The sequence below is a fragment of the Somniosus microcephalus genome, chromosome 20, assembly GCF_052327205.1.
Source record: "Somniosus microcephalus isolate GS21.2 chromosome 20, FLI_Smic_1.0, whole genome shotgun sequence".
NCBI lineage: Eukaryota > Metazoa > Chordata > Chondrichthyes > Squaliformes > Somniosidae > Somniosus > Somniosus microcephalus.
In genome coordinates, this window is record NC_141006.1 from 8,215,552 (window position 1) to 8,359,730 (window position 144,179).

The following is a 144,179-nucleotide window of genomic DNA, read 5'->3' on the forward strand; positions in this document are numbered from 1 at the left end:
TCGATCGGGCGAGGGGTGTTGATCGGGCGAGGGGTGTCGATCGGGCGAGGGGTGTCAATCGGGCGAGGGTGTCGATCGGGCGAGGGGTGTTGATCGGGCGAGGGGTGTTGATCGGGCAAGGGGTGTCGAATGGGCGAGGGTGTCGATCAGGTGAGAGGTGTCGATCAGGCGAGGGTGTCGATCAGGTGAGGGGTGTCGATCGGGCAAGGGGTGTCGATCGGGCGAGGGGTGTCGATCGGGCAAGGGGTGTCGATCGGGCGAGGGTGTCGATCGGGCAAGGGGTGTCGAACGGGCGAGGGGTGTCGATCGGGCGAGGGGTGTCGATCGGGTGAGGGGTGTCGATCAGGTGAGAGGTGTCGATCGGGCGAGGGGTGTCAATCGGGTGAGGGGTGTCGATGGGGCGTCGATGGGGCGAGGGTGTCGATCGGGCGAGGGTGTCGATCGGGCGAGGGGTGTCAATCGGGTGAGGGGTGTCGATGGGGCGAGGGTGTCGATCGGGCGAGGGTGTCGATCGGGCGAGGGTGTCGATCGGGCGAGGGGTGTCAATCGGGTGAGGGGTGTCGATGGGGCGAGGGGTGTCGATCGGGCGAGGGGTGTCGATCAGGCGAGGGTGTCGATCGGGCGAGGGGTGTCGATCGGGCGAGGGTGTCGATCAGGCAAGGGTGTCGATCGGGCAAGGGGTGTCGAACGGGCAAGGGGTGTCGATGGGGCGAGGGGTGTCGATGGGGCGAGGGTGTCGATCGGGCGAGGGTGTCGATCGGGCGAGGGGTGTCGATCGGGCGAGGGGTGTCGATCGGGTGAGGGGTGTCGATCGGGCGAGGGGTGTCGATCGGGCGAGGGGTGTCAATCGGGCGAGGGTGTCGATCGGGCGAGGGTGTCGATCGGGCGAGGGGTGTCGATCGGGCGATGGGTGTCGATCGGGCGAGGGTGTCGATCGGGAGAGGGGTGTCGATCGGGCGAGGGTGTCGATCGGGCGAGGGGTGTCGATCGGGCGAGGGGTGTCGATCGGGCGAGGGGTGTCGATCGGGCGAGGGGTGTCGATCGGGCGATGAGTGTCGATTGGGCGAGGGGTGTCGATCGGGCGAGGGTGTCGATCAGGCGAGGGTGTCGATCGGGCAAGGGGTGTCGAACGGGCAAGGGGTGTCGATGGGGCGAGGGGTGTCGATGGGGCGAGGGTGTCGATCGGGCGAGGGTGTCGATCGGGCGAGGGGTGTCGATCGGGCGAGGGGTGTCGATCGGGCGATGGGTGTCGATCGGGCGAGGGTGTTGATCGGGCGAGGGTGTCGATCGGGCGAGGAGTGTCGATCGGGCGAGGGTGTCGATCAGGTGAGGGGTGTCGATCGGGCGAGGGGTGTCGATCGGGCGAGGGTGTCGATCGGGCGATGGGTGTCGATTGGGCGAGGGTGTCGATCGGGCGAGGGTGTCGATCGGGCGATGGGTGTCGATTGGGTGAGGGTGTCGATCGGGCGATGGGTGTCGATCGGGCGAGGGGTATCGATCGGGCGATGGGTGTCGATCGGGCGAGGGTGTCGATCAGGTGAGGGGTGTCGATCGGGCGAGGGTGTCGATCAGGCGAGGGTGTCGATCGGGCGAGGGGTGTCGATCGGGCGAGGGTGTCGATCAGGCAAGGGTGTCGATCGGGCAAGGGGTGTCGAACGGGCAAGGGGTGTCGATGGGGCGAGGGGTGTCGATGGGGCGAGGGTGTCGATCGGGCGAGGGTGTCGATCGGGCGAGGGGTGTCGATCGGGCGAGGGGTGTCGATCGGGCGAGGGTGTCGATCGGGCGAGGGTGTCGATCGGGCGAGGGGTGTCGATCAGGTGAGGGGTGTCGATCGGGCGAGGGGTGTCGATCAGGTGAGGGGTGTCGATCGGGCGAGGGGTGTCGATCAGGTGAGAGGTGTCGATCGGGCGAGGGGTGTCGATCGGGCGAGGTGTGTCGATCGGGCGAGGGGTGTCGATCAGGTGAGAGGTGTCGATCGGGCGAGGGGTGTCGAACGGGCAAGGGGTGTCGATCGGGCGAGGGCTGTCGATCGGGCGAGGGGTGTCGATCGGGCAAGGGGTGTCGATCGGGCGATGGGTGTCGATCGGGCGAGGGTGTCGATCAGGTGAGAGGTGTCGATCGGGCGAGGGGTGTCGATCGGGCAAGGGGTGTCGATCGGGCGAGGGGTGTCGATCGGGCGAGGGGTGTCGATCGGGCGAGGGGTGTCGATCGGGCGAGGGGTGTCAATCGGGCAAGGGGTGTCGATCGGGCAAGGGGTGTCGATCAGGTGAGAGGTGTCGATCGGGCGAGGGGTGTCGAACGGGCAAGGGGTGTCGATCGGGCGAGGGGTGTCGATCGGGCAAGGGGTGTCGAACGGGCAAGGGGTGTCGATCGGGCGAGGGTGTCGATCTGGTGAGAGGTGTCGATCGGGCGAGGGGTGTCGATCGGGCAAGGGGTGTCGATCGGGCAAGGGGTGTCGATCGGGCGAGGGGTGTCGATGGGGCGAGGGTGTCGATCGGGCGAGGGTGTCGATCGGGCGAGGGGTGTCGATCGGGCGAGGGGTGTCGATCGGGTGAGGGGTGTCGAACGGGCAAGGGGTGTCGATGGGGCGAGGGGTGTCGATGGGGCAAGGGTGTCGATCGGGCAAGGGGTGTCGAACGGGCAAGGGGTGTCGATGGGGCGAGGGGTGTCGATGGGGCGAGGGTGTCGATCGGGCGAGGGTGTCGATCGGGCGAGGGGTGTCGATCGGGCGAGGGGTGTCGATCGGGTGAGGGGTGTCGATCGGGCGAGGGGTGTCGATCGGGCGAGGGGTGTCAATCGGGCGAGGGTGTCGATCGGGCGAGGGTGTCGATCGGGCGAGGGGTGTCGATCGGGCGATGGGTGTCGATCGGGCGAGGGTGTCGATCAGGTGAGGGGTGTCGATCGGGCGAGGGTGTCGATCGGGCGAGGGGTGTCGATCGGGCGAGGGGTGTCGATCGGGCGAGGGGTGTCGATCGGGCGAGGGGTGTCGATCGGGCGATGAGTGTCGATTGGGCGAGGGGTGTCGATCGGGCGAGGGTGTCGATCAGGCGAGGGTGTCGATCGGGCAAGGGGTGTCGAACGGGCAAGGGGTGTCGATGGGGCGAGGGGTGTCGATGGGGCGAGGGTGTCGATCGGGCGAGGGTGTCGATCGGGCGAGGGGTGTCGATCGGGCGAGGGGTGTCGATCGGGCGATGGGTGTCGATCGGGCGAGGGTGTTGATCGGGCGAGGGTGTCGATCGGGCGAGGAGTGTCGATCGGGCGAGGGTGTCGATCAGGTGAGGGGTGTCGATCGGGCGAGGGGTGTCGATCGGGCGAGGGTGTCGATCGGGCGATGGGTGTCGATTGGGCGAGGGTGTCGATCGGGCGATGGGTGTCGATCGGGCGAGGGTGTCGATCGGGCGAGGGTGTCGATCGGGCGAGGGGTGTCGATCAGGTGAGGGGTGTCGATCGGGCGAGGGGTGTCGATCAGGTGAGGGGTGTCGATCGGGCGAGGGGTGTCGATCGGGCGAGGGGTGTCAATCGGGTGAGGGGTGTCGATGGGGCGAGGGTGTCGATCGGGCGAGGGTGTCGATCGGGCGAGGGTGTCGATCGTGCGAGGGGTGTCAATCGGGTGAGGGGTGTCGATGGGGCGAGGGGTGTCGATCGGGCGAGGGGTGTCGATCAGGCGAGGGTGTCGATCGGGCGAGCGGTGTCGATCGGGCGAGGGTGTCGATGAGGCAAGGGTGTCGATCGGGCAAGGGGTGTCGAACGGGCAAGGGGTGTCGATGGGGCGAGGGGTGTCGATGGGGCGAGGGTGTCGATCGGGCAAGGGGTGTCGAACGGGCAAGGGGTGTCGATGGGGCGAGGGGTGTCGATGGGGCGAGGGTGTCGATCGGGCGAGGGTGTCGATCGGGCGAGGGTGTCGATCGGGCGAGGGTGTCGATCGGGCGATGGGTGTCGATTGGGTGAGGGTGTCGATCGGGCGATGGGTGTCGATCGGGCGAGGGGTGTCGATCGGGCGATGGGTGTCGATCGGGCGAGGGTGTCGATCAGGTGAGGGGTGTCGATCGGGCGAGGGTGTCGATCAGGCGAGGGTGTCGATCGGGCGAGGGGTGTCGATCGGGCGAGGGTGTCGATCAGGCAAGGGTGTCGATCGGGCAAGGGGTGTCGAACGGGCAAGGGGTGTCGATGGGGTGAGGGGTGTCGATGGGGCGAGGGTGTCGATCGGGCGAGGGTGTCGATCGGGCGAGGGGTGTCGATCGGGCGAGGGGTGTCGATCGGGTGAGGGGTGTCGATCGGGCGAGGGGTGTCGATCGGGCAAGGGGTGTCGAACGGGCAAGGGGTGTCGATCGGGCGAGGGTGTCGATCTGGTGAGAGGTGTCGATCGGGCGAGGGGTGTCGATCGGGCAAGGGGTGTCGATCGGGCAAGGGGTGTCGATCGGGCGAGGGGTGTCGATCGGGCAAGGGGTGTCGAACGGGCAAGGGGTGTCGATCGGGCGAGGGGTGTCGATCGGGCGAGGGGTGTCGATCGGGCGAGGGGTGTCAATCGGGCGAGGGTGTCGATCGGGCGAGGGGTGTTGATCGGGCGAGGGGTGTTGATCGGGCAAGGGGTGTCGAATGGGCGAGGGTGTCGATCAGGTGAGAGGTGTCGATCAGGCGAGGGTGTCGATCAGGTGAGGGGTGTCGATCGGGCAAGGGGTGTCGATCGGGCGAGGGGTGTCGATCGGGCAAGGGGTGTCGATCGGGCGAGGGTGTCGATCGGGCAAGGGGTGTCGAACGGGCGAGGGGTGTCGATCGGGCGAGGGGTGTCGATCGGGTGAGGGGTGTCGATCAGGTGAGAGGTGTCGATCGGGCGAGGGGTGTCAATTGGGTGAGGGGTGTCGATGGGGCGAGGGTGTCGATCGGGCGAGGGTGTCGATCGGGCGAGGGGTGTCAATCGGGTGAGGGGTGTCGATGGGGCGAGGGTGTCGATCGGGCGAGGGTGTCGATCGGGCGAGGGTGTCGATCGGGCGAGGGGTGTCAATCGGGTGAGGGGTGTCGATGGGGCGAGGGGTGTCGATCGGGCGAGGGGTGTCGATCAGGCGAGGGTGTCGATCGGGCGAGGGGTGTCGATCGGGCGAGGGTGTCGATCAGGCAAGGGTGTCGATCGGGCAAGGGGTGTCGAACGGGCAAGGGGTGTCGATGGGGCGAGGGGTGTCGATGGGGCGAGGGTGTCGATCGGGCGAGGGTGTCGATCGGGCGAGGGGTGTCGATCGGGCGAGGGGTGTCGATCGGGTGAGGGGTGTCGATCGGGCGAGGGGTGTCGATCGGGCGAGGGGTGTCAATCGGGCGAGGGTGTCGATCGGGCGAGGGTGTCGATCGGGCGAGGGGTGTCGATCGGGCGATGGGTGTCGATCGGGCGAGGGTGTCGATCAGGTGAGGGGTGTCGATCGGGCGAGGGTGTCGATCGGGCAAGGGGTGTCGATCGGGCGAGGGGTGTCGATCGGGCGAGGGGTGTCGATCGGGCGAGGGGTGTCGATCGGGCGATGAGTGTCGATTGGGCGAGGGGTGTCGATCGGGCGAGGGTGTCGATCAGGCGAGGGTGTCGATCGGGCAAGGGGTGTCGAACGGGCAAGGGGTGTCGATGGGGCGAGGGGTGTCGATGGGCGAGGGTGTCGATCGGGCGAGGGTGTCGATCGGGCGAGGGGTGTCGATCGGGCGAGGGGTGTCGATCGAGCGATGGGTGTCGATCGGGCGAGGGTGTTGATCGGGCGAGGGTGTCGATCGGGCGAGGAGTGTCGATCGGGCGAGGGTGTCGATCAGGTGAGGGGTGTCGATCGGGCGAGGGGTGTCGATCGGGCGAGGGTGTCGATCGGGCGATGGGTGTCGATTGGGCGAGGGTGTCGATCGGGCGATGGGTGTCGATCGGGCGAGGGTGTCGATCGGGCGAGGGTGTCGATCGGGCGAGGGGTGTCGATCAGGTGAGGGGTGTCGATCGGGCGAGGGGTGTCGATCAGGTGAGGGGTGTCGATCGGGCGAGGGGTGTCGATCGGGCGAGGGGTGTCAATCGGGTGAGGGGTGTCGATGGGGCGAGGGTGTCGATCGGGCGAGGGTGTCGATCGGGCGAGGGTGTCGATCGTGCGAGGGGTGTCAATCGGGTGAGGGGTGTCGATGGGGCGAGGGGTGTCGATCGGGCGAGGGGTGTCGATCAGGCGAGGGTGTCGATCGGGCGAGGGGTGTCGATCGGGCGAGGGTGTCGATGAGGCAAGGGTGTCGATCGGGCAAGGGGTGTCGAACGGGCAAGGGGTGTCGATGGGGCGAGGGGTGTCGATGGGGCGAGGGTGTCGATCGGGCAAGGGGTGTCGAACGGGCAAGGGGTGTCGATGGGGCGAGGGGTGTCGATGGGGCGAGGGTGTCGATCGGGCGAGGGTGTCGATCGGGCGAGGGTGTCGATCGGGCGAGGGTGTCGATCGGGCGATGGGTGTCGATTGGGTGAGGGTGTCGATCGGGCGATGGGTGTCGATCGGGCGAGGGGTGTCGATCGGGCGATGGGTGTCGATCGGGCGAGGGTGTCGATCAGGTGAGGGGTGTCGATCGGGCGAGGGTGTCGATCAGGCGAGGGTGTCGATCGGGCGAGGGGTGTCGATCGGGCGAGGGTGTCGATCAGGCAAGGGTGTCGATCGGGCAAGGGGTGTCGAACGGGCAAGGGGTGTCGATGGGGCGAGGGGTGTCGATAGGGGCGAGGGTGTCGATCGGGCGAGGGTGTCGATCGGGCGAGGGGTGTCGATCGGGCGAGGGGTGTCGATCGGGTGAGGGGTGTCGATCGGGCGAGGGGTGTCGATCGGGCGAGGGGTGTCAATCGGGCGAGGGTGTCGATCGGGCGAGGGTGTCGATCGGGCGAGGGGTGTCGATCGGGCGATGGGTGTCGATCGGGCGAGGGTGTCGATCAGGTGAGGGGTGTCGATCGGGCGAGGGTGTCGATCGGGCAAGGGGTGTCGATCGGGCGAGGGGTGTCGATCGGGCGAGGGGTGTCGATCGGGCGAGGGGTGTCGATCGGGCGATGAGTGTCGATTGGGCGAGGGGTGTCGATCGGGCGAGGGTGTCGATCAGGCGAGGGTGTCGATCGGGCAAGGGGTGTCGAACGGGCAAGGGGTGTCGATGGGGCGAGGGGTGTCGATGGGGCGAGGGTGTCGATCGGGCGAGGGTGTCGATCGGGCGAGGGGTGTCGATCGGGCGAGGGGTGTCGATCGGGCGATGGGTGTCGATCGGGCGAGGGTGTTGATCGGGCGAGGGTGTCGATCGGGCGAGGAGTGTCGATCGGGCGAGGGTGTCGATCAGGTGAGGGGTGTCGATCGGGCGAGGGGTGTCGATCGGGCGAGGGTGTCGATCGGGCGATGGGTGTCGATTGGGCGAGGGTGTCGATCGGGCGATGGGTGTCGATCGGGCGAGGGTGTCGATCGGGCGAGGGTGTCGATCGGGCGAGGGGTGTCGATCAGGTGAGGGGTGTCGATCGGGCGAGGGGTGTCGATCAGGTGAGGGGTGTCGATCGGGCGAGGGGTGTCGATCGGGCGAGGGGTGTCAATCGGGTGAGGGGTGTCGATGGGGCGAGGGTGTCGATCGGGCGAGGGTGTCGATCGGGCGAGGGTGTCGATCGTGCGAGGGGTGTCAATCGGGTGAGGGGTGTCGATGGGGCGAGGGGTGTCGATCGGGCGAGGGGTGTCGATCAGGCGAGGGTGTCGATCGGGCGAGCGGTGTCGATCGGGCGAGGGTGTCGATGAGGCAAGGGTGTCGATCGGGCAAGGGGTGTCGAACGGGCAAGGGGTGTCGATGGGGCGAGGGGTGTCGATGGGGCGAGGGTGTCGATCGGGCAAGGGGTGTCGAACGGGCAAGGGGTGTCGATGGGGCGAGGGGTGTCGATGGGGCGAGGGTGTCGATCGGGCGAGGGTGTCGATCGGGCGAGGGTGTCGATCGGGCGAGGGTGTCGATCGGGCGATGGGTGTCGATTGGGTGAGGGTGTCGATCGGGCGATGGGTGTCGATCGGGCGAGGGGTGTCGATCGGGCGATGGGTGTCGATCGGGCGAGGGTGTCGATCAGGTGAGGGGTGTCGATCGGGCGAGGGTGTCGATCAGGCGAGGGTGTCGATCGGGCGAGGGGTGTCGATCGGGCGAGGGTGTCGATCAGGCAAGGGTGTCGATCGGGCAAGGGGTGTCGAACGGGCAAGGGGTGTCGATGGGGTGAGGGGTGTCGATGGGGCGAGGGTGTCGATCGGGCGAGGGTGTCGATCGGGCGAGGGGTGTCGATCGGGCGAGGGGTGTCGATCGGGTGAGGGGTGTCGATCGGGCGAGGGGTGTCGATCGGGCAAGGGGTGTCGAACGGGCAAGGGGTGTCGATCGGGCGAGGGTGTCGATCTGGTGAGAGGTGTCGATCGGGCGAGGGGTGTCGATCGGGCAAGGGGTGTCGATCGGGCAAGGGGTGTCGATCGGGCGAGGGGTGTCGATCGGGCAAGGGGTGTCGAACGGGCAAGGGGTGTCGATCGGGCGAGGGGTGTCGATCGGGCGAGGGGTGTCGATCGGGCGAGGGGTGTCAATCGGGCGAGGGTGTCGATCGGGCGAGGGGTGTTGATCGGGCGAGGGGTGTTGATCGGGCAAGGGGTGTCGAATGGGCGAGGGTGTCGATCAGGTGAGAGGTGTCGATCAGGCGAGGGTGTCGATCAGGTGAGGGGTGTCGATCGGGCAAGGGGTGTCGATCGGGCGAGGGGTGTCGATCGGGCAAGGGGTGTCGATCGGGCGAGGGTGTCGATCGGGCAAGGGGTGTCGAACGGGCGAGGGGTGTCGATCGGGCGAGGGGTGTCGATCGGGTGAGGGGTGTCGATCAGGTGAGAGGTGTCGATCGGGCGAGGGGTGTCAATTGGGTGAGGGGTGTCGATGGGGCGAGGGTGTCGATCGGGCGAGGGTGTCGATCGGGCGAGGGGTGTCAATCGGGTGAGGGGTGTCGATGGGGCGAGGGTGTCGATCGGGCGAGGGTGTCGATCGGGCGAGGGTGTCGATCGGGCGAGGGGTGTCAATCGGGTGAGGGGTGTCGATGGGGCGAGGGGTGTCGATCGGGCGAGGGGTGTCGATCAGGCGAGGGTGTCGATCGGGCGAGGGGTGTCGATCGGGCGAGGGTGTCGATCAGGCAAGGGTGTCGATCGGGCAAGGGGTGTCGAACGGGCAAGGGGTGTCGATGGGGCGAGGGGTGTCGATGGGGCGAGGGTGTCGATCGGGCGAGGGTGTCGATCGGGCGAGGGGTGTCGATCGGGCGAGGGGTGTCGATCGGGTGAGGGGTGTCGATCGGGCGAGGGGTGTCGATCGGGCGAGGGGTGTCAATCGGGCGAGGGTGTCGATCGGGCGAGGGTGTCGATCGGGCGAGGGGTGTCGATCGGGCGATGGGTGTCGATCGGGCGAGGGTGTCGATCAGGTGAGGGGTGTCGATCGGGCGAGGGTGTCGATCGGGCAAGGGGTGTCGATCGGGCGAGGGGTGTCGATCGGGCGAGGGGTGTCGATCGGGCGAGGGGTGTCGATCGGGCGATGAGTGTCGATTGGGCGAGGGGTGTCGATCGGGCGAGGGTGTCGATCAGGCGAGGGTGTCGATCGGCAAGGGGTGTCGAACGGGCAAGGGGTGTCGATGGGGCGAGGGGTGTCGATGGGGCGAGGGTGTCGATCGGGCGAGGGTGTCGATCGGGCGAGGGGTGTCGATCGGGCGAGGGGTGTCGATCGAGCGATGGGTGTCGATCGGGCGAGGGTGTTGATCGGGCGAGGGTGTCGATCGGTGCGAGGAGTGTCGATCGGGCGAGGGTGTCGATCAGGTGAGGGGTGTCGATCGGGCGAGGGGTGTCGATCGGGCGAGGGTGTCGATCGGGCGATGGGTGTCGATTGGGCGAGGGTGTCGATCGGGCGATGGGTGTCGATCGGGCGAGGGTGTCGATCGGGCGAGGGTGTCGATCGGGCGAGGGGTGTCGATCAGGTGAGGGGTGTCGATCGGGCGAGGGGTGTCGATCAGGTGAGGGGTGTCGATCGGGCGAGGGGTGTCGATCGGGCGAGGGGTGTCAATCGGGTGAGGGGTGTCGATGGGGCGAGGGTGTCGATCGGGCGAGGGTGTCGATCGGGCGAGGGTGTCGATCGTGCGAGGGGTGTCAATCGGGTGAGGGGTGTCGATGGGGCGAGGGGTTGTCGATCGGGCGAGGGGTGTCGATCAGGCGAGGGTGTCGATCGGGCGAGGGGTGTCGATCGGGCGAGGGTGTCGATGAGGCCAAGGGTGTCGATCGGGCAAGGGGTGTCGAACGGGCAAGGGGTGTCGATGGGGCGAGGGGTGTCGATGGGGCGAGGGTGTCGATCGGGCAAGGGGTGTCGAACGGGCAAGGGGTGTCGATGGGGCGAGGGGTGTCGATGGGGCGAGGGTGTCGATCGGGCGAGGGTGTCGATCGGGCGAGGGTGTCGATCGGGCGAGGGTGTCGATCGGGCGATGGGTGTCGATTGGGTGAGGGTGTCGATCGGGCGATGGGTGTCGATCGGGCGAGGGGTGTCGATCGGGCGATGGGTGTCGATCGGGCGAGGGTGTCGATCAGGTGAGGGGTGTCGATCGGGCGAGGGTGTCGATCAGGCGAGGGTGTCGATCGGGCGAGGGGTGTCGATCGGGCGAGGGTGTCGATCAGGCAAGTGTGTCGATCGGGCAAGGGGTGTCGAACGGGCAAGGGGTGTCGATGGGGCGAGGGGTGTCGATGGGGCGAGGGTGTCGATCGGGCGAGGGTGTCGATCGGGCGAGGGGTGTCGATCGGGCGAGGGGTGTCGATCGGGTGAGGGGTGTCGATCGGGCGAGGGGTGTCGATCGGGCGAGGGGTGTCAATCGGGCGAGGGTGTCGATCGGGCGAGGGTGTCGATCGGGCGAGGGGTGTCGATCGGGCGATGGGTGTCGATCGGGCGAGGGTGTCGATCAGGTGAGGGGTGTCGATCGGGCGAGGGTGTCGATCGGGCAAGGGGTGTCGATCGGGCGAGGGGTGTCGATCGGGCGAGGGGTGTCGATCGGGCGAGGGGTGTCGATCGGGCGATGAGTGTCGATTGGGCGAGGGGTGTCGATCGGGCGAGGGTGTCGATCAGGCGAGGGTGTCGATCGGGCAAGGGGTGTCGAACGGGCAAGGGGTGTCGATGGGGCGAGGGGTGTCGATGGGGCGAGGGTGTCGATCGGGCGAGGGTGTCGATCGGGCGAGGGGTGTCGATCGGGCGAGGGGTGTCGATCGGGCGATGGGTGTCGATCGGGCGAGGGTGTTGATCGGGCGAGGGTGTCGATCGGGCGAGGAGTGTCGATCGGGCGAGGGTGTCGATCAGGTGAGGGGTGTCGATCGGGCGAGGGGTGTCGATCGGGCGAGGGTGTCGATCGGGCGATGGGTGTCGATTGGGCGAGGGTGTCGATCGGGCGATGGGTGTCGATCGGGCGAGGGTGTCGATCGGGCGAGGGTGTCGATCGGGCGAGGGGTGTCGATCAGGTGAGGGGTGTCGATCGGGCGAGGGGTGTCGATCAGGTGAGGGGTGTCGATCGGGCGAGGCGTGTCGATCGGGCGAGGGGTGTCAATCGGGTGAGGGGTGTCGATGGGGCGAGGGTGTCGATCGGGCGAGGGTGTCGATCGGGCGAGGGTGTCGATCGTGCGAGGGGTGTCAATCGGGTGAGGGGTGTCAATGGGGCGAGGGGTGTCGATCGGGCGAGGGGTGTCGATCAGGCGAGGGTGTCGATCGGGCGAGGGGTGTCGATCGGGCGAGGGTGTCGATGAGGCAAGGGTGTCGATCGGGCAAGGGGTGTCGAACGGGCAAGGGGTGTCGATGGGGCGAGGGGTGTCGATGGGGCGAGGGTGTCGATCGGGCAAGGGGTGTCGAACGGGCAAGGGGTGTCGATGGGGCGAGGGGTGTCGATGGGGCGAGGGTGTCGATCGGGCGAGGGTGTCGATCGGGCGAGGGTGTCGATCGGGCGAGGGTGTCGATCGGGCGATGGGTGTCGATTGGGTGAGGGTGTCGATCGGGCGATGGGTGTCGATCGGGCGAGGGGTGTCGATCGGGCGATGGGTGTCGATCGGGCGAGGGTGTCGATCAGGTGAGGGGTGTCGATCGGGCGAGGGTGTCGATCGGGCGAGGGGTGTCGATCGGGCGAGGGGTGTCGATCGGGCGAGGGGTGTCGATCAGGCGAGGGGTGTCGATGGGGCAAGGGGTGTCGATGGGGCGAGGGGTATCGATGGGGCGAGGGTTGTCGATGGGGCAATGGGGCGAGGGGTATCGATGGGGCGAGGGGTGTCGATCAGGCGAGGGGTGTCGATGGGGCGAGGGGTGTCAATCGGGCGAGGGTGTCGATGGGGCGAGGGGTGTCGATCGGGCGAGGGGTGTCGATGGGGCGAGGGGTGTCGATCGGGCGAGGGGTGTCGATGGGGCGAGGGGTGTCGATCGGGCGAGGGGTGTCGATGGGGCAAGGGGTGTCGATGGGGCGAGGGGTATCGATGGGGCGAGCGGTGTCGATGGGGCAATGGGGCGAGGGGTATCGATGGGGCGAGGGGTGTCCATCAGGCGAGGGGTGTCGATGGGGCGAGGGGTGTCAATCGGGCGAGGGTGTCGATGGGGCGAGGGGTGTCGATCGGGCGAGGGGTGTCGATGGGGCGAGGTGTGTCGATCGGGCGAGGGGTGTCGATGGGGCGAGGGGTGTCGATGGGGCAAGGGGTGTCGATGGGGCGATCGGGCGAGGGGTGTCGATCGGGCGAGGGTGTCGATCGGGCGAGGGGTGTCGATCGGGCGAGGGGTGTCGATCGGGCGATGAGTGTCGATCGGGCGAGGGGTGTCGATGGGGCAAGGGGTGTCGATGGGGCGAGGGGTGTTGATCGGGCGAGGGGTGTCGATCGGGCGAGGGTGTCGATCGGGCGAGGGGTGTCGATCGGGCGAGGGTGTCGATCGGGCAAGGGGTGTCGTTCGGTCGAGGGGTGTCGATCGGGCGAGGGTGTCGATCGGGCGAGGGGTGTCGATCGGGCGAGGGGTGTCGATCGGGTGAGGGTGTCGATCAGGCGAGGGGTGTCGATCGGGCAAGGGGTGTCGATCGGGCGAGGGTGTCGATCGGGCGAGGGGTGTCGATCGGGCGAGGGTGTCGATCGGGTGAGGGCTGTCGATCGGGCGAGGGGTGTCGATCGGGCGAGGGTGTCGATCGAGCGATGGGTGTCGATTGGGTGAGGGTGTCGATCGGGCGATGGGTGTCGATCGGGCGAGGGGTGTCGATCGGGCGATGGGTGTCGATCGGGCGAGGGTGTCGATCAGGTGAGGGGTGTCGATCGGGTGAGGGTGTCGATCGGGCGATGGGTGTCGATCGGGCGAGGGGTGTCGATCGGGCGAGGGGTGTCGATGGGGCGAGGGGTGTCGATCAGGTGAGAGGTGTCGATCGGGCGAGGGTGTCGATCAGGTGAGGGGTGTCGATCGGGCAAGGGGTGTCGATCGGGCGAGGGGTGTCGATCGGGCAAGGGGTGTCGATCGGGCGAGGGTGTCGATTGGGCAAGGGGTGTCGAACGGGCGAGGGATGTCGATTGGGCGAGGGGTGTCGATCGGGTGAGGGGTGTCGATCAGGTGAGAGGTGTCGATCGGGCGAGGGGTGTCGATCGGGCGAGGGGTGTCAATCGGGTGAGGGGTGTCGATGGGGTGAGGGTGTCGATCGGGCGAGGGTGTCGATCGGGCGAGGGGTGTCAATCGGGTGAGGGGTGTCGATGGGGCGAGGGTGTCGATCGGGCGAGGGTGTCGATCGGGCGAGGGTGTCGATCGGGCGAGGGGTGTCAATCGGGTGAGGGGTGTCGATGGGGCGAGGGGTGTCGATCGGGCGAGGGGTGTCGATCAGGCGAGGGTGTCGATCGGGCGAGGGGTGTCGATCGGGCGAGGGTGTCGATCAGGCAAGGGTGTCGATCGGGCAAGGGGTGTCGAACGGGCAAGGGGTGTCGATGGGGCGAGGGGTGTCGATGGGGCGAGGGTGTCGATCGGGCGAGGGTGTCGATCGGGCGAGGGTGTCGATCGGGCGATGGGTGTCGATTGGGCGAGGGTGTCGATCGGGCGATGGGTGTCGATCGGGCGAGGGGTGTCGATCGGGCGATGGGTGTCGATCGGGCGAGGGTGTCGATCAGGTGAGGGGTGTCGATCGGGCGAGGGTGTCGATCGGGCGAGGGGTGTCGATCGGGCGAGGGGTGTCGATCGGGCGAGGGGTGTCGATCAGGCGAGGGGTGTCGATCGGGCGAGGGGTGTCGATGGGGCAAGGGGTGTCGATGGGGCGAGGGGTATCGATGGGGCGAGGGGTGTCGATGGGGCAATGGGGCGAGGGGTATCGATGGGGCGAGGGGTGTCGATCAGGCGAGGGGTGTCGATGGGGCGAGGGGTGTCAATCGGGCGAGGGTGTCGATGGGGCGAGGGGTGTCGATCGGGCGAGGGGTGTCGATGGGGCGAGGGGTGTCGATCGGGCGAGGGGTGTCGATGGGGCGAGGGGTGTTGATGGGGCAAGGGGTGTCGATGGGACGATGGGGTGAGGGGTATCAATGGGGCGAGGGGTGTCGATGGGGCGAGGGGTGTCGATCGGGCGAGGGGTGTCGATGGGGCGAGGGGTGTCGATGGGGCAAGGGGTGTCGATGGGGCGATGGGGTGAGGGGTATCGATGGGGCGAGGGGTGTCGATCGGGCGAGTGGTGTCGATCGGGCGAGGGTGTCGATGGGGCGAGGGTGTTGTATGAGCTGCCGATTCGCTATCGCCAAACACCCCATTGAATTCGATTTCACCTTTCACTGGATGGGATCTGAACTCACCACCTCTCAGCTGCTGGTCCAATACCTCTACAGTGCACGTAGGTGAGAGTCACAAGCCCCGCGTTAAAGGTTCATGTGTTGTGTTACCTGCTAATTTGCTTGAATCAATTTATATTCCCTCACCATACAAGGAGTGAAACGAGCCCCAGCGTCCTGCTTTGTGCTGGGAAGGTACAACTGGGAACACGAGTCCTTGACCCCATTACATGAGCCCTTGACCCCATTACACGAGCCCTTGACCCCATTACACGAGACCAGAACCCCATTACACGACGTCAGGACCTCATTAGAGTCATAGGGGGAGAAATTCAGTTGTTAGCGCCACCGATTAACGCCTAAAGAGGCCGAGAAGTGGGGCGTTAGCCAATTTCCGGGCGGGCGCAAGGCGCCTAGCGCCTCACCCCATATTGAGCATGCATTTAGCGCCGGCGCTAAATCTTAGCGCCCGCTCATGGGCGCAGGCTGATTATGACGTCATTTGAGTGTGCAACGCCTTTTGGGCGCCCCGGACCGGAAATTCAGTGGCGCCCCCCTCCGTAGCGCCTGGCGCTAATAGTGACAGCTTACCTGGTACCTTACCAAGCCACTCTCGGGCTGGAGGAGCGTTATTTAAAGGGGACTGCTGTGGTTTAAAAGCGGCAGCCATTTTTGGAGCACAACTTCCTCGAGACCTACAAAGAGTTGCTGAGCTGCACACTGAGAGCCATTTGACCACTGAGCCAGTGGAGGCAGACGATCTTCAGCCTTCTGACCATCACCTTGCTGTTGGTGAGCCTTGACAACGGGGAACCTTCCTGTGGGCACTTATTATGGGGGCTGCATTGGAGGGGAACGTCCTGCTGCTGAATCATCTGGAAAGGGCACTGAGACGCTGGGAGAGGGGGGCGGGCATGGCCAGATGGAGGAGGGCCAACAGACGTCGCCACAGCAGACCTTACGCTGGCAGGGTTTTCCGACAGCAATTTTCCTACATGAACATGCTGGAGGAGCAGTGTGTCAGAAGGCTGCGATTTAGAAAGGAGGTGGTGACTGAGCTGTGCCAGCTGCTTCAGCCAGATCTGCAGCCTCAGATAAGGTGCAGCACATCTCTGTCGGTGGCTGAGTAGATGCCTGCTGGCCTGAACTTCTACGTGAGCGGCTCTTCTCAGGCTGCGCGTCAGAGGCTGATCAGAAGTAGCTTCTAGGCCCCTCTCACGGAATGCTTGCTGCCATTCCAAGAACAGGAATGGAACCGGTCTGATACCCCCAAGCCTGTGAAGGGCAAGATGCATGTAAATAGCAGGCATGGCCATTGTAAACGAAGAAAGTATTTCATTACACAAAATGTGGTTCCTTCAAACATGAGAAAGCTATGGCAACAGAAAGCAAAACTAATACACTGACACATAACTGCCTCTCACACCCGGGAGACTGTCCAAAACATAAATCACATTCCGACCATCTTCCTCGGCCTTGATTCCACTGCGCCAACCAAAGCATCCAATGCCCCATCAGTGAGGCGTTCCGCCCTCTGCCTCACCCTTTCCATGTCTTGCTAGGCTGGTGCGCCACAGGTAGGCTCCCACAGCTTTGAAGGCCTACAAGGCAGTGAGTGTGTCTGGTGATGCCAATTGACCTGCCCCTTTAAGAGCTGGCCGGCGCCAGTGTGTCTCAGGGAAAGTGATTATTTACAGCACCCTCGCTGCACCCCGCCGCCGCGAAATTGGATTGCGCCGCCGGGTTAGCGCCTTAAGAGTAGCGTGCAGCGCCTGATTTAGCGCCGCAATCACCTTTAGGGGCGCTGCAATCCAATGGGCCAGAAATTCCAGGCCAGAAGCGTGAGTACGGTCGGCTTACTCACGCTTCTGGCCGTTGGAAATGCCGGCGTTCAGCATGAACAGCGCATGCGGGGAACGCCGGCATTTCCAGACCTCGAGCGCGTGCGACTGCACAGGCAGCGCTTGCGCAGTGAACTTCGTGGATTTCATTCATGAAATCCGTGAGGTTAAGTCCTTAGAAGTTACACTGAAAAAAAGCAAGCGTAAAGTGGTTCATTGGCTGCGGAGGAAGATATATTTTATCGTGGAGCTTTTGAAATGCAATATTTTTGTTTGGGAAAGGGAGGGAAGTTATTTTAAGAAATTTTAAGTAAGTTTTAAAGTTAAAATTTTTTTTTTTTAAAGGGTTTTCAGAACGGTAGGTAGAAGGAGCAATTGTGGCTGTGTGAATGGAATGTGAGAATGAGTTATGTATGTATGTCCACATATATTCCTTTACGTATATGTATGTATGTTTTATATTCCTTTACTATGAATGTATGTTTTTAATTATGATTTTCCAATAAGTTACTTTCTCTGAAAGTCATAATTAAATAATACATTCATACACATAAGTAAAGGAATATATACATAACACGCAAAGGAATATATACAGACATACATACTTTCAGAAGCTCCACGATAAGAAATATCTTCCTCCGCAGCCTCTGTAGCAACTGTACCCATGCTTTTTTCATGTGTAAGTTGTAATGACTGGACCTCACTGAAAGCATTAATGAAAGCGGCGAATTATACTGCGCACGCGCTGCATGTGCAGTCGCACGCGTTCTGCCTCTCAACCCCTTCGTTCAGAGGACAGGAAATGCCGGTTTTCCCCACATGCACTGTGCATGCTGAAAACCGGCATTTCATCCGGCCAGATGCGTAAGTACCCCGACCGTACTAGCGCATTTGGAAGGGAATTATTGGGCCAACATTTTGCATGCCAATAAAATAAAAAATTTAACACTTGCACGACTTGCCCCCTCGCATCTGCGACTGAGGGTCCAAGGAGGTGCATTGCGCAAGAGGTCATCATCGGACGTATCCTCACACTGTTCCCTTTGGGGAACTGTATGAAGTGGTGGAAGGATTTATGGCCGTCATTAACGCTCATTCCGTGACCGTAACCATCTTTGAACCAGCCATTAGGGTGGTTAGTCCTATGGCGGGAGGGTTTTACGGGCTCCCACAACCCATCTGAGGGGGGGGCCACCAACACCCACGGACGCAAATATCCCGCTGGATATCCACCCAGAATTTAAAGTTGGAGCTCCGACTCCACTTGCCGGGACTGTCTGGAGTGGGGTTCAAAACCCTACTCCTTCTGGCCCAGCGGCGGGGATGCTTACTGCTACGCAAAAGGCCCACTCCGCACAAAAGGTGACACCCATACGTTTCCTGCGCCTTTTCCCTCCCCGTGACTGGAGCCCTATGCTGCCATTTCACGTTGCTAATCGGATTGGGCGTTTGTCATAGCGGTAGGATCCCCGCCGCTGGGCCAGATCAGGGTAGGGTTTCGAACCCCGCTCCAGACAGTCCCGGCAAGTGGAGTCGGAGCTCCGGCTCTAAATTCTGGGTTGACATCCAGTGGGATATTTGCGTCCGTGGGTGTGGGTGGCCCCCCCTCCTTGTATAGCTTGTGGGAGCCCGTAAAACCCTCCCGCCATAGGACTAACCGCCCTAATGGCTGGTTCAAAGATGGTTACGGTCACGGAATGAGCGTTAATCACGGCCATAAATCCTTCCACCACTTCATACAGTTCCCCAAAGGGAACAGTGTGAAGACACGTATGACAACGACATTGCTAAATAAATAAATGGAATTAAAAAAATTCTTTTAGGGCTTTTAAAAGTCTTTAAATTGCTTTAATTCTCTTTAAAACTACTTCAGATTACTCAAAATAATGTAAACATTTTAAAAAGTTTATAAAAGTTACCAAAATCTTCAAAAAACTTCCAAAAACCTATTTAAACTGCTGCTTTGCATGTAAAAAAGCAAAGCAGCTTGACAGAAACATTGGGGGCGTGTCCAGTGAAACTGAGACCTCAAGGGGCGTGTCTCACTTACACTGCACGCTCCTGGGTCCGCGCTGGCTGCACTCCTGGGCGGCGTGACGTCATACGCTGCCCGGGAATGTGCTTTCTATTTCTCCAAGTTCAGGCATCCCAGAAGCTGATCGGCAGGAGCGCGGGGTAAGTGCAAATACGGGGCTTGCACGCGCTGCAAGCCCCGTTCTGGAATTTCTGGCCCAATATCGCGCTAGGTGGCGCTAAATTGCGCCTGGCGCTAAACTTTGCGCATCGCCAGGACTAGCGCCCCAAACGCGGCTATACCGAATTTCTAGGCCATAGCGTTCTACAGCACAGAAAGAGGCCCTTCGGCCCATCGTATCCGCACCGGCCATCAAGCCTTGTCTATTCTAATCCCATTTTCCAGCACTTGGTCCGTAGCCTTGTATGCTATGGCATTTCAAGTGCTCATCTAAATGCTTCTTGAATGTTGTGAGGGTTCCTGCCTCTACCACCCTTTCAGGCAGTGAGTTCCAGATTCCAACCATCCTCTGGGTGAAAAAGTTTTTCCTCAAATCCCCTCTAAACCTTCTGCCCCTTACCTTGAAACTATGCCCCCTCGTTATTGACCCCACTACTAAGGGGAAAAGTTCCTTTCTATCTACCCTGTCTATGCCCCTCATTATTGTGTACACCTCAATCAGGTCCCCCCCTCAGCCTTCTCTGCTCCAAGGAAAACAACCTCAGCCTGTCCAGTCTCTCTTCATAGCTGAAGCGCTCCAGCCCAGGTAACATCCTGGTGAATCTCCTCTGCACCCTCTCCAATGCAATCACATCCTTCCTATAGTGAGGCGACCAGAACTGCACACAGTATTCCTGCTGTGGCCTAACTAGCGTTTTGTACAGCTCCATCATTACCTCCCTGCTCTTATATTCTATGCCTCGGCTAATGAAGGCAAGTATCCCATATGCCTTTTTAACCACCTTATCCACCTGTCCTGCTTCCTTCAGGGATCTATGTACATGCACACCAAGATCCCTCTGATCCTCTGTCCTTCCTAGGGTCCTACCATTCATTGTATATTCTCTTGCCTTGTTAGTTCTCCCAAAATGCATCACCTCACACTTATCAGGGCTAAATTCCATTTGCCACTGTTCTGCCCATCTGACCAACCCATCTATATCATCCTGTAGCCTGAGGCTTCCCTCCTTGCTAATTACCACTCCACAAATTTTCATGTCAGCTGCGAACTTACTGATCATACCTCCTACATTCATATCTAAATCATTAATGTACACTACAAACAGCAAAGGACCCAGCACCGATCCCTGCGGTACACCACTGGACACAGGCTTCCAGTCACAAAAACAACCTTCGACCATCACTCTCTGCCTCCTGCCACTAAGCCAATTTTGGATCCAATGTGCCAAATTGCCTTGGATCCCATGGGCTCTTACCTTCTTGACTCAGTATTTGACTCAGAGACTAGGGTCCTGAATTTAAATAAAGGAAACTACAATGGTATGAGGCGCGAGTTGGGTAGGATTGATTGGGGAATGTTACTCAAAGGGTTGACGGAGGATAGGCAATGGCAAACATTCAAAGATCGCATGGATGAACTACAGAATTTGTTCATCCCTGTTTGGCATAAAAATAAAACAAAAAAGGTGACTCAACCGTGGCTAACAAGGGAAATTAGGGATAGCAAAAGATCCAAGGAGAAGACATATAAATTGGCCAGAAAAAGCAGTAAACCTGAAGATTGGGAGCAGTTTAGGATTCAGCAAAGGAGGACAAAGGGATTAATTAAGAGGGGGAAAATAGAGTATGAGAGTAATCTTGCAGGAACATAAAAACTGACTGTAAAAGCTTTTATAGATATATGAAGAGAAAAAGATTGGTGAAGTCAAGCGTAGGTCCCTTGCAGTCAGAATCAGGGGAATTTATAATGGGGAACAAAGAAATGGAAGACCAATTAAATACATACTTTGGTTCTGTCTTCACAAAGGAGGACACAAATAACCTCCCAGAGATGTCGGGGAACATGGCCTAGAAATTTGGTGGGCTGCGCCACCAGTTAGCACCTAAAGAGGGCACTCAGTGGCTTTAGCGCCACTGGCCTCGCCTCCCGCGATATTTAGCTGGAGCGCTAATGGCGGCGTTAGCCTGTTGCGCTGCGCTGCCACCGATGACATCATCGGTGTGCACAGTGCCCCGCTACCGCCCCGATCGCGATATTTGGTAGCGCCCGCCTCTGTAGCGCCGTTCGCAACTCGCGCCCGGTTCACGGGGCCTACCTGTGGCGGCAGTGGCGTAAATTAAGGTGGAGGTGCGGAGCGGCCGTTTTTTTCGGCAGCTGCCTGCCAGCACATCCGTCCCCGGCCTCCTGATCTCCCCCCGTGGCAGTGCCGGCTGTTTTCCGAGAGCCCGGCACTTCTCCTCGGTGCCGGGCTCTTCTGCCGGCACTCGCGATCTCTGATTGCGCTGGTGCAGGCCCCTCCCCCTTAAGAATGGGAGGAAGGCCTGCAGTACCGCAGCACGCCGTGCCGCAGTGTGTGGCGCTGCAGCACGTTGCGCTGCGATATTCAGCTTCAGCGCCCTAAGAGGGACGCGGAGTGCCTCGAGCTTCGCCCCGTGTCCGTCTTGGGGCGCTCAAGCTGAATTTCCGGTGGTCGCTGCTGCTCCGATCGCTGCGCTAATTCCGGCGCCCAGGCGAGCTTGGCGCCCCATTTGCGGCTCCACCCAATTTCTCCCCCATAGAGTCTAAGGAGAGGGAGGAACTGAAAGAAATCAGTATTTGTAGGGAAATGGTGTTAGGGAAATTGACAGGATGGAAGGCCGATAAATCCCCAGGGCCTGATAATCTACATCCTAGGGTACTTAAGGAAGTGGCCCTAGCAATAGTAGATGCATTGCTGGTCATCTTCCAAAATTCGATAGACTCTGGAACAGTTCCCATGGATTGGAGGGTAGCTAATGTAACCCCACTATTCAAAAAAGGTGGTAGAGAGAAATCGGGGAATTATAGACCGGTAAGCCTGATATTGGTAGTGGGGAAAATGCTGGAGTCCATTATAAAAGCTGTAATAGCAGAGCACTTGGAAAACAGTGACAGGATCGGACAAAGTCAACATGGATTTACAAAAGGTAAATCGTGCTTAACTAATTTACTGGAATTTTTTGAGGATGTAACTGGTAGAATAGATAAGGGACAACCAGTGGATGTGGTGTATTTGGACTTTCAGAAGGCTTTGGATAAGGTCCCGCATAAGAGATTAGCGTGTAAAGTTAAAGCACATGGTATTGGGGCAAGGAACTGACTTGGATAAAGAACTGGTTGGCAGACAGGAAGCAAAGAGTTGGAATAAACGGGTCTTTTTCCGAGTGGCGGGCAGTGACTAGTGGGGTACCGCAGGAATCGGTGCTTGGACCCCAGCTATTCACAATATATATTAATGATCTAGACGAGGGAACTAGATGTAATATTTCCAAGTTTGCAGACGACACAAAGCTGGGTGGGCGTGTGTGCTGTGAGGAGGATGCCGAGAAACTCCAGTATGATTTGGACAGGTCAGGTGATTGGGCAGAAGCATGGCAGATGCAGTATAATGTGGATAAATGCAAGGTTATCCACTTTGGTGGCAAAAACAGGAAGGCAGATTATTATCTGAATGGCAATATATTTGGGAGAAGGGGAAGTGCAACGAGACCTGGGTGTCCTTGTGCACCAGTCACTGAAGGTAAGCATGCAGGTGCAGCAGGCGGTTAAGAAGGCAAATGGTATGTTGGCCTTCATAGCGAGAGGGTTCGAGTACAAGAACAAGGATGTCTTGCTGCAGTTGTACAGGGCCTTGGTGAGACCACACCTTGAGTATTGTGTGCAATTTTGGTCGCCTTATCTGAGGAAGGATGTTCTTGCCGTGGAGGGAGTGCAGCGAAGATTCACCAGGCTGATACCTGGGATGGCAGGAATGACGTATGAGGAGAGATTGGGTCGATTAGGCTTATACTTGCTGGAGTTTAGAAGAATGAGAGGGGATCTCATTGAAACTTATAAAATTCTAACAGGACTAGACAGACTGGATGCAGGAAGGATGTTCCCGATGGCCGGGGAGTCCAGAATCATGGGTCACAGCCTAAGGATAAGGAGTAAGCCATTTAGGACAGAGATGAGGAGGAATTTCTTCACCCAGAGAGTGGTGAACCTGTGGAATTCTCTACCACAGAAGGCAGTGGAGGCCAATTCATTAAATATATTCAAGAAGGATTTGGATATATTTCTTAAGGCTAAAGGAGGGTTCAAGGGATATGGGGAGAAGGCAGGGACAGGGTACTGAAATTGGATGATCAGCCATGATCTCATTGAATGGCGGAGCAGGCTCGAGGGGCCGAATGGCCGACTCCTGCTCCTATCTTCTATGTTTCTATGTTTGACCAGCCTCCCATGCAGGACTTGGGAAAAAGCCTTACGGAAGTCCATGTAGACTACATCAACTGCACTACCCTCATCCACACACCTAGTCACCCCCTTGAAAAATTCAATCAAATTCGTCAGACATGATCTCCCCCTGACAAAGCCATGCTGACTATCCTTGATTAATCCTTGCCTCTCCAAGTGGAGACTAATTCTGTCCCTCTGAATTTTTTCCAATAATTTCCCTACCACTGATGTTAGGCTCACTGGCCTGTAATTCCCTGGTTTGTCCCTACTACCCTTCTTGAATAATGGTACTACGTTAGCTGTTCTCCAGTCCTCTGGCACCTCCCCTGTGGCCAGAGAGGTTCTGAAAATTTTTGTCAGAGCCCCTACAATCTCCTCCCTTGCCTCACACAGCAGCCTGGGATACATCTCGTCTGAGCCAGGGCATTTATCCACTTTTAAGCCTGCTAAAACCACTAGTACCTCCTCCCTCTCAATACTAATTTGTTCAAGTATATCACCATCCCCCTGCCTGATTTCTATGCCTACATCATCTTTCTTCGTTGTGATCACAGATGCAAAATATTCATTTAAAACCTTACCTACATCTTCCGGCTCTACACACGGATTGCCACTTTGGTCCCTAATGGGCCCTACTCTTTCCCTGGTTATCCTCTTGCCCTTAATTGGAAGGGTCAAGATGGCGACCGAGGCAGTCCGGAGGTAAGCGCTCTCACAGCTTCGGACGGCTCGCTCCCCCGCCGCCCACTCCCGCTGCCGGAGCGATGTGTTCGGCGAGTCGGGCGGAGGCAGCGCAGCAGCAGTAAGCAGCAGCAGCAGCTACGACGACCCGCTACAGCACGTCGGCCGGCAGCTCCTCGGCGGGAAGCTCGCATTCCGACTGGGAGGAGGGAGAGCCAGGCATGGTGGCCAGAGGCCGGACCGTGAGTGGGAGAAGCAGGCCACCACATCGTGGAGCCGGCAACAGTGAGGAGGAGGCCGCGGTGACGGAGTGGCTGAGGGACATCGCGTTCCCACTGCCATTGGATGCCATTGAATTGACTTTTTCTGAACATGGCGCTGGAGAATGGCGATGTGTCTCTGTGAGCTCCCACAGCTTATTGTGGGAGTGATCAGGGAGTAAGCATTCCATTGTACTAGTTACATATGGCAACTAAAATTGAAATTGAAATTGAAATATATTTATATAACACCTTGGGAGTTTCCTTTATTTTGCCCACCAGTGTTTTTTCATGCCCCCTCTTCACTCTCCAAATTTATTTTTTAAGTACCCCCCTGCACTTTCTATACTCCTCTAGGGCTTCCACTGTTTTTAGTCCTTTGTGTCTGCCAAAAGCCTCCCTTTCTTTCCTAATCCATTCTTGTATATCCCTTGACAACCAGGGTTCCCTGGACTTGTTGGTCCCACCCTTGACCTTTACGGGAACATGTTGGTGCTGTACTCTCTCTAATTCCGGAGCCCAGGACCCCATTACGCGAGGTCTGGACCCTATTACATAAATCACTAACTGTACAAGGGACGAGGTGATATCTCGGGAGTAAAGATCCTTATTCAGTTGCAGTAACTCCCAATATCCTCAATCCCTCCTCCAACCACAGCTCCCAGTCATTACGTATAAACCCCTCCGTCAGCCTCATCTCCGAACTGCTGGGGAAGTTCTGTACAGATGCTGTTGCATCATCGAGCTTCCGTGTTCCCAGTCAACAGGAATTGTTGTGTGTTTGTTTATATCTGTGGAGTGCAGACACTGAGCACACCCTCGCTGTGTAAACTCCGGCCTTCCTCCGTTCCTCCTGTGCCGAGGTGACATGGCGGTGGAACCATTCATGCCAGCTGGCACCGGGCTATGTTGTTCACGAACAATCACTTCTCCTTCTGGAATTTCATCCCACAGTATCTCAGGAAACAGATAGGAGCTAAGACTGGGCCTGCTGCATCCTGTTCACCAAGATAAAGGCTGGATGGCTAAACCCTCCGATCCTCCTTCTGCTTGTCTGCATTGAGCAGGAGGAGCAGCAGGTGAGCCCCTCGGCCCAGTTAATTAGTTACTTCCTCCCAGTCCAGCTGCTTAGCTTTGTTTATCCTAGAGTGTCTGAGATGTTGACATTCTAAAGAACATGTTTAATGAGGTCTGTTCACTCTAACTAATCTAACCAACTCCTTGTCACCTGGAACAGTGAAGCTCACTCCAGGGCACAGATGCTGCAGGCCCCAAAAGTAAGGCTTCTCCCCGACCCTCACTGCCTCCACTCAGGGCCTGCCCGGCTTCTCCCCGACCCTCACTGCCTCCACTCGGGGCCTGCCCGGCTTCTCCCCATCCCTCTGGGCCTCCTCTCAGGGCCTGCCCGGCTTCTCCCCGAACCTCTGGGCCTCCTCTCAGGGCCTGCCCGGCTTCTCCCCGAACCTCTGGGCCTCCTCTCAGGGCCTGCCCGACTTCTCCCCGAACCTCTGGGCCTCCACTCAGGGCCTGCCTGGTTTCTCCCCATCCCTCACTGCCTCCTCTCAGGGCCTGCCCGGTTGTATATATGTGTATATGGTGACTGAGCTCAGGTTCAGAGCCGTCCTGTCTCGTTAGCTTGTTCTTTCCATCAGCGAGTGAAGAGGCCCCAGTAATTAGAATGGTGCTACCTGCACTTTCCTCTTCTTGTGGGGAGTTCCTGGTCGTAACTTGGCACTAGCCCAGAGCAGCAAGATTGAAATCAGGAGCTTAGCATGTGGGGGAATCACAGAGCCCCATCCCATCCTGCTCACCGATGCTCAGTTTGGGTTTTGCCAGGACCACTCGGCTCCAGACCTTATTACAGCCTTTGTCCAAACATGGACAAAAGAGCTGAATTCCAGAGGTGAAGTGAGAGTGACTGCCCTTGACATCAAGGCAGCATTTTACCAAGTGTAGCATCAAGAAGCTCTGGTAAAATTGAAGTCAATTGGAATCAGGGGAATACTCTCCATTGGTTGGAGTCGTGCCTAGCACAAAGGAAGATGGTTGTGGTGATTGAAGGTCAATTATCACAGCCCCAGGACATCACTGCAGGAGTTCCTCAGGGCAGTGTCCTAGGCCCAACCATCTTCAGCTGCTTCATCAATGACCTTCCCTCCAACATAAGGTCAGAAATGGGGATGTTCGCTGATGATTGCACAGTGTTCAGTTCCATTCCCAACAACAATGAAGCAGTCCATGCCCGCATGAAGCATGAAGTTCAGGCTTGGGCTGATAAGTGGCAGGTAACATTCGCGCCACACAAGTGCCAGACAATGACTATCTCCAACAAGCAAGAGTCTAACCACTTCCCCTTGACATTCAACAGCATTACCATCGCCGAATCCCCCACCATCAACATCCTGGGGGTCACCATTGACTAGAAACTTAACTGGACCAGCCACATAAATACTGTGGCAACAAGAGCAGGTCAGAGGCTGGGTATTCTGTGACGAGTGTCTCACCTCCTGACTCCCCAAAGCCTTTCCACCATCTACAAGACACAAGTAAGGAGTGTGATGGAATACTCTCCACTGGCCTGGATGAGTGCAGCTCCAGCAACACTCAAGAAGCTCGACACCATCCAGGACAAAGCAGCCTGCTTGATTGGCACCCCATCCACCACCTTAAACATTCACTCCCTCCACCACTGGCGCACCGTGGCTGCAGTGTGCACCATCTACAAGATGCACTGCAGCAACTCACCAAGGCTTCTTCGGCAGCACCTCCCAATCCCGCAACCTCTTCCACCTAGAAGGACAAGGGCAGCAGGCGCATGGGAACACCACCACCTCCAAGGCCCCCTCCAAGTCACACACCATCCTGACTTATAAGTATATCGCCGTTCCTTCATCGTCGCTGGGTCAAAATCCTGGAACTCCTTCCCTAACAGCACTGTGGGAGTACCTTCACCACACGGACTGCAGCAGTTCAAGAAGGCAGCTCACCACCAGTTTCTCAAGGGCAATTAGGGATGGGCAATAAATGCTGGCCCTGCCAGCGAAGCCCACACCCCATGAACAAATTTTTAAAAATCACCATGTGGTGTATCACAGACCCCCAACCCATCACTGTGTTCGGTTTCTCTCTCTCTCTCTCTCTGTTATGTTTCTCTCAGTTCTCTTTCTCTGCTCTCTCAGGTGGATGTAAAAGATCCCATGGCACTATTCGATAAGAAGGGGAGTTCTTTGATGAGGAATTAAAGTGAAGGAGTTTAAGAATTGCATGGTGCCCTGTGATCAATGCTCGAGGTTTATTAGCATCCCAATGCCAGTTTTCTTGCACCTCTGCACTGCCATAGAAGCATAGAAGATAGGAGCAGGAGTAGGCCATTCGGCCCTTCGAGCCTGCTCTGCCATTCAATGAGATCATGGCTGATCATCCAAATTCAGTACCCTATCCCTGCCTTCTCCCCATATCCCTTGATCCCTTTAGCCTTAAGAAATATATCCAACTCTTTCTTGAATATATTTAATGAACTGGCCTCCACCGCCCTCTGTGGCAGAGAATTCCACAGGTTCACCACTCTCTGGGTGAAGAAATTCCTCCTCATTTCATGTCCTAAATGGCTTACCCCTTATCCTTAGACTATGACCCCTGGTTCTGGACTCCCCAGCCATCAGAAACATCCTTCCTGCATCTAGTCTGTCCAGGCCTGACAGAATTTTATAGGTTTCGATGAGATCCCCTCTCAATCTTCTAAACTCCAGTGAGTATAAGTCCAATCGACACAATCTCTCCTCATACGTCATTCCTGCCATCCCAGGTATCAGCCTGGTGAATCTTCGCTGCACTCCTTCCATGGCAAGAATGTCCTTCCTCAGGTAAGGCGACCAAAACTGCACACAATACTCAAGGTGCAGTCTCACCAAGGTCCTGTATAACTGTAGCAAGACATCCTTGTTCCTGTACTTGAACCCTCTTGCTATGAAGGCCAACATACCATTTGCCTTCTTAACTGCCTGCTGCACCTGCATGCTTACCTTCAGCGACTGGTGCACAAGAACACCCAGGTCTCTTTGCACTTCCCCTTCTCCCAATCTATTGCCATTCAAATAATAATCTGCCTTCCAGTTTTTGCCACCAAAGTGGATAACCTCACATTTATCCATAGTGCATTTGCCATGTTTCTGCCCAATCACCTGTTAAGTCTGTGTGTTATAGTGAGAATTACTACACAGACCACAAGAGTAAACTCAACAGGTCTTTACTGGTTGGAGGTCGGACTATACTGAATACAATATTATTACACTGTGCTTATATACCGGTGTGGTCACCACCGGTATTACGTATACAGCAGCCAAAGAAAGTAGTACCTTTCTTAAGGTGGACCAGGCTTAAGTTCTCTTAAGGTGGAACAGGTTACATACACCACAATCCTCCCTTTTTAGCTTAACAGTCATATCCCCAAATAAACATAACATATATACATATATAACTTCAGGTATAACAGTTCAAAGGTTCAGTCTCTCAGGAGGCTTTCTGATTCGGCTTGGATAACGCCTTTCAGTGGTCTCTGATTCTTGTTGTTGAGGTGCCTCCTCTAGTTGGTTGCCAATGTATTGGGTGTCATCATCATCAAGTACACTCTCGGCCGAGGTAGATGCTGCAGGTTCATGAACGTCTTCCACAGCTGACTCTGTCACAACCATGGGTTCGACCCTTGCTCTCGACTCTACCAGTTGATCCGCATGACGCCTTATCACATTATGACCAATATCTACGGTGTACATCAGAGGTCCTTGTCTGGCCCGAATTGTTCCGGACTGCCATTTTTCTGTTTGTTTTCCACTTCCCTCCGCACATTTGGTTTTAACAAATCCAACTTGGACCGCAACCTCCTGTTATAAAACATCATAGCAGGACTTTGGTTAGTGACGGCATGATCGGCGTTTCTATATGAAATCAGGAACTTATCGAGCTTGTGTTGCAGCGGAATCTGATCATCATTCATGGCCTTAATAGCCTTTTTGAATGTCTGGACAAATCTTTCAGCCAACCCGTTTGTCGCCGGATGATATGGGGCAGAGGTAAAATGTTTAACTCCATTCTTCTTTAAGAATTGTTGGAATTCTTCCGATACAAACTGTGGTCCGTTGTCCAAACAGATCTGTTCTGGCAATCCGTTCCTTGCGAATATTGTTCTTAACACCGCAATTGTCTTTTCTGAAGTAGTGGTATTCATCTTGATGACTTCTGGCCATTTGGAATGTGCGTCCACCGCGATTAGGAACATGGAGTCCATGAATGGACCAGCAAAGTCAATGTGTACGCGTTACCATGGGGCTGAAGGCCATTCCCATGGGTGTAGCGGTGCTATCGGAGATGCATTTTGCACTTTTTGACACCCAGCGCAGCTTTTCGTTAACTCCTCAATCTGTTGGTCAATACCCGGCCACCATACGTAAGCCCTAGCAAGACTTTTCATTTTAACTCCCCCCAGATGACCTTCATGTAGTTCTTTTAAAACTCTTTCCCTTAACTTGGGAGGAATAATCACTCTTGTCCCGTACATCAAAGTACCATGGCAGACGGACAGCTGGTCTCGCCTTGCCGAGAATGCCGGTAACAGAGGATCACCCCGTGTTGGCCATCCTTTCACTGTCACCTCGTAGACTCTGGACAGTGTCGGGTCGTTCCTGGTTTCTCTTTCAATACTTGCATTGGTGACAGGTAAACACTCGATAATGGTCGAATGAAATAACTCAACAGGGTCAACTTTCGTCGTGTCTTCATCTTCAGGTAGTGGCAGGCGCGACAGGCCATCAGCATTGCCATGCTGTTTCGTACCTTTGAATTCTATCTGATATTGATGTGCCCCTAAGAAAAGAGACCATCTCTGGAGACGCTGTGCTGTCATCACCGAAACACACTTCTTAGGGTTAAAAATGGACACCAACGGTTGATGGTCTGTCAGAAGTGTGAATTTTTGGCCCTGTAGGTAATGATTAAACTTCTTCACTCCCCATACAAGGCTAAGGGCCTCCCTATCGATCTGCGCATAGTTGCGCTCAGTGGAGGTCAATGATCTGGATGCAAACGCGACTGGCCTTTCCGTGCCATTTGGCAATTTATGTGAGAGTACTGCCCCAATACCATATGGAGAAGCATCACAAGCCAACCGAATAGGCAGTGTCGGGTTGAAGTGAGCCAACACTTCCTCTGAGGTGATCAATTCTTTGCTTTTGCGAAATGCCTTCTTACAGTTTTCGCCCCAGTCCCATGGTACCCCTTTCTGTAAAAGAGCGTTCAACGGATGCAGTACTGTGGATAGATTTGGCAGAAATTTATGGTAATAGTTAATTAATCCTAGAAACGACCTCAACTGAGAGACATTCTCCGGAGCGGGAGCCTTTACAACTGCCTCTATCTTGTCAGGAGACTTATGAAGCCCCTCCCGGTCAATGACATGACCACAGTACGAGATCCGCTTCTGGAAGAACTCACATTTCTGCCGATTTACTCTAAGTCCATACTCTTTCAGTCTGTTGAGCACCAGTTCCAAGTTAGCGAGATGTTGTTCATCACCATCACCTGTGATCAGAATGTCGTCCAGGTAACATTGTGTGCCTGGAATTCCCTGTAATACCTGCTCCATGGCCCTCTGCCAAATTGCTGGAGCCGATGCCACTCCAAAAACCAGCCTATTGTACCGGTACAACCCTCGATGCGTGTTGATCATGAGGTATTGGCGTGACTCTTCTTCAACCTCCATCTGCAAGTACGCCTGCGCCAGGTCTATCTTGGTGAAGTGTTTCCCGCCAGACAGTGAAGCGAAAATATCCTCAATCCGTGGAAGCGGATACTGCACCGGGTGAAGCACCGGATTAACGGTGATTTTGAAATCTCCACAGATGCGAACCTTCCCTGTATCTCCTGGCTTATTGTTCGCAGGACGTTTCATAACGGGAACAATGGGCATAGCCCACTCACTCCAATCTACTTTAGACAGTACACCTGAACGTTCTAGTGCTTCCAGCTCCGCTTCAACCGTAGGTCATATTGCATAGGGTACCGGTCTGGCTTTAAAAAATTTTGGTTGTGCATGTTCATCAATCTTGATGTTTGCCGTAATTCCTCTCAGTGTTCCCAGTCCCAGCTGGAACACCTCTTTAGCCTCATCCAATATTCTGAACAATCGTTTAGGTTTGACAGCTGTTTCCCCGGAATCTACCGTTAGTGCTTTCAAGGAGTGCCAGTCCATATTCATTTTCCTAATCCACTCCCGTCCTAGTAGTGGTGGACCTCCTTCAGGTAGCACATATAAGTCCATTACTTGGCTTCCTTCGCCCTTGTGGACCACTTCTACCTCTATTTTTCCGATGGGGTACACTCTTTGCCCCGTGTACGTTTTCAATATAATCTCCGTATCCTGTAAGGGAATATGTTGGAATAACCTTCTGTAATCTTTCTTATTCATGACCGTCAATGCCGATCCAGTGTCCAATTCCATTTTTACTTGGACTCCTGCTATCTGAAGAGTGACCCAAATTGTCTGGAGGTCTGTATCCTTACCAACGTTGTGTATTCTTAAGCTATCCAGTTCATTACTGCTAGCGTCTGAATCTGACTTCTGTTCGGTCAAACTGTTCTTTGTCACCTTGTGTACCTTTGCATATTTTCCTTGCGGTGACTTTTTGTTGCTGGTCTTCTTTCCTGACCGGCATACTTTAGCTATGTGGCCAAGCCTGCCACACGTTCTGCATTCTTGGTTTTTAAACCAACACTGGTTCTGATCGTGCGTTGTCTTTCCACAACGATAACATTTGACAGAACTCAAACCCAATTTGTTTGTACCGAGTTCCGGTGGCCGTAGCTGCATTACTGCCGTGCCTCTCGCTGCAGCCTCGTGTGCTGCTGCCATAGTGACCGCCTTTTCGAGAGACAGCACATTCTCCTCGAGCAGTCGCCTTTGTGTATCCTGTTTAAATAAACCACACACAAATCTATCTCGAAGTGCCTCTGTCAGTCCCGTTCCAAACTGACAATATTTTGCTAGCTTACGTAATTCCATCAAATATTCAGCATTGCTTTCATTTTGCAGCTGTCTTCTATCGTAAAATTTAAATCGTTCCGCTAGCATCAGTGGCGTGGGGTTAAGATGATTATTTAGGACAGTAACAATCTGTTCGAACGTCTTATCCGCCAGTTCATCTGGTGATAACAGGTGTTTCAATTGCCCGTATGTCTTCGCACCCATTAAGTTTAGTAATGTTAGTGCTTTATCTGCATCAGGAATTTTATTTGCCTTACAATAGTTTTGTATGCGTTCTACATACATAGCCCAGTCTTCTATATCACTGTCGAAGGCATTAATGTTCCCATGTTTAGGCATCGTAGCAATTTATTGTATTTTTAAAGTTATCCAAGATGGCGGCTTCCCGCTCTTGTCGTCGTCCTCCGCCCACAAAATAGCGATTGTCCCGTGCTTGGCGGTCTTCACCCGTCCCCCGACGCTGTCTCCGCTTCACCGCGGCTCTCGCGCCTTCAGTTCCCCCAGACGCTGCGCCTTTAGCCCGAATGCGGCCCTTATCTCCGGTCGCGATCGGTGTCCCGCGCTGCGCCTCTCGCTCGAAAGCGGCCCGGCCCTTATCTCTGGTCGCGATCGACCTCACCGCCCTTATTCCTCCATCTTCCCAGCCCCGTCTGTACAGCCAACGCGGTTGACTTTCTGTCGTGTCGCTGCCCGGCTTACCCACCACGAGGTATTAGAAGAAGCTGACAGTCGCTGATGGAGGCTTCGAGGTCAGGATGTCTTCTGCACTCCGGTTGCTCGATGCCTGCCGCTCGACGTGTCTTCCAGTAGGTGATGAGGGTGGAAACCTCTCTTCGACGTCCTGTCTGTGGACGAAGTCGCCGTGGAAATTACTGCAGCAGGGTAAGAATCGGACTCGTCGCCACTGTTAAGTCTGTGTGTTATAGTGAGAATTACTACACAGACCACAAGAGTAAACTCAACAGGGGTTTACTGGTTGGAGGTCGGACTATACTGAATACAATATTATTACACTGTGCTTATATACCGGTGTGGTCACCACCGGTATTACGTATACAGTAGCCAAAGAAAGTAGTACCTTTCTTAAGGTGGACCAGGCTTAAGTTCTCTTAAGGTGGAACAGGTTACATACACCACATCACCCAACCTGTCCAAATCGTACTGGAGTTTCACGACATCCTCCTCGCAGCTTACCCTCCTACCCAGCTTTCTGTCGTCTGCAAATTTGGAGATATTACATCCAATTCCCTCATCCAGATCATTAATATATATTGTGAACAGCTGGGGTCCTAGGACCGATCCTTGCGGTACCCCACTAGTCACTGCCTGCCACTCGGAAAACGACCCGTTTATTCCAACTCTTTGCTTTCTGTCCGCCAACCAGTTCTCTATCCAAGTCAATATCTTGCCCCCAATCCCATGTGCCTTAATTTTGCATGCTAATCTCTTATGTGGGACCTTATCGAAAGCCTTCTGAACGTCCAAATACACCACATCCACTGGTTCTCCCTTATCTATTTTACCAGTTACATCCTCAAAAAATTCCAGTAGATTAGTCAAGCATGATTTACCTTTTGTAAATCCATGTTGACTTTGTCCGATCCTGTCACTGCTTTCCAAGTGCTCTGCGATTACATCTTTTATAATGGACTCTAGCATTTTCCCCAGTACCGATGTCAGGCTTACCGGTCTATAATTCCCCGCATTTTCTCTACCACCTTTTTTGAATAGTGGGGTAACATTAGCTACCCTCCAACCCATGGGTACTGTTCCAGAGTCTATCGAGTTCTGGAAGATGACGAGCAATGCATCTACTATTTCCAGGGCCACTTCCTTAAGTACCCTGGGATGTAGATTATCAGGCCCTGGGGATTTATCGGCCTTCAGTCCCATCAATTTTCCTAACACCATTTCCCTACAAATACTGATTTCTTTCAGTTCCACCCTTTCATCTGACCCTATGTTCCCCGGCATCTCTGGGAGGTTATTTGTGTCCTCCTTTGTGAAGACAGAACCAAAATATGTATTTAGTTGGTCTGCCATTTCTTTGTTTCCCATTATAAATTCCCCTGATTCTGACTGCAAGGGACCTACGCTTGACTTCACCAATCTTTTTCTCTTCACATATCTATAAAAGCTTTTACAGCCAGTTTTTATGTTCCGTGCAAGCTTACTCTCATATTCTATTTTCCCTTTCTTAATTAATCCCTTTGTCCTCCTTTGTTGAATCCTAAACTGCTCCCAATCCTCAGGATTATTGCTTTTTCTGGCCAATTTATATGTCCTCTCCTTGGATCTTATGCTATCCCTAATTTCCCTTGTTAGCCACGGTTGAGTCACCTTTTTTGTTTTATTTTTATGCCAAACTGGGATGAACAAATTCTGTAGCTCATCCATTCGGTCTTTGAATGTTTGCCATTGCCTATCCACCATCAACCCTTTGAGTGCCATTCCCCAATCAATCCTACCCAACTCGCTCCTCGGACCATCGTAGTTTCCTTTATTTAAATTGAGGACCCTAGTCTCTGAGTCAACTACTTCATTCTCCATCTTAATGAAGAATTCGATCATATTATGATCGCTCCGACCCAAGGGGCCTCGTACAACAAGATTGCTAATTAATCCTTTCTCGTTACATAATACCCAGTCTAAGATGACCCAATCTCTGGTTGGTTCCTCGACATATTGGTCCAGGAAACCATCTCGTAAACACTCCATGAATTCCTCCTCCACAGTATTGTTACTAATTTGGTTGGCCCAATCTATATGTAGATTAAAGTCACCCATGATGACTACTGTGCCCTTATTGCACGCTTCTTTAAATTCCCTTTTAATGCCACCCCCAACCTCTGCCTTACTGTTTGGAGGTCTATATACCACTCCCACTAACGTTTTTTTCCCCTTAGTATTTCTCAATTCTACCCATACAGATTCCACATCATCAGAGCTAATATCCTTCCTAACAATTGTGTTAATCCCTTCTTTAACCAGTAATGCTACCCCATCTCCTTTTCCTTTTTGCCTACCTTTCCTGAATATCGAATACCCCTGGATGTTGAGTTCCCAGTCTTGGCCATCCTTGAGCCGCGTTTCCGTAATCCCAACCAAATCGTATTCGTTTACCTCTATTTGCGTAGCCAATTCATCCACCTTATTACAAATGCTCCTCGCATTAAGACACAAAGCCTTCAGGCTTGTTTTTTTAATGCTCTTAGACCTATTAGAATTATTACTTACTGTGGCCACGTTTGATTTAAACCGTTGATTTCTCTGACTGCCACTTTTCTTTTTCTCCTTCCTATCTTTGCTTTTATCCTTGTTTCCCTTTCCTCTGTCTCCCTGCTCATGTTCCTAACCCCCTGCCATTTTAGTTTAAACCCTCCCCCACAGCACTAGCAAACACACCCCCTAGGACATCGGTCCCGGCCCTGCCCAGGTGCAAACCGTCTGGTTTGAATTGGTCCCACCTCCCCCAGAACCGGTTCCAATGTCCCAGGAACTTGAATCCCTCCCCCTGGCACCATTCCTCTAGCCCCCCCGGTGTCCTGGCCAATATTTATCCCTCAACCAATATCATTAAAATAAGGTTATCTGGTCATTTATTTCATTGCTCTTTGTGGGATCTTGCTGTGTGCAAAATGGCTGCTGCATTTCCTACATAAAACTTGTGACTGCGCTTCAACAACGAGTTGTCATGTTTTTAACATAGAAAAACGTCTCAGAAGCGTGTGGAACAATGGGCCCCGAGCCACATCAGGAGATATTAGGGCAGGTGACCAAAAGCTGGGTCAAAGAGGTAGGTTTTAAGGAGCGTCGTAAAGGAGGAGAGGCGGAGATGTTTAGGGAGGGAATTCCAGAGTGTGGGGCCTCGACAGCTGAAGGCACGGCCGCCACTGGTGGAGTGAAGGGATTGGGGGTGGGGTGCAGGGGCCGGGGGGTAGGTTGTAGTAGGGCTTCAGGAGGTTACAGAGATAGGGAGAGGAAAGGCCATGGAGGGATTTAAATACTGGGCAGAGAATTTTAAATTTGAGGTGTTGGGGGATTAGAAGCTAATGCAGGTCAACGAACACAAGGGTAATGGGCGAATGGGACCTGGTGCGAGTTAGGATAAGGGTAATGGGCGAATGGGACCTGGTGCGAGTTAGGATACGGGTAATGGGCGAATGGGACCTGGTGCGAGTTAGGATACGGGTAATGGGCGAATGGGACCTGGTGCGACTTAGGATACGGGTAATGGGCGAATGGGACCTGGTGCGAGTTAGGATAAGGGTAATGGGCGAATGGGACCTGGTGCGAGTTAGGATACGGGCAGCAGGGTTTTGGATGAGCTCAAGTTTATGGAGAGTGCAAAATGCCCAGGAGAGCATTTTAATATTTAAGCCTGGAGGTAAGAAAAGTATATATATAGGCCCCGATCCCAGGTCTGTGCTGGTTCTCTGATGGTTTACTGGGAAAAGGCCCCGATCCCAGGTCTGTGCTGGTTCTCTGATGGTTTACTGGGTAAAGGCCCCGATTCCGGGTCTGTGCTGGTTCTCTGATGGTTTACTGGGTAAAGGCCCCGATCCCAGTTCTGTGCTGGTTCTCTGATGGTTTACTGGGAAAAGGCCCCGATCCCGGGTCTGTGATGGTTCTCTGATGGTTTACTGGGTAAGGGCCCCGATTCCGGGTCTGTACTGGTTCTCTGATGGTTTAATGGGTAAAGCCCTCAATCACGGGTCTGTGCTGGTTCTCTGACGGTTTACTGGGTAAAGGCCCCAATCCCAGGTCTGTGCTGGTTCTCCGATGGTTTACTGGGTAAAGGCCCCGATCCCGAGTCTGTGCTGATTCTCTGATAGTTTACTGGGTAAAGGCCCTGATCCCGAGTCTGTGCTGATTCTCTGATGGTTTACTGGGTAAAGGCCCTGATCCCGAGTCTGTGCTGATTCTCTGATGGTTTACTGGGTAAAGGCCCTGATCCCGGGTCTGTGCTGGTTCTCTGATGGTTTACTGCGAAAAGGCCCTGATCCCGGGTCTGTGCTGGTTCTCTGATGGTTTACTGGGTAAAGGCCTCGAAAATGAGTCTGTGCTGATTCTCTGATGGTTTACTGGGTAAAGGCCTCGATCCCGAGTCTGTGCTGGTTCTCTGATGGTTTATTGGGTAAAGGCCTTGATCCCCGGTCTGTGCTGGTTCTCTGATGGTTTACTGGGAAAAGGCCCCGATCCTGGGTCTGTGCTGGTTCTCTGATGGTTTACTGGGTAAAGGCCTCGAAAATGAGTCTGTGCTGATTCTCTGATGGTTTACTGGGTAAAGGCCTCGATCCCGAGTCTGTGCTGGTTCTCTGATGGTTTACTGGGTAAAGGCCTCGATCCCGAGTCTGTGCTGGTTCTCTGATGGTTTATTGGGTAAAGGCCTTAATCCCGGGTCTGTGCTGGTTCTCTGATGGTTTACTGGGTAAAGGCCTCGATCCCGAGTCTGTGCTGGTTCTCTGATGGTTTACTGGGTAAAGGCCTCGATCCCGAGTCTGTGCTGGTTCTCTGATGGTTTATTGAGTAAAGGCCTTGATCCCGGGTCTGTGCTGGTTCTCTGATGGTTTACTGGGTAAAGGCCTCGTTCCCGAGTCTGTGTTGGTTCTCTGATGGTTTACTGGGTAAAGGCCCCGATCCCGGGTCTGTGCTGATTCTCTGATGGTTTATTGGGTAACGGCCCCGATCCCGAGTCTGTGCTGGTTCTCTGATGGTTTATTGCGTAAAAGCCCCGATCCCGGGTCTGTGCTGGTTCTCTGATGGTTTACTGGGTAAAGGCCCCGATCCCGGGTCTGTGCTGGTTCTCTGATGGTTTACTGGGTAAAGGCCCTGATCCCGAGTCTGTGCTGATTCTCTGATGGTTTACTGGGTAAAGGCCCTGATCCCAGGTCTGTGCTGGTTCTCTGATGGTTTACTGGGAAAAGGCCCCGATCCCGGGTCTGTGCTGGTTCTCTAATGGTTTACTGGGTAAAGGCCTCGAAAATGAGTCTGTGCTGATTCTCTGATGGTTTGCTGGGTAAAGGCCTCGATCCTGAGTCTGTGCTGGTTCTCTGATAGTTTACTGGGTAAAGGCCTCGATCCCGAGTCTGTGCTGGTTCTCTGATGGTTTATTGGGTAAAGGCCTTGATCCCGGGTCTGTGCTGGTTCTCTGATGGTTTACTGGGTAAAGGCCTCGATCCCGAGTCTGTGCTGGTTCTCTGATGGTTTACTGGGTAAAGGCCTCGATCCCGAGTCTGTGCTGGTTCTCTGATGGTTTATTGGGTAAAGGCCTTGATCCCGGGTCTGTGCTGGTTCTCTGATGGTTTACTGGGTAAAGGCCTCGATCCCGAGTCTGTGTTGGTTCTCTGATGGTTTACTGGGTAAAGGCCCCGATCCCGGGTCTGTGCTGGTTCTCTGATGGTTTATTGGGTAAAGCCCTCAATCCCGGGTCTGTGCTGGTTCTCTGATGGTTTATTGGGTCAAATCTCCAGTCTCATTTAGGGACGAAAGTTTATGAGATCAGGTCAGCGTGAGCAGAAGATCACAAGATATTGACAGAGGATGAATGACATCTGACAGCAGTTCATCCTTCCGGAGAGACCCTAACAATCCCCTCTTGCAGCATCCAGTTGTTTAGTAAATGATTCCAGGGATCTTACCTCCACTCCCCTCTCTGGGAGTTTATTCCATGTGTTGATCACTCTCTCTGTGTGAAGGAGAGTTTCCTGATATCAGTCCGAGATTTCCCTTTCTCTAATTTGAACCTGTACCCCCTGGGTCGACTCTCACACTTTAATTTAAAGTAAATTCCCTGAGTAACCTTTTCTGTACCATATACTATTTTCGATCCCTCTATAAGACCAGCTCTCAGACGCCTCCTGTCCAGGATGAAAAACCCAATTCTCCCCCCGAATCCAAGAGCCCCAAACCTGGAACCAGCCTCGTGGCTCCTCCCTGCACGGCCCCCTCTCTTGTTACTTGGTGACCAGAACTGGACCCAGTGCTCAAGGTGCGATCTGATCTGACCAGAGCCCGGTACAGTTTGACCAACACCTCCTCTGCCTTACACTCTCCTGTTCTGGCTGTTGTAGGTTAACATCCTATCGGCTTTTGTGGTATCTTGAGCTGGCCATAGATGGAGACAGACACAGGTTAACTCTGTAACATGGTTTAATCAACCCTTGCACCTAAAAGCTTCTGCCATGAGGCAGCAAAAACAAAGAGTACAACAGTACAGATCAGACTTAACTCAGGAGAGCAATTGCCACAGCACCACCTGGTGGATCAGGTTACTCATAACCTCCCAGGTTACTACACTCCTCCCCCCTTAAGATTGCCGTATGCAATTCTTAAACAATAACCCTTACTAGGTATTACGTTTTAATTAACCAGTATGCTCTAACCATGGTTAACCCCTGACTAATTTAACAGGTTTGTATCAGTCTTTCTGGTTGCTTGCGAATCCTTTGTGAACGTCTTAATTCCACTTGTGGTGGATTCTCATATTCATTCGCACTTGAGATTGGAGTAGTCTCTGATGTTGGTTTTACTCTGTCCCGCTGTGGCCTGGCAGTACCAGTGTCCACTGGCACCTTATAAGCCGTGCTGGGTCCTGGAACAGCCTCCTCTACTGCCCTTTGTTCCATCTGAGGCAGTTCCCCCTGCTGCCGGCTGAAAAGCTGATCCACATGCCGACAAACCCCTCGACCATCCCCTAGTAACACGGAGTACGACACAGGTCCTGTAATGTCCTGGATTAGTCCTGGTATCCATTTAGGTCCATAACCGAAGTTCCGGGTGTACACAGAGTCCCCTATGGTGAAATGGCGAGCTCTAGTATGTTTGTCATGGTACGCTTTTTGGTTTGTTTGTTTTGTCTCAACCTTGCTTTTGAGATCTGGGTGTATCAGGTCTAACGTGCACCACAACTTTCTCCCCATCATCAACTCAGCCGGAGAAAGCCCCGTGGTAGCTTGGGGTGTTATACGATAACTAAACAAGGCTCTATTGAGCTTGGTCTCCAGGGTGTCACCTGAGCTCTTCCTCATGAGCTCCTTAAAAGTCTGCACGGCTCGCTCGGCCAACCCATTTGAGGCTGGGTGATATGGAGCCGAGGTGACATGTGTGATTCCATTCCTTACCATGAATTCTTTGCTCCCTTCACTAACAAAACACTGTGTATTGTCGGATACAATCATTTCTGGAATACCATGCGTGCTGAAGCTGTTCCTGAGACAATTCAGTGTGGCATCAGTCGTTGCAGATCTCACTGGATAAACGTCGATCCACTTTGAGTGAGCGTCAACCAGCACCAAAAACATTTTGCCCATAAAAGGTCCCGCATAGTCTATGTGAATTCTCCTCCAGGGTTTGCTGGGCCACTCCCAGGGATGGAGTGGTGCCCCGGCAGGCGCTTTCCTCTGTTCCTGACATATAGTGCATGACTTTACCTTTGACTCAATTTCAGCATCCAAGTTAGGCCACCACAGGTAGCTCCGAGCCAGTCCTTTCATTCTAGTCATTCCTGGGTGCGATTGATGCAACTGTTCCATCAAAGTAGAGCATCCCTGCTCTGGGACTATGATGCGTGCTCCCCATAGCACACATCCATCTTGGACACTGAGCTTGTGCTGTCTCTGTCTGTACGGCGCGAACTCCGGTCCCTCACGGTGATCTGGCCAGCCTTTCAACACATACTCACGGACCCTTGACAGAACGGGGTCCTTGGCTGTCCAGCCCTGGATTTGCGCTGAAGTCATCAGGGGACTGATCTCCTGATCCAGCATCAGGATGTGCTCCTCAGGGGAAGTACTGCGAGGAGATTTTGAGAGGGGCAGGCGACTGAGAGCATCCGCGTTCCCGTTTTCTTTGCCGGCTCTGTACGTGATCACATATTCATAGGCTCTTAGTATTACTGCCCATCTCATTATTCTCTGTGATGCCATTTGAGGCACCGCTTTCATCTCATTCAGTAAGCTAATAAGAGGCTTGTGGTCAGTACTGATTACAAACTTCCTCCCATATATGTACTTATGGAATTTCTTTACTCCAAATATAATGGCCAACCCCTCTTTATCAAGCTGTGAATAGTTCTTTTCCGCAGCTGTGAGCGTGCGTGAAACAAACCCGATGGGCCTTTCCGCTCCATCTGGCATGCGGTGGGCCAACACTGCCCCCACTCCATAGGGTGATGCGTCGCAGGACATTATCAGCTCCTTCTTCTCGTCGTAATGCACTAACACCCTGCTGGACTGAAGTAGCTCCTTTGACTGCTGAAACGCTTTCGCTTGCTCTGGCCCCCAACGCCAAGGCTCCTCCTTTCACAGCAGTTTGTGCAGGGGTGCCAGCAGCATCGATAAGTTTGGAAGAAACCGGTTATAATAATTCAGGAGCCCTAGAAAGGCTTTCAGTTCAGTCACTGAGGTGGGTGCAGGTGCATCCGGCACTGCCCACACTTTCCCTGGTAATGGATGGAGGCCTGTGGCATCCACCCGATGTCCCAGGAATGTAACTTCCTTCTCCATGAAACTACACTTACTCCGTTTCAGGCGTAGCCCCGCCTCTTCCAGCCGCTGTAGCACTTTGTCCAGTGTTTTTAAGTGATCCTGATCGTCACTTCCTGTTAGCAGAATATCATCTAAGTACACGGCCACCTTTGGAATGCCCTGCAGAATGCCCTCCATAGTCCGTTGGAATATTGCTGGGCTAGAACTGACACCAAATGGTAACCTGGCATACGTGAACAGCCCCTTGTGCGTGTTCACTGTGACAAACTTTTTTGATTCTTCATCTAGCAATATCTGCTGATACGCATGACTCATGTCCAGTTTGCTGAATCTTTCTCCCCCAGCGAGCGATGTTACCATGTCCTCCATTCTCGGAATGGGGTACTGTTCCAGTGATGATACTCTGTTCACTGTTAACTTATAGTCACCACACACCCTTACGTTACCGCCGGGCTTCAATACTGGGACTATTGGTGCCGCCCAGTCTGAAAATTTCACTGGCTCTATTACTTTGTCCCTTAGCAGGCGATCTAGTTCCGCCTCAACCTTGGTTTTCATTGCAAACGGTACCGACCTTGGTTTAAAGAAACGAGGCGTGGCCTCACTGGCTACATGAATCTTGGCTGTGGCTCCCCTTAAGGTGCCCAGTTCGTCCTTGAACACTAACTCATGCTTCATCAGCACTTCTTGCAGTGCCTCTGTACTGTCCTCCATTTTATTCATTGCCTGCCAGTCCACACTCAACTCACTGATCCACCCTCACCCTAACAGGTTTGGCCCTGACCCTGCTACCACTACCACCGTAAGCTCTTTGGTGACTCCTTTGTGTTCCACTTGTACTTCGGCCGCCCCCAAAATGTCCACCTTTTGTCCTGTGTAGGTTTTGAGACTAATGGAGCATGTGCCTAGCTCTGGTACTTTTGCTTCCCCCCATAGCTTGGCGTACTCAGTCTGCGACATTATGGTTACACTACATCCGGTGTCCATCTCAAACTTTACTTGACCTCCGTTCACTATCAAATACTGAGTGAGAGGGGGTACGTTGGGCCTTGAAGTGTCTATACTGTATACAGTGAAAACCTCCTCACTAGACTCACTAGACTCTTCCTCCTCTTGTATGCAATTTGCCCGCTTTGTGCACTTCTCCCTCCCCCCTTTTGCATCCTTTGCCCCTTTAGCACTGCTTCTCTCACTCACTGCCCTTATACAGACTTTCTTTAAGTGCCCTATTTTTCCACAATTGTGGCACTTTGCCTTTGCAAACCTGCAGTCCTTTGCATAATAGCTCGTCCCGCCACATTGGTAGCAATCCCCAACCCCGACTGGTGGACTTTTCGTGCCAGCTTCCATCTTGAAAACAGCTCCTCCCACTGGTTTACTCCATTTCTCCTTGCTCATACTGTTTAAGTCCTTAATGTCCTTGTTAGCCGTCTCCATGGCTTGTGCTTTTTTAAGTGCCGTCTCAAATGTTAATCCTTCTTCTGACAGCAACCTTTGCTGTATACTGTCGTTGTTAACTCCGCATACTAGTCTGTCCCTTAACATGACTGTGACCGCATTTCCAAAATTACAGTCCTGTGCGAGCTTCCGAAGCTCCTCCACATACTCAGTAACGCTTTCTTCTGGCCTCCTAATCCTCGAATTGAATTTCCATCTCTGTACTATTTCACTAGGTTTCGGATTGAAATGATTCTTTAGTAGACTCACCAACTCATCAAAAGATTTTTCTCCTGGCCGCTCCGGGCTCAGCAGATTCCTCATCCGTGTATAGGTTTGCGCTCCCACACAACTCAGTAAAATGGCCCTTTTCTTTTCAGCACTGTCCACCTCGTTTGCCATAAAGAAATGGCCCAGTATTTCACAATACTCCTCCCAAGACTGCGACTTGCTGTCAAAAGGTGCCACGGAGCCTACCGTTCCTGCCATCCTTGGAGTCCGGTCACTGCAGCCAAAAAATCAAACTCCGTTTCGATTCCCGCGGCCTAGCCTCGTGCTTTTCCGACTAGTTTGCTAACCAACCCGAGCACCTCTTCCGAATACTCACTAGACTCTTCCTCCTCTTGTATGTAATTTGCCCGCTTTGTGTACTTCTCCCTCCCCCCTTTTGCATGCTTTGCCCCTTCGAGCACCTCTTCTGAATACTCCGAAACTCTTCCGTCCTTTATTCTCGTCGCCATATGTGGTATCTTGAGCTGGCCATAGATGGAGACAGACACAGGTTAACTCCGTAACATGGTTTAATCGACCCTTGCACATAAAAGCTTCTGCCATGAGGCAGCAAAAACAAAGAGTACAACCAGTACAGATCAGACTTAACTCAGGAGAGCAATTGCCACAGCACCACCTGGTGGATCAGGTTACTCATAACCTCCCAGGTTACTACAGCTTTGCTGATCGCTGATCTACATTGGTTGGACATGTTGAGTATCGATGCAACTCAGACTCCTGGGTCTCTTTCAGCTTCATTCTTCACTAGCTAACACCGTCCATGAAGTACAGGTGTTGTCTATGTGCAGCACTTCACACTTGTCTGTTTAATTTCATCAGCCATTGTACGGCCAACTTTCACACAAAACAGGGAGTCCCAAAGTTAGCATTAAAGCTGTCGGCAGGACAAATGGTACCTGCTCCCTGTCTGCAATTGCATAGATGCAAACTGCAGGAGTCAACTCTGCTTGGTTCTGTGTTTCTTTTTAAATTGAATGTATGAAGTGGACAGACTCGCCAGTGATCAGCTGTTAACGTTTACCCAAGTCCTACAGCGCCACCCCCTGGCAGCAGCAGCTCATTACACCGGCGGACAATATCTGGGACAAGAGCAGAACATTCAGGAAGTTCACAGCCTGTCCAGGAAACATCGAAACATAGAAGATAGGAGCAGGAGTCGGCCATTCGGCCCCTCGAGCCTGCTCCGCCATTCAATGAGATCATGGCTGATCATCCAAATTCAGTACCATGTCCCCGCCTTCTCCCCATATCCCTTGATCCCTTTAGCCTTAAGAAATATATCTAACTCCTTCTTGAATATATTTAATGAATTGGCCTCAACTGCCTTCTGTGGTAGAGAATTCCACAGGTTCACCACTCTCTGGGTGAAGAAATTCCTCCTCATCTCTGTCCTAAATGGCTTACCCCTTATCCTTAGACTGTGACCCCTGGTTCTGGACTCCCCGCCATCAGGAACATCCTTCCTGCATCTAGTCTGTCTAGTCCTGTTAGAATTTTATAAGTTTCGATGAGATCCCCTCTCATCCTTCTAAACTCCAGTGAGTATAAGCCCAATCGACCCAATCTCTCCTCATACGTCATTCCCGCCATCCCAGGTATCAGTCTGGTGAATCTTCGCTGCACTCCCTCCATGGCAAGAACATCCTTCCTCAGATAAGGTGACCAAAACTGCACACAATACTCAAGGTGCGGTCTCACCAAGGCCCTGTACAACTGCAGCAAGACATCCTTGTTCCTGTACTCGAACCCTCTCGCTACGAAGGCCAACATACCATTTGCCTTCTTAACCGCCTGCTGCACCTGCATGCTTACCTTCAGCGACTGGTGCACAAGGACACCCAGGTCTCGTTGCACTTCCCCTTCTCCCAATCTATTGCCATTCAGATAATAATCTGCCTTCCTGTTTTTGACACCAAAGTGGATAACCTCACATTTACCCACATTATATTGCATCTGCCATGCTCCTGCCCAATCACCCAACCTGTCCAAATCATACTGGAGTTTCTTGGCATCCTCCTCACAGCACACACGCCCACCCAGCTTTGTGTCATCTGCAAACTTGGAGATATTACATCTAGTTCCCTCGTCTAGATCATTAATATATATTGTGAATAGCTGGGGTCCCAGGACCGATCCCTGCGGTACCCCACTAGTCACTGCCTGCCACTCGGAAAAAGACCCATTTATTCCAACTCTTTGCTTTCTGTCTGCCAACCAGTTCTCTATCCAAGTCAGTACCTTGCCTCCAATCCCATGTGCCTTAATTTTACACTCTAATCTCTTATGAGGGACCTTATCGAAAGCCTTCTGAAAGTCCAAATACACCACATCCACTGGTTGTCCCTTATCTATTTTACCAGTTACATCCTCAAAAGGAGTGACTGTACAGAGAAAAAGAAGCTTAATATTTCTAAGCAGCCCTCTGTCAGAATGGGAAAAGGGGAGGTAAACAAGCAAGTTGGTAGGGCTGGATAAAAGAACGCTGATAAGCAACAGTTGCTCCAGTCACATGGCGGGAATCAATGGGTTAATTTACCTGTAAGCTGCTTAATAGAAAACTGTTGGATGGTATCGGGTGAGAGCTCGGCCATTTAGGAGTGAAATCAGGAGGCTCTTTTTCCACACGCAGGGTAGTAAAAATCTGGAAATCTCTCCCCCAAAATACTGTGGTTGCTGAGGGTCAATTGGAGCTTTCAAGACTCCGACCAATAGATATTAGTTGGGGAAGGGTACCAAGGGATATGGAACCAGGGTAGGTAAAAGGAGTTAAGATAAAATCAGCCATGACCTAATTGAATATTGGAGCAGGCTCGATGGGCTGAATGGCCTCCTCCTGATACATGGGCGTTATAAGTTGTGAGGAAGCCATATTCAGATCCACATGTGGATTAGACCCAACATCGAGCAGATCACTGCGATCCTCCACTGCCTGGACAGGTCTGCTGGTGTCCAGAGAGAGTGGGGGTGGGTTATTATGGGGTGTAGGGTTATTAAGGTATGTGGGGTTATTATAGGGTGTGGGGTTATTATAGGGTGTGGGGTTATTATGGTGTGTGGGGTTATTATAGGGTGTGGGGTTATTATAGGGTGTGGGGTTATTATAGGGTGTGGGGTTATTATAGGGTGTGGGGTTATTATAGGGTGTGGGGTTATTAAGGTGTGTGGGGTTATTATAGGGTGTGGGGTTATTATAGGGTGTGGGGTTATTAAGGTGTGTGGGGTTATTATAGGGTGTGGGGTTATTGTAGGGTGTTGGGTTATTAAGGTGTGTGGGGTTATTATAGGGTGTGGGGTTATTATAGGGTGTGGGGTTATTAAGGTGTGTGGGGTTATTATAGGGTGTGGGGTTATTATAGGGTGTGGGGTTATTATGGTGTGTGGGGTTATTATAGGGTGTGGGGTTATTATAGGGTGTGGGGTTATTAAGGTGTGTGGGGTTATTATAGCGTGTGGGGTTATTGTAGGGTGTTGGGTTATTAAGGTGTGTGGGGTTATTATAGGGTGTGGGGTTATTATAGGGTGTGGGGTTATTAAGGGTGTAGGGTTATTATAGGGTGTGGGGTTATTATGGTGTGTGGGGTTATTATAGGGTGTGGGGTTATTATAGGGTGTAGCGTTATTATAGGGTGTTGGGTTATTAAGGGTGTTGGGTTATTATAGGGTGTGGGGTTATTATGGTGTGGGGGGTTATTATCGGGTGTGGGGTTATTATGGTGTGTGGGGTTATTATAGGGTGTGGGGTTATTAAGGGTGTAGGGTTATTATAGGGTGTGGGGTTATTATGGTGTGTGGGGTTATTATAGGGTGTGGGGTTATTAAGGGTGTAGGGTTATTATAGGGTGTGGGGTTATTATAGGGTGTTGGGTTATTATGGGGTGTAGGGTTATTATAGGGTGTGGGGTTATTATAGGGTGTGGGGTTATTATAGGGTGTGGGGTTATTAAGGGGTGTGGGGTTATTATAGGGTGTGGGGTTATTAAGGGGTGTGGGGTTATTATGGTGTGTGGGGTTATTAAGGGGTGTGGGGTTATTATAGGGTGTGGGGTTATTATGGGGTGTGGGGTTATTAAGGGGTGCGGGGTTATTATGGTGTGTGGACCCTCAGCAACCACAGTATTTTGGGGGAGAGATTTCCAGATTTTTACTACCCTGCGTGTGGAAAAAAAGCCTCCTGATTTCACTCCTAAATGGCCGAGCTCTCACCCGATACCATCCAATAGTTTTCTATTAAGCAGCTTACAGGTAAATTAACCCATTGATTCCCGCCATGTGACTGGAGCAACTGTTGCTTATCAGCGTTCTTTTATCCAGCCCTACCAACTTGCTTGTTTACCTCCCCTTTTCCCATTCTGACAGAGGGCTGCTTAGAAATATTAAGCTTCTTTTTCTCTGCACAGTCACTGCTGGACAGGCTGTGAACTTCCTGAATGTTCTGCTCTTGTCCCAGATATTGTCCGCCGGTGTAATGAGCTGCTGCTGCCAGGGGGTGGCGCTGTAGGACCTGGGTAAATGTTTACAGCTGACTGGCGAGTCTGTCCACTTCATACATTCAATTTAAAAAGAAACACAGAACCAAGCAGAGTTGACTCCTGCAGTTTGCATCTATGCAATTGCAGACAGGGAGCAGGTACCGTTTGTCCTGCCGATAGCTTTAATGCTAACTTTGGGATTCCCTGTTTTGTGTGAAAGTTGGCCGTACAATGGCTGATGAAATTAAACAGACAAGTGTGAAGTGCTGCACATAGACAACACCTGTACTTCATGGACAGTGTTAGCTAGTTAAGAATGAAGCTGAAAGAGACCCAGGAGTCTGAGTAGCATCGATACTCAACATGTCCAGACAAAGTAGATCAGCGATCAGCAAAGCTGATAGTGTGGCAGAGCCACCAAGGGACTCTTATATGGATGTGCATAATTGCCTTTAACAGAGTGAATCGGTATCTGTATTCGTTTGCTGCATGTTAACAGCGCGGTCTCTAAAGGGTTAAGACCAAACGCAATGACGTCACCATGTGGGTCACGTGACGTTCCCAACGGCAGGAAATGTGATGACGCCATGACGTCGGACTGAGGAGCCTCCCCTCTCAGTCCTCGTGGAGCCAGCCTTAAGCAAACACCTGTTGTTTAGTTCTCCTGCGTTTTTGAATGTTACTTCTATCAGTTTGCATTAAACATCGTTTGGTTATCTGATTGACTCGCTCTCGGTATTTTCGTCAGGAATTTACCAATTCCTACAGTGGTGACCCCGAATCTTCGCGGACGATCTTCGCGGAGGAAGCGAGATGCAGTGACACGATGGAAGCGAACGCAGTGGCTTTGAAGCTCCCTCAGTTTTGGGAACAACAGGCGGCCTCCTGGTTTGTGCAAGCGGAGGCTCAGTTCGAGCTTCGGAACATAGTGCAGGATCAGACCCGTTAACTCTACGTGGTCTCCGCACTCGACAGCTCCACGGCTTCGGGGATCATCAGCCTGCTTGAAAACCCCCCGGCCGACAGCAAGTACGACACACTTAAGGCGCGGCTTATCCAGGTATTCGGCCTCACAAAGTCGGAGCTGTAATGTATATACCTTTAAGGGGGGAACTACTTTTTACAGCTCATGTATACTGTAATACCGGCAGTGACCACACCTGTATATAGCACTGAGTAGTAATCTGTACAGTTCAGTTCCAGAGTGAGCCACGTTGAGTAAACACCTGTTGTAACATTCTCCTGCAGTTTGTGTCTTACTACTGACGGACACAACATTGGCGACGAGGCAAATTCGATCCTACCTGCAACTCTGCATCACCTCCCAGGGATTCGTTCCTGGAGACCAGTAGATTGGAGGTCAAGGCCAGAGACACGGGCGTCGACCACGGGCAACCGCCTAGTCATCCAGCAGAGACTCGAGAATTGCGGGGGAGGCTGTCGAGAGCCAGGCTTGGCTTTCCAGTCGCGGTGGTCCAGCGAAACGGGCTGGCAACAGGTAGTGCGCAGACACTTCCTGGACAGCGGCGGGCTAGAGCCCGACCGAGCGGCACAGCAAAGGGCCGCGCAGCGTCGACGGGAGAGAGAGAGAGAGGGCAGAGTGCACAGGGCGCAGCCGGTGTTATGGGGCCGAGCAGCGTCGAGGAGAGGGAGAGAGACGCGCAGAAACACGCGAGGTGCCGCCATTGCCATGAGGACCGCCGAGAGCGGCGTTGGCAGCAGCGCAGGAGAAGCGTGCCAAACCTACAGGGCACCGCCATTGCCACGAGGACCGCCTAGAGCGGCGTTGGCAGCAGCGGTGGAGGAAGGATAGCGCAGGAGACGCCATTTTAAGCCATTTTAAATCACACCCAAAATGCCGAAGAGTGGCAGTATCACCGCATTTGACAATGAAGTCGAAGATTGGACTACATATGTCGAATGAATAGAGGTATACTGCAAGGCAAATGAGGTGTCAGATGACAAGAAAGCGCCGGTATTGTTAAATTTAATGGGTGCAAAGACGTATGGCTTATTACGAAATCTAGTAACCCCAGCGAAGCCAGTGGAAAAGAGTTTTGGAGACATAGTGACGATACTACAGGAACATTTAAACCCCAGACCGCTGCTGATAGCAGAAAGATTCAAGTTTCACAAACGGAACCAGCATAAGGATGAAAGCAATGCTGAATATTTAACAGAACTGCGCAAACTATCGAAACACTGCCAGTTTGGAACGGGACTGGCAGATACCTTAAGGGACAAGTTTGTGTGTGGGCTTCAAAGTGAAGGAACCCAGAAACGGCTTTTATCTGAAAAGGACCTTACGCTGGACAAGGCTTTCAGCATTGCGGTATCATATGAAGCAGCAGCACGGGGCGCTGCAGAGATACAACAGAGACCGCAAGAATATGGCACAAACGAAATGTCATACAGAACAGAGAAATGCTATCGCTGCGGCAGAACAACACACGACCACAATGATTGCTGGTTCAAAGACAAAGTGTGCAGACAGTGTGGAAAAGTAGGACACATAGCACGAGTCTGCAGGTCGGGAAAGAAAACCAACAATAAGAGATCTCCAAAAGAAAAGTACAAGAAGGTACATAAGGTGACGGAGAATAGTTCAGACGAACAAAAGAGTGATACCGACTCTGAAAACAGGGAGCTGAGTTGTCTGAAACTACATAATGTGATCACAATGGAGGATTACCGAACCATTTGGGTCACTCTCAAGATAGCAGGAGTCCAGGTAAAGATGGAATTGGACACAGGATCAGCCCTAACAGTCATAAACCGACGGGACTACGAGCGGCTATTCTCACACATACCCTTGAAAGACACAAAAATTATTTTGAAGACGTACACGGGGCAAAAAGTCTACCCCAAAGGAAAAATAAGGGTGACCGTTATATATAACGGTAAGGAAACACCAAAACTAGACCTGTATGTATTGCAAGATGGAGGACCACCATTACTGGGATGTGAATGGATCCGGAAAATATAGCTGGATTGGCATTCCATACAAGCACTGACTGTGGCTGCCAAAAAGGATGACGACGTCACACCTGGGCGACTGTCAAAGATCCTAACCGACGGGCAAGAAGTGTTCCAGCAAGGACTCGGAACACTAAAAGGCATGACAGCAACAATTAAAATCGAAGAAAACCCAAGGCCAAAATTTTTTAAGGCCAGACCTTATGCGATCCGCCCAGCTGTCAAAGCAGAGCTGGAGAGTTTGGAACATTCAGGAGTACTGTCCAAGGTAGACTGGAGCGAGTGGGATACACCCATCGTCCCTGTGATGAAAAAGCCGTCGAGCAGCACGCCTGGGGAACCAAGGAAGGTTCGCACCTGTGGGGACTTTAAGGTAACAGTGAACCCGGTCCTTCACACCGTGCAATATCCACTTCCGCGGATTGAAGATATTTTCGCCTCGCTATCTGGAGGGAAACGCTTCACTAAGATTGATCTGGCCCAGGCGTATCTGCAAATGGAGGTAGAAGAAGCATCAAAAAAATACCTCACAATCAACACCCATAAAGGTCTCTACCAATACAACCGGCTGGTATTCTGGGTAGCATCAGCTCCGGCTATTTGGCAGAGAGCAATGGAACAAGTCCTGCAAGGGATCCCAGGGACCCAGTGTTATTTGGACGACATCCTGGTCACGGGCAAAAATGACAGTGATCACCTCGCCAACCTGGAGCAGGTGCTCACTAGATTGAAGGAATATGAGCTCCGAGCTAACCGCCCCAAATGCGAGTTTTTTAAAAAACAGATCTCGTATTGTGGCCACGTTATCGATAATTGAGGGGTTACATAAGTCCCCAGAAAAGATTGAGGGAGTAGTCAAGGCTCCAGCACCGGAAAACGTGTCACAACTGAGGTCGTTCCTTGGGCTGGTAAACTACGACCATAAGTTCTTGCCAAATTTGTCTACAATACTACACCCACTGAACACCCTACTGCAAACTGGAGTGCCATGGAAGTGGAGTGACGAATGTAGACGAGCTTTCCAGAAGAGCAAAACACTAATCACAGCGAAAGAGGTATTGGCCCATTTCAACCCAGCACCACCAATTCGGTTGGCGTGTGATGCGTCACCCTAGGGCATTGGAGCGGTGCTGTCGCACAAATTCTCGGACGACTCAGAGAGGCCAATAGCCTTGCGTCACGAACACTAACCTCAGCCGAGCGTAACTACGCCCAGATTGACAGGGAGGCCCTCAGCCTAGTGTGGGGAGTGAAAAAGTTCAATCACTATCTGCACGGGCAGAAATTCACCTTGCTGACTGACCACCAGCCTCTTGTCTCCATTTTTAATCCGAAGAAGGGCGTTCCGGTGATGACTGCGCAACGACTACAAAGATGGTCACTCTTTCTAGGGGCGCACCACTATGTGATTGTATATAAGGGCACGAAACAGCATGGAAATGCTGATGGGCTATCACGCCTGCCACTGCCTACTGCGGAGGAAGCACCAGCAGTGGATCCTGTCGAAATATTTCATTCGACTATAGTTGAATACCTACCGGTAACTAACACTCGTATAGAAAAGGAGACCCGAAATGACCCGACACTGTCTCGGGTATATGATTTGACGGTGAAGGGATGGCCAGCACATGGCGACTCACTGTTGCCAGCATTCTCGACAAGAAGAGAACAGCTGTCAGTGTGCCGGGGGATCTTGATGTGTGGATCCCGAGTGGTAATTCCACCCAAGTTAAGGGATAGAGTGCTCAATGAGCATCATGAGGGTCATCTGGGAGGGGTAAAAATGAAAAGCCTTGTCAGGGCTTATGTGTGGTGGCTGGGAATCAATAAACAAATCGAGGACCTGACCAAGAGCTGCTCAGGATGCCAGAAGGTCCAAAATGCACCACCACATGCCCCTCTACACCCATGGGAGTGGCCCTCATCTCCATGGCAACGGGTGCATATTGATTTTGCTGGTCCATTCATGGACTCAATGTTTTTAATAGCCGTGGATGCGCACTCGAAATGGCCTGATGTCATCAAAATGTCCTCCACCACCACGGAGAAAACTATTGCAGTCCTACAGACCATTTTTGCCAGGAACGGCTTGCCAGAACAGATTTGCTCCGATAACAGACCACAGTTTGTGTCCGAAGAATTCCGGAGGTTTATGAAGAAGAATGGGGTAAGGCATTACACATCCGCCCCGTATCATCCAGCCACAAATGGATTGGCTGAGAGGTTCGTACAACCCTTTAAGAAGGCAATAAAGGCTATGTACAATGACAACATTCCGCTGCAGCATAAGGTGGACAATTTCCTGTTCGCCTACCGGAATGCGACACATGCAGTCACTAACCAGGCCCCGGCCATGATGTTCTTTAACCGAAGGTTAAGATCTCGCCTGGATTTGCTCAGACCAAACGTACGAAGAGATGTTGAGAGTAAGCAATTCCAGCACATTCATGAGAAGCCAACAAGGAGCTTCAATGTAGGGCAACCAGTCTTGGCCTGCGACTACCGAACAGAAAAATGGCAGCCAGGAACAATATGCACATGGCAGGGCCCACTAATGTACACAGTGGACGTTGGGGAGAACATCGTGAGACGCCATGCTGACCAGATCCTAGAGTCACAGGAACAAGTCAACCCCATGCCTCGCCCATACGTACCTGGTGAGGAACCCGACGTACAGGTCGCATCTACCCCAGAAACAGTAGCATCGGAAGCTGATGACCCAACCGATGACAGGGTGCAAGAATCGCCTCCGCACCAAGAGCGAGACACTCGGGAAAGGCGCTATCCAGAAAGGATCAGGAAGCCTCCCCAAAGATTGAATATATAAATAGACTATTTTCAGCTAACGTTGTATGTTAAAAGTGTTCATTGTAATTAGTTTGATATTTAATTGTTAAATTAGTGTTATGGTACTGCTAATCTAAAAGGGGAGGAATTGTAATGTATATACCTTTAAGGGGAGAACTACTTTTTACAGCTCATGTATACTGTAGAACCGGCAGTGACCACACCTGTATATAGCACTGAGTAGTAATCTGTACAGTTCAGTTCCAGAGTGAGCCACGTTGAGTAAACACCTGTTGTACCGTTCTCCTGCAGTCTGTGTCTTACTACTGACGGACACAACAGCAGCGCGCACGGCGGTTACTCACGCTGCCCGGGTTAGGCGACTCCAAGCCTTCGGAGTTAATGAGCCAGATGCTCACACTCCTTGGTTCAGAACCGCAATGTTTCCTATTTCGGGAATTGTTCCTGAGCCAATTGCCCGAGCAGGTGCAGGCAGCCCTCGCGAGGTCGGAAACTGCGGATTGTGTGGTGCTTGCTGCCGAGGCTGACAAAATTTACGCCGTCATACAACAACACTGCGCTGCCTCAAGGCATCCCTCCCAAAAGGGCCCCGCCCTGACGCCTCCACCATCCGGCTGGTGTTATTACCACGCCCGTTTTGGCCCGAAGGCCCGATGCTGCCGTCCTCCCTGCGGGTTCAAGCCTAAAGCAACGAAGAAACACCAGCACCAACCGCGCGACGGGAAGACCGAACCTGAAGTAGGCCCCACGGCCGCGATGCCGATTGGCCATTCCGGGAAGCTACTCTATATCGCCGATTCTATCTCAGGCTGGCAGTTTTTATGCGACACGGGAGCGCAGTGTAGTATCCTTCCTGCCGCGGTCCTCGACATCCGGACTGGGAGGCGTGGCTGTCCACTCCAAGCTGCCAACGGCGGTGCTATTCGTACATTTGGGAAACGGCGGGCCCAGGTGTGTTTTGGCGGTCAACGCTTCCAATGGGAGTTTATCACCGCCAAGATTGCGCAAGCGATCTTCGGCGCCGATTTTTTATGCGCCAACAGCTTGTTGGTAGATTTAAAAAATCGTCGCCTGATCAACGCCGCCACGTTCCACTCCATCCCATGCTTTCGAGGTTCAGTTGCGTCGCACACGGTCTCCTGCGCTTTGCCAGCGCCCAACGAATTCACCCGCCTCCTTGGGGAATTCCCAGAGTTAACCAGGCCCACCTTCTCTGCAACGACCGGCAAGCATGGGGTGGAGCACCACATTACAACGACCGGCTCCCCAGTCTACGCACGGGCTCGTCGACTAGAACCCAGCAAACTTGCGGCCGCAAAGGCGGAGTTCGCCGCAATGGAGCGGTTGGGGATTATTCACCGGTCGAATAGTCCCTGGTCTTTGCCGCTCCACATCGTCCCTAAACCCGGCGGTGGATGGCGGCCCTGCGGTGACTACTGACAGCTTAATGAAGTCACAACTCCTGATCGGTACCCCATACCACACATCCAGGATTTCTCCGCGCATTTGGCAGGGAATTCGATCTTTTCCAAGGTCGACCTCGTCCGTGGGTACCATCAAGTGCCTGTGCACCCCCAGGATGTCCCAAAGACGACGGTTATTACCCCCTTCGGCCTATTTGAGTTCCTCCGAATGCCATTTGGGCTCAAAAATGCGGCACAGGCATTTCAGCGCCTTATGGATTAGGTGCTGCGGGACATTAAGTTTTTATTTGTGTACCTCGATGATATCCTGATCGCCAGCGCCACTAAAGAAGAACACATCAATCATCTGCGCATCCTCTTTCGCCGCCTCCATCAGCATGGCTTGATAATCAACTCGGCCAAATGCCAGTTCGGGCTACAGCAGATGGACTTTTTGGGTCACCGCATCACTTCGGAGGGGGCACTGCCACTTCAGTCAAAGGTGAAGACGATCACAGCATTTCCGCGGCCGCAGTCCGTCAAGGCCCTCCAGGAGTTCCTGGGTATGGTGAATTTTTACCATCGCTTTGTGCCCAGGGCCGCGCAACTTATGCAACCACTCTACGAGGCCCTCAGAGGAAAGCCGGGAAAGGAATCCGTGGTTTGGACACCTGAGATGGATTGCGCCTTCAGAGACACGAAGGCCGCACTCGCAAACGCAACGATGTTGGCACACCCACTGCCTGGAGCCACCGTCACTCTTACGACCGACGCTTCTGATTACGCAATAGGAGCCGTGCAAGAGCAGTGGGTCAATGGCGCGTGCAGCCACTGGTGTTTTTAGTCACCAACTGCGCCGTAACGATCGCAAGTACAGCACGTTCGACAAGGAGTTGTTGGCGCTGTTTCTGGCTATCCGCCATTTTCATTTTCTATTGGAAGGGCGCCACTTCACCGCGTTTGTGGACCACAAACCGCTGACGTTTGCTATGGCCAAGACTACCAAACCGTGGTCGGCTCGGCAGCAGCGGCAACTCATCTTTATTTCAGAGTTCACCACAGACATCCGTCATGTGGCCGGCAAGGACAACATGGTGGCCGATTGCCTCTCGCGTGCGTCCGTCCAAGCCGTCCAGCTGGGAATCGATTATTCACACATGGCTGCCGACCAAGCAGCCGACCCGGAAACTCAAGCATTGCCTCCAGCCAACGGGTGTGCATTTCCACTCGGCGGGCACCTCCTTGCTCTGCGACGTCTCCTTGGGGGATCCCCGCCCGATCGTTCCGGTTTCTTGGCGTCGGAAAGTCTTTGACGCCATACACGGACTTTCATATCCTGGCGTGAAGGCGTCTCAAATGTTACTGGCCTCCAAATTCGTCTGGAGAGGGATGCGCAAGGATGTCTGCAACTGGGCGAACACCTGCGTCGTTTGCCAAAGAGCCAAAGTGCAACGTCATGTTAAAGCCCCCTTGGTCACCCTCGAAGTACCGGAACGCCGCTTCGACCACGTCAACGTCGACCTCGTTGGGCCACTTCCGCCGTCACAATGTTTCACTCACCTCCTGACCATGGTCAACCGCACCACGAGATGGCCAGAGGCAGTTCCTCTGACGTCCACTACCTCCGCGGATGTCGCCAGGGCTTTTATTTCCTCGTGGGTAGCACAGTTCGGCGTCCCATCAGATATTTCATCTGACCGCGGTCCACAATTCTCGTCCGAACTTTGGAATGTTGTAGCCTTAGGCTTGGGCACCAAGCTCCATCGCACCACGGCCTACCACCCGCAGGCCAACAGGTTATGTGAGCGCTTTCATCGGTCGTTGAAGGCATCGCTAAGATCCAGCCTCCAGGGCACTGCATGGGTAGACAGGCTACCTTGGGTTATGCTTGGTTTGCGTACGGCACCAAAAGAAGACCTGCAGTCATCTGCCACGGAACTGGTGTACGGACAGACACTCCAGGTGCCAGGCGAGTTCCTGCCATCACCAATGAAGCCGTGGTCTGCAGCCGACCAACTAGACGCCCACCGGGAAGCAGCCCAAGTTTTCCAGCCAATTCCAACATCACATTACGGTTTTCCGGCCTCCCACATTCCAATGGAGCTAATGCGGGCCAAGTTCGTTTTTGTTCGTCACAATGCCCATCGCAGTCCACTCAAGCCTCCTTATACGGGCCCTTTCCGAGTATTGCAGGCAGGTGCCAAGAGTTTTTTGGTCGACATCGGTGGCAAACCCGACCACATTTCAGTTGACCGCCTCAAGCCCGCGCACCTGGACCTCGAACAGCCAGTCGAAACTGCACAGCCACCATGTCGTGGTCGACCGCCCGCTGCTACCACGCCCGAATGGATCGTTCCACCTGCCAATTCATCAACTGCCCAGCACATTCCTCTCTGGGAATATAGGAGTCGTTCGAACAGGCTTGTCTGACCTCCTCTTCGATTGACTTCCATTGTTAAAGACAATTCTGGGGGGGTGCATGTGGCAGAGCCACCAAAGGACTCTTATATGGATGTACATAATTGCCTTTAACAGAGTGAATCGGAATCTGTATTCGTTTGCTGCATGTTAACAGCGTGGTCTCTAAAGGGTTAAGACCAAATGCGATGACGTCACCGCGTGGGTCACGTGATGTTCCCAACGGCGGGAAACGTGATGACATCATGACGTTTGACTGAGGAGCCTCCCCTCTCAGTCCTCGTGGAGCCAGCCTTAAGCAAACACCTGTTGTTTAGTTCTCCTGCATTTTTGAATGTTACTTCCACCAGTTTGCATTAAACATCGTTTGGTTATCTGATTGACTCGCTCTCAGTATTTTCATCAGAATTTACCAATTCCTACAATAGGATGTTAACCTACAACAGCCAGAACAGGAGAGTGTAAGTCAGAGGAGGTGTTGGTCAAACTGTACCGGGCTCTGGTCAGATCAGATCGCACCTTGAGCACTGGGTCCAGTTCTGGTCACCAAGTAACAAGAGAGGGGGCCGTGCAGGGAGGAGCCACGAGGCTGGTTCCAGGTTTGGGGCTCTGGGTTTTGGGGGGAGAATTGGGTTTTTCATCCTGGATAGGAGGCGTCTGAGAGCCTGTCTTATAGAGGGATCGAAAATAGTATATGGTACAGAAAAGGTTACTCAGGGAATTTACTTTAAATTAAAGTGTGAGAGTCGACCCAGGGGCACAGGTTCAAATTAGAGAAAGGGAAATCTCGGACTGATATCAGGAAACTCTCCTTCACACAGAGAGAGTGATCAACACATGGAATAAACTCCCAGAGAGGGGAGTGGAGGCAAGATCCCTGGAATCATTTACTAAACAACTGGATGCTGCAAGAGGGGATTGTTAGGATCCCTCCGGAAGGATGAACTGCTGTCAGATGTCATTCCTCCTCTGTCAATATCTTGTGATCTTCTTCTCACGCTGACCTGATCTCATAAACTTCCATCCCTAGATGAGACTGGAGCTTTGACCCAATAAACCATCAGAGAACCAGCACAGACCCGGGATTGGGGGCTTTACCCATTAAACCATCAGAGAACCAGCACAGACCTGGGATCGGGGCCTTTACCCAGTAAACCATCAGAGAACCAGCACAGACTCGGGATCGAGGCCTTTACCCATTAAACCATCAGAGAACCAGCACAGACCTGGGATCGGGGCCTTTACCCAGTAAACCATCAGAGAACCAGCACAGACTCGGGATCGGGGCCTTTACCCAGTAAACCATCAGAGAACCAGCACAGACCCGGGATCGGGGCCTTTACCCAGTAAACCATCAGAGAACCAGCACAGACCCGGGATCGGGGCCTTTACCCAGTAAACCATCAGAGAACCCGCACAGACCTGGGATCGGGGCGTTTACCCAGTAAACCATCAGAGAACCAGCACAGACCTGGGATTGGGGCCTTTACCCAGTAAACCATCAGAGAACCAGCACAGACCTGGGATTGGGGCCTTTACCCAGTAAACCATCAGAGAACCAGCACAGACCCGGGATTGGGGCCTTTACCCAGTAAACCATCAGAGAACCAGCACAGACCCGGGATCGAGGCCTTTACCCAGTAAATCATCAGAGAACCAGCACAGACCCGGGATCGGGGCCTTTACCCAGTAAACCATCAGAGAACCAGCACAGACCTGGGATCGGGGCCTTTACCTAGTAAACCATCAGAGAACCAGCACAGACCTGGGATCGGGGCCTTTACCTAGTAAACCATCAGAGAACCAGCACAGACCCGGGATTGAGGCCTTTACCCAGTAAACCATCAGAGAACCAGCACAGACCTGGGATCGGGGGCCTTTACCTAGTAAACCATCAGAGAATCAGCACAGACCCGGGATTGAGGCCTTTACCCAATAAACCATCAGAGAACCAGCACAGACCTGGGATCGGGGCCTTTGCCCAGTAAACCATCAGAGAACCAGCACAGACCTGGGATCGGGGCCTTTACCCAGTAAACCATCAGAGAACCAGCACAGACCTGGGATCTGGGCCTATATATATACTTTTCTTACCTCCAGATTTAAATATCTCCTGATGTGGCTCGGTGCCCATTGTTCCACACGCTTCTGAGACGTCTTTCTATGTTAAAAACATGACAACTCGTTGTTGAAGCGCAGTCACAATTTTTATGTAGGAAATGCAGCAGCCATTTTGCACACAGCAAGATCCCACAAAGAGCAATGAAATAAATGACCAGGTAATCTTATTTTAATGATATTGGTTGAGGGATAAATATTGGTCAGGACACCGGGGAGGCAGTGCAGAGGTGCAAGAAAACTGGCATTGGGATGCTAATAAACCTCGAGTATTGATCAAAGGGCACCACGCAAATCTTTAACTCCTTCAGTTTAATTCCTCATCAAAGAACTCCCCTTCTTATCGAATAGTGCCATGGGATCTTTTACGTCCACCTGAGAGAGCAGAGAAAGAGAACTGAGAGAAACAGAACAGAGAGAGAGAGAGAAACCGAACACAGTGATGGGACGGGGACTTTGATTCACCACACGGTGATTTTAAAAAATTTGTTCCTGGGATCTGGGCGTCTCTGGCAAGGCCAGCATTTATTGCCCATCCCTAGTTACCCTTGAGAAGGTGGTGGTGAGCTGCCTTCTTGAACCGTTGCAGTCTGTGTGGTGAAGGTGCTCTCACAGTGCTGTTAGGGAAGGTGTTCCAGGATTTTGACCGAGTGACGATGAAGGATCGGCTATATACTTCTAAGTCAGGATGGTGTGTGACTTGGAGGGGGCCTGCTGCCCTTGTCCTTCTATGTGGAAGAGGTCGCGGGTTTGGGAGGTGCTGCCGAAGAAGCCTTGGCGAGTTGCTGCAGTGCATCTTGTAGATGGTACACACTGCAGCCACGGTGCGCCGGTGGTGGAGGGAGTGAATGTTTAAGGTGGTGGATGGGGTGCCAATCAAATGGGCTGCTTTGTCCTGGATGGTGTCGAGCTTCTTGAGTGTTGTTGGAGCTGCACTCATCCAGGCCAGTGGAGAGTATTCCATCACACTCCTGACTTGTGCCTTGTAGATGGTGGAAAGGCTTTGGGGAGTCAGGAGGTGAGACACTCGCCACAGAATACCCAGCCTCTGACCTGATCTTGTTGCCACAGTATTTATGTAGCTGGTCCAGTTAAGTTTCTGGTCAATCGTGACCCCCAGGATGTTGATGGTGGGGGATTCGGCGGTAATGCTGTTGAATGTCAAGGGGCAGTGGTTAGACTCTCGCTTGTTGGAGATAGTCATTGTCTGGCACTTGTGTGGCACGAATGTTACCTGCCACTTATCAGCCCCAGCCTGAACGTTGTCCAGGTCTTGCTTCATGCGGGCATGGACTACTTCATTGTTGTTGGGAATGGAACTGAAAACTGTGCAATCATCAGCAAACATCCCCATTTCTGACCTTATGTTGGAGGGAAGGTCATTGATGAAGCAGCTGATGATGGTTGGGCCTGAGGAACTCCTGCAGCGACCTCCTGGGGCTGTGATGATTGACCTTCAACCACCACAACCATCTTCCTGCTAGGTATGACTCCAACCAATGGAGAGTTTTCCCCTGATTCCCATTGACTTCAATTTTACCAGAGCTTCTTGATGCTACATTTGGTAAAATGCTGCCTTGATGTCAAGGGCAGTCACTCTTACTTCACCTCTGGAATTCAGCTCTTTTGTCCATGTTTGGAACAAGGCTGTATAATGAGGTCTGGAGCCGAGTGGTCCTGGCAGAACCCAAACTGAGCATCAGTGAGCAGGATGGGATGGGGCTCTGTAATTCCCCCACATGCTGAGCTCATGATTTCAATCTTGCTGCTCTGGGCTAGTGCCAAGTTACAACCAGGAACTCCCCACAAGAAGAGGAAAGTGCAGGTAGCACCATTCTAATTACTGGGGCCTCTTCACTCGCTGATGGAAAGAACAAGATAAGGAGACAGGACGGCTCTGAACCTGAGCTCAGTCACCATATACACATATATACAACCGGGCAGGCCCTGAGAGGAGGCAGTGAGGGTCGGCGAGAAGCCGGGCAGGCCCTGAGAGGAGGCAGTGAGGGATGGGGAGAAGCCGGGCAGGCCCTGAGAGGAGGCAGTGAGGGACGGGAAGAAGCCGGGCAGGCCCTGAGAGGAGGCAGTGACGGGGAGAAGCCGGGCAGGCCCTGAGAGGAGGTCCAGAGGGTCGGGGAGAAGCCGGGCAGGCCCTGAGAGGAGGCAGTGAGGGACGGCGAGAAGCCGGGCAGGCCCTGAGAGGAGGCAGTGAAGGTCGGGGAGAAGCCGGGCAGGCCCTGAGTGGAGGCCCAGAGGGATGTGGAGAAGCCGGGCAGGCCCTGAGTGGAGGCCCAGACGGTCGGGGAGAAGCCGGGCAGGCCCTGAGAGGGGGCAGTGAGGGTCGGTGAGAAGCCAGGCAGGCCCTGAGAGAAATATAGAAATATAGGAGATAGGAGCAGGAGTAGGCCATTCGGCACTTCGAGCCTGCTCCGCTATTCACTGAGATCATGGCTGATCATCCAAACTCAGTACCCTGTCCCTGCCTTCTCCCCATATCCCTTGATCCCTTTAGCCTTAAGAAATATATCTAACTCCTTCTTGAATATATTTAATGAATTGGCCTCTACTGCCTTCTGTGGTAGAGAATTCCACAGGTTCACCACTCTCTGGGTGAAGAAATTACTCCTCATCTCTGTTCTAAATGGCTTACCCCTTATCCTTAGACTGTGGCCCCTGGTTCTGGACTCCACCGCCATCGGAAACATCCTTCCTGCATCTAGTCTGTCTAGTCCTGTTAGAATTTTATAGGTTTCGATGAGATCCCCTCTCATTCTTCTAAATTCCAGCGAATATAAGCCCAATCGACTCAATCTCTCCTCATACGTCATTCCTGCCATCCCAGGTATCAGTCTGGTGAATCTTCACTGCACTCCCTCCATGGCAAGAACATCCTTCCTCAAATAAGGCGACCAAAACTGCACACAATATTCAAGGTGTGGTCTCACCAAGGCCCTGTACAACTGCAGCAAGGCATCCTTGTTCCTGTACTCGAACCCTCTCGCTACGAAGGCCAACATACCATTTGCCTTCTTAACCGCCTGCTGCACCTGCATACTTACCTTCAGCAACTGGTGCACAAGGAGACCCAGGTCTCATTGTACTTCCCCTTCTCCCAATCTATTGCCATTCAGATAATAATCTGCCTTCCTGTTTTTGCCACCAAAGTGGATAACCTCGCATTTATCCACATTATACTGCATCTGCCATGCATCTGCCCAATCACCCAACCTGTCCAAATCATACTGGAGTTTCTCGGCATCCTCCTCACAGCACACACGCCCACCCAGCTTGGTGTCGTCTGCAAACTTGGAGATATTACACCTAGTTCCCTCGTCTAGATCATCATTAATATATAATGGGGCAGTAATTCCTCCCCAAACGCGTGAGTACGGAAGGGGTACTCACGCGTCTGGCCGGAGGAAATGCCGGTTTTCAGCATGCACAGCGCATGCGCTGAAAACCGGCATTTCCTCTCCTCTAACCCAAGAGTTGAAGAGGCTAGCGCGTGCGCTGTAGGGGGCAGCGCGTGCGTCTTGGATTTCCTCTGTTTTGGGGGATTTGCGCATGTGTAAAGGCCTCCGGTCTTTACGCTTGTAAAAAGCACACGTAAGTATTTATTTTTACAGGGAAGTGGTGTTTTATTGTAATTTAGAATTTTTTTTTCCACAGGTTTATTATTTTAAAGAATCTACAATAAGGTAAGTTTAGTTTTAGACCCTTTTTATTAAAAATTTATTTTTTCAAAAAAAAAAATTATTGTTTAAATTATTTTTTTTAACCTATTTATACTTAATTTAATGATTGGGATGTTTTTTAAATTTTTATTTAAAGTTTAAATAGTGTTTTGGGCCCCCGTAGTTTTCATGAGTTTGACAGTTCTTACTCTCAAACTCATGAATGAACCTTCCCCTCCCCTGATTGGTTGTACAGTGCTCACCTGATCCCAGCCAGCACATCGCACTAACTACGCCGCTGGGTCAGGTAAGCACTGCGCGCTGACATCTGAACCGGGCCAGTGACAGGAAATGCAAGCAGGCCCGGGCTTCAGATGTCAGCGCGCAGGGTGAGTGCAGATCGGGGGCTTGCACGCGCGGCAAGCCCCCGACACCAAGTTCTGGGCCATTGTGAGTAGCTGGGGTCCAAGGACCGATCCCTGCGGTACCTCACTAGTCACTGCCTGCCACTCGGAAAAAGACCCGTTTATTCCAACTTTTTGCTTCCTGTCTGCCAATCTGTTCTCTATCCAAGTCAGTCCCTTGCCCCTAATCCCATGTGCCTTAACTTTACAGGCTAATCTCTTATGTGGGACCTTATCGAAAGCCTTCTGAAAGTCCAAATACACCACATCCACTGGTTCTCCCTTATCTATTCTACCAGTTACATCCTCAAAAAATTCCAGTAGATTAGTCAAGCACGATTTACCTTTTGTAAATCCATGTTGACTTTGGCGATCCTGTCACTATTTTCCAAGTGCTCTGCTATTACATCTTTTATAATGGACTCTAGCATTTTCCCCACTACCGATGTCAGGCTTACTGATCTATAATTCCCCGTTTTCTCTCTACCACCTTTTTTGAATAGTGGGGTAACATTAGCTACCCTCCAATCCATGGGAACTGTTCCAGAGTCTATCAAATTTTGGAAGATGACCAGCAATGCATCTACTGTGGTAGAGAAGTGGTAGAGAAAAAGCGGGGAATTATAGACCTGACCTGACATCGGTAGTGGGGAAAATGCTAGAGTCCATTCTAAAAGATGTAATAGCAGAGCACTTGGAAAGCAGTGACAGGATCAGACAAAGTCAACATGGATTTACAAAAGTTAAATCATGCTTGACTAATCTACTGGAATTTTTTGAGGATGTAACTGGTAAAATAGATAGGGGAGAACCAGTGGATGTGGTGTATTTGGACTTTCAGAAGGCTTTCGATAAGGTCCCACACAAGAGATTAGCGTGCAAAATTAAGGCACATGGGATTGGGGGCAAGGTATTGACTTGGATAGAGAACTGGTTGGCGGACAGAAGGCAAAGAGTTGGAATAAACGGGTCGTTTTCCGAGTGGCAGGCGTGACTAGTGCGGTACCGCAAGGATCGGTCCTAGGACCCCAGCTGTTCACAATATATATTAATGATCTGGACGAGGGAATTGAATGTAATATCTCCAAATTTGCAGACGACACAAAGCTGGGCGGGAGGGTAAGCTGCGAGGAGGATGTCGGGAAACTCCAGTACGATTTGGACAGGTTGGCTGATTGGGCAGAAACATGGCAAATGCACTATAATGTGGATAAATGTGAGGTTATCCACTTTGGTGGCAAAAACAGGAAGGCAGATTATTATTTGAATGGCAATAGATTGGGAGAATGGGAAGTGCAATGAGACCTGGGTGTACTTGTGCACCTGTCGCTGAAGGTAAGCATGCAGGTGCAGCAGGCGGTTAAGAAGGCAAATGGTATGTTGGCCTTCGTAGCAAGAGGGTTCGAGTACAGGAACAAGGATGTCTTGCTACAGTTGTACAGGGCCTTGGTGAGACAGCACCTTGAGTATTGTGTGCAGTTTTGGTCACCTTACCTGAGGAAGGGCGTTCTTGCCATGGAGGGAGTGCAGCGAAGATTCACCAGGCTGATATCTGGGATGGCAGGAATGACGTATGAGGAGAGATTGTGTCGATTGGGCTTATACTCACTGGAGTCAAGAAGATTGAGAGGGGATCTCATCGAAACCTATAAAATTCTGTCAGGTCTGGACAGACTAGATGCAGGAAGGATGTTTCTGATGGCTGGGGAGTCCAGAACCAGGGGTCATAGTCTAAGGATAAGGGGTAAGCCATTTAGGACTGAAATGAGGAGGAATTTCTTCACCCAGAGAGTGGTGAACCTGTGGAATTCTCTGCCACAGAGGGCGGTGGAGGCTAGTTCATTAAATATATTCAAGAAGGAGTTGGATATATTTCTTGAGGCTAAAGGGATCAAGGGATATGGGGAAAAGGCAGGGACACGGTACTGAATTTGGATGATCAGCCATGATCACATTGAATGGTGGAGCAGGCTCGAAGGGCCGAATGGCCTCCTCCTGCTCCTATCTTCTATGTTTCTATGTTTACTATTTCTAGGGCCACTTCCTTAAGTACCCTAGGGTGTAGATTATCAGGCCCTGGGGATTTAATGGCCTTCAATCCTATCAATTTCCCTAACAGAGGAGGCCCAGAGGAATGGAGAGAAGCTGGACAGGCCCTAAGAGGAGGGCCAGAGAGATGGGGAGAAGCCGGGCAGGCCCTGAGAGGAGGCTCAGAGGGATGGGGAGAAGCCGGGCAGGCCCTGAGTGGAGGCAGTGAGGGTCGGGGAGAAGCCTTACTTTTGGGGCCTGCAGGATCTGTGCCCTGGAGTGAGCTTCACTGTTCCAGGTGACAAGGAGTTGGTTAGATTAGTTAGAGTGAACAGACCTCATTAAACATGTTCTTTAGAATCAACATCTCAGACACTCGAGGATAAACAAAGCTAAGCAGCTGGACTGGGAGGATGTAACTCATTAACTGGGCCGAGGGGCTCACCTGCTGCTCCTCCTGCTCAATGCAGACAAGCAGAAGGAGGATCGGAGGGTTTAGCCATCCAGCCTTTATCTTGGTGAACAGGATGCAGCAGGCCCAGTCTTAGCTCCTGTCTGTTTCCTGAGATACTGTGGGATGAAATCCCAGAAGGAGAAGTGATTGTTCGTGAACAACATAGCCCGGTGCCAGCTGGCATGAATGGTTCCACCGCCATGTCACCTCGGCACAGGAGGAACGGAGGAAGGCCGGAGTTTACACAGCGAGGGTGTGCTCAGTGTCTGCACTCCACAGATATAAACAAACACACAACAATTCCTGCTGACTGGGAGCACAGAAACTCGATGATGCAACAGCATCTGTACAGAACTTCCCCAGCAGTTCGGAGATGAGGCTGACGGAGGGGTTTATACGTAATGACTGGGAGCTGTGGTTGGAGAAGGGATTGAGGATATTGGGAGTTACTGCAACTGAATAAGGATCTTTACTCCCGAGTTATCACCTCGTCCCTTGTGCAGTTAGCGATTTGTGTAATGGGGTCCAGATCTCGTGTAATGGGGTCCAGACCTCGTGTAATGGGGTCCTGGGCTCCGGAAATAGAGAGAGTACAGCACCAACATGTTCCCGTAAAGGTCAAGGGTGGGACCAACAAGTCCAGGGAACCCTGGATATCAAGGGATATACAAGAATGAATTAGGAAAAAAAGGGAGGCTTTTGGCAGACACAAAGGACTAAAAACAATGGAAGCCCTAGAGGAGTATAGAAAGTGCAGGGGGGTACTTAAAAAAGAAATTAGGAGAGTGAAGAGGGGGCATGAAAATACACTGGTGGGCAAAATAAAGGAACATCCCAAGGTGTTTTATAAGTATATTAAGGGCAAGAGGATAACCAGGGAAAGAGTAGGGCCCATTAGAGACCAAAGTGGCAATCTGTGTGTAGAACTGGAAGATGTAGGTGAGGTTTTAAATGAATATTTTGCATCTGTGTTCACTATGGAGAAGGACGATGTAGGCATAGAAATCAGGCAGGGGGATTGTGATATACTTGAACAAATTAGTATTGAGAGGAAGGAGGTACTAGTGGTTTTAGCAGGCTTAAAAGTGGATAAAGCCCCAGGCCCAGACGAGATGTATCCCAGGCTGCTGTGTGAGGCAAGGGAGGAGATTGCAGGGGCTCTAATACAAATTTTCAGAACCTCTCTGGCCACAGGGCAGGTGCCAGAGGACTGGAGAACAGCTACTGTAGTACCATTATACAAGAAGGGTAGTAGGGATAAACCAGGGAATTACAGGCCAGTGAGCCTAACATCAGTGGTAGGGAAATTATTGGAAAAAATTCTGAGGGACAGAATTAGTCTCCACTTGGGGAGGCAAAGATTAATCAAGGATAGTCAGCATGGCTTTGTTAGGGGGAGATCATGTCTGACCAATTTGATTGAATTTTTCGAGGGGGTGACTAGGTGTGTGGATGAGGGTAGTGTAGTTGATGTAGTCTACATGGACTTCAGTAAGGCTTTTCACAAAGTCCCGCATGGGAGACTGGTCAAGAAGGTAAGAGCCCATGGGATCCAGGGCAATTTGGCACATTGGATCCAAAATTGGCTTAGTGGCAGGAGGCAGAGGGTGATGGTCGAAGGTTGTTTTTGCGACTGGAAGCCTGTGTCCAGTGGTGTACTGCAGGGATCAGTGCTGGGTCCTTTGCTGTTTGTAGTGTACATTAATGATTTAGATATGAATGTAGGAGGTATGATCAGTAAGTTCGCAGATGACATAAAAATTTGTGGAGTGGTAAATAGCGAGGGGGGAAGCCTCAGGCTACAGGATGATATAGATGGGTTGGTCAGATGGGCAGAACAGTGGCAAATGGAATTTAACCCTGAAAAGTGTGAGGTGATGCATTTTGGGAGGACTAACAAGGCAAGGAAATACACAATGAATGGTAGGACCCTAGGAAGGACAGAGGATCAGAGGGACCTTGGTGTGCATGTACATAGATCCCTGAAGGAAGCAGGAGAGGTAGATAAGGTGGATATAAAGGCATATGGGATACTTGCTTTCATTAGCCGAGGCATAGAATATAAGAGCAGGGAGGTTATGATGGAGCTGTACAAAACGTTAGTTGGGCCACAGCTGGAATATTGTGTGCAGTTCTGGTCACCACACCATAGGAAGGATGTGATTGCATTGGAGAGGGTGCAGAGGAGATTCACCAGGATGTTACCTGGGCTGGAGCGCTTCAGCTATGAAGAGAGACTGGACAGGCTGGGGTTGTTTTCCTTAGAGCAGAGAAGGCTGAGGGGGGACCTGATTGAGGTGTACACAATAATGAGGGTCATAGGGTAGATAGAAAGGAACTTTTCCCCTTAGTAGAGGGGTCAATAACCAGGGAGCATAGTTTCAAGGTAAGGGGCAGGAGGTTTAGAGGGGATTTGAAGAAAAACTTTTTCACCCAGAGGGTGGTTGGAATCTGGAACTCACTGCCTGAAAGCGTGGTAGAGGCAGGAACCCTCACAACATTCAAGGCGCCTGCCAGCACCTGCCCCCATTGCCATCCCTGACCTCCTGAGCAACCCCCCACCCACCCACCCTGCAGAGTGCCGGCTGCGCTCCATGAGCCTGGCACTTCTCTTGAGTGCCGGGCTCTTTTGCTGGCACTCCGATCCTGGTGGCCCAGCTGGGCCCCAGGGCATGCTGCAGAAGGCCCCTCCCCTTTAAGAAGGTGAGGAAGGCCTGCAGTACCGCAGCGCGATGTACCGCAGTGATGTAGCGCCGCAATATTCCCTCGCAGTGCCCCAAGAGGGAGGCGGGGCGCTACCAATGAATTTCTGCCGCGGGGGCGCTAATTTTTTCGGGGTGCTAAAAGTAGCACCCCGGCGTAGTTAGCGCCCCAGAGGGGGCGCAACTCAATTTCTCCCCCCAAAAATCTATCTGTCTCAGTCTTGAATGGTGAACAAATCCATTATCATTGTGTCATAGGAACAGGAGTAGCTCATTTAGCCCCACAAGCCTTTTCCACCATTCAATTAGATCATGGCTGATCTGTATCTTAACTCAATTTACCTGCCTTGGCTCCATATCCTTTAATTCCCTTACCGAACAAAAATCTATCAATCTCAATTTTAAAATTTTCAATTGACCCCCAGCCTCAACAGCTTTTTCAGGAGTGAGTTCCAGATTTCCACAACCATGCGGCTACCAGGATGGTAGAAGGTAAACTAGAAGGATCTGTTTTTGTCTAGAAAGTCCTGTGATCCTAACACAGCTAAAACTCTGTGCCAAATAGTCAAATGAATTAATGAATCTTCAGATCGGAATTTGATCGCTCTCTAACACGACCCTCTCTCAATTAGAGGAATAATGATGCTGTCACACTTAAGGTTGTGTAAAGGACCCAGAAATTCGGGTCTCCACGGGTGAGTACGCACGGGGTACTCACCCGTCAGCCCAATGGAAGTGCCAGTTTCGTGCATGCACTGCGCAGGCGCGGGAAACCGGCACTTCCGTTCCCCTGAAAGAAGGGGTTGAGGTGGAACGCGTGCGCAGGAGAGGCAGCGCGTGCGCATCGAACTTACACTTTGTTACAGGTTTTCCCGGGAGGGTAAGTCTCCAGAAGTTAGACTTGTAAAAAGTAGTCGCAAGGCCTGCTTTTTACAAGGTAAGTGGTGAATTAAGTAAAATTAAACCATTTTTTCCACAGGCTTATTATTTTTAAATACTTTAAAGAAAGGTAAGTTTATTTTTAGCCCTGTTAGAAAATGTAATAAATTTTTTCAAAAATTTAAATTATTGTTTAAAATAGCTATTTCATGTAATTTATAGTTTATTTTAAAAATGTGATTTAAAAAAAAATTATTTGAAGATTTAGTGATGTTTTGGGGCTTATAGTATTTATAGGTTTGACAGGTCTTCCTGTCAAACTTATGAATGAAGCATTCCCTGCTACCATTGGCTTTCCATGGCCCACGTGATCCCAGGGGACGCATCAAACTAACTGCGCCCCTGGGATACGCAAGCACTCCGCGCCGGCAGTTGGAGGAGGCCCAGGATCGCCATTCCATGGGGGCTCACAGCTCAACGGCCGGCGCGCAAGGTAAGTGCAGGTCAGGGGCTTACACCCGCGGGAAGCCCCCGACCAGAATTTCTGGGCCAATAGCTCGGTCAGGCAGCAGGCTGGTGAACACATGAGGTAGGGTGTAGCTTGATGAGATGACGAGTCTGGAGTCGCTGATGCTTCAATGCACTTTTACCAACTGCACTGTGTAAGGTTCGCAAAATTACACATTTTCCCCCAAAGGAAGAAAGGAGCGATATTGGACTGTTTGAAGGAATTATTGGGCCAAAGGGATTTAAAAATCAAAATCCCAGGAAGATTTGGCTGGTTTAAAAGGCATGTTCAGACTTGCGAAAAGCTGTGACACAGGGAAGGTGGGGTGGGCCCCCGAGTTTGGATAATGGGCCATCTGGGAATGTCCTGGGCCACCTCAGCCTTTACATAAAGACAATAAAACCTGTACCCGCTGAAAATCGCAGAGCCAAAGTACATGAATAAAACAGTACATGCCCACAGCAACACAAAGAATAGAACATGGCCCAACAGGAAACAACAATCAAACAGCAGTCCAAAACCAATCAAAGAGATTTACAAAACGTTTTACATTTTTAAACTAGTTTCAAGGCAATCCCGAAACCAGTTAAAGGCCAATTAAGAATAGATGGACCATCCCCAAAGCTCGTTAAGAGTAGATGGACTATCCCCGAAGCTCGTTAAGAGTAGATGGACCATCCCGAAAGCTCGTTAAAGTTTTAAAACATGTTAAAAATAACGAGCCCGCCAAATTCAACAAAGGAACCCGAGATTTGGCAGTCAGACAAGCCAGGCCTCAAACCAGTATAATTGAGGCCTGCTTTTTCAGAAAAACAGTCAGTTCAGACAGTTCAGACGTGCAGTAAGATCGGAGAAGAAGTTCAAGTTCATCAGAAGCTGGCACGTTCATGCTCACAGTACAGTTCATCACCAGAGAAGAAGAAACGGAGATTGCGGCAACCGAAGGCCCCAAGAAACCAACAACTACCAGTATTACCACCAACCAGGTAATACTGGGCCACCGCGAACAACAAGAAACCAACCACTGAAAATTCAAAAATCAAAGACTTGTTTTCCACTCTACAGGCTAGTCTGACTTACCCCTGGGTAATATTTTGACACAAGAGACCCTAAAACTTAGCCTAACCAAAGAAAATTCGGTTCTCACCCGATACATCCAACTGTGCGACTAACCGCATCAGCAGACAAACCCAAACTGAAGACCCAACGTAGGTGCAGTCTTCTACCACGTCCGGGGTACGGCAGGCCCCAACCGCCACAACTAAGGAGAACCCCAAAATCGCAAACCTCTACAATCTGTCAAGAAAGTCGTTTGGTGAGCATTTCCTGGTCCTCTGGATTTCAACCTAGTTAGGATAGTGAGGTTGGGAGGGTAAGGGATTTTGTCTATTGTAATTCTCCCTCACATATTCCGAGTGTTCCCCATGCTTTTAGAGTATAAGTTTTATTGTATTGTATATTTTCCTGTCTCAAAAATAAAGATCTCAATTCTTTTGACCAACCCAGGTGTCTGTTGCAAGTTCATTACAACCCCCAAAAAAGTCCAAAGTCTAGAACAAAAAGGGAGTGGGAATGATTCCAACTGCTCAAGGGAGTCAGAGGTGAAGCTGACCAAACCACCACACCACCACCCCTTACAGCATGGCGACCACGGCAGGACTTTGGCAAAAGGGAAGTAATGCAATAGACCCTGTGTTTGATGAGAGAACAAAAATGGAAGAGAGGATTTCCTCTTACGTTTTTGAGAAGGTGAATATCACAAAGAAATGGGTGACCAGTCTGTTGCATGCTGGGTGTTCCATGGACGCTGCAGCCAAATGGACTGAGAGCAAGGATCATAAGAAGTCGGTAGAGAAGGCCATCTGGTTGGTCTGTTCCCTACGACAAATCCAGCTTTTGGATCAGCAGGTTAAAGCTTTGACAGCAGAGCTGCAGGAGGCAGCCAAACTGTCTCAGGCAAGAGCTTTAGCAGGGGAGGAACTATTGCAGGAATTACAAGCCCAAAGTCAAGAGAAATTACAGCTAGTAGAGAAGCACAGAAACAGGCATGAGTATTTTCGGTGTCAAGTCACCGAGGCAAAAGGAAATGAGCTGGTACTGAAAGAGGAGAATGCTCACCTAACCGGACAGTTAAGGGAACAGGAGGAGCAGTACAGGAATATAAAGGCAGCTTATCAAGTAGCAAGCACACGGGAGTTTGAAGTGGGAGATCACGGCCCCTGTCAGAAGCAGATAGAAAGTTTAAATCTTGCTCTGTCCAGGGCAAAAGGCATGGTATGCCTAGTGAGCCCGGGTGTGGCCCGGGTAGACCTGGAAGTAGAAGTTGAAACTGTGCAGACATCACCTGTGGTGCCGGGGAGCAACTCGGTTGGGCAGCAGGAGGGACAAGCAATCTGTAAGGAAGACAGGGAGGAGTGCACACCACCGCCACCTGTGGCGCCGGGTTTTGACTCGGTTTGGCAGCAGGGTGAAGTGAGCAAACAAATGCAGGAAAGGTCGGAGCCGGGGCCGATGTGCCCAACTCGACAGCAAAGGTTTGGCCCACCCGGGGGTGGTGGGGGCCTGGGGCCCCTTGAAAGCCAGTTTGTGATTCCCCATGGGACCCAACAGCTTAGGGCTATGGTAAGCCACTTGAACAAGCTTACCCACAAGGGAGATCCCTCAGTCCACTTTATGGAAGTGGAACAAGCAGCAGGCATTAATGAGTGCGACGACTCAGAAATGGCCAAGATGCTCCTGTTCACCTTGGATGGCAAGCTGTACCAGTCCCTCTCTGCTGAGTGCAAGAAGGGATAGAGAGGGTACGCCACCCTCCGGGATCAAGTTCTGGAGGCGATGAGGATGAATGATGGTTGTCCGTTCTCCCGGGTGGAGAAGACTACACAGTTAGCAGGGGAGACTCCACAGGCTTTCGCAGACAGGCTGTGGCCTGTGTACAGGAGTGCCTGTAATGGGGATCTCGACCGGGCTAACTTGAACCAGGATGAGCTGGCTCACTGGCTCCGGAGTCTGGTGGCAAACAGCTTGCCACGGATCAAAGCCAAGGCCGAGCTGTGGTTCGACCCGAAATGCCCCCAAGTCACCGAGGAGACAGTGGTCAGACAACTGACCCTGGCTTACCGCAATGGTAGAGGGGTGGAAGAACCACAAGCTAAAGGGAAAGTGCACGAGTTAAAACCCAGCCAGGGTAAGACGGAATGGCACCAGGAAGGGGGTATCCCTTCCAATGCGAGGCGTAACTGCTTCGGGTGCAGGAAGAGTGGGCATTGGAGAAGGGACTGTAAAAATCCTTGGAAGGATAGTGCAGGAAAGAGTGCCCCAGCTCCCGCCCCAAAGGCAGAAACACCGACCTCCTCCCCCACAGTAGATTCGATAGTAGCTGCACTTCGAGTTTTGTTGGCTGGCCCAGGGAAGGTAGCCACAGCCACGGGTGCTTTACCTCCATCTGCCCCCCCAGTCAGCACAGACTTATGACGAGAGCCAGCGCAGCCTGTCTATCTGTGTCCCCTTGAGTACGATGTATGGAAAAGACCGCTTGTTAAGATGGAAGTGGAAAAGTAAAAGGGACCTATCTGTTGGACACGGGAGCTTCGAGCACCATAGTCTACTCAGGTAACCCCGCTGCCTCACCTCTGTCTAACGGGGTCCCATACAGCTTAGTGGGGTTCACAGGTAACGAGCAGGTTGGCTCGTTCTCTATCCCACTGTCCATTCATTTAGGAGCACTCCACACCAAGTGGACTTGTGTTCTAATGAAGTGGGAGCAGGAAGGGAAAGGAATCCTGGGGGCTGATTTTATCATAGGCCACCGGATCCTAGTGGATCTTAGGAACCACTGTCTGTGGGGAGCATGCACCGGCAAAGAGAGTGAAGTAGCAGTTATCCCAGGAAAACAGGGAAAGGGGACCTTGTGTACCCTAAAACCCAAGGAGGGTTACGACCTCGAGCAAATGGTCAGTAACACTCCAGTGGAGTACCAAGCATTTGTGCGAGCACACCTCGGCACATTTGCCACTCACAAGCATGATTGTGGGAGGGTGAACGGGGTAGAAGTGAGTGTAGATGGGGACCCCATGACCCGACCACAAAAGCAGTATAATTTCCCAAAAGAGGCGGATAAGGACATGGAAACGGCCATGACCTCTCTGGTCAAACAGGGGGTATTGAGACCAATAGCCACCCACGCAAACTCTCCACTGTGGCCGGTTAGGAAACCGGACAACTCCTGGAGAGCCACGGTGGACTATCGGGTGCTCATTAGGAACATCCCTGCCTGTGCACCCACGGTTGCAGCCGTCGCCGACCTCATAGGAAGTATTCCAGCCTTCGCGACCACCTTCACGGTGCTGGATATTTCCAACGGGTTTTGGTCCATCCCTCTATGGAGAGAGGACCAGTACAAGTTTGCCTTCATGTTTAAAGGCCAACAATACACCTGGAACTGCCTACCACAGGGGTTCCACAATAGCCCCAGCATCTTCCACCAGTGTATGGCAGATTGCTTAAAAGGCTTCAGCCGACCCTGACAGTTAGTCCAGTATGTGGATGACCTGCTCCAATTCACTGATGAAGGAGAGGAACACGGTCCACTACTGGCTGAACTGCTGGAGTTGCTCAGGCAGAAAGTTTTAAGGTAAACCCCAAGAAGGTACAGATTGGCCAAAAGGAAGTAAAGTTCCTTGGGCTGGCTATACGAGCAGGGGAAAGGGCCAGCCAGAAGGGAAGCAGTGAAGGAGTTACCAGCCCCCAGTACAGTGACAGGAGTGAGATCCTTTCTAGGGCTGACAGGGTACTGCAGAGGTTTTATTGAGGATTACGCCGCCACAGCAGCCCCTCTGCTCCGACTCCTACACAAAGGAGTGGAGTGGGTTTGGGATAAGGGTTGCGAGGCAGCATTTGTAAGCCTCAAGAAAAATCTGCAGACCGCACCAGCTCTAGGGGCCATTGATGGGGAGAAAGAGTTTTTCTTGGAGGTAGCAGCCAGCGGGGACAGTCTGAGTGCAGTGCTGCTCCAGGAGCGGCACAGTCAGCTGAGACCGGTGGTTTACTCCTCCAGGATACTCACGGATGTGGAAAAGGGCTATTCCAACTGTGAGAGGCACCTCCTCGCCACTCACTGGTCTGTGAAAAGATCATTGATCTTCACAGGCACCTCGCCCATCACCCTCCTCACCATCACACGCCCACCCAGATGCTCCTAGATGGGAGAATTAAAGATGGGACAGTGAGCAGTGCCCGCATTGCTTGCTGGACCCTGCTTCTCTCCCAGATGGACCCAAGGGTGAAAGGCCTCTGCAAGCCAAACCTCGCAGCTAACATGATCTATCCAGGGATGGCCCACAGTCTATTGAAGGGGTCTGGGAAGTCAACATAGGTTTTCGGGCCAGGATACACCCCACAGGCCGCGAAATCTATGTGGATGGTTCCAGCACAATATCTGCTGGGGAACGACTCACAGGGTGTGGAGTTTATGACCCATGGGCAGACATTACCCTGGCAATTAAACTCCCCAGCACCATGAGCGCCCAGCAGGCTGAACTGTCCGCGGTAGTGGACGTGGTTACACACCCAGAGAAATTCCCTACCCCATACACGATTTGCTCGGACAGCATGTTCACGTGCAATTCGTGTATGGAATACCTGGCCATCTGGTCCCGTCGGGGATACACCTCCACCGACGGGAGACCTCTGGCCATCAAGCCTCTGCTGGAGAAAATCATGACAGCAGTAGGGAAAGAAGGGAAGGTCTTTATCCACAAGGTTAAGGCCCATTCGAAGGCAGAACCTATGAGAGAGGGAAATCAAAGGGCAGATGAGTTGGCCAAGCAGGGAGCTAGGGAAGGAGAGTTTTGGGACCCCTACCAGACAGGTTCGGTAGCCGCAATCCGGGACAAGGGAGGTACACAAGGGGTAGCCTTGGTCCCGGACCTAAAGCAGGCCCAAGTAAGGGATCCCATCCTCAGAGCCGTCTTGAACGCGCTCACAAAAGGGGAGAAAGTAGAGGGCCCGTACGGCACAGCAGCCATCACCAATAAAGAAGGCATTCTGTTCAGCGAGGAGCAGTGGATTGTGCCGCAGCAGCACCAAAGGGAATTCCTCCAACTGGCCCATGAGGGTCCAGGAGCGGGGCATCCCGGGCCTGAGACCACCTGGCAGCAGGTGGAACAGGCAGGATGGTGGCCAGGACTGAAGGAACAGGTCCGCGAGTTCTGTGCTGACTATCTGGTGTGTGCTGCCAATAACCCTGACCCCCAGAAAAGGAAGGTATCTTTGGGACACACCAGGAGGGTAGAGGGATCATGGCAGTCGATCCAGATCGATTACATCGGGCCCCTACCCACCGCCCAGGGAGGCTACAAGTATTGCCTAGTCCTGGTGGATGTGTTCTCAAAGTGGGTAGAAGCTTTTCCCTGCTGTACAGCTACCGCGTTGGGTACAGCCAAGATCCTGGTCAGGGAAGTGTTCTCACGATGGGGACTCCCACAGTATGTGGAGTCTGACCAAGGGAGTCACTTCACCGGACAGGTCATAGAGGAGACCCTCATTGTACTCGGCATTGAAGGGAAATGGCACGTCGCCTACAACCCACAGTCATTGGGTCCGGTAGAGCGTTTAAACCGTACCATAAAGGAAAAGCTGCGCAAAGAGATGGGAGACTCACCCAAGAAGTGGGTGGTGTTGTGTCTGTGTATAATAAGACACAGATTGCAGGAGAACGGTACAACAGGTGTTTACTCAACATGGCTCACACTGGAACTGATCTGTACAGTTACTACTCAGTGCTATATATAGGTGTGGTCACTGCCGGTACTGCAGTATACATGAGCTGTAAAAGATAGTTCCCCCCTTAAAGGTATATACATTACAATTCCTCCCCTTTTAGATCAACAGTACCATAACACTCATTTAACAATTAAATATCGAACTAATTACAATTAACACTTTTAACATGCAACATTAGCTGAAAATAGCCTATTTATATATTCAGTCTTTGGGGAGGCTTTCTGATCCTTTCTGGATAGCGCCTTTCCTGAGTGTCTTGCTCTTGGTGCGGAGGTGATTCTGGCCCCCTGTCGTCGGTTGGTTCATCAGCTTCCGATGCTACTGTTTCTGGGGTAGATGCGACCTGTACGTTGGGTTCATCACCAGGTACGTATGGGTGAGGCATGGAGTTGACTTGTTCCTGTGACTCTAGGATCTGGTCAGCATGGCGTCTCACGATGCTCTCCCCAACGTCCACTGTGTACATTAGTGGGCCCTGCCATTTGCATATCGTTCCTGGCTGCCATTTTTCTGTTCGGTAGTCGCGGGCCAAGACTGGTTGCCCTACATTGAAGCTCCTTGTTGGCTTCTCGTGGATGTGCTGGAATTGCTTACTCTCAACATCTCTTCGTACGTTTGGTCTGAGCAAATCCAGGCGAGATCTTAACCTTCGGTTAAAGAACATCATGGCTGGGGCTTGGTTGGTGACTGCATGTGTCGCATTCCGGTAGGCGAACAGGAAATTGTCCACCTTGTGCTGCAGCGGAATGTTGTCATTGTACATAGCCTTTATTGCCTTCTTAAAGGTTTGTACGAACCTCTCAGCCAATCCATTTGTGGCTGGATGATACGGGACGGATGTGTAATGCCTTACCCCATTCTTTTTCAAGAACCTCCGGAACTCTTCGGACACAAACTGTGGTCTGTTGTCGGAGCAAATCTGTTCTGGCAAACCATTCCTGGCAAAAATGGTCCGTAGGACTGCAATAGTTTTCTCTGTGGTGGTGGAGGACATTTTGATGACCTCAGGCCATTTCGAGTGCGCATCCACGGCTATTAAAAACATTGAGTCCATGAATGGACCAGCAAAATCAATATGCACCCGTTGCCATGGAGATGAGGGCCACTCCCATGGGTGTAGAGGGGTCTGTGGTGGTGCATTTTGAACTTTCTGGCATCCTGAGCAGCTCTTGGTCAGGTCCTCGACTTGTTTATCAATTCCCGGCCACCACACATAAGCCCTGGCTAGGCTTTTCATTTTTACCCCTCCCAGATGACCCTCATGAAGCTCATTGAGCACTCTATCCCTTAACTTGGGTGGAATTACCACTCGGGATCCACACATCAAGGTCCCCCGGCACACTGACAGCTGTTCTCTCCTTGTCGAGAATGCTGGCAACAGTGAATCACCATGTGCTGGCCATCCCTTCACTGTCAAATCATATACCTGAGACAGTGTCGGGTCATTTCGGGTTTCCTTTTCGATACAAGCGTTAGTTACCGGTAGGTATTCAACTATAGTCGAATGGAATATTTCGACAGGATCCACTGCTGGTGCTTCCTCCGCAGTAGGCAGTGGCAGGCGTGATAGCCCATCAGCATTTCCATGCTGTTCCATGCCCTTATATTCAATCTCATAGTGGTGCGCCCCTAGAAAATGTGACCATTTTTATAGTCGTTGCGCAGTCATCACCGGACCGCCCTTCTTCGGATTAAAAATGGAGACAAGAGGCTGGTGATTAGTCAGCAAGGTGAATTTCTGCCCGTGCAGATAGTGATTGAACTTTTTCACTCCCCACACAAGGCTGAGGGCCTCCCTGTCAACCTGGGCGTAGTTATGCTCGGCTGAGGTTAGTGATCGTGACGCAAAGGCTATTGGCCTCTCTGAGTCGTCCGAGAATTTGTGCGACAGCACCGCTCCAATGCCGTAGGGTGACGCATCACATGCCAACCGAATTGGTAATGCCGGGTTGTAATAGGCCAATACCTCTTTCGATGTGATTAGTGTTTTGCTCTTCTGGAAAGCTCGTCTACATTCGTCACTCCACTTCCATGGCACCCCAGTTTGCAGTAGGGTGTTCAGTGGGTGCAGTATTGTAGACAAATTTGGCAAGAACTTATGGTAGTAGATTACCAGCCCGAGGAACGACCTCAGTTGTGACACATTTTCCGGTGCTGGAGCCTTGACTACTGCCTCAACCTTCTCTGGGGACTTATGTAACCCCTCTTTATCGATAACGTGGCCACAGTACGAGATCTGTTTTCTAAAGAACTCGCATTTGGGGCGGTTAGCTCGGAGCCCATATTCCTGCAATCTAGTGAGCACCTGCTCCAGGTTGGCAAGGTGATCACTGTCATTTTCGCCTGTGACCAGGGTGTCGTCCAAATAACACTGGGTCCCTGGGATCCCTTGCAGGACTTGTTCCATTGCCCTGTGCCAAATTGCCGGAGCTGATGCTACCCCGAAAACCAGCCGGTTGTATTGGTAGAGACCTTTATGGGTGTTGATTGTGAGGTATTTTTTTGATGCTTCTTCTACCTCCATTTGCAGATACGCCTGGGCCAGATCAATCTTAGTGAAGTGTTTCCCTCCAGATAGCGAGGCGAAAATATCTTCAATCCGCGGAGGTGGATATTGTACGGTGTGAAGGACCGGGTTCACTGTTACCTTAAAGTCCCCACAGATGCGAACCTTCCTTGGTTCCCCAGGCGTGCTGCTCAACGACTTTTTCATCACAGGGACGATGGGTGTAGCCCACTCGCTCCAGTCTACCTTGGACAGTACACCTGAACGTTCCAGACTCTCCAGCTCTGCTTCGACGGCTGGGCGGATCGCATAAGGTCTGGCCTTAAAAAATTTTGGGCTTGCGTTTTCTTCAATTTTAATCGTCGCTGTCATGCCTTTTAGTATTCCGAGTCCTTGCTGGAACACTTCTTTCGCATCAGTTAGGATCTTTGACAGTCACCCAGGTGTGATGTCGTCATCCTTTTTGTCAGCCACAGTCAGTGCCTGTATGGAATGCCAATCCAGTTGTATTTTCTGGATCCATTCACGTCCCAGTAATGGTGGTCCTCCATCTTGCAATACATACAGGTCTAGTTTTGGTGTTTCCTTACCGTTATATATAACGGTCACCCTTATTTTTCCTTTGGGGTAGACCTTTTGTCCCGTGTACGTCTTCAAAATAATTTTTGTGTCTCTCAAGGGTATGTGTTAGAATAGCCGCTCGTAGTCCCATCGGTTTATGACTGTTAGGGCTGATCCTGTGTCCAATTCCATCTTTACCTGGACTCCTGCTATCTTGAGAGTGACCCAAATGGTTCGGTGATCCTCCGTTTTGATCACATTATGTAGTTTCAGACAACTCAGCTCCCTGTTTTCAGAGTCGGTATCACTCTTTAGTTCGTCTGAACTATTCTCCATCACCTTATGTACCTTCTTGTACTTTTCTTTTGGAGATCTCTTATTGTTGGTTTTCTTTCCCGACCTGCAGACTCGTGCTATGTGTCCTACTTTTCCACACTGTCTGCACACTTTGTCTTTGAACCAGCAATCATTGTGGTCGTGTGTTGTTCTGCCGCAGCGATAGCATTTCTCTGTTCTGTATGACATTTCGTTTGTGCCATATTCTTGCAGTCTCTGTTGTATCTCTGCAGCGCCCCGTGCTGCTGCTTCATATGATACCGCAATGCTGAAAGCCTTGTCCAGCGTAAGGTCCTTTTCAGATAAAAGCCGTTTCTGGGTTCCTTCACTTTGAAGCCCACACACAAACTTGTCCCTTAAGGTATCTGCCAGTCCCGTTCCAAAGTGGCAGTGTTTTGATAGTTTGCGCAGTTCTGTTAAATATTCAGCATTGCTTTCATCCTTATGCTGGTTCCGTTTGTGAAACTTGAATCTTTCTGCTATCAGCAGCGGTCTGGGGTTTAAATGTTCCTGTAGTATCGTCACTATGTCTCCAAAACTCTTTTCCACTGGCTTCGCTGGAGTTACTAGATTTCATAATAAGCCATACGTCTTTGCACCCATTAAATTTAACAATACCGGCGCTTTCTTGTCATCTGACACCTCATTTGCCTTGCAGTATACCTCTATTCATTCGACATATGTAGTCCAATCTTCGACTTCATTGTCAAATGCGGTGATACTGCCACTCTTCGGCATTTTGGGTGTGGTTTAAAATGGCGTCTCCCAATGGCTTAAAATGGCGTCTCCCGCGCTTTCCTTCCTCCCCCGCTGCTGCCAACGCCGCTCCCGGCAGTTCTCGTGGCAATGGCGGCGCCCTGTAGGTTTCGCGCGCTTCTCCTGCGCTGCTGCCAACGCTGCTCTCGGCAAAGAAGGGGGACCTGGAATGATATTTTTACAGCTTATAATACAGGGTCCTCAGTGATAAACAGCCTAGATGATATAGAGCTGCAAACTCAGATAAATGGTTTAAAGATCCAGTTAAGAAAACTCCTAACAGAGGAGAACACAGTGGTGGGCTCAGAGCTACATGAGGACCAGGCTATGACGGTCCATTTGAAGGAGATAATTGCTGAGCTAGAGAGACACGCCAAAACAGTAAATGCACTTACACGGGAGGACAGGAATGCTTCGGATCAAGCTGCACAAAATGAGGTGTGCGTGCTATACGGGGCATGGTTGCTGGGCGAGGGCCGCAGCAACCTGGAGGATTTAAAACAAGGTTTAGTCCCCTCCTGGATTAGCAACAAGCACCTCGCAGCCCTCCATCCATTTAGTAATTCGCTGAGCCCGTGTCAGCTCCGGCTAGCTTCTGAAGCCTACCCTGTCCCAGTGGATTGTGGACGTTCCAATCACACTATCATGGGGATAGTAGTGAGGATGCCGGTCATTGGTGGGACAGCCCGACCTGCACCGGTATACAGGGTGGAGAACATTGGGATCATTCAAGGGGGTGCACACGTCCGTTTTGCAGAGGTCCCACCTTATGTCATAAAGTGGGAGCACACTATGACAGGTACAGACCTCTCTGGGTGTCGGAGCCGGGGAGCACACATAATCCTGTGTCCCCAGCACTTGAATGCCTATTCAAGACCACAGTGCGGGTTTAAAGCTGCTGGCGTACAACCTGTGAACTGTACCGTGGAGGTAATGGCACAAGGCCATGTTTCCCCTCAGGTAGCATACATAGGGGGTGGGATATATTGTGTCACCACAAGTGCGGCCCACTACCGGCATGGACTGTACATCTGGTGTCCGGTGAGTGACAGCAGTTTTTGTTTTAAACCCGAGGCAGAAGTTCAAGTGGCCCATCCCTGAACCCTCAACTGTTCACCTCACTGTCAGGGAAACATTACCAACCTGCAAAGTTACGTAACACATTTCGGCTATGGGATTCCCCTTCTACCAGAACATCTTACCGCCCTATTAAAAGCAGTGGTCATCTCACAAAAACATTTCTATACATTAGAGCAGAAGACAGTCGAGATAGGGGCCAAGGTATTGGATATTGTAGTTCCATCCTGGTGGGGCATTTTTGAAAATATAGAAGTCCCCTCTTGGATTAGACTGGCTTCACACATTTTAGTGGTTTGCCAGCTGGGAATAGTTTTCTATTTGTTGTGTACAAAGTGCAAAGGAAGGGACCAGATGCACTGCTCTCAGCATGAGGGAGCATGGGACAAAAGCAAAAATAAAGTCTATGACCAGGTATAAAACCAACCTTGACCGTTATTAAAATTAAAGTTTGATGAGTGTGTGTGTCTTTATTTTTCCTATGTGTGAGTTTTCCAAGTGGTGCAGGAGTGTTGGACCCCCTCCGTGCTTGGATGTGAATGTAATAAAAGCTTTGTATCTTGTGTATTTTGATAAACACTACACCTAAAGGGAGCGGGAGAGTGTGTTTTGTTTTGGGCATTAGTTTAGGTAATACAGGGGAAGGTTGGCTCCCGAGGATCAAAAATTTTGCTCACAACTGCATGATACTATAGTGTTATAAAGTATCACAGGGGGGTGTGTAAGGTTCGCGAAATTACACATTTTCCCCCAAAGGAAGAAAGGAGAGATATTGGACTGTTTGAAGGAATATTGGGCCAAAGGGATTTAAAATTAAAACCCCAGGAAGATTTGGCTGGTTTAAAAGGCATGTTCAGACTTGCGAAAAGCTGTGACACAGGGAAGGTGGGGTGGGCCCCCGAGTTTGGACATTGGGCCATCTGGGAATGTCCTGGGCCACCTCAGCCTTTACATAAAGACAATAAAACCTGTTCCCGCCAAAAATCGCAGAGCCAAAGTACATGAATAAAACAGTACATGCCCACAGCAACACAAAGAAAAGAACATGGCCCAACAGGAAACAACAATCAAACAGCAGTCCAAAACCAATCAAAGAGATTTACAAAACGTTTTACATTTTTAAACTAGCTTCAAGGCAATCCCAAAACCAGTTAAAGGCCAATTAAGAATAGATGGACCATCCCCGACGCTTGTTAAGAGTAGATGGGCCATCCCCGAAGCTTGCTAAAGTTTTAAAACATATTAAAAATAACGAGCCTGCCAAATTCTGTCAAGAAAGTCATTTGGTGTGCATTTCCTGGTCCTCTGGATTTCAACCTAGTTAGGATAGTGGGGTTGGGAGGGTAAGGTAATTTTTGTATATTGTAATTCTCCCTCGTATATTCCGAGTGTTCCCTACCCTTTTAGAGTATAAGTTTTATTGTATTGTATATTTTTCTGTCTCAAAAATAAAGATCTCAATTCTTTTGACCAACCCAGGTGTCTGTTGCAAGTTTATTACAACCCCAAATAAGTCCAAAGTCTAGAACAAAAGGGAATGGGAATGATTCAAACCACTCAAAGGAGTCAGAGGAGAAGCTGGCAAACAACCCACACCAACCCTTACAACTGTACAAGTGTCAGCCCGAGAGCATTTAGGAAAGTTCAGCCCCTGGGGAAGGTTCCACTGGGAGAGATTCGGAGGGGATTGAATGAAAGGAGAATGATCCACAGTTTCGGGGTGGGGGAGTCATGGGAACAAAGCTTGACCGAGTTCTTGGACAAGTGGTTGCTGCTCTGGTGGGTGTCTTGCTCCTTGTGTTGTCACAGCTGCAGATTTCGGAGGCAGAGATCAGATTTATTTTTATACAAAGAAAACACAGGAACATAGCAGAATATTCTAGCAGGTTCTTATCTCCTCATCAGCTATTCCTCATCGCACGTGACTCAGTCTAACGGGCCAAAGATAACTGAAAGTAGTAAATCTCAGACCGATCCGGCCAACAGCCTTCACCCTCCCACGCGCAACCCCCCCATCACGACATTGAGATGAGCCGTGCGACTTCCCCGCTGAGCCTTTCCCTGGTCACCGGCTCTGACCCCTCTCTGAATTGTTTACCAGCACAGAGCCCTGAGCCCTAATCGGTAAATTACAGGGGGATCCGCGAGAAGCTTTTGAATCGCACAAGCAAATAAACATTTGATTCATTGCAATGCTCGTGGACCTTCTTAAAACCTAACCATGCGTCACTGGTCACAGGTCCTGGATCCTCCTCACCGCCAGCCTGCTCTGTGACCAATCAGAGGCTCCAGCCACCAATTGGAATATCTGGGTTTAGGACCAGGGTTGTCAACCCTCCAGGATTGTCCTGGAGTCTCCAGGAATGGAAGATCGATCTCCCGGACACTGCCGCCAGCAACTGGGGAGAAAAGAAATCACATGGGGGGAAAATTCAGTTGATAGCGCCTCCCGTTAGTGCCTTAAGAGGGTGCTAAGTGGGGCGCAAACCAACTAGCGCCCGGGCGTGGCACTGCCCACGCCTCCCGCAAACTTCAGTGGGAGGTTAGTGGTGGTGCTAACCGGTAGCGCCCTGTGGCGCTGCGCCGCTGACGATGGCGTCATTGGTGTGCGCAGCGCCCCACTCACGCCCCGGCCACGATCTTCGGGAGCGCCCCCTGATTTACCGCCGGACGCTATGTCCAACAGGGTCAGAGGAGTGTACCTGCGGCCGGGGAGGCGCAATTTAAAGGTGAGTGCAGGGCGGCAATTTTTGTTGCTGGCCACCTGCCAGCACCTGCCTGCACCCCCGTCCCTGGCCTCCTGAACCCCCCCCCCCCGCGAAGTGCTGGCTGTGCTCCAAGAGCCCGGCACTTCTCTTGGGTGCCGGGCTCTTTTGCCTGCACCCCCGATCCCCAGGGGCCCAGCTGGGCCCCAGGTCACGCTGCACAAGGCCCCTCCCCTTTAAGAAGGGGAGGAAGGCCTGCAATACTGCAGCGCGACATGCCGCAGTGTGTGGCACTGCGGCACATAACGCCGCAATATTAACTCACAGCACCCCAAGAGGGGTGCAGGGCGCTTCCAGTAGCATTCCGCTTCCCTCTTGGGGTGCAACTACTCAATTTCCAGCATGGGGGCGCTCATTTTTCCAGGGTGATACTTTTAGCGCCCCCGCGAAGTTAGCGCCTCAATGGCGCTACTCAATTTTTAGCCCAGGGGCATTAAAAGAAATGATGGGGGAAAAATTCAGTTGGTAGCACCACCCATTAGCGCCTTAAGAGGGCGCAAAGCAGCTAGCGCCCGGGCGCGGCGATATCTGCGCCTCTTGCGAAATTGACCGGACATTTTGCAGCGGCGCTAAAAAATACCACCCGATCTCCTGCGCACGCAGATCTTGACGTCCTTCGAGAGTGCAACGCCCTTGGGGCACCCCGGACCGGAAATTGAGTGGCGCCCCCCTCCTTTCCACCTGGCGCAACCAACGACAGGTTGACTGGAATGGTTCCCAGTCGCTGTGGGGCTGCGGGGGGGGGGGCACTATTTAAAAGGGGCCTCTTCCTGGCTTTTGTGTGGTATCCATTTTTGCACCACTCGTTCTGAGAGAGAGATTTTGAGAGAGACAAAGAGAGAAAGAGAAACTTCTGCATTGAGTCAACGCTGTCTGAGGTAGTTTTGGCTTCTGACCATAACTTTGCAGGTACTTTGCTTTTTGACCTTCATAACTTTGATTGCCTAGATACTATGGGGGCTGCAATGGATGGGAATGTCGTCCTTCTCCATCACATTCGGAGGGCACAGAGATGCAGAGAGAGAGTGGCAATCATGGCCAGATGGAGGAGGGCCAACAGGGCTCGGTACAGGAGACCTTACCCTCCCAGGGTATTTCACTAACAGTTCTCCTACATTAATATGTCTGAAGAGCAGTGTTTGCGAAGGCTGCGCTTCAGCAAGGAGGTGGCCACTAAGCTCTGCCGCCTGCTTCAGCCAGATCTGCAGCCTCAACTGAGGAGCAGGACGTCTCTGTCAGTGGCAGTGAAGATAACAGTGGCTCTCAACTTTTATGCCACCGGCTCATTTCAATCAGCTACTGGGGACATCGCCAATATCTCCCAGTTCGCGGTGCATTACTGCATCCGTCAGGTAACAAATGCCCTCTTTAAAAGGAGACAAGAGTACATCTCTCTCCCCATGACCCCGGACAAGCAGCAAGAACGCGCAATGGGCTTTGCGATGATAGCGGGCTTCCCTATGGTGCAGGGTGCCATTGACTGCACGCATGTGGCTTTGCGGGTGTCGCAAGAGAATGCCGAGGATTTCCGCAACTGAAAGGGCTTCCATTCCTTAAACGTCCAGTTGGTCTTTGACCACAGACAGCTGATACTCGCTGTCAATGCCCACTTTCCTGGCAGCAGCCACGATGCCGTCATCCTGCGCCAGACTTCCGTGGCAGACCTTTCCAGACACCGCATCACCCAGGAGGTTGGCTTCTCGGGGACAAGGGATATCCACTGTGCACCTGGCTGATGACACCGCTCCGTTCGCCCAGCACCCCTGCTGAGCTACGATACAATGAGAGCCATCAAGCTACCAGGAACATAATTGAGCGCACAATCGGCGTGCTCAAGCAACGGTTCCGCTGTCTGGACCATTCTGGAGGAGCCCTGCAGTACTCACCTGAGCGAGTCTCCCACTTCGTTGTTGTGTGCTGCATGCTGCATAACCTGGCAATCCTCAGGACCCAGCCAATGCCACCAGGCATTGGAGCACCAGCAGAGGAGGAGGAGGAAGATGAGGAGGATGATCATCAGCAGCACCAAGGCGGGAGGGAGGCACAAAGTGGAAGGGCCGTCCGTCAAAGGCTCATAGCAAGTCGCTTCTAGACCCCCTCTGAGGAAATGGCTTCTGCCATTCAAACAACCTGAATGAAACCATCCCGCAACCCCTAAGCCAGTCAAGGCAACAATGATTGCAAAGACCAAACATGTACATTTTGAATACAGACTCTTCTTTATTTCACAAACTCTGTGTGTCTCATTTCCACATGGCAAACTAATAGAAAGAAACACAAAAAAAAGCAGGCATTCACATAACTGGCTCTCACAACCTGGAGACAATGTCCAAAACAGTTACAAAAATTTGACCACGAACCTCGGCCTTTAATAAAACAATGAAAAACATTTTGTCACACCTCCTACTTTTTGCCCTTCGAGGGTGATCTGCTTCCCTTGTGCAATTCCCCCCTTCCCACTCTACAGCTCCTCCGTAATGGGACCCCAGTGGCTGCAGCAAGGCTGGGGGAAGGCTGCAGAGTGTCAGAAACTGAGACTGCAGATGCCCTTGAAGGATGGCCTGGACCAGCTCTGGGCCTAGAGGACCCAGCTGCTGACTGCACCAACTCTGCATGGGCGGCAGCAGTCTGCCCTACAGGTGGTGGCAACTGCAGTGGAGAAGTGCCAGTGGTGGCAGCAGGAATGCTGTCATCTTGAGAGATTGAAAGTGCTCCCATTGCTGTTTGTGGGATCTTGCTGTGGACAAATTGGCTGCCATGTTTCCTACATTATAACACGACAACCCTTCAAAAGTACTTAATTGGCTGTCAAGCACTTTGGGATGTCCTGAGGTCATGAAAGGCATGATATAAAAGCAAGTTCATTGGCCTAGAAATACGGGTGTTTAATGCCACCCATTACACCCATAATCAGGTGGAAAAATGGCGACCATCGCTCTTCTGCCAGCTGGCGACGGGTCCCGTGGCGGCCATCATTATGTGATGGCCGACAGCGCTGTCGATAGAAGGGATTAAAATTAAGCAGATCGTGACGTCAGTGAGTGTGCATCGCTCACTTGATGCCCGATCTGTGACATTGGATTTTGTCGCTGTACTTAACAACGACAAGCTCAGCAAGCATTCAGAAGCAGGAAGGAGGCTCCAGCAATGGTATTTAAAGGGATCATCAGCAACAACTTGCATCTAACATGTTTATGCAGTTTGACTGGCTCTGTGCTACTTTCTGCAACTCCAACAGCTTTATTAACTTCTTTCAAGGCTCTGAGATAACAGGGAGTGTTGTTGCAATACAAAAAGCCTTCATTATTTTTTTTAAAGATTCTGCTCACAACACTTGCTCACAGTCATGGGCGCTGCATTGGCAGTCGACCTCGTAATTCAGGATCTTCGGCAGAGGGAGCGGAGGCAGCAAGGAAGATGGGAACATGCGCACAGAGGGAGGAGGAGGAGGGCCATGAGGGCTCTCAGCAGGAGGCCTTACCCACCTAGGGACTTCCGACAGCACTTCTCCCACCACCACTTAAGCGAGGAGCAGTGTCTCAGGAGGTTACGCTTCACCGAGGAGGTGGGCACAGAACTCTGCCACCTCCTGCAACCAGACCTGCAGCCTGAGAGCAGGGCGAACACAGCTCTCCCAAAGGTAGTCAAAGTCACCGTGGCCTTCAATATCTTCACCAGTGGATCCTTCCAGTCTGCAGCAGGAGACATAGTTAACATCTCGCAGTTCGCCGTCCATCGCTGCATCCGGGAAGTCACAGAGGCTCTCTACAGTAGGTGAAGGGGCTACATTTTCTTCCCTCTGAGCAGAGAGAAGCAGGACGAACGTGCATGTGGCTTTGCCAGGATAGTGGGCTTCCCCATGTTGCAGGGCGCCCTCGACTGCATCAACGTGGATTTGCAGGTGCCGCATAACAATCCTGTGATTGTTCTTAACCGCAATAGCTATCACGCATTGAATGTTCAGGTGGTGTGCGACCACGCCCAGCAAATCCTCAATGTCAGTGCCCGCTATCCTGGCAGCAGTCACGATGCCTTCATCCTGCGTCAGTCCAGTGTGCCAGAAATCTTCCAGCCAACACAGCAAACTCGAGGGTGGCTGCTCAGAGACAAGGGCTGATTGCTCTCCACCTAGCTCATGAAGCCCCTCCGCAACCCCAACACTCGTGTCCAACATTCATATAATGAGAGCCTTGCTTCGACCAGGAGCAGACCATCAGGCCACTGAAGCAACGTTTCCGCTGCCTTGTACGCCCGGGGGGAGCCCTCCAGTACTCGGCGGAGCGGGTCTCCCATTTCCTGGTGTGTGGTGTATGTAACCTGTTCCACCTTAAGAGAACTTAAGCCTGTTCCACCTTAAGAGATGTACTACTTTCTCTGGCTGCTGTATACATAATACCGGTGGTGACCACCGGTATATAAGTACTGTGTAGTGATATTGTATTTAGAATAGTCCTGACCTCCAACCAGTAAAGACCAGTTGAACTTTATTCTTGTAGTCTGTGTCAGTAATTAATCTTAATACAACTGGAACACACTGACTTAACAGTGGCGACGAGTCCGATTCTTACCCTGCGGCAGTTTATATCCACGGCGGCTTCGTCCACAGAACGGGCGTCGAAGAGAGGCATCCACCCTCATCACCCTGCTGGAAGACACGTCGCGCGGCAGGCATCGAGAACCCGGAGTGCAGAAGACATCCTGAACTCGAAGCCTCCATCAGCGGCAGTCAGCTATCTTCTTTCTACCTCGGTGGTGGGTAAGCCGGTCAGCGACGCGAGCAGAAAGTCGGCCACGTTGGCTGTACAGACGGGGGGAGGAAGACGGAGGAATAAGGGTGGTGAGATCGATCGCGGCTGGTGATAAGGGCCGGGCCGCTTTCGGGCCAAAAAGGCGCAGCGTCTGGGGCGACTGAAGGCGCGAGAGCTGCGGTGAAGGCGAACACAGCCGGTGCTAATAACCGGGCTGCAAGAAGGGCTGTGAGGCGCGACATCGGGGAAGCGCGAATGCCCGAGGGAGCCGCGATGAAGCGGAGACAGCGTCGGGGGAGTTACTAACCGCTGGGAAAGGGGAGCAGCAGCGGCATGCCAAACGCCATTGCAGCCAGTGGGTGAAGACCGCCAAGCGCGGGAAAACCGCCATTTTGTAGGCGGAGGACGAAGACAAGAGCGGGAAGCCGCCATCTTGGGATAAAATAAATTGCAACGATGCCTAAACATGGGAACATTAATACCTTTGATAGCGACATCGAAGATTGGGCCATGTATGTAGAACGCATACAAAATTATTGTAAAGCAAATAAAATCCCAAATGCAGAGAAAGCACTAACTTTATTAAACTTAATGGGTGCGAAGACATACGGGCAATTGAAACACCTTTTATCACCAGATGAACCGGCGGATAAGACGTTCGAGGAGATTGTTACTGTCCTGAAAAATCATCTAAACCCCACGCCGCTGATGCTAGCGGAACAATTTAAATTTTACAGCAGAAGGCAGCTGAAGGATGAAAGCAATGCTGAATATTTAATGGAATTGCGTAAGCTAGCAAAGTACTGTCAGTTTGGAACGGGACTAACAGAAGCGCTAAGAGATAAATTTGTGTGTGGATTATTAAAAGAAGATACACAAAAGCGACTGCTCGAGGAGAATGAGCTGACGCTTGAGAAAGCGGTCACTATGGCAGCAGCACACGAAGCCGCAGCGAGAGGCACAGCAGTAATGCAGCTACGGTCACCGGAACTCAGTACAAATAAATTGGGTTTGAGTACTGTAAAATGTTATCGTTGTGGAAAGACAACACACGATCAGAACCAGTGTTGGTTTAAAAACCAAGAATGCAGAACGTGTGGCAGGCTTGGCCACATAGCTAAAGTATGCCGGTCAGGAAAGAAGACCAGCAACAAAAAGTCACCGCAAGGAAAATACATAAAGGTGCACAAGGTGACAAAGACCAGTTCGAACGAACAGAAGTCAGATTCAGATGCTAGCAGTAATGAACTGGGTAGCTTAAGAGTACACAACGTTGGTAAGGATGCAGATCTCCAGACAATTTGGGTCACTCTCCAGATAGCAGGAGTCCAAGTAAAGATGGAATTGGACACTGGATCGGCATTGACGGTCATGAATAAGAAAGATTACAAAAGGTTATTCCAACATATTCCCCTACGGGATACGGAGATTATATTGAAAACATACACGGGGCAAAGAGTGTACCCCATCGGAAAGATAGAGGTAAAAGTGGTCCACAAGGGTGAAGAAAGCCAAGTAATGGACTTATATGTGCTACCTGAAGGAGGTCCACCACTACTGGGACGGGAGTGGATTAGGAAAATGAATATGGACTGGCACTCCTTAAAAGCACTAACGGTAGATTCCGGGGAAACAGATGTCAAACCTAAACGATTGTCCAAAATATTGGATGATGCTAAAGAGGTGTTCCAGCAAGGACTGGGAACACTGAAAGGAATTACGGCAAACATCAAGATTGATGAACATGCACAACCCAAATTTTTCAAAGCCAGACCGGTACCCGATGCAATACGACCTACTGTAGAAGCGGAACTGGAAGCGCTAGAATGTTCAGGTGTACTGTCTAAGGTAGATTGGAGTGAGTGGGCTACGCCCATTGTTCCCGTTATGAAACATCCTTCGAGCAACAAGCCAGGAGAACCAGGGAAGGTTCGCATCTGTGGAGATTTCAAGATCACCGTTAATCCGGTGCTTCACACGGTGCAGTATCCGCTTCCGCGGATTGAGGATATTTTTGCTTCATTGTCTGGCGGGAAACACTTCACCAAGATAGACCTGGCGCAGGTGTACTTGCAGATGGAGGTTGAAGAAGAGTCACGCCAGTACCTCACAATCAACACGCATAGAGGTTTGTACCGGTATAATAGGCTGGTTTTTGGAGTGGCATCGGCTCCGGCAATTTGGCAGAGGGCCATGGAGCAGGTATTACAGGGAATTCCAGGCACACAATGTTACCTGGACGATATTCTGATTACAGGTGATGGTGATGAAGAACACCTCGCAAACTTGGAACTGGTGCTCAACAGACTGAAAGAGTATGGACTTAGAGTTAATCGGCAGAAATGTGAGTTCTTTCAGAAGCGGATCTCATACTGTGGTCATGTCATTGACCGGGAGGGGCTTCATAAGTCTCCTGACAAGATAGAGGCAGTTGTAAAGGCTCCCGCTCTGGATAATGTCTCTCAGTTGAGGTCGTTTCTGGGATTGATTAACTATTACCATAAGTTTCTACCAAATCTATCCACGGTACTGCACCCGCTGAATGCTCTTTTACAGAAGGAGGTACCATGGGAATGGAGCGAAAACTGTAAGAAGGCATTTCGCAAAAGCAAAGAATTGATCACCTCAGAGGAAGTGTTGGCTCACTTCAACCCGACACTGCCTATTCGGTTGGCTTGTGATGCTTCTCCATATGGTATTGGGGCAGTACTCTCACACAAGTTGCCAAATGGCACGGAAAGGCCAGTCGCGTTTGCATCCAGATCATTGACCTCCGCTGAGCGCAACTATGCGCAGATCGATAGGGAGGCTCTCAGCCTTGTATGGGGAGTGAAGGAGTTTAATCATTACCTGCAGGGCCAAAAATTCACACTTCTGACAGACCATCAGCCATTGGTATCCATTTTTAACCCTAAGAAGGGTGTTTCGGTGATGACAGCACAGCGACTCCAGAGATGGTCCCTTTTCCTAGGGGCACATCAATATCAAATAGAATTCAAAGGTACAAAGCAGCATGGCAATGCTGATGGGCTGTCGCGCCTGCCACTACCTGAAGCAGAAGAGACGACGAAAGTTGACCCTGTTGAGTTATTTCATTCGGCCATCATCGAGTGTTTACCAGTCACCAATGCAAGTATTGAAAGAGAAACCAGGAACGACCCGACACTGTCCCGAGTTTACGAGGTGACAGTGAAGGGATGGCCAACACATGGTGATCCTCTGTTACCGGCATTCTCGGCAAGGCGAGACCAGCTGTCCGTCTGCCATGGTACTTTGATGTACGGGACAAGAGTGATTATTCCTCCCAAGTTACGGGAAAGAGTTCTAAAGGAACTGCATGATGGTCATCTGGGGGGAGTTAAGATGAAAAGTCTTGCTAGGGCTTATGTATGGTGGCCAGGCATTGACCAACAGATAGAGGAGTTGACAAAAAGCTGCGCTGGGTGCCAAAAAGTGCAAAATGCACCTCCGATCGCACCGCTACACCCATGGGAATGGCCTTCAGCCCCATGGCAACGTGTACATATTGACTTTGCTGGTCCATTCATGGACTCCATGTTCCTAATTGTGGTGGACGCACATTCCAAATGGCCAGAAGTGATCAGGATGAATACCACTACTTCAGAAAAGACAATTGCGGTGTTAAGAACAATATTCGCAAGGAACAGATTGCCAGAACAGATCTGTTCGGACAACGGACCACAGTTCGTGTCGGAAGAATTCCAAAAATTCTTAAAGAAGAATGGGGTGAAACATTATACCTCTGCCCCATATCATCCGGCGACAAACGGGTTGGCCGAGAGATTTGTCCAAACATTCAAAAAGGCAATAAAGGCCATGAACGATGATCAGATTCCGTTACAACACAAGGTGGACAATTTCCTAATGGCATATCGAAACGCCGCTCATGCAGTGACTAACCAAAGTCCTGCCATGATGTTTTATAACAGGAGGTTGCGGTCCAGGTTGGACTTGTTAAAACCAAATGTGCGGAGGGAAGTGGAAAACAAACAGTTCCGGCATATTAATAACAAGTCCACTCGAAGTTTCGACGTAGGACAACCAGTGTTGGCCAGGGGCTATGGAAACGAAAAATGGCAGTCCGGAACAATTCGGGCCAGACAAGGACCTCTGATGTACACAGTAGATATTGGTAACAATGTGATAAGGCGTCATGCGGATCAACTGGTAGAATCAAGAGCAAGGGTCGAACCCATGGTTGCGACAGAGACAACTGTGGAAGACGTTAATGAACCTGAAGCATCTACCTCGGCAGGGACTGTACCTGATGATGACGTCCAATACATAGGAAACCAACAAGAAGAGTCACCTCAGCAACAAGAATCAGAGACCACTGAAAGGCGTTATCCAAACCGAATCAGAAGGCCTCCTGAGAGACTGAACCTTTGAACTGTTTATACCTGAAGTTATATATGTATATATGTTATTATGTTATGTTAAATGGGGATATGACTGTTAAGCTAAAAAGGGAGGATTGTGGTGTATGCAACCTGTTCCACCTTAAGAGAACTTAAGCCTGTTCCACCTTAAGAGATGTACTACTTTCTCTGGCTGCTGTATACGTAATACCGGTGGTGACCACCAGTATATAAGTACTGTGTAGTGATATTGTATTTAGAATAGTCCTGACCTCCAACCAGTAAAGACCTGTTGAACTTTATTCTTGTAGTCTGTGTCAGTAATTAATCTTAATACAACTGGAACACACAGACTTAACATGGTGGTCTGCTGCATGCTTCACAACTTGGCCACCATGAGGGCGCAGCCCTTGCCACCAGGGATTGCGGGACCACCTCAGGAGGAGGAGGAGGGAGAGGAGGAGGATGAGGAGGAAGTGGAGGAAGGGAGGAGGCAGGCAGCCAATCGTCCTTCCGGAAGGGCTATCTGTGAAAGCCCTGGTCAACACTCATAAACCCAACCACAATGGCAGCAGTCAGAGCTTGGGTGGCTACAAGCTGAGAGTGCAGGACAGTGGTCTGAGTTTACACTGCAGCACTAAGAAGGCAAATGGTATGTTGGCCTTTATAGCGAGAGGATTCGAGTACAGGAACAAAGATGTCTTGCTGCAGTTGTACAGGGCCTTGGTGAGATCACACCTTGAGTATTGTGTGCAGTTTTGGTCATATTATCTGAGGAAGGATGTTCTTGCCATGGAGGGAGTGCAGCGAAGATTCACCAGACTGATACCTGGGTTGGCAGGAAAGACGTATTAGGAGAGATTGGGTTGATTGGAGTTTAGAAGAATGAGAGGGGATCTCATTGAAACTTATAAAATTCTAACAGGACTAGACAGACTAGGTGCAGGAAGGATGTTCCCGATGGCGGGGGAGTCCAGAACCAGGGGTCACAGTCTAAAGGTAAGGGGTAAGCCATTTAGGACTGAGATGAGGAGGAATTTCTTCACCCAGAGAGTGGTGAACCTGTGGAATTCTCTACCACAAAAGGCAGTTGAGGCCAATTCATTAAATATATTCAAGAAGGAGTTAGATATATTTCTTAAGGCTAAAGGGATCAAGGGATATGGGGAGAAGGCAGGGACAGGGTACTGAATTTGGATTGTTGTGTATGTAACCTGTTCCACCTTAAGAGAGCTTAAGCCTGTTCCACCTTAAGAGATGTACTACTTTCTCAGGCTGCTGTAGACGTAATACCGGGGGTGAACACACCGGTATATAAGCACTGTGCAGTAATCTTGTATTCAGTGTAGTCCCTACCTCCAACCAGTAAAGACCTGTTTTATTGTTACTGATTAAGTCTGAGTATTAATTACTTGAACAACTCACAGACTTAACACTGGCGACGAGTCAGGTTCTTACCCTGCGGCAGTTATTCCATGGCGGCTTCGTCCACAGACAGGACGTTGAAGAGAGGTTTCAAATCTCACCACCCCACTGGAAGCGACAGGCATTAGGACCCTGAAGCCTCCATCAGCGACTGAAAACTGGAGGACAGAAGACATCCTGCAGCTTCTTTTTCAACCTCGGTGGTGGGTAAGCCAAGCAGCGTTGGCTGCAAAGACAGGGCTGGGGGAAGTCGGAGGTAGAAGGGCCATCGATCGCAATCCCTGATAAGGGCCGCACTCGGGCTGAAAGGCGCAGCGTCGGCAGACACTGAAGGCGCGAGAGCCGCGGTGAAAAGCGCGGGCCATCGATCGCGGCGAAGATAAGGGCCGCACTCGGGGCTGAAGGGAGACGGCGTCGGGGGACGGGTGAAGACCGCCAAGCGCGGGAAAACCGCCATTTTGTGGGCGGAGGACGACGGCAAGAGCGGGAAGCCGCCATCTTGGATAGCAGTAAAAAAAAAAAAATCTGAGAAATTGCAAAGCTGATAAAGTACTACAATGCCTAAACACGGGAATATTAGCAACTTTGATAGTGACCTCGAAGACTGGGCCATATATGTTGAAAGAGTAAAAAATTATTGTAAGGCCAATAAAATTCGTGACCAAGATAAAGCTCTAACATTATTAAATTTAATGGGTGCGAAGACATACGGGCAATTGAAACACCTGTTATCACCAGATGAACCGGCGGATAAGACGTTCGATGAGATTGTTACTGTCCTGAAAGATCATCTAAACCCCACGCCGCTGATGCTAGCGGAACGATTTAAATTTCACGACAGAAGGCAGCTACAGCATGAAAGCAATGCTGAATATTTGCTGGAATTGCGTAAATTAGCGAAATATTGCCAGTTTGGAACGGGACTGACAGATGCACTACGAGACAAATTTGTGTGTGGTTTATTTAAACAGGATACACAAAAGCGACTGCTCGAGGAGAATGAGCTGACGCTTGAGAAGGCGGTCACTATGGCAGCAGCACACGAAGCCGCAGCGAGAGGCACGGCAGTAATGCAGCTACGGTCACCGGAGCTCAGTGCACACAAATTGGGTGTGAGTTCTGGCAAATGTTATCGTTGTGGAAAGACAACACATGATCAGAACCAGTGTTGGTTTAAAAACCAAGAATGTAGAACTTGTGGTAGGCTTGGACATATAGCTAGAGTATGCAGGTCAAGGAAGAAGACCAGCTACAAGAAGTCACCGCAAGGGAAATACGCAAAGGTACACAAGGTGGCCGAACAGGAGTCCGATCCAGACGCTAGCAGTATTGAACTGGCTAGCTTAAGGGTACTCAACGTTGGTAAGGGGGCAGACCTCCAGACAATTTGGGTTACTCTTCAGATAGAAGGAGTCCAAGTAAAAATGGAATTGGACACTGGATCGGCATTGTCGGTCATGAATAAGAAAGATTACAGAAGGTTATTCCAACATATTCCCCTACAGGATACGGAGATTATATTGACAACCTACACGGGGCAGAGAGTGTACCCCATCGGGACAATAAAGGTTGCAGTGGCCAACAAGGGCGAAGGAAGTCAAATAATGGACTTATATGTGCTACCGGAGGGAGGTCCACCACTACTAGGCCGGGAGTGGTTTAGAAACATAAATATGGACTGGCATTCGCTAAAAGCCATAAAGAGTGAGAACTCGGTGCAGATAATCAGCCCAGACTCTAGAACTGATGATGGTAAGACCAACCCATGTGCAAAAGACAAAGTTTCAGCACAGAATTCCACTGAGCAACAACAACATAGTTTAACAAAGAATTCTGAGTCTGACAAGTCTACTGATATGCACATTTTTGAGGGACACTGGGCTCGAACTCAACTCCATTTCAAACTACAACAGCAATTAGAACAAATGATTCGCCGTTTTGAGCAAGAGATGAATGAAATAAAAAGTTCTTTGTTACAGAGTGGGAGAATCTGGAAAGGCAACAGAAGCAACTGATGGAGAAAATGGAGCAGGAGCACACCAACCATCTGCGCGAGGAGGCCGAACGAATCAAAGCTGATTCAGGTTCTGAAGGTGCGTGCCATAATCTGGTGTCAGAAGAGTTAACGGTCAGCCAACTCCTTCATATGCTGAGGGACAAGACTCTGAAATGGGAAAAACTTGAACACGAGCTGCGATCTTCAAAGGAAAAGGGTTCGGAGCTCTCAAAAGTCATTGAGATGGCTGATGTGACGACACAGACTGAAACGACTGCAACAGAGCAGCCATTGGATGCCAAAAGTACGCTGACTCGCGTCAATGTAGAACAACAGACCGCTGAAACAGCTGCTCCGGTAGAGGGATTGCATAGTCCGATCAATCAATCTCCAAAGGAAGTTGAAGTATTAAAATCACAAATGAGGTCACTAGTAAACGACTTGCTGAAAGCCCAGAAAAAGCTGGATGCAGAGGTACACATGAAGAAGTCTCTTCAGGAAAGATGTCTGGATTTGGAACAAGAGCTGGCTAACGTCCAGCTGGGTATGGAGGAAATAGACGACCCTCTCACTGGTTTAGCTCAGGACGACACCGAATATTACCATGACCTGGTGGACGACACCGAATATTACGATGTCCTGTCCTGCCCAGCTTGTAACTTCGACTCCCAAAGTGCAGAAATCATGGAGGAGCACCAAAAGTCTACGGAACATCGGGAGAAGCTGGCTCTACGACGGAAATAGGAGGAAGAGAAGGAGGAACTGCGCATGCAGCTGGCAGCTGTGGCAGCTGACAATGGAGCCCAGAGAGTCTCCAAGAAGCAGAAAAGGAAAAGTAAAAACAGAAGATGACCCATCTGAACCATTATCACCTCTACCAGATCACACACGTGGTCCCTCCGAACGGAGCCAAATCAGTTCGGAAGTTCAAGCTGTTAAATCCATGAAAGGACTATTGAATGAGTAACGTGAACCGACTACACCACAGAGATTGAATCTGTGAACTGTTTTCCGCAGAGACTGAATCTGTGATATGTTACGTTAAACATGAAGTTATATATGTATATATGTTATTACGTTATGTTAAATGGGGGGATGACTATAAAGCTAAGAAGGGAGGAGTGTTGTGTATGTAACCTGTTCCACCTTAAGAGAGCTTAAGCCTGTTCCACCTTAAGAGATGTACTACTTTCTCAGGCTGCTGTAGACGTAATACCGGGGGTGAACACACCAGTATATAAGCACTGTGCAGTAATCTTGTATTCAGTGTAGTCCCTACCTCCAACCAGTAAAGACCTGTTTTATTGTTACTGATTAAGTCTGAGTATTAATTACTTGAACAACTCACAGACTTAACATGGATGATCAGCCATGATCTCATTGAATGGCGGAGCAGGCTCGAGGGGCCGAATGGCCTACTCCTGCTCCTATCTTCTATGTTTCTATGTAAGACACTGGGGCTCTTCCGCCTGTTCTGCAATGGAAGCTGCGACATCGCCCATCAGACGTACCATCAGGTCTGGGCCGACACAGTCTCTCTGGGAGTCTACCATCATTTCCAGACTGAAAATCCTGGGCTCCATGTTCTTTTTTTTTTAAAACCCCACAGTGCAGATAGAGGCCATTTCGGCCCATCGAGCCTGCACCGACACATATCCCACCCGATCCCCGTAACCCCTACACCAACACATATCCCACCCTATCCCCATAACCCCAGGTATTTAATCCCCCAAACACTAAGGGTCAATTTATCATAGCCAATCAACCTAACCCGCACATCTTTGGACTGTGGGAGGAAACCGGAGCACCCGGAGGAAACCCACGCAAACACGGGGAGAATGTGCAAACTCCACACAGTCACCCGAGGCCGGATTCGAACCCGGGTCCCTGGCGCTGTGAGGCAACAGTGCTAACCACTATGCCACCGTGTTCTGTGCGGAGTCCCAATGCAATGTTGGAGGCGGACTCCTCCACACTCCTTGACATTGCCGAGATGCTCTCGGGCACCCTTCCTATTGCACCCATCAATTCACTGTGTATGCCAATCACCTTTCTTCTGCAGGCCTCCCCATCGAGGTGCTCATCTGAATCCTGGCAGCAGAACTCCCGTGCGAACTCGCCCTCCGGGGAGCTGGCCCCTGAGCTACCCTTTCCCCCTGGCCTTGCTGCTGCCCACTCGTGCCCAGTGCCTCACCCTGTGCCGATCCCTCTACTACACTAGCCTCTAAAGTACACGTAGTGCCAATGTCTGAGCTGGTGTCTGCGAGTGACAGATGCAGTGACGCGATCTCTTCTTCCTCCTCCTCCTCTTCTCCCCCCTCGCTCTTTATGGTGCCCTCAGGGACAGGCTGCTCGGGTGCTTGTTGATTATCTGTAAGCAGAAAGGCACAAGGGTCAGGTTTTGGTGAGGGGAGGGGTGGGGGGAAAGCCAGATATGCATGCATACAGCATGATTAACTTGAAAGTGAGAAAAGATTGTGGGCTGAGGGGGAAGTGGGACGTGAGAAGTAGGATTAGGAATGAACATACCCGAGGGGTTGAACCTTGCCGGTTGCCATGGCCTCTACCCACCGCCGCCCAATTATCTGGCATACTCACTCTTCGAGCTGACTGAAGTCCTGCTGCTGCTCCCTCCAATTATGCGCCAGCTTGGTCTGCAAGAGAAAGTGTGTGAGTGAGTGTAGTGCAATGTGTTTGGGTGATGTGCCTGCCTTAGTTGAATAGCTGACATTGTGTGCAAGATGTGAGATGTGGCTGTGAGTGTTGCAGCAGTGGTAAGGTTGTGAGGGTGAAGCTCTGATTGTGAGATGTGAGTGGTGATCGGTAGAGATTGTTGGTCGGTGAGTGCTGGGGGTACGGTGCATTGAGTAGTGTGCGAGGCTCGTGGTGCAGATGGTGGTATGTGGCATTTGCTGAAGCCTTTGCTCACCTTGACCACCTGTGTGAGGTCATTAAACTTCTTCCTGCATGGGATGGCGGACCGTGGCACCACAGTACTTGCCGTTACATGGTCGGCTATCTCCTGCCACATGGTACGGGATGTATAGGGCGAGGGCTTCCTGCCAGTTTGGGGGTAGAGGACAGCCCGCCTCCTCTCCACAGCCATTACGAGTGCCTCCAGAGCTTTGTTGGAGAACCTCCAGGCACTCTCCCTAGTACGATGATCTGCCATTTCTATGTATCCACAACTCGTGCTCATGCTTGTTGGGGCAGCTGCAAATCCAACTGCCCTGACAATGAGGTGCTGTAGCATCAATGCACCTCCCCTTTCAGTAGTGGAAAAGCCTGTGCCAGCCACACATGACATTGAATTAGACTGGCCCTGATATTGGTCCACCTGTTGAGTATTAAGCCAATGAACAGCAGTTTAGCGCTGATATCACGAATATAATCATGATAAGAGTGAGCACGAATTTTGCGTGCTACCTAGACCATTTTCAGGTGGTGCAGCTTAACATCATTAGGCCTTAACACTGCCCATTTTGAGGCTATATCCAATTTCTAGGCCATGCTTTCTTAACTGTGTTGCTTTTAATGAATGAAATTCAACGAATCTTCCAGGGGAATGAACTCATTCTCATTAGTAACAGTACACAAAAGCTGCATTCAGAGACAGACTCTTGTGAGCCAGAGAAGAACGCAGCTCTGAGTGTTTACCCGACTGGAACCAATCTTTGAAAAGCTTAAACGGAGCTGGGGGCATGCCCATTTGTGACTGCAATGTGGGTTATTGAAGGGCACACCTGTGTTTTATTAAAAAACATATTTATTGTGTACAGAAGAGAGTTTCTCCAACTAGTGAAACAAACTATGGCGCACAGACTGGGGCGAAGCATCAGTGAGGATTTAGGGAGTCCTAAGGTTGTGGTTTCAAGCCCCACTCCAGAGACTTGAGCACAAAACCTAGGCTGTACTGTCAGAGGTGCCAACATTCGGATGAGACGTTAAACCGAGGCCCTATCTGCCCTCTACAGTGGATGTAAAAGATCCCGTGGCACTATTGGTGTAGAAGTGAGTTCATAGAATCATATAATGATACAGCACAGAAGGAGGCCATTCGGCCCATCGTGCCTGTGCCGGCTCTTTGAAAGAGCTCGCCAATTAGTCGCACTTCCCTGCCCTTTCCCCACAGCCCTGCAAATTTTATCTTATCAAGTATTTATCCAACTCCCTTTTGAAAGTTACTATTGAATCTGCTTCCACCGCCCTTTCAGGCAGCGCATTCCAGATCACAACTCGTTCCGTAAATTTTTTTTCCTCATGTTGCCTCTGGTTTTTTTGACAATCACCTTAAATCTGTGCCCTCTGGTTATCGAAACTCAACAGTTTCTCCTTATCTCATAGAATCATAGAATCAGAGAAAGTTACAGCACCGAAGGAGACCATTCGGCCCATCGTGTCCGCGCCGGCCAACAACGAGCTATCCAGCCTAATCCCACTTCCCAGCTCTTGGTCCGTAGCCCTGCAGGTTACAGCATCCCAAGTGCACATCCAAGTACTTTTTAAATGTGGTTAGGGTTCCTGCCTCTACCACCCTTTCAGGCAGTGAGTTCCAGACCCCCACAACCCTCTGGGTGAAGAAATTTACCCTCAACTCCCCTCTAAACCTTCCCCAATTACTTTAAATCTGTGCCCCCTGGTTTTTGACCCCTCTGCTAATGGAAACAGGTCCTTTCTATCCACTATATCTATGCCCCTCATATAATTTTATACACCGCAATAAGGTCTCCCCTCAGCCTCCTCTGTTCCAAGGAAAACAGACCCAACCTATCCAGTCTTTCCTCATCGCTAAGATTCTCTACTCCCGGCAACATCCTTGTAAATCTCCTCTGTACCCTCTCTAGTGCAATCACATCTTTCCTGTAATGTGGTGACCAGAACTGCACGCAGTACTCTAGCTGAGGCCTAACTAGTGTTTTATACAGTTGAAGCATAACCCCCCTGCTCTTGTATTCTGTGCCACGGCTAATAAAGGCAAGTATTCCGTATGCCTTCTTAACCACCTTATCTACCTGGCCTGCTACCTTCAGGGATCTGTGGACATGCTCTCCAAGGTCCCTTTGTTCCTCTACGCTACTCAGTGTCCTACCATTTAATGTGTATTCCCTTTCCGTGTTCGCCCTCCCCAAATGCATTACTTCACACTTCTCCAGATTGAATTCCATTTGCCACTGTTCTGCCCACCTGACCAATTTATTGATATCTTCCTGCAGTCTACAGCTTCCTTCTTCAGTATCAACCACACAGCCAATTTTAGTATCATCTGCAAACTTCTTAATCATGCCCCTATATTCAAGTCTAGATCATTGATATATACCACAAAAAGTAAGGGACCTAGTACTGAGCCCTGCAGAACCCCACTGGAAACAGCCTTCCAGTCACAAAAACACCCATCAACCATTACCCTCTGCTTCCTGTCTCTGAGCCAGTTTTGAATCCAACTTGACACTTTGCCCTGGATCCCATGGGCTTTTAACTTCGTGACCAGTCTGCCATGTGGATACTTATCAAAAGCCTTGTTAAAGTCCATATAAACTACATCAAACGCACTACCCTCATCTACCCTCCTTGTTACCACCTCAAAAAATTCAGTCAAGTTTGTCAGACACGACCTTCCCTTAACAAATCCGTGCTGACTATCCTTGATTAATCCCTGTCTTTCTAAATGAAGATTTATCCTGTCCTTCAGAATTCTTTCCAATAATTTTCCCGCCACCGAGGGAATTTTCCCACCACCGAGGGAATTCTATCAAAACGCTTCATGATTTTGAACACCTCTATCAGATCTCTCCTTAACCTTCTCTGCTCTAAGGAGAACAATCCCAGCTTCTCCAGTCTCTCCACGTAACAAAAGTCTCTCATCCCTGGAACCATTCTAGTAAATCTCCTCTGCACCCTCTCCAAGGCCTTGACATTCTTCATACAGTGTGGTGCCCAGAATTGAACACAACACTCCAGCTGAGGCTGAACCAGTGATTGATAAAGGTTCATCATAACTTGCTTGTTTTTGTACTCTATGGGGGCGAGTTCGCTAAAGAGCCTCTGAGGTGGCCAAGATGGGGTTGACGTAAGATAACTACTAGGCACTTGGTCTAAGCGTTAAACAAAGCTTTAATCAACTGTTTTACAACATGGAGGTCTAGTTGTGTCCTTCACTAGTTCCTGTTAAGAATGTCCTGCGCAAGCTGGGCCCATGCCAGAGTATTTATACTCTCCCTGGACAGCGCCACCCGCAGGTCGCCCAGTATTAGTTCATAAGTCTTTCTTTCATGAATGACTGATTCATGTCAGGGGTCTTAAGCTGCAATGCGGTTTAGCCCACCTTTAGCGCAAGACACCATCTTGGTTAAGGAGTTGAAGCTTGTGCTAGGAGTGACCACCCTGAGGTTCGTTAAACAGCTGATTGCTAATTAAAATGTCTGCTAGCGCTCATTAACGAGGCTGCACGGCATTTTGGTGACTAACGCTTCAACTAACGCCCCATCCTAACAGCGACCAGCTGAACAGGAGTAAACACGTCGTTGATGTCTGTTTCAAACACTACTTAAAGGGACACTCACCATTTCATGTTCATTGCTGCTGGAGCTGCGAAGAGGACCGCTGATTGGACGGGAAACCCGGAAGTAAAGTGATAATGAGGTGGCTGAGTTAAAAAGCCTCGGACAGACGCGTTGAACATACTGCCAGGATTCCCACATGCTATCAGACCCCGCACTCCCAGTGCGTCTCCCAGTTAATGTCGGGGACAAATGTTTTCGGGGCCAATGTTTGAGTGGCCTCTGTGGTCCCTTTAAGAGCCGCTGGTTAGGCTGCTCCACACTCGCTACAAGTGGGCAGAGTTTCCACGGCACCAACTCCGCCCATTTGTACCCGACAACTGACGTAGGGTGCAAACTCGCTTTTTAGCAACCTCCTGCCTGTTTCAGGCGGGGGGCTGCTTGAACATTGCCAGGCCCCTCTGAACATTGCATTAGGTGGGTCTCAGGAGTCAATGGGAGGGAGAAGAATGAGAGAGACAACCAACTTGCTATTCTCGTCTGTAGTCCTTACATTGGCACAGCTTTCAGTTTGGCCATCGCGTGGCAGGGTGGAGCACCCCGGGTAGTCTGTGCTGCCCTCCTCCATGACAGCAAAGGATTCCAGCCCACGTCGAATAGGACCATCATGTGGTGTTAAGAAATGCTAAAAATGGCGTGCTCTGGCAGGCATTGGCGAGGGGCCCTGGCCACAGGCGCGGGGACAGAGTTTCACTCCAAACATGAGGGTCCCCACCCGGTGGGAGCGAGCAGCGGAGCTCGAGAGTACGACAGGAATCTCCTGCTGGCACAGGATGTGTGGAGGGCCACACAGCAACAGATATAAACAATCGGGATACACGGCCTCTTCTCCCCATCCCTCCCGACCATCCCTTGATCCATTAACCCTTTTGAACGTGACAGGTTACATTTTTGCTTCCACTAGGTTCAGCTCCTTCAGTATTTTTCAAAGTAAAATTGGTTTGGAGCCATTGATGGGGAGGTTGGATCACGGCTCCTCTGACAGTGCCGCACTCCCTCAGTACTGCCCCTCCGACAGTGCAGCACTCCCTCAGTACTGCCCCTCCGACAGTGCAATGCTCCCTCAGTACTGCCCCTCTGACAGATCAGCGCTCCCTCGGTACTGCCCCACCGACAGTGCAGCGCTCCCTCAGTACTGCCCCTCCGACAGATCAGCGCTCCCTCAGTACTGCCCCTCCGACAGATCAGCGCTCCCTCAGTACTGCCCCTCCGACAGTGCAGAGCTCCCTCAGTACTGCCCTCCGACAGTGCAGCGGTCCCTCAGTACTGCCCTTCCGACAGTGCAGCGCTCCCTCAGTACTGAGCCTCCGACAGTGCTGCACTCCATCAGTACTGCCCCTCCGACAGTGCGGCGCTCCCTCAGTACTGCCCCTCCGACAGTGCAGCGCTCCCTCAGTGCTGCCCCTCCGACAGTGCAGCGCTCCCTCAGTCCTGCCTCTCCGACAGTGCAGCACTCCCTCAGTACTGCCCCTCCAACGGTGCAGCGCTCCCTCAGTACTGCCTCTCTAACACTGCGGCGCGCCCTCAGTACTGCCCCTCCGACAGTGCGGTGCTCCCTCAGTACTGCCCCTCCGACAGTGCAGCGCTCCTTCAGTATTGCCCCTCCGACAGTGCGGCGCTCCCTCAGTACTGCCCCTGCGACAGTGCGGCGCTCCCTCAGTACTGCCCCTCCGACAGTGCGGCACTATCTCAATACTGCCCCTCCGACAGTGCAGCGCTCCCTCAGTACGGACCATCCGACAGTACGGCATTGCTCAATACTGCCCCTCCGACAGTGCGGCGCTCCCTCAGTACTGCCCCTCCGATAGTGCGGCACTCTCTCAGTACTGCCCCTCCGACAGTGCGGCGCTCCCTCAGTATTGCCCCTCCGACAGTGCGCTTCTCCCACAGTACTACCCCTCTGATAGTGCAGCGCTCCCTCTGTACTGCCCCTCTGACAGTGCAGTGCTTATTCTGTACTGCCCCTCGACAATGCAGTGCTCCCTCAGTACTGCCCCTCCGACAGTGCGGCGCTCCCTCAATACTGCCCCTCCGACTGTGCAGTGCTCCCTAAGTACTGCCCCTCCGACAGTGCAGCACTCCCTCAGTACTGTCCCTCCGACATTGCAGCGCTCCCTCAGTACTGCCCATCCGACAGTGCAGCGCTCCCTCAGTACTGCCCCTCCGACAGTGCAGCACTCCCTCAGTACTGCCCTCCGACAGTGCAGCACTCCCTCAGTACTGCCCCTCCGACAATGCGGCGCTCCCTCAGTACTGCCCCTCCGACAGTGCAGCGCTCCCTCAGTGCTGCTCCTCCGACAGTGCAGCGCTCCCTCAGCCCTGCCTCTCCGACAGTGCAGCACTCCCTCAGTACTGCCCCTCCGACAGTGCGGCGCTCCCTCAGTAATGCCCCTGAGACAGTGCGGCGCTCCCTCAGTACTGCCCCTCTGACAGTGCGTCACTCTCTCAATACTGCCCCTCCGACAGTGTAGCGCTCCCTCAGTACGGACCATCTGACAGTACGGCATTGCTCAATACTGCCCCTCTGACAGTGCGGCGCTCCCTCAGTACTGCCCCTCCGACAGTGCAGCACTCTCTCAGTACTGCCCCTCCGACAGTGCGGCGCTCCCTCAGTACTGCCCCTCCGACAGTGCGGCGTTCCCTCAGTATTGCCCCTCCGACAGTGCGGCGCTCCCTCAGTACTGCCCCTCCGACAGTGTGGCGCTCCCTCAGCACTGCCCCTTCGACAGTGCGGCACCCTCTCAGTACTGCCCCTCCGACAGTGCGGTACTCCCACAGTACTGCCTCTCTGATAGTGCAGCGCTCCCTCTGTACTGCCCCTCTGACAGTGCAGTGCTTATTCTGTACTGCCCCTCGACAGTGCAGTGCTCCCTCAATACTGCCCCTCCTACAGTGCGGCACTCCCTCAGTACTGACCCTCGGACAGTGCAGTAATCCCTCAGTAATGCCCCTCCGAGAGTATGGTGCTCCCTCACTACTTCCCCTCCGACTGTGCAGCACTCATTCAGTACTGCCCCTCCAACAATGCAGCACTCCCTCTGCACTGTCCCTCTGACAGTGCAGCGCTCCCTCAGTACCTCCCCTCAGACAATGCAGTGCTCCCTCAGTACTGCCCCTCCGACCGTGCGGCACTCCTTCAGTAATGCCCCTCCGACAGTGCGGCGCTCCGTCAGTATTGCCCCACCGACAGTGTGACACTCCCTCAGTTCTGCCCTCCGAAAGTGTGGCGATCCCTCAGTACTGCCCTCCGACAGTGCAGCACTCCATCAGTACTGCCCCTCTGACAGTACGGCACTCCCTCAGTACTGCCCCTCTGACAGTGCGGCGCTCCCTCAATACTGCCCCTCCGACTGTGCACGCTCCCTCAGTGCTGCCCCACCGACAGTGCAGTGCTCCCTCAGTACTGCCCATCCGACATTGCAGCACTCCCTCAGTACTGCCCCTCCGACAGTGCAGCACTCCCTCAGTACTGCCCTCCGACAGTGCAGCACTCCCTCAGTACTGTCCCTCCGACAGTGCGGCACTCCCTCAGTACTGCCCCTCCGACAGTGCACGCTCCCTCAGTGCTGCCCCACCGACAGTGCAGTGCTCCCTCAGTCCTGCCTCTCCGACAGTGCAGCACACCCTCAGTACTGCCCCTCCAACAGTGCAGCGCTCCCTCAGTACTGCCTCTCTGACAGTTCAGCACTCCCTCAGTACTGTCCCTCCGACAGTGCGGTGCTCCCTCAGAACTGCCCCTCCGACAGTGCAGCGCTCCCTCAGTAATGCCCCTCCGACAGTGCGGCGCTCCCTCAGTACTGCCCCTCCGACAGTGCGGCATTCTCTCAGTACTGCCCCTCCGACAGTGCAGCGCTCCCTCAGTACGGACCATCCGACAGTACGGCATTGCTCAGTACTGCCCCTCTGACAGTGCGGCGCTCCCTCAATACTGCCCCTCCGACAGTGTGGCACTGTCTCAGTATTTCCCCTCCGACAGTGCAGCGCTCCCTCAGTACGGACCATCCGACAGTACGGCATTGCTCAGTACTGCCCCTCTGACAGTGCGGCGCTCCCTCAATACTGCCCCTCCGACAGTGCGGCACTCTCTCAGTACTGCCCCTCCGACAGTGCAGTGCTCCCTCAGTATGGACCATCCGACAGTGCGGCGCTCCCTCAGTACTGCCCCTCTGACAGTGCAGCGCTCCCTCAATATTGCCCTCCGACGGTGCGGTGCTCCCTCAGTACTGCCCCTCCGACAGTGCAGCGCTCCCTCAGTACTGCCCCTTCGACAGTGTGTTACTCTCTCAGTGCTGCCCCTCTGACAGTGTGGTACTCCCACAGTACTGCCTCTCTGATAATGCAGCACTCCCTCTGTAAAGCCCCTCCGACAGTGCAGTGCTTATTTTGTACTGCCCCTCGACAGTGCAGTGCTCCCTCAGTACTGCCCCTCCTACAGTGCAGCACTCCCTCAGTACTGACCCTCCGACAGTGCAGTACTCCCTCAGTAATGCCCTTCCGAGAGTGCAGTGCTCCCTCAGTACTTCCCCTCCGATTGTGCAGCACTCCCTTAGTACTGCCCCTCCGACAGTGCAGCGCTCCCTCAGTACTGCCCCTCCGACAGTGCGGCACTCTCTCAGTACGGACCATCGGACAGTACGGCATTGCTCAGTACTGCCCCTCTGACAGTGCGGCGCTCCCTCAATACTGCCCCTCCGACAGTGTGGCACTCTCTCAGTATTGCCCCTCCGACAGTGCAGCACTCCCTCAGTATTGCCCCTCCGACAGTGCGGTACCCTCTCAGTACTGCCCTTCCAACAGTGCAGCGCTCCCTCAGTATTGCCCTCCGACAGTGCGGTGCTCCCTCAGTACTGCCCCTCCGATAGTGCAGCGCTCCCTCAGTACTGCCCCTCCGACAGTGTGTTACTCTCTCAGTGCTGCCCCTCCGACAGTGCGGTACTCCCACAGTACTGCCTCTCTGATAGTGCAGCGCTCCCTCTGTAAAGCCCCTCCGACAGTGCAGTGCTTATTCTGTACTGCCCCTCCTACAGTGCGGCAGTCCCTCAGTACTGACCCTCCGACAGTGCAGTACTCCCTCAGTAATGCCCTTCCGAGTGTGCAGTGCTCCCTCAGTACTTCCCCTCCGATTGTGCAGCACTCCCTCAGTACTGCCCCTCCGACAGTGCAGCGCTGCCTCAGTACTGCCCCTCCGACAGTGCGGCGCCCACTCAGTACAACCCCTCTGACAGTGCGGCACTCCCTCAGTAATGCCCTTCCGAGAGTGCAGTGCTCCCTCAGTACTTCCCCTCCAATTGTGCAGCACTCCCTCAGTACTGCCCCTCCGACAGTGCGGCGCCCACTCAGTACATCCCCTCTGACAGTGCGGCACTCCCTCAGTACTGACCCTCTGACAGTGCAGCGCTGCCTCAGTAATGACCCTCTGACAGTGCAGCGCTCACTCAGTACTGACTCGCTGACAGTGCAGCACTCCCTCAGTACTGCCCCTCCGACAGTGCAGCGCTCCCTCAGTACTGCCCCTCCAACAGTACGGCGCTCCCTCAGTACTGCCCCTCCGACAGTGCAGCGCTCCCTCAGTGCTGCCCCTCCGACAGTGCAGCGCTTCCTCAGTCCTGCCTCTCCGACAGGGCAGCACTCCCTCAGTACTGCCCCTCCGACAGTGCAGCGCTCCCTCAGTACTGCCCCTCCTACAGTGCGGCACTCCCTCAGTACTGACCCTCCGACAGTGCAGTACTCCCTCAGTACTGTCCCTCCGACAGTGCGGTGCTCCCTCAGAACTGCCCCTCCGACAGTGCAGCGCTCCTTCAGTATTGCCCCTCCGACAGTGCGGCGCTCCCTCAGTACTGCCCCTCCGACAGTGCGGCACTCTCTCAGTACTGCCCCTCCGACAGTGCAGCGCTCCCTCAGTACGGACCATCCGACAGTACAGCATTGCTCAGTACTGCCCCTCTGACAGTGCGGCGCTCCCTCAATACTGCCCCTCCGACAGTGTGGCACTGTCTCAGTATTGCCCCTCCGACAGTGCAGCGCTCCCTCGGTACGGACCATCCGACAGTACGGCATTGCTCAGTACTGCCCCTCTGACAGTGCGGCGCTCCCTCAATACTGCCCCTCCGACAGTGCGGCACTCTCTCAGTACTGCCCCTCCGACAGTGCAGCGCTCCCTCAGTACGGACCATCCGACAGTGCGGCGCTCCCTCAGTACTGCCCCTCTGACAGTGCAGCACTCCCTCAATATTGCCCTCCGACGGTGCGGTGCTCCCTCAGTACTGCCCCTCCGACAGTGCAGCGCTCCCTCAGTACTGCCCCTCCGACAGTGTGTTACTCTCTCAGTGCTGCCCCTCTGACAGTGTGGTACTCCCACAGTACTGCCTCTCTGATAATGCAGCGCTCCCTCTGTAAAGCCCCTCCGACAGTGCAGTGCTTATTCTGTACTGCCCCTCGACAGTGCAGTGCTCCCTCAGTACTGCCCCTCCGACAGTGCGGCACTCCCTCAGTACTGACCCTCCGACAGTGCAGTACTCCCTCAGTAATGCCCTTCCGAGAGTGCAGTGCTCCCTCAGTACTTCCCCTCCGATTGTGCAGCACTCCCTCAGTACTGCCCCTCCGACAGTGCAGCGCTCCCTCAGTACTGCCCCTCCGACAGTGCGGCACTCTCTCAGTACGGACCATCGGACAGTACGGCATTGCTCAGTACTGCCCCTCTGACAGTGCGGCGCTCCCTCAATACTCCCCCTCCGACAGTGTGGCACTCTCTCAGTATTGCCCCTCCGACAGTGTAGCGCTCCCTCAGTATTGCCCCTCCGACAGTGCGGCACTCTCTCAGTACTGCCCTTCCAACAGTGCAGCGCTCCCTCAGTTTTGCCCCTCCGACAGTGCGGCGCTCCCTCTGTACTGCACCTCCGACAGTGCGGTGCACCCTCAGTACTGCCACTCTGACAGTGCAGCGCTCCCTCAGTATTGCCCTCCGACAGTGCGGTGCTCCCTCAGTACTGACCCTCCGACAGTGCAGCGCTCCCTCAGTACTGCCCCTCCGACAGTGTGTTACTCTCTCAGTGCTGCCCCTCCGACAGTGCGGTACTCCCACAGTACTGCCTCTCTGATAGTGCAGCGCTCCCTCTGTAAAGCCCCTCCGACAGTGCAGTGCTTATTCTGTACTGCCCCTCGACAGTGCAGTGCTCCCTCAGTACTGCCCCTCCTACAGTGTGGCACTCCCTCAGTACTGACCCTCCGACAGTGCAGTACTCCCTCAGTAATGCCCTTCCGAGTGTGCAGTGCTCCCTCAGTACTTCCCCTCCAATTGTGCAGCACTCCCTCAGTACTGCCCCTCCGACAGTGCAGCGCTGCCTCAGTACTGCCCCTCCGACAGTGCGGCGCCCACTCAGTACAACCCCTCTGACAGTGCGGCACTCCCTCAGTAATGCCCTTCCGAGAGTGCAGTGCTCCCTCAGTACTTCCCCTCCAATTGTGCAGCACTCCCTCAGTACTGCCCCTCCGACAGTGCGGCGCCCACTCAGTACATCCCCTCTGACAGTGCGGCACTCCCTCAGTACTGACCCTCTGACAGTGCAGCGCTGCCTCAGTAATGACCCTCTGACAGTGCAGCGCTCACTCAGTACTGACTCGCTGACAGTGCAGCACTCCCTCAGTACTGCCCCTCCGACAGTGCAGCGCTCCCTCAGTACTGCCCCTCCAACAGTACGGCGCTCCCTCAGTACTGCCCCTCCGACAGTGCAGCGCTCCCTCAGTGCTGCCCCTCCGACAGTGCAGCGCTTCCTCAGTCCTGCCTCTCCGACAGGGCAGCACTCCCTCAGTACTGCCCCTCCGACAGTGCAGCGCTCCCTCAGTACTGCCCCTGCTACAGTGCGGCACTCCCTCAGTACTGACCCTCCGACAGTGCAGTACTCCCTCAGTAATGCCCCTCCGAGAGTATGGTGCTCCCTCACTACTTCCCCTCCGACTGTGCAGCACTCCTTCAGTACTGCCCCTCCAACAATGCAGCACTCCCTCTGTATTGTCCCTCTGACAGTGCAGCGCTCCCTCAGTACCTCCCGTCAGACAGTGCAGCGCTCCCTCAGTACTGCCCCTCTGACAGTGCGGCACTCCTTCAGTAATGCCCCTCCGACAGTGCGGCGCTCCGTCAGTATTGCCACTCCGACAGTGTGACACTCCCTCAGTACTGCCCCTCCGAAAGTGTGGCGATCCCTCAGTACTGCCCTCCGACAGTGCGGCGCTCCCTCAATACTCCCCTCCGACTGTGCAGTGCTCCCTAAGTACTGCCCCTCCGACAGTGCAGCACTCCCTCAGTACTGTCCCTCCGACATTGCAGTGCTCCCTCAGTACTGCCCATCCGACAGTGCAGCACTCCCTCAGTACTGCCCCTCCGACAGTGCAGCACTCCCTCAGTACTGCCCTCCGGCAGTGCAGCACTCCCTCAGTACTGCCCCTCCGACAGTGCGGCGCTCCCTCAGTACTGCCCCTCCGACACTGCAGCGCTCCCTCAGTGCTGCCCCTCCGACAGTGCAGCGCTCCCTCAGTCCTGCCTCTCCGACAGTGCAGCACTCCCTCAGTACTGCCCCTCCAACAGTGCAGCGCTCCCTCAGTACTGCCTCTCTGACAGTTCAGCACACCCTCAGTACTGTCCCTCCGACAGTGCGGTGCTCCCTCAGTACTGCCCCTCCGACAGTGCAGCGCTCCCTCAGTACTGCCCCTCCGACAGTGCGGCGCTCCCTCAGTACTGCCCCTCCGACAGTGCGGCGCTCCCTCAGTACTGCCCCTCCGACAGTGCGGCACTCTCTCAGTACTGCCCCTCCGACAGTGCAGCGCTCCCTCAGTACGGACCATCCGACAGTACGGCATTGCTCAGTACTGCCCCTCCGACAGTGCGGCGCTCCCTCAATACTGCCCCTCCGACAGTGTGGCACTCTCTCAGTACTGCCCCTCCGACAGTGCAGCGCTCCCTCAGTATTGCCCCTCCGACAGTGCGGCACTCTCTCAGTACTGCCCCTCCGACAGTGCAGCGCTCCCTCAGTATTGCCCCTCCGACAGTGCGGCGCTCCCTCTGTACTGCCCCTCCGACAGTGCGGCGCTCCCTCAGTATTGCCCCTCCGACAGTGCAGCGCTCCCTCAGTATTGCCCTCCGACAGTGCGGCGCTCCCTCAGTACGGCCCCTCCGACAGTGCGGCGCTCCCTCAGCACTGCCCCTCCGACAGTGCGGTACTCCCACAGTACTGCCCCGCTGATATTGCAGCGCTCCCTCTGTAAAGCCCCTCCGACAGTGCAGTGCTTATTCTGTACTGCCCCTCGACAGTGCAGTGCTCCCTCAGTACTGCCCCTCCTGCAGTGCAGCACTCCCTCAGTACTGACCCCCCAACAGTGCAGTACTCCCTCAGTAATGCCCCTCCGAGAGTGCAGTGCTCCCTCAGTACTTCCCCTCCGACTGTGCAGCACTCCCTCAGTACTGCCCCTCCGACAGTGCAGCGCTCCCTCAGTACTGCCCCTCCGACAGTGCGATACTCCCACAGTACTGCCTCTCTGATAGTGCAGCGCTCCCTCTGTACTGCCCCTCTGACAGTGCAGTGCTTATTCTGTACTGCCCCTCGACAGTGCAGTGCTCCCTCAATACTGCCCCTCCTACAGTGCGGCACTCCCTCAGTACTGACCCTCCGACAGTGCAGTAATCCCTCAGTAATGCCCCTCCGAGAGTATGGTGCTCCCTCAATACTTCCCCTCCGACTGTGCAGCACTCATTCAGTACTGCCCCTCCAACAATGCAGCACTCCCTCTGCACTGTCCCTCTGACAGTGCAGCGCTCCCTCAGTACCTCCCCTCAGACAATGCAACGCTCCCTCAGTACTTCCCCTCCGACCGTGCGGCACTCCTTCAGTAATGCCCCTCCGACAGTGCGGCGCTCCGTCAGTATTGCCCCACCGACAGTGTGACACTCCCTCAGTTCTGCCCTCCGAAAGTGTGGCGATCCCTCAGTACTGCCCTCCGACAGTGCAGCACTCCATCAGTACTGCCCCTCTGACAGTACGGCACTCCCTCAGTACTGCCCCTCTGACAGTGCGGCGCTCCCTCAATACTGCCCCTCCGACTGTGCACGCTCCCTCAGTGCTGCCCCACCGACAGTGCAGTGCTCCCTCAGTACTGCCCATCCAACATTGCAGCACTCCCTCAGTACTGCCCCTCCGACAGTGCAGCACTCCCTCAGTACTGCCCTCCGACAGTGCAGCACTCCCTCAGTGCTGCCCCACCGACAGTGCAGTGCTCCCTCAGTACTGCCCATCCAACATTGCAGCACTCCCTCAGTACTGCCCCCCCGACAGTGCACGCTCCCTCAGTGCTGCCCCACCGACAGTGCAGTGCTCCCTCAGTCCTGCCTCTCCGACAGTGCAGCACACCCTCAGTACTGCCCCTCCGACAGTGCGATACTCCCACAGTACTGCCTCTCTGATAGTGCAGCGCTCCCTCTGTACTGCCCCTCTGACAGTGCGGTGCTCCCTCAGAACTGCCCCTCCGACAGTGCAGCGCTCCCTCAGTATTGCCCCTCCGACAGTGCGGCGCTCCCTCAGTACTGCCCCTCCGACAGTGCAGCGCTCCCTCAGTGCGGACCATCCGACAGTACGGCATTGCTCAGTACTGCCCCTCTGACAGTGCGGCGCTCCCTCAATACTGCCCCTCCGACAGTGCGGCACTCTCTCAGTATTGCCCCTCCGACAGTGCAGCGCTCCCTCAGTACGGACCATCCGACAGTACGGCATTGCTCAGTACTGCCCCTCTGACAGTGCGGCGCTCCCTCAATACTGCCCCTCCGACAGTGTGGCACTCTCTCAGTACTGCCCCTCCGACAGTGCAGCGCTCCCTCAGTACGGACCATCCGACAGTGCGGCGCTCCCTCAGTACTGCCCCTCTGACAGTGCAGCGCTCCCTCAATATTGCCCTCCGACGGTGCGGTGCTCCCTCAGTACTGCCCCTCCGACAGTGCAGCGCTCCCTCAGTACTGCCCCTCCGACAGTGTGTTACTCTCTCAGTGCTGCCCCTCTGACAGTGTGGTACTCCCACAGTACTGCCTCTCTGATAATGCAGCGCTCCCTCTGTAAATCCCCTCCGACAGTGCAGTGCTTATTCTGTACTGCCCCTCGACAGTGCAGTGCTCCCTCAGTACTGCCCCTCCTACAGTGCGGCACTCCCTCAGTACTGACCCTCCGACAGTGCAGTACTCCCTCAGTAATGCCCTTCCGAGAGTGCAGTGCTCCCTCAGTACTTCCCCTCCGATTGTGCAGCACTCCCTCAGTACTGCCCCTCCGACAGTGCAGCGCTCCCTCAGTACTGCCCCTCCGACAGTGCGGCACTCTCTCAGTACAGACCATCGGACAGTACGGCATTGCTCAGTACTGCCCCTCTGACAGTGCGGCGCTCCCTCAATACTGCCCCTCCGACAGTGTGGCACTCTCTCAGTATTGCCCCTCCGACAGTGCAGCGCTCCCTCAGTATTGCCCCTCCGACAGTGCGGCACTCTCTCAGCACTGCCCTTCCAACAGTGCAGCGCTCCCTCAGTATTGCCCCTCCGACAGTGCGGCGCTCCCTCTGTACTGCCCCTCCGACAGTGCGGTGCACCCTCAGTACTGCCCCTCTGACAGTGCAGCGCTCCCTCAGTATTGCCCTCTGACAGTGCGGTGCTCCCTCAGTACTGCCCCTCCGACAGTGCAGCACTCCCTCAGTACTGCCCCTCCGACAGTGTGTTACTCTCTCAGTGCTGCCCCTCCGACAGTGCGGTACTCCCACAGTACTGCCTCTCTGATAGTGCAGCGCTCCCTCTGTAAAGCCCCTCCGACAGTGCAGTGCTTATTCTGTACTGCCCCTCGACAGTGCAGTGCTCCCTCAGTACTGCCCCTCCTACAGTGCGGCACTCCCTCAGTACTGACCCTCCGACAGTGCAGTACTCCCTCAGTAATGCCCTTCCGAGTGTGCAGTGCTCCCTCAGTACTTCCCCTCCGATTGTGCAGCACTCCCTCAGCACTGCCCCTCCGACAGTGCAGCGCTGCCTCAGTACTGCCCCTCCGACAGTGCGGCGCCCACTCAGTACAACCCCTCTGACAGTGCGGCACTCCCTCAGTAATGCCCTTCCGAGAGTGCAGTGCTCCCTCAGTACTTCCCCTCCAATTGTGCAGCACTCCCTCAGTACTGCCCCTCCGACAGTGCGGCGCCCACTCAGTACATCCCCTCTGACAGTGCGGCACTCCCTCAGTACTGACCCTCTGACAGTGCAGCGCTGCCTCAGTAATGACCCTCTGACAGTGCAGTGCTCTCTCAGTACTGACTCGCTGACAGTGCAGCACTCCCTCAGTACTGCCCCTCCAACAGTGCAGCGCTCCCTCAGTACTGCCCCTCCAACAGTACGGCGCTCCCTCAGTACTGCCCATCCGACAGTGCAGCGCTCCCTCAGTGCTGCCCCTCCGACAGTGCAGCGCTTCCTCAGTCCTGCCTCTCCGACAGGGCAGCACTCCCTCAGTACTGCCCCTCCGACAGTGCAGCGCTCCCTCAGTACTGCCCCTCCTACAGTGCGGCACTCCCTCAGTACTGACCCTCCGACAGTGCAGTACTCCCTCAGTAATGCCCCTCCGAGAGTATGGTGCTCCCTCACTACTTCCCCTCCGACAGTGCAGTACTCCCTCAGTACTGTCCCTCCGACAGTGCGGTGCTCCCTCAGAACTGCCCCTCCGACAGTGCAGCGCTCCCTCAGTATTGCCCCTCCGACAGTGCGGCGCTCCCTCAGTACTGCCCCTCCGACAGTGCAGCACTCTCTCAGTACCGCCCCTCCGACAGTGCAGCGCTCCCTCAGTATGGACCATCCGACAGTACAGCATTGCTCAGTACTGCCCCTCTGACAGTGCGGCGCTCCCTCAATACTGCCCCTCCGACAGTGTGGCACTGTCTCAGTATTGCCCCTCCGACAGTGCAGCGCTCCCTCGGTACGGACCATCCGACAGTACGGCATTGCTCAGTACTGCCCCTCTGACAGTGCGGCGCTCCCTCAATACTGCCCCTCCGACAGTGCGGCACTCTCTCAGTACTGCCCCTCCGACAGTGCAGCGCTCCCTCAGTACGGACCATCCGACAGTGCGGCGCTCCCTCAGTACTGCCCCTCTGACAGTGCAGCGCTCCCTCAATATTGCCCTCCGACGGTGCGGTGCTCCCTCAGTACTGCCCCTCCGACAGTGCAGCGCTCCCTCAGTACTGCCCCTCCGACAGTGTGTTACTCTCTCAGTGCTGCCCCTCTGACAGTGTGGTACTCCCACAGTACTGCCTCTCTGATAATGCAGCGCTCCCTCTGTAAAGCCCCTCCGACAGTACAGTGCTTATTCTGTACTGCCCCTCGACAGTGCAGTGCTCCCTCAGTACTGCCCCTCCTACAGTGCGGCACTCCCTCAGTACTGACCCTCCGACAGTGCAGTACTCCCTCAGTAATGCCCTTCCGAGAGTGCAGTGCTCCCTCAGTACTTCCCCTCCGATTGTGCAGCACTCCCTCAGTACTGCCCCTCCGACAGTGCAGCGCTCCCTCAGTACTGCCCCTCCGACAGTGCAGCACTCTCTCAGTACGGACCATCGGACAGTACGGCATTGCTCAGTACTGCCCCTCTGACAGTGCGGCGCTTCCTCAATACTGCCCCTCCGACAGTGTGGCACTCTCTCAGTATTGCCCCTCCGACAGTGCAGCGCTCCCTCAGTATTGCCCCTCCGACAGTGCGGCACTCTCTCAGTACTGCCCTTCCAACAGTGCAGCGCTCTCTCATTATTGCCCCTCCGACAGTGCGGCGCTCCCTCTGTACTGCCCCTCCGACAGTGCGGTGCACCCTCAGTACTGCCCCTCTGACAGTGCAGCGCTCCCTCAGTATTGCCCTCCGACAGTGCGGTGCTCCCTCAGTACTGCCCCTCCGACAGTGCAGCGCTCCCTCAGTACTGCCCCTCCGACAGTGTGTTACTCTCTCAGTGCTGCCCCTCCGACAGTGCGGTACTCCCACAGTACTGCCTCTCTGATAGTGCAGCGCTCCCTCTGTAAAGCCCCTCCGACAGTGCAGTGCTTATTCTGTACTGCCCCTCGACAGTGCAGTGCTCCCTCAGTACTGCCCCTCCTACAGTGCGGCACTCCCTCAGTACTGACCCTCCGACAGTGCAGTACTCCCTCAGTAATGCCCTTCCGAGTGTGCAGTGCTCCCTCAGTACTTCCCCTCCAATTGTGCAGCACTCCCTCAGTACTGCCCCTCCGACAGTGCAGCGCTCCCTCAGTGCTGCCCCTCCGACAGTGCAGCGCTTCCTCAGTCCTGCCTCTCCGACAGGGCAGCACTCCCTCAGTACTGCCCCTCCGACAGTGCAGCGCTCCCTCAGTACTGCCCCTCCTACAGTGCGGCACTCCCTCAGTACTGACCCTCCGACAGTGCAGTACTCCCTCAGTAATGCCCCTCCGAGAGTATGGCGCTCCCTCACTACTTCCCCTCCGACTGTGCAGCACTCCTTCAGTACTGCCCCTCCAACAATGCAGCACTCCCTCTGTATTGTCCCTCTGACAGTGCAGCGCTCCCTCAGTACCTCCTGTCAGACAGTGCAGCGCTCCCTCAGTACTGCCCCTCTGACAGTGCGGCACTCCTTCAGTAATGCCCCTCCGAAAGTGCGGCGCTCCGTCAGTATTGCCCCTCCGACAGTGTGACACTCCCTCAGTACTGCCCCTCCGAAAGTGTGGCGATCCCTCAGTACTGCCCTCCGACAGTGCGGCGCTCCCTCAATACTCCCCTCCGACTGTGCAGTGCTCCCTAAGTACTGCCCCTCCGACAGTGCAGCACTCCCTCAGTACTGTCCCTCCGACATTGCAGTGCTCCCTCAGTACTGCCCATCCGACAGTGCAGCACTCCCTCAGTACTGCCCTTCCGACAGTGCAGCACTGCCTCAGTACTGCCCTCCGGCAGTGCAGCACTCCCTCAGTACTGCCCCTCCGACAGTGCGGCGCTCCCTCAGTACTGCCCCTCCGACACTGCAGCGCTCCCTCAGTGCTGCCCCTCCGACAGTGCAGCGCTCCCTCAGTCCTGCCTCTCCGACAGTGCAGCACTCCCTCAGTACTGCCCCTCCAACAGTGCAGCGCTCCCTCAGTACTGCCTCTCTGACAGTTCAGCACACCCTCAGTACTGTCCCTCCGACAGTGCGGTGCTCCCTCAGTACTGCCCCTCCGACAGTGCAGCGCTCCCTCAGTACTGCCCCGCCGACAGTGCGGCGCTCCCTCAGTACTGCCCCTCCGACAGTGCGGCGCTCCCTCAGTACTGCCCCTCCGACAGTGCGGCACTCTCTCAGTACTGCCCCTCCGACAGTGCAGCGCTCCCTCAGTACGGACCATCCGACAGTACGGCATTGCTCAGTACTGCCCCTCCGACAGTGCGGCGCTCCCTCAATACTGCCCCTCCGACAGTGTGGCACTCTCTCAGTACTGCCCCTCCGACAGTGCAGCGCTCCCTCAGTATTGCCCCTCCGACAGTGCGGCACTCTCTCAGTACTGCCCCTCCGACAGTGCAGCGCTCCCTCAGTATTGCCCCTCCGACAGTGCGGCGCTCCCTCTGTACTGCCCCTCCGACAGTGCGGCGCTCCCTCAGTACTGCCCCTCCGACAGTGCAGCGCTCCCTCAGTATTGCCCTCCGACAGTGCGGCGCTCCCTCAGTACTGCCCCTCCGACAGTGCGGCGCTCCCTCAGTACTGCCCCTCCGACAGTGCGGTACTCCCACAGTACTGCCCCGCTGATATTGCAGCGCTCCCTCTGTAAAGCCCCTCCGACAGTGCAGTGCTTATTCTGTACTGCCCCTCGACAGTGCAGTGCTCCCTCAGTACTGCCCCTCCTGCAGTGCAGCACTCCCTCAGTACTGACCCCCCAACAGTGCAGTACTCCCTCAGTAATGCCCCTCCGAGAGTGCAGTGCTCCCTCAGTACTTCCCCTCCGACTGTGCAGCACTCCCTCAGTACTGCCCCTCCGACAGTGCAGCGCTCCCTCAGTACTGCCCCTCCGACAGTGCGGCGCCCACTCAGTACATCCCCTCTGACAGTGCGGCACTCCCTCAGTACTGACCCTCTGACAGTGCAGCGCTGCCTCAGTAATGACCCTCTGACAGTGCAGCGCTCACTCAATACTGACCCGCTGACAGCGCAGCACTCCATCAGTACTGCCCTCCAACAGTGCGGCACTCCCTCAGTACTGCCCCTCTGACAGTGCAGCGCTCCCTCAGTACGGACCATCCGACAGTCCGGCATTGCTCAGTACTGCACCTCCGACCAAGCAGCACTCCCTCAGTACTGCACCTCTGACAGTGCAGTGCTGCCTCAATACTGCCCCTCCGACAGTGCAGCACTCCCTGAGCATGGCCCTCTGACAGTGCAGCACTCCCTCAGTACTGCCCCTCCGACAGTGCAGTACTCCCTAAATACTGCCCCTCCGACAGTGCAGCACTCCCTCAGTACTGTCCCTCCGACATTGCAGCGCTCCCTCAGTACTGCCCCTCCGACAGTGCAGCACTCCCTCAGTTCTGCCCCTCCGACAGTGCAGCACTCCCTCAGTACTGCCCTCCGACAGTACAGCATTCCCTCAGTACTGCCCTTCCGACAGTGCAGCGCTCCCTCAGTACTGCCCATTCCGACAGTTCGGCGCTCCCTCAGTACTGAGCCTCCGACAGTGCAGCACTCCCTCAGTCCTGCCCCTCCGACAGTGCAGCACTCCCTCAGTACTGCCCCTCCGACAGTGCAGCACTCCCTCAGTACTGTTCCTCCGACAGTGCAGCACTCCCTCAGTACTGCCCCTCCGACAGTGCAGCACTCCCTCAGTACTGTCCCTCCGACATTGCAGCGCTCCCTCAGTACTGCCCCTCCGACAGTGCAGCACTCCCTCAGTACTGCCCCTCCGACAGTGCAGCACTCCCTCAGTACAGCCCTCCAACAGTGTAGCACTCCCTCAGTACTGCCCTTCCGACAGTGCAGTGCTCCCTCAGTACTGCCCATCCAACAGTTCGGTGCTCCCTCAGTACTGAGCCTCCGACAGTGCAGCACTCCCTCAGTACTGCCCCTGCGACAGTGCAGGTCTCACTCAGTACTGCCCCTCCGACAGTGTGGCGCTCCCTCAGTACTTCCCTTCCGAATGTGCAGCACTCCCTCAGTAATTTCCCTCCAAAGGTGAGGCGCTCCCTCAGTACTGCCCCTCTGACAGTGCAGCACTCCCTCAGTACTGCCCCCCCAACAGTGCTGTGCTCCCTCAGTACTGCCCCTCCGTCAGTGCAGCACTCCTTCAGTACTGCCCTTCCGACAATGCAGCACTCCCTCAGTACTGCCCCTCTGACAGTGCAGCGCTCCCTCAGGACTTCCCCTCAGACAGTGCAGCGTTCCCTCAGTACTGCCCCTCCGACAATGCGGCACTCCTTCAGTAATGCCCCGCCAACAATGCAGCAGTCCCTCAGTACTGCCCCTCCGACAGTGCGGCGCTCCCTCAGTACTGCCCCTCCGACAGTGCGGCGCTCCCTCAGTACTGCCCCTCTGACAGTGCAGCGCTCCCTCAGTACTGCCCCTCCGACTGTGCGGCGCCCCCTCATTACTGCCCCTTTGACTGTGCGGCACTCCCTCAGTACTGAACCTCTGACAGTGCAGCACTCCCTCAGCACTGACCCTCTGACAGTGCAGCGCTCCCTCAGTACTGACCCTCTGACAGTGCAGCACTCCCTCAGTCCTGCCCCTCCGACAGTGCAGCGTTCCCTCAGTACGGACCCTCCGACAGTACGGCATTGCTCAGTACTGCCCCTCTGACAGAGCAGCACTCCCTCAGTACTGCCCCTCTGACAGTGCAGTGCTCCCTCAGTACTGCCCCTCCGACAGTGCAGCACTCCCTCAGTACTGCCCTCCGAAAGTTCAGCGCTCCGTCAGTACTGCCCCCCGACAGTGTAGCACTCCCTCAGTATGGCCCTCTGACAGTGCAGAACTCCCTCAGTACTGCCCCTCCGACAGTGCGGCGCCCCCTCAGTACTGCCCCTCCGACAGTGCGGCACTCCCTCAGTACTGACCCTCTGACAATGCGGCACTCTCTCAGTACTGCCCCTCCGACAGTGTAGCACTCCCTCAGTATGGCCCTCTAACAGTGCAGAACTCCCTCAGTACTGCCCCTCCGACAGTGCAGCGCTCCCTATGTACTGCCCCTCCGACAGTGCAGCACTCCCTCAGTACTGTCCCTCCGACAGTGCAGCGCTCTGTAAGGGGTTTTCTCTCCGAGGTCGCAGACGTTTCTCTCGCCAGAGGCCTCTCTCTCTCTTTTGCACAGTAAAACCTTGAGTGGTTTGACCCACTCACCCCTTAGGTTCTCGACACTGGACTTGGATGCAGGAACTACAATGCAGAGAATACTCTTGTAGTGTCCGCGCATCAATAACACACGGACTGCAGGAGAATGATAATAAGAGGTGTTTACTGCACAGAGAGTATGGTGAAAACTGAAAGTACAGAAGCCTGCTACTGCTTTATATACAGGTGTGGTCACTGCCGATACTGCAGCATAAAAGCAGTTCTCTCTTAAAGGTACATACACAACAATTCCTCCCCTTTTAGATAACCAGTACATAACATTCATTTAACAATTGAATAATAACTAATTACAATTACAATTTTCTTTGCACTATATACATCAGCTGAAAGTAAACATTTATAAATTCAGTCTTTGAGGAGGCTTCCTGATCCTGTCTGGATAGCGCCTTTCTCGAGTATCCTGTTCTTGCGGCGGAGTCGATTCTGGCTCATTGTCATTGGTTGGTTCGTCAGCTTCCAATACCACTGATTCTGAGGTAGACGCAATCTGTACTTCGGGTTCATCACCAGGTGCGCATGCTCGTGGTATGGGTTTGACTTGTTCCTGTGACTCTAGAATCTGGTCAGCATGGCGTCTCACGATGCTTTCTCCAACGTCCACTGTGTACATTAGTGGTCCCTGCCGTGTGCATATCGTTCCTGGCTGCCATTTTTCTGTTCAGTACTCGTGGGCCAAGACTGGTTGCCCTATCTTGAAGCTCCTGGTTGGCCTTTCATTGATGTGCTGGAATTGCTTATTCTCAACATCTCATCTTATGTTTGGTTTGAGCAAGTCCAGGCGACATCATAAACCGCGGTTAAAGAACATCATGGCTGGAGATTGGTTGGTGACTGCATGTGTCGCATTTCGGTAAGTGAACAAGAAATTATCCACCTTGTGTTGCAGTGGTATGTTGTCATTATACATCACCTTTATTGCTTTTTTAAAGGTTTGAACAAACCTCTCGGCCAATCCATTTGTGGCTGGATGATATGGGGCGGATATGTAATGCTTTACCCCATTATTCCTCAAAAACCTCTGGAAATCCTCGGACACAAACTGTGGTCCATTGTCGGAGCAAATCTGTTCTGGCAAGCCATTCCTGGCGAAGATGGTCCGTAGGAATGCAATAGTTTTCTCCGTGGTGGTGGAGGACATTTTGATGACGTCTGGCCATTTTGAATGTGCATCCACGGCGATTAAAAACATTGGCCTAAAAATTCAGTTGCGTCCGCCAGCGCCATAAGAGGGGTAGATTTCCAGCGCTAGGCACTTAGCGCCCGGGCGCAGGCTGATCTGCGCCTACGCCCAACTTCAGTTGACATTTAGCGCCGGCGCAAAGTGTTTGCGCCCGCTCAGCTGCGCGCGCAGCTTATGACATCATTTCGTCATGCAACGCTGTTTGTGCGCCCCAAACCGGAAATTCAGTGGCGCCCGCCCAATGTGGGCGTGGCGCTGTTAAGAACTGTGAAGTGGAACGCAGCAGTGGCCCTGCGGGCCTCGGGGAGTGCTAATTAAAGGGCACTTAGACTGAACTATAAAGGACAGCCATTTTGCTGCAATGACTTTAGTGCTTTGGATTTCTGGACAGAGACCAAGGAACAGACCTTCCTGATTTGGGACAACATAGGAGAGGTATTTTTGGCTTCTGGCCAGAGCTTGGAAATTTCACTCATTGTGATTTCACTGTTTGCAAGTTTATTATGGGGGCTACATGGGGTTCCAACCCTCAGTTCCAGCATTATGTGCGAAGGGCTCGCAGACGCTGTGTGAGAGGGCCAGCCATGCCTAGACGCAGCGGGGCCATCAGGCGTCGGCAACGTAGGCCTTACCCACTCAGGGAATACCGGCAGCAGGTGTCCTATCTCACCATGACTGCCGCGCATTGTGTTAAGAGGCTGCGCTTCAGAAGGGAGGTGGTTGCAGAGATCTGCCAGCTGCTTCACAGAGATCTGCGTCCACAGCTGATGTGCAGGACGTCTCTGTCGGTGGAAGTGAAGGTCACGGTGGCTCTGAACTTTTATGCAAGCGGCTCATTCCAAGCCGCTGCTGGGGACATAGCGAACATTTCCCAGTTCGCCGTGCATCGCTGCATCTGGCAGGTCACTGATGCCCTTTTCGCAAGGAGACACCAATTCATCTCCTTCCCCATGACCCTAGAGAGGCAGGAGCAGCGTGCAGTCGGATTTGCCAGGATCGCCGACTTCCCCATGGTGCAGGGCGCCATTGACTGCACGCATGTGGCTATGCGGGCACCTATCGACAATGCCGAGGATTACCGCAACCGGAAGGGCTACCATTCCCTCAATGTACAGCTGGTGTGTGACCACAGGCAGCGCATCCTAGCTGTCAATGCCCGCTTTCCAGGAAGCAGCCACGATGCATTTATCCTGCGCCAGACTACTGTGGCTGACATGTTCGAGGCACAGCCTCCACCAAGGGGATGGCTTATTGGGGACAAGGGCTACCCTTTGTGTACATGGCTCATGACCCCGCTCCGCGCGCCCAGGACCCCTGCGGAGGAGGCATACAACGAAAGCCATCAAGCCACAAGGAACATCATAGAGCAAACGATTGGCGCCCTCAAGCAACGGTTCCGCTGCCTGGATCGATCCGGCAGATCTCTACAGTATTCGCCGGATAGAGTCTCCCAGTTCGTCGTCGTTTGCTGCATGCTGCACAACCTGGCTATCCGCAGGACTCAGGCACTGCCACCTCACGTTGGACCACCACCTCAGGAGGACGAGCAGGAGGACCATGAGGAGGAGGAGGAGGAGGAGGAGTACCAGACCAGGAGGGAGCCACAAGGTCCAAGGGCCGTCCGCCGGCGGCTTATTGAACGACACTTCTAGGCCCCCTGTCAGGGAATGGCTTGTGGCAATGAACGCACCTGAATGCAGCCGCTCCGCAAGCCCTCAGCCGTTTAACACAACAACCACTTGAAACATGACACCTGGACAAGCTGAATAAATAAAAAGCTTTATTTAACAAACTCAGGGCCCTTCCCACATGAAACAGAAAAACAGGCAACACCCCCAAAAAACAGTCAAAAACATATCTCACTCCCACAACCTGGGGAGGAATAACAAAACTTGTCCATCCAATTGGCCTTCATCCTCGGCCTAACCAAGACAAACCCCCCCATACAGAACACAAACACCCCCATATAAAAAAACAGTTGCCTTCATCTTCGGCGTTAGCAAAATAAGCCCCGCCCCATAGAGAACACAAACACCCCCATATAAAAAAACAGTTGGCAACACACTCTACTTGGTGTGCCGACAGGGCGGGTCCTTGTGCAGGCTTCTCCGGCCCCTGCCCGACCTGTTGCTCCGCCTAAGGCTCCTGAGGGGCACAATGCGTGACGGCAGATGCCCTTGGGGGTCGGCCTAGACGAGGTCCGGCCCTGGAGGGGCCGGCTGCTGACTGCTGCAGCTGTGGCTGGGCAGCATCAGTCTCTCCAGCAGCTCGTCGCAGCTTGGCTGGGGGAGTGGCAGTGGCGGCTGCATCAATGGGGGCAAGCTGGCTGATGCCAGGCGCTCGCTGGTCGCCAGAGACACTGGCACTCGGCCGGGCTGGCACTGCAGCAAGCGCAGCAATCTGGTGAAGGCCAGACCGCTGTGCTGCAGCAGGGCGGCGGGTGCCCTGGCGATGCTTCCGTGACACAGCGAGTGTGGCAGAAGTGAGTGCCCGAACTGCCCTGGTCTGTGCCCGCATCAGATCAGCCAGTGTCTGCACGGCACCACTCATGAACTCTCGACTCGCGTCCTGTGCTGCCGCGAGTTGGTCGACACCCCTGGCCTGTGAGTCCCCGAAATCGGCCACACTATGAGCCAGGGACTCAAAGGCCTGAGGCAACTGTCCCACAACCCCCATGAACTCGTTGTGGCACCGCTCCGAGGCCGCGGACATTTCATCAAGGAGGCGCACCTCCTGGGCGAGGACCGTCTCCGGACTGGAGGCCGGACTCTCCCTCTGGGGAGAAGGCCGCTGAGCTGCCCGACCCTTCCCGCGTGCCTGGACGCCACTGGGCCCAGCAACTGCCCTCCCCTGCAACACTTCCCCCCTCTGGGGAGAAGGCCGCCGTGCTGCCTGACCATTCCCGCGTGCCTGGACGCCACTGGGCCCAGCAACTACACCCCCCTGCAACACTTCCCCCCTCTGGGGAGAAGGCAGCCGTGCTGCCCGACCCTTCCCGCGTGCCTGGACGCCACTGGGCCCAGGAGCTACACCCTCCTGCAACACTTCCCCCTGGCTCTCCTCCAGGCAAGACGTGACCCCTCCATCGCCATCCCCTGGCGCGGATGAGGGTTCCCCCGATGTGCCGCCTTCCTCTTGGTCCTCGTCGTCCTCCTCTTCCGAGGGACTGGCACTCTCAGCTTCAGGGACCTCCTCCTCACCAGCTGAAAGCAGGAAGGCACAAGAGTAGCTTTAGACTGAGGACAGGGCGTCAGCGAGGGAGGCATGATTGGTGGCATTATGCGCATTGGTCGGACAGTGGCAAAGGATGTAGATCTGAAGCGCAAGGGGAACGAGAGAGGTGCAAACGGTCATGTCCTTACCATTGGGGCCCAGCACAGGGTCGGCATCTCCAATAGCAACAGGGCCAACCACCCGGGCACGCATGAGTCGAGCCACGCGCTCCTCCAGGTCACTGAGCTCCTGGAACTGGGCACGGCCTCCCCCGGTGACAGTCCGGCTCCTCAGATTCTGCGCCAGCTTGGCCTGCAAGAGAAAGGATGGCCTCTAAGTACAGTGTGGTGCCCTGTTGTTGTGTGCACTGCCTCCCATGGTCGAATAGCTTGGCCAGTGTGGTGCCCTGTTGTTGTGTGCACTGCCTCCCATGGTCAAATAGCTTGGCCAGTGTGTGAAGTGCAGAAAGTGCTATTGATGATCGTGCCAGTGCCATAGCTGCGGGAGGAGGGCTGGCCATTAGGCCTTTGAGGTCCCTTTGCCCATAATGTGAGGTGCACATGCAAGGATGAGGAGGACACTGGAAAGGGTACTCACCCTGACCAACCGAGTGAGGTCGTTGTACTTCTTGCGGCATTGGTCACCAGTCCTGGGGACATCGCTGTTGGCTGACACCCTCAGGGCGATTTCCCTCCAGGCTCTCCTGTACTGCCTCCTGGGTGCCTTCTTGCCACTGTCCGGGCACAAGATCTCTCTGTTCTTTTCCAACCCCCTAAGCAGCACCCTCAAAGCATGCTCTGAGAAGCGCTGCGCTCGTTCACGGGCCTTCTGCATGGCTTCAGGTGCTATTTGGGTCCACCAGCAGTGTTCAGGCCTAGCTGCAGGGCTCCACTATCCAGGGCGTGGCAGCAGACAAAGTCGACCCTTCCCCCTTTAAGAGCTGGCCGGCGTCAGGGTGTCTGCTGTCAATCAAAACATGACCGCACCTGCGCTGCGCCCGGCCTCGGCGTTATCAGTCCGCACCGCCGGCTTAGCGCCTAAAGATAGGAGTGCAACACCAGTTTCAGCGCTCGCCCAAACTCCTTGGCCAAAGCTACTGAATTTCGGCGAAGTGGCCTCCTACTTTCCGGCGGGCGCTAACTTTACCGCCCGCCCGACTTTACCGCCCCAAAAGTGGCTAGACTGAATTTCTAGGCCATTGAGTCTATAAATGGACCAGCAAAGTCAATGTGCACCCGTTGCCATGGAGATGAGGGCCACTCCCATGGGTGTAGTGGGGCCTGTGGTGGAGCGTTTTGGACTTTCTGGCATCCTGTGCATCTCTTGGTCATTTCCTCGATTTCTTTATCGATTCCCAGCCACCACATAAACGCCCTGGCTAGGCTCTTCATTTTTACCCCTCCCAGATGACCCTCATGAAGCTCATTGAGCACTCTATCTCTCAACTTGGGTGGAATTACCACTCAGGATCCGCACATCAAGGTCCCACGGCACACTGACAGCTGTTCTCTCCTTGGCAAGAATGCTGGCAACAGTGAGTCGCCATGTGCTGGCCATCCCTTCACCGTCAAATCATAGACCCGAGAGAGTTTCGGGTCATTTCGGGTTTTCTTCTCTATACTTGAGTTTGTAACAGGTAGACATTCGACTATGGTCGAATGGAATATCTCAAAAGGGTCCACTGCAGGTGCTTCCTCCACCATAGGCAGCGGCAGGCGCGACAGCCCATCAGCATTTCCATGCTGTTTCGTGCCCTTATACTCTATGTCGTATTGATGTGCTCCTAGAAAAAGGGACCATCTTTGCAGCCGTTGCGCCGTCATCACCGGAACGCCCTTCTTTGGGTTAAAAATGGAGACAAGAGGCTGGTGATCAGTCAGTAAGGTGAATTTCTGCCCGTGCAGGTAGTGATTGAACTTCTTCACCCCCCACACCAGGCTGAGGGCCTCCCTGTCAATCTGGGCGTAGTTACACTCAGCTGATGTTAACGAGCGTGACGCAAAGGCTATTGGCCTCTCTGAACCGTCAAGGAATTTGTGCGACAGCACCGCTCCAATGCCGTAGGGAGACGCATCACATGCCAACCGAATCGGTAGTGATGGATTGTAGTGAGCCAATACTTCTTTTGAAGTGATTAGGCATTTACATTTCTGAAAGGCACGCTTACACTCATCACTCCACTTCCATGCTACTCCAGTTTGCAGCAGGGCGTTCAGCGGGTGCAGAATTGTAGACAAATTTGGCAAGAACTTATGGTAGTAGTTCACCAACCCGAGAAACGACCTCAGTTGTGACACATTTTCCGGTGCTGGAGACTTGACTACTGCCTCAATCTTGTCTGGGGACTTATGCAACCCCTCTTCATCAATCACGTGGCCACAATACGAGATTTGTTTCCTGAAAAACTCGCATTTGGGGCGGTTGGCTCGTAGTCCATATTCTTGTAATCTAGTGAGCACCTGCTCCAGGTTGGCAAGGTGTTCACTGTCATTTCCGCCCGTAACCAGGATGTCGTCCAAATAACACTGGGTCCCTGAGATCCCTTGCAGGACTTGTTCCATCGCCCTCTGCCAAATAGCCGGAGCTGATGCTACCCCGAATACCAGCCGATTGTACTGGTAAAGACCTTTGTGAGTGTTTATCGTGAGGTATTTTCTAGATGATTCATCTACCTCCATTTGTAGATACGCTTGGGCCAGATCAATCTTCGTAAAGCGTTTCCCCCCAGATAGTGAGGCGAAAATATCCTCTATCCGCGAAAGTGGATATTGTACCGTGTGAAGGACTGGGTTCACAGTAACCTTAAAGACCCCACAGGTGCGAACCTTCTTCGGTTCCCCAGGCGTGCTGCTCAATGATTTCTTCATTACAGGGATGATGGGTGTGGCCCACTCGCTCCAGTCCACCTTGGACAGCACACCTGAACGCTCCAGACTCTCCAGCTCTGCTTCAACGGCTGGGTGGAGCGCATATGGTACCGGTCTGGCCGTAAAAAATTTTGGGTTTGCGTTATCTTCAATTTTTATCATTGCCGTTACGCCTTTTAGAGTCCCAAGTCCTTGCTGGAACACCTCTTTCGCGTCAGTTAGAATTTTTGACAGTCGTCCAGGTGTGGCGTCGTCAACTTTTTTGTCAGCCACAGTTAGTGCCTGAATGGAATGCCAATCCAATTGTATTTTTTGGATCCATTCATGTCCCAATAATGGTGGTCCTCCATCTTTCAGTATATATAGAGACAGTTCCTGTGTTTCCTTGCCGTTGTATTTAACGGGCACCCTTATTTTTCCTCTGGGGCAGACTCTTTGCCTCGTATATGTCTTCAAGACAATGGACGTATCCTTCAAAGGAATGAGTGAGAATAGCCGCTCGTAGTCTCGTCGACTCATGACTGTTAGGGCTGATCCTGTGTCCAATTCCATCTTTACTTGGGACCCTGCTATCACGAGGGTGACCCAAATGGTTCGGTGATCCTCCTTTGCGATCACGTTGTGTAGCTTTAGACAACTTAGTCCCCTGCTCCCGGAAGCATTGTCACTACTCTGGTCTTCTGAACTACTGTCCGTCATCTTTTATACTTTCTTGTACTTTTCCTTAGTAGTTCTTTTAGTGTTGGTTTTCTTTCCCGACCTGCAGACTCGTGCTATGTGTCCCATTTTTCCACATTGCCTGCATACTTTGTCCTTAGCCCAGCAATCCTTCTGGTCATGGGTTGTTCTGCCGCAGCGATAGCACTTTTCTGCTCCATATGCCATTTCATTAGTGCTATATTCTTGCGGTTTCTGTTGTATTTCCGCAGCTCCCTGTGCTGCTGCTTCGTAGGATACTGCAATGCTGAAAGCCTTTTCTAGTGTAAGGTCCTTTTCCGAAAGTAGTCGTTTCTGGGTTCCTTCACTCTGGAGCCCGCAGACAAACTTATCCCTTAAGGTATCTGCCAGTCCTGTTCCGAACTGGCAGTGTGTCGATAACTTGCATAGTTCCGTAAGATAGTCAGCATTACTCTCGTCTTTGTGCTGGTTTCGTTTATGGAACTTGAATCTTTCTGCTATCAGCAGCGGTGTAGGGTTTAGATGTTCCTGTAAGATATTGACAATCTCTTCAAAATTTTTCTCCATTGGTTTAGCTGGGGTAATTAAATTTCGCAATCGGCCGTACGTTCTCGCGCCCATCAATTTTAATAATATCGACGCCTTCTTTTCAGCGGCCACCTCATTTGCCCTGCAGTACACGTCAATTCTTTCCACATACGTGGTCCAGTCTTCTATTTCGTTATCGAAAACAGTGATGCTGCCACTCTTCGGCATCTTGGGTGGTTTAAAATGGCGCCTCCCGCGCTTTTTCTTCTTCCCCCTGCTGCCAATGCTGCTCCTCGCATTCTAACAGGTAATGGCAGTGCCCCGCGGCTTTCTGCGCGTCTCTTTTTCAACGCTGCCCGACTCTTGAGCACCGGCCGCGCCCTGTGCGCTCCACCCTCTCTCTCTTTTTGTCTTCCCGACGACGCTGCTCGGCCCCCTTACAGAGCCGTTCGCCTGAGCTCTAGCCCGCCGCAGTCCGGGAAGGGTCAGCGCACTACCTGCTACCAGCCCGATTTGCTGGGACGCCTTGATTAGAGAACCAGGCCCAGCTCTCCACAGCTTCCCCTGCAATTCTCTGGACTCCAATGGATCAATGGGCGGTTGCCCCCGGTCGACGCCCGTTGCTCTGGCTTCGACCTCCAAGAAGCTTCTTCCCAGGGATGGATCCCCGTGAGGTGATGCAGTACTGCAGGTGAGTTTGAACCTGCTCGTCGCCACTGTAGTGTCCGCGCATCAATAACACACGGACTGCAGGAGAACGATAATAAGAGGTGTTTACTGCACAGAGAGTATGGTGAAAACTGAAAGTACAGAAGCCTGCTACTGATTTATATACAGGTGTGGTCACTGCTGGTACTACAGCATAAAAGCAGTTCTCTCTTAAAGGTACATACACAACAACTCTTATAGACCAAGTTTAATGAAACGAAATGAAATTTTATCGCATAAGGAAAATCAAATCAAATGCAAGCAAATAAGAGGGTACATGGGAGGGAAAATCAAATCAAAATACAGTACTAACTAAAATAGATACAGGCATATTATACTTTACAAAAGTCATCATGAAATGGGGAAACACACAGAACATCGAGGGACAACAACTCATGTTAATTATACCCAAAATGCCCACCCCCTTAAACCTATCTAGATCCGATTATGAAGGGCCAGAAACATGCTCACCAATCCAGTTGGAAAAGTATAGAGTTTTGAAACAAGTCTGCGTTTTGATCACCTCAGGCGTCCTGTTTCCGTGTGGTCAGTGGAGCCACAGCGAGCTGCGCCACACTTCTCTCTCTCTCCCTCGAGGTGAAGGTCACGGGCAGGCTGGACACTGGCAGGCCTGGACGTCGGCGGGGACGGAGACCATCTGTTTGACCACGGTTGGAGAGGTCTCTAGCTGGTTACCATTTTCACATAGGTGTCCTCTGTAGGGCTGCTGCCCTTTTGTCTCGTCAATGGCCCGGGGTTTGTCGATGATCTCCCGATGGTTACCCCGGGGCGGGACTCGAATCACCTTTTTGATGGCTGCCTCATCTTCTTCTTCCTCAATGGTCAATCGCTGTTGTCCTCCTGTGTCCAATGGCTACCCCGGGACTCCAATTATACTTCTCAAGAGAAGCCTTTATCTCCCGCCAAATCGAGGTTAGTCTTTGTTTAACTTTTGGCGGGCTTGTTGCACAGCGGGGTAGTTATTATATTTAAACTGCTTTCGGGATGGCCGGCGGTGGCCATCTCTGGTCTGGGATGACCCTGCATTGTTTCGAATGTCTTCTTGATGTCTTTAATGGGTCTTTGATGCTCCCCTTATGAATATGAAACTGTTTCCCTTTGTCTGGGTAAACATTTAGATGGCCTTTATCTACAGGCCGATCTGACTGGATCTGCATCCAATCTATATGTATGTGTTTGTGTCTGGTTTCGTTTTCTCAGAAACGGCTTCCAGAACTTACTATAGGTTGAATCCACAAAGGCTGTCTGGGGACTGCAGGAACCATTGTAAAGTGTCCAAAAAGCTGGTCACGGGGTCTGGCGGCCATTTTATATGCCCCATTTTCCTGGGCTTCTTTTTAAAACAGTCTTTAAAACAAGGCCTCTTCTGCCAATAGACCCTTATAATACAATGTTCAATTTTGCGGCTCTTACAGCTCCCTCAGTACTGCCCCTCCGACAGTGCAGCACTCCCTCAGTACTGCCCCTCTGACAGTGCAGCACTCCCTCAGTACTGCCCTCCGACAGTGCAGCACTCCCTCAGTACTGCCCCTCCGACAGTGCAGCGCTCCCTCAGCACTGCCCCTCCGAAAGTGCGGCGCTCCCTCAGTACTGCCCCTCCGACAGTGCAGTGCTCCCTCTGTACTGCCCATCCGACAGTGCAGCGCTCCCTCAATACTGACCCTCCAACAGTGCAGCACTCTCTCAGTACTGACCCTCCGACAGTACTGTACTTCCTCAGTACTGCCCTTCCGACAGTGCGGTGTTCCCTCTGTACTTCCCCTCCGACTGTGCAGTACTCACTCAGTACTGCCCCTCCGACAGTGCGACGCTCCCTCAGTACTGACCCACCAAAAATGCAGTGCTCCCTCAGTAATGCCCCTCTGACAGTGCAGCGCTCCCTCAGTATTGCCCCTCCGACAGTGCAGCACTCCCTCAGTACTGCCCTTTGACAGTGCAGCGTTCCCTCAGTACAGACCCTCCGACAGTGCGGCACTCACTCAGTACTGCCCTGCCGACAGTGCAGTGCTCCCTCAGTACTGCCCCTCCGACAGTGCAGCACTCCCTCAGTACTGCCCCTCTGACAGTGCAGCGCTCCCTCAGTACTGCCCCTCCGACAGTGCAGCACTCCCTCAGTACTGTTCCTCCGACAGTGCAGCACTCCCTCAGTACTGCCCCTCCGACAGTGCAGTGCTCCCTCAGTACTGCCCCTCCGACAGTGCAGGTCTCACTCAGTACTGCCCCTCCGACAGTGCGGCGCTCCCTCAGTACTGCCCCTCCGACAGTGCGGCGCTCCCTCAGTACCGACCCTCTGACAGTGCAGTACTCTCTCAGTAATGCCCCTCCGACAGTGCGGTGCTCCCTCAGTACTTCCCCTCCGAATGTGCAGCACTCCCTCAGTAATGCCCCTCTGACAGTGAGGTGCTCCTTCAGTACTGCCCCTCCGACAATGCAGCACTCTCTCAGTACTGCCCCTCTGACAGTGCAGCGCTCCCTCAGTACTTCCCCTCAGACAGTGCAGCGCTCCCTCAGTACTGCCCCTCCGACAGTGCGGCACTCCTTCAGTAATGCCCCGCCAACAATGCAGCAGTCCCTCAGTACTGCCCTTCCGACAGTGCGGCGCTCCCTCAGTACTGCCCCTCCGACAGTTCGGCGCTCCCTCAGTACTGACACTCCGATAGTGCAGCGCTCCCTCAGTACTGCCCCTCCGACAGTGCGGCGCCCCCTCAGTACTGCCCCTCTGACAGTGCGGCACTCCCTCAGTACTGACCCTCTAACAGTGCAGCACTCCCTCAGTACTGACCCTCTGACAGTGTGGCGCTCCCTCAGTACTGACTCTCCGACAGTGCGGCGCCCCCTCAGTACTGCCCCTCTGACAGTGCGGCACTCCCTCAGTACTGACCCTCTGATAGTGCGGCACTCCCTCAGTACTGCCCCTCCGACAGTGTAGCACTCCCTCAGTATGGCCCTCTGACAGTGCAGAACTCCCTCAGTACTGCCCCTCTGACAGTGCAGCACTCCTTCAGTACTGCCCCTCTGACAATGCAGCACTCCCTCAGTACTGCCCCTCTGACAGTGCAGTGCTCCCTCAGTACTGTCCCTCTGACATTGCAGCGCTCCCTCAGTACTGTCCCTCTGACATTGCAGCGCTCCCTCAGTACTGCCCCTCTGACAGTGCAGTGCTCCCTCAGTACTGTCCCTCTGACATTGCAGCGCTCCCTCAGTACTGTCCCTCTGACATTGCAGCGCTCCCTCAGTACTGTTCCTCCGACAGTGCAGCGCTCTGTAAGGGTTTTTTTCTCCGAGGTCGCAGAGGTTTCTCTCGCCAGAGGCCTCTCTCTCTCTTTTGCACAGTAAAACCTTGATTGGTTCGACCCACTCACCCCTTAGGTTCTAGATACTGGAATTAGATGCAGGAACTACAATGCAGAGAATACTCTTATAGACCAAATTTAATGAAACAAAATGAAATTTTATTGCATAAGGAAAAACAAATCAAATGCAAGCAAATAAGAGGGTACATGGGAGGGAAAATCAAATCAAAATACAGTACTAACTAAAATAGATACAGGTATATTATACTTTACAAAAGTCATCATGAAATGGGGAAACACACGGAACATCGAGGGACAACAACTCATGTTAATTATACCCAAAATGCCCACCCCCTAAATCCTATCTAGATCTGATTATGAAGGGCCAGAAACATGCTCACCAATCCAGTTGGAAAAATATAGAGTTTTGAAACAAGTCTGCGTTTTGATCACCTCAGGCGTCCTGTTTCCGCGTGGTCAGTGGAGCCACAGCGAGCTGCGCCACACCTCTCTCTCTCTCTCTCCCTCGAGGTGAAGGTCACGGGCAGGCTGGACACTGGCAGGCCTGGACGTCGGCGGGGATGGAGACCATCTGTTTGACCATGGTTGGAGAGGTCTCTAGCTGGTTACCATTTTCACATAGGTTTCTGTTGTGTATGTACCTTTAAGAGAATAACTGGTCTCAGACTGCAGTACCGGCAGTGACCACCCCTGTATAAAAGGCGCTAGAGAGCCTCTGTTGGTTAGTTTCGTTTATGCCTTTCACCAGTAAAGACTTGTTTGTTTCTCTCCTGCTAGTCCGTGTCTCAATCATTCACGGACTTAACACTGGCGACGAGTTAGAAACGAACTTACCTGCAACTCAGCAGCAGCTCCGATGACGTGTTGAAGGTCGGAGCCAGAAGAAAGAAGAAAAAAAATAATAAAAAAATAGGCCATTGAAACTCGAGAAACGGGTGTCGACCGTCAATCATCGATTTCAAAACTTGCAGGAGAGACTGTCCAGAGCCAGGCTGGGTTCCTCGGTCCGTGGTTTCCCAGCTAATCGGGCTGGTGGCAGGTAGTGCTCTGATCCTTCCTGGGCTGCAACGGGGCCGGGCAGCGAGTCGGGAAGCAAGGAGAGAGAGAGAGAGGGTGGAGCATACAGGGCGCGGCCGGTGTTTCGAAGCTGGGCAGCGTTCGGACCTCAGAAGAGGGAGGGAAGTGTTCCAGAGGGTCCGCTCCACGACGGAAAATAATAAAAGAAAAAGAATACGCGCAAGAAACCATGGAAAGCAGCACTAACAACAGCAGGGAAGAAGGAAACGTGCGGGAGGCGCCATTTTGTTAAATCGGAGAAGAAGGCAAAGCGCGGGAGGCGCCATTTCAGATTTGCAAGATGCCGAAGACTGGCTGTATCACTGCTTTTGATAATACATTAGAGGACTGGACCACGTATGTGGAAAGAGTCGAGGTATATTTCGAGGCAAATGAAATAGCGGAGGGGAAAAAGGCATCAATATTGCTAAAAGTAATGGGCGCTAGAACGTACTGCCTATTGCGGGATCTGATTACTCCAGCCAAACCGATGGCGAAGAGTTATAACGAAATTGTTGCTGTTCTACAGGAGCACTTAAACCCTGCACCGCTGTTGATAGCAGAAAGATTTAAATTCCACAGGAGAACTCAGCATAAAGATGAGAGCAATGCTGAGTATCTTACGGAACTACGCAAGCTATCAAAGCACTGCCAGTTCAGAGCAGGACTGGCAGATACCCTACGGGACAAATTTGTCTGTGGACTCCTGAGTGAAGGAACACAGAAGAAGTTACTCGCAGAAAAAGAGCTGACGCTAGATAAGGCTTTCAGCGTGGCAGTATCGTATGAAGCAGCAGCCAGGGGAGCTGCAGAAATTCAACAAAAACCACAGGAATACGGCACCCACGAAATGACACGGGGATTTGCAAAATGTTATCGCTGCGGCAGAACTAACCATGACCAGAAGGACTGCTGGTCCAAAGACAAAATATGCAGACAATGTGGGAAGATTGGACACATTGCACGAGTTTGTAGGTCTGGGAAGAAGACCAGCGACAACAAAAAGGCTACTAAGGAACCGTACAAGAAAGTACAAAAGATGACGGACAGTAGTTCCGAAGACCAGATGAGCGATAGTGAATCCGAGAACAGGAGATTAAGCTGTCTCAAACTTCACAATGTAATCGCAAAAGAGGATCACTGAACCATTTGGGTCACTCTCACGATAGCAGGGTCCCAAGTTAAAATGGAATTGGATACAGGATCAGCGCTAACCGTCATGAATCGACGAGACTATGAGCGGCTATTTTCACACATACCCTTGAGAGAGACATCCATCGTCTTGATGACATATACGGGGCAAAAAGTACACCCCAGAGGAAAAATAAGGGTGCCTGTCGAATACAATGAAAAGAAAATACGGAAATTGTATCTCTACTTACTGCCAAATGGTGGACCACCGTTATTGGGATGGGAATGGATCAGGAAGATAAACTTAAATTGGCATTCCATTCATGCAATGACGGTGGACGGTAAAAAAGATGAAGACGTCACTCCTGGATGATTGTCAACAATCTTAGCTAACGCCAAAGAGGTATTTCAACAAGAACTGGGCACGCTTAAAGACGTAACCGCCTCGTTAAAAATAGAAGAGAATGCAGTTCCCAAGTTTTTCAAAGCAAGACCGGTACCATATGCAATTCGTCCAGCCATTGAGACAGAGCTGGAGAATCTGGAGAAGGCGGGCGTGTTGTCTAAGGTCGACTGGAGTGAGTGGGCAACACCCATCGTTCCTGTCATGAAGAAAACGTTAAGCAATAAGTCCGGAGAGCCAAGGAATATTCGCATCTGTGGGGATTTCAAGGTGACGGTGAACCCTGTCCTTCACACAGTACAATATCCTCTTCCAAGGATAGAAGACATCTTCGCCTCACTGTCTGGAGGGAAGCGTTTTACAAAAATTGACCTAGCACAAGCATATTTGCAGATGGAGGTTGAAGAGTCCTCTAGGAAGTATCTCACGATAAACACTCACAAAGGTCTTTGCCAGTATCATCGATTGGTATTCGGAGTAGCATCGGCTCCGGCGATATGGCAAAGAGCGATGGAACAAGTCCTGCAAGGGATTCCGGGTACTCAGTGTTACTTGGACGACATCCTTGTAACAGGTGAAGATGACAGTGAACACCTTAACAACCTAGAACAGGTGCTCACTAGACTACGGGAACATGGGCTGCGAGCCAACCGCCCCAAGTGCGAATTTTTTAAGAAACAGATATCGTATTGTGGCCACGTGATTGATGAAGAGGGGTTACATAAGTCCCCTGACAAAATTGAAGCTGTTGTTAAGGCCCCAGTGCCTGAAAATGTGTCGCAACTGAGGTCATTCCTCGGGTTGGTGAATTACTATCATAAGTTTTTGCCGAATTTGTCAACAATTCTGCATCCACTGAACGCCCTGCTACGAACGGGGGTAGCATGGAAATGGAGCGATGATTGTAAACGTGCTTTTCAGAAGAGTAAGGACTTAATCACTTCAAGAGAAGTATTGGCTCACTACAACCCAGCACTGCCAATCAGGCTGGCGTGTGATGCGCCTCCCTACGGCATTGGGGCGGTACTGTCACATAAATTCCTTGATGGTTTGGAGAGGCCGATAGCTTTTGCGTCACGCTCGTTAACTTCTGCCGAGCGTAACTACGCCCAGATTGACAGAGAGGCCCTCAGCCTAGTGTGGGGGGTGAAGAAGTTCAATCACTACCTGCACGGTCAAAAATTTACTCTACTAACCGATCATCAACCTCTTGTCTCCATTTTCAACCCTCAGAAGGGCGTACCGATAATGACAGCACAACGGCTGCAGAGATGGTCCCTTTTCCTAGGGGCACACCAATATGACATCGAGTACAGGGGAACTAAACAGCATGGAAATGCTGATGGATTGTCACGTCTACCATTGCCGACGGTGGAAGAAGAAGACCTTGCAGTGGATCCAATGGAGATATTCCACTCGACCATAGTCGAATGTCTCCCTGTGACGAATGCAAACATAGAAAAGGAAACACGGAATGACCCGACACTATCACGGGTCTATGATTTAACGGTGAAGGGATGGCCAGCACATGGCGAACCACTGCTGCCAGCATTTTCGCCAAGAAGAGAACAGCTGTCAGTGTGCAGAGGAACCTTGATGTGTGGATCCAGAGTAGTAATTCCACCTAAGTTGACGGATAGAGTGCTCAATGAGCTTCATGAGGGTCATCTGGGTGGGGTAAAAATGAAGAGCTTAGCCAGAGCATTTGTGTGGTGGCCGGGAATCGATAGAGAAATCGAAGAGATGACCAAGAGCTGTGCAGGATGCCAGAAGGTCCAAAACGCCCCACCACAAGCTCCTCTGCATCCATGGGAGTGGCCCTCATCTCCATGGCAAAGGGTGCACATTGATTTTGCTGGTCCCTTCATGGACTCGATGTTTTTAATTGCGGTGGATGCACATTCAAAGTGGCCAGAGGTAATAAAAATGTCCTCAACCACCACGGAAAAAACTATCGCAGTTTTACGAACCATATTCGCCAGGAATGGGCTGCCTGAACAGATTTGCTCTGACAATGGACCACAGTTTGTGTCTGAAGAGTTCCGGAGGTTCTTAAAGAACAATGGTGTTAAGCATTACACATCTGCCCCATATCATCCAGCCACTAATGGATTGGCCGAGAGGTTTGTCCAAACATTCAAGAAGGCTATCAAGGCAATGTGTAATGAAGATATACCCCTACAACACAAGGTGGACAACTTCTTGTTTGCCTACCGGAATGTGACACATGCGGTTACCAACCAAACTCCAGCCATGATGTTCTTCAATCGAAGACTACGATGCCGCTTGGATTTGGTTAAGCCAAACTTCTGAAGAGATGCGGAGAACAGGCATTTTCAGAATATGAATGAAAGGCCGACCAGGAGTTTTAAGATAGGTCAACCAGTTTTGGCCCGGGACTACTGCACTGAGAAATGGCAGCCAGGAACAATTTGTACACGACAAGGACCTCTCATGTATACCGTGGACGTTGGGGAGAGCATTGTAAGACGCCATGCTGACCAGATTCTAGAGTCACTGGAAAATGTCAACTCCACACCACGATCTGATACACCTGGTAATGAAATCGACGTTCCAATTGCAGCTACCGCAGAACCGGTAATATTGGAAGCAGATGAACCAAACAACGACATTGATTCCGACTCAACATTGCCAGAAGAACCTGATACTCCAAAGAGGCGTTATCCAGACAGAATCAGGAAGCCTCCTCAAAGACTGAACTTATAATTGCTTAAACTTAACCAATGTATCTAGCAACAGTAATTGTGATTGTAATTCGTTATCATTAGTTGTTAAATGAATGTTATGTACTGTTTATCTAAAAGGGGAGGAATTGTTGTGTATGTACCTTTAAGAGAATAACTGGTCTCAGACTGCAGTACCGGCAGTGACCACCCCTGTATAAAAGGCGCTAGAGAGCCTCTGTTTGTTAGTTTCGTTTATGCCTTTCACCAGTAAAGACTTGTTTGTTTCTCTCCTGCTAGTCCGTGTCTCAATCATTCACGGACTTAACAGTTTCCTCTGTAGGGCTGCTGCCCTTTTGTCTCGTCAACAGCCCGGGGTTTTTCGATGATCTCCCGATGGTTACCCTTTGTCTGGGTAAACATTTAGATGGCCTTTATCTACAGGCCGATCTGACTGGATCTGCATCCAATCCATATGTATGTGTTTGTGTCTGGTTTCGTTTTCTCAGAAACGGCTTCCAGAACTTACTGTGGGTTGAATCCACAAAGGCTGTCTGGGGACTGCAGGAACCATTTTAAAGTGTCCAAAAAGCTAGTCATGGGGTCTGGCAACCATTTTATATGCCCCTTTTTCCTGGGCTTCTTTTTAAAACAGTCTTTAAAACAAGGCCTCTTCTGCCAATAGACCCTGATAATACAATGTTCAATTTTGTGGATCCTACACTCCCCCCTGATGATACTATAACTTGCTTGAAGTATCATAATTCTGGGTGAGCCAAATTGTCTGACTTTCCATAATTAAACCATCCCCTGTATTTACCTATCTATGATCCCACGACACATGCATTTCCCGTTTCAGAAAAACCTACAGTATACATTAAGCATCTATAGATGGCAATACATTGGATTTTAAATCTGACACACTCATTCCCAGGTGTGGAGGGGGGCCTAATACCCCTACACCACCTGGTCCATACACATTATCTTTATTAACAACAACTCACTTAATGCATTTCAATAATAAAAATAAAGTACACACAAAATTACACATGAACAATCAGCAAACATAGAGGAGGGAGAGAAACTTTAACTTTATACATAGCAGCAAAAATCTAAACGGGTGTCTCCTCATCTACCCGCACATAATGCTCCCTCCATTCTCCTCTGTTCTCATACATCTGCGAATGTCTGACCTATTTACAGTGTGCAAACAGTAAATAAATCACAATAAAAACCTGACACACTACAAGGATGTGGGAGGCTATTCTAATCCAAGAAGGGACTTCTATATTAGTGAACAGATCCCACCACGGTGGGGTTACTATATCCAATATGTTTGCCCCTATTTCTAAAGTCTTCTGCTCCAGTGTGTAAAAATGTTTCTGTGAAACGACAACGGCTTTTAATATCTTGGTGAGGTGTTCAGGGAGAGGGTGAATGATATAGCCAAAATGTGCAACGAATCGTTAAAGATTGGTGAAATTTTCTTTGACAGTGAGGTGAACAGTGGAAGGTTCAGGAATGGCGACAATTTGCTCTTGGGCCACTTGAACTTCTGCCTTGGGCTTGAAGCAGAAACTGCTGTCACTCACCAGACACCAGCCGTGCTGTCCATGTTGGTAGTGGGGCGCTGCAGTGGTGACACAGTATGTCCCACCTCCTATATATGCCACCTGCAGGGGCACATGGCCTTGTGCCATTGCCTCCATGGTGCAATTTATAGGCTTCGCACCAGCAGTTCTGAACCCGCACTGTGGTTTCGAATAGGCATTCAAGTGCTGGGGACACGGCATGATTTGTGCTCCCCGGCTCCGGCATCCCGAGAGGTCGGTACCCGTCATTGCATGCTCCCATCGAATGACGTAAGGTGGGACCGTTGTGTAGCGAATGTGTGCACCCCCTTGAATGACTCCAATGTTCTCCACCCTGTATACCGGGGCGGGTTTAGCTGTCTTTCCCATCACCGGCATTCTTACCACTATACCCATAATGGTGCGATTAGACCGCCCACAGTCCACTGGGACTGGGTAGGCCTGTGAAGCTAGTCTGAGCTGGCACGGACTGAATGCGTTCTCAAAAAGAGTGGAGGGCTGCGAGGTGCTTGTTGCTGATCCAGGAGGGGACTAAACCTTGTTTTAAATCCTCCAGATTACTGCGGCCCTCGCCCAGTAACCACGCCCCGTACAGCACGCAAGCTTTGTTCTGCGCAGCCTGATCGGACGCATTCCGATCCTCCCTGATGAGAGCATTTACCATTTTAGCGAGTTTCTCCAGCTCAGCAATAATTTCTTTTAAGTGTAGTGTCATGGCCTGGTCCTCATGTAACTCAGAACCCACTACCTTATTCTCATCCGTCAGTATCTTTCGTAACTGTGTTTTTAAACCATTAATCTGGGTCTGCAGCTCCACGTCATCCAGAGTGTTGATGACGGAAGTCCCTGTGTTAAAAGCTGTAAAAATATCATTTCCTGCACCCCTTCTTTGTCTCCCTACCCTGTCCAAGACCTCATGTGGTGTGGTGTACAATTCGGCTCTGTCTACATCAGCAAAGTCGAATTCGTAAAACTGCCTGAACATGCTTGTTAACAGGACCTGGTACAATTGCTCCGTTTCCTTGGGGCACCACTCTGGCAATCGCACCTCTGTGAGGTTTAAAATCACCGAGGCCACCGCGTAGTGCACCCCTTGGTACAGCACCTGACCCGTGGGTACTAATACCAATCCATTCCCGGGTCCCTTGGTAGTGGTGGGGCACCCTTCCTTGTGGGCTTTGGCTACCGGAATCGTGGGCAGGGGCTTGCGGGGGCGGGTGATGAGCTTAGTGGCGTTTACTGGGATCTGAGAGTATGGGACTCTGCACGCCCGTGTGCTGACATCCCACCTCATCCCTTTCCCAGCATCTTGCCACTGCCTTTGGAAAAAGATGGAGACCCCTGTGGGGCAAGCGCGTTCTGAACCCCACATACAGATGTAGATCCCCTCATCTGGTTCCCATCATTTGTCCCAACAGACACTCAACCCCCCATGAGTCCCCGTAATAGTCCGATGGGTGTTGTTACCCAGTCTCTCCCACTCGACCGTGGAGTTCTTCATGGCTTTGCACAACTTACGCAACCACCACGATCGGTCCAAAGGAACATGTCCATGACAAACCAGGCAAATCTTCTTCCCGATGGTGACGCTGACTCTGGGTGCGATGACCCTCACTTGGGGGCACATCAAGGAAGTCTCTCGGTACGCAAACCCGGACTGGCTGGAGTATTCCATAGAGTTCGACCCCAGCCATCCTGGCCACCTCCCTTTGTGGAAATAGGTGGCTGTCTCCACAACGCCCCGCGCGCCCGACCCATCGGTTGCGATGGGGGCTGTGTTCCCCGAGCACCCGTAGATCGTGGAGTCCTTGGTGCGGCCCCGATAGGCCCAGCTCCACCCGATCACCGCGAATGCGACGAGAATCCCTCTCATCTCTCTGGTTCCTGTAACAAAATTAAACGATACAGCCAGGCTCCCAAGAGATTCTGGCTTAGGTGAAGGCATGATCGGGTCTTTCGACCTCGATCCAAAACAACACACATACTGGGCAGGTTCCAAAACTGCTTATAACACTAATTACTTTAATATACACACACCTTAAACTTAATTAAACTTAAACTTAAACTTATGTACTGCGCCGCCCGTCCCCGGGCGGCTTACCTAATCCCTGATTGTGCTGCAGCTCGCCGCTCCTTGTGGCGGGGCTGCACTGACCTGTGGCTTGGGATCCCCGCAGCCTTTTGTTGTTACTTGGGGACTGCGTTTTGTCATGGATTTCCCAAGTCGGCGTTTACTAAAAATGGGGGAATTGGGCCAAGGTTTTACCGGCTGAGGCATTCGAGCCGACCTGCGAAGAGGTACTTTGGGCGTGGCTCCCTTAGCGAGCGGACCTTCGGTTGGGACTTTAGCCCTCACAGCCCGTGGCCCTTCCATGGCTGCTGGCTTCGGCTCCCTTCCCTCAGGCTCCGCCCCTTTGGGATTTGGGTATGTGGCAGATGACTCCTCCTCACCTGTCCCTACAGGTGGAGGATC